At 32.5% G+C, this 144,179-nt stretch overlaps 3 protein-coding genes and 1 long non-coding RNA gene across 4 annotated transcripts; 3 read left to right on the top strand and 1 right to left on the bottom strand.

Annotated features, from left to right (window-relative positions):
- The first annotated feature begins 4,692 nt into the window (after positions 1-4,692).
- LOC135957508 (C-type lectin 37Da-like) lies at positions 4,693-5,309 on the top strand. The gene is made up of 3 exons (XM_065508269.1): positions 4,693-4,741; positions 4,800-4,873; positions 4,926-5,309. Exons 1-3 carry the CDS (start codon positions 4,693-4,695, stop codon positions 5,292-5,294), a joined length of 492 nt encoding a protein of 163 aa, XP_065364341.1. The 3' UTR covers positions 5,295-5,309.
- A 19,594-nt stretch (positions 5,310-24,903) lies between these two features.
- LOC135957619 (27 kDa hemolymph protein) lies at positions 24,904-25,879 on the top strand. The gene has a single exon (XM_065508401.1). It carries the CDS (start codon positions 24,937-24,939, stop codon positions 25,867-25,869), a length of 933 nt encoding a protein of 310 aa, XP_065364473.1. The 5' UTR covers positions 24,904-24,936; the 3' UTR covers positions 25,870-25,879.
- A 6,007-nt stretch (positions 25,880-31,886) lies between these two features.
- LOC135958071 (uncharacterized) lies at positions 31,887-32,379 on the bottom strand. The gene is made up of 2 exons (XR_010576445.1): positions 32,203-32,379; positions 31,887-32,135 (listed from the first exon to the last, which is right to left on the bottom strand). It is a non-coding gene; the product is annotated as an uncharacterized LOC135958071 (long non-coding RNA).
- A 46,108-nt stretch (positions 32,380-78,487) lies between these two features.
- On the top strand, positions 78,488-143,937 carry LOC135957289 (tetratricopeptide repeat protein 28). Its single transcript, XM_065508010.1, has 6 exons — positions 78,488-78,701; positions 136,006-139,123; positions 139,208-139,327; positions 139,414-141,082; positions 141,141-141,874; positions 141,935-143,937. Exons 1-6 carry the CDS (start codon positions 78,570-78,572, stop codon positions 143,935-143,937), a joined length of 7,776 nt encoding a protein of 2,591 aa, XP_065364082.1. The 5' UTR covers positions 78,488-78,569.
- Positions 143,938-144,179: the final 242 nt, after the last annotated feature.

Raw genomic sequence — 144,179 nt, 5'->3', positions numbered from 1 at the left:
CCTTAGTCCCCATACAAGGTCCCCCTCATCAAATGCCTTAAACATTCATAATTTTCTTACAATAATTAATATCGTTATGAAATTTAATTTCTTAAACAACATTTTGTTCATTCTCAAACAATTAGAAGAATTAATATTACCTTCATTGTCTGCTCGCACAAGCAACAGGGGACGAAGCAACAGGGGACGAAGGCACATATTTTTTGCTTAAAATAAGGTGTCAGTTCATGTCCAACATTTAATCTGCAGTGTATTAAAAAAAGAGAGAATTATATTAATAAGTATTCTCCTTGAGCCGACCACTGTTCTATACACTTTATATTCATATTCTCCCCTTTAGTTACCAACTAAGAAATGAGATTTTCTGTTAAAAACATATGTTTGCGAATTTATTTCTGATTTGCTAAATATGTATGAATATTTGAAAAGAATTTCTATTCATAAGATGCGAATTGTTGGTTGTTTCCATTGATTTGTATACATATTTTTGAACTGTGGCATGTATAATATTTTGTATAATTAATTGTTCTAACCTTATGATTTGTCTAACTCTGTACATTGAGAAATATATTCGAAAATACAAATGTTATTATGACCTCTGGTGACACACATAAACAGCTACATCATATCTACAATTGCATTTTGGATTTTGAATTTGTTTGGATATTAAATTGAATTTTATTTATAGATTTTGTGAACATTCATTGAAATTTTAAAGGCCACAAGAGTAAATTGCTGGCAAAGTGTTGATTTGATTTATGGGAAAATGTTAAACAATTGTCACACAATAATATTTTCAGGCAAGTATTAAAATTAAATTTTTATTTATATTTAATTTGGCTTTATAATCCAATAAATACAAAAAGAAAAACATATAAAACAAAACTTAAGAGAACTAGAACTGAACAAGAACTAGACTAGAACCTGAACTAGAAATGAACTAGAAGTGAACTAGAACTGAACTAGAACTGAACTAGAACTGAACTAGAACTGAACTAGAACTGAACTAGAACTGAACTAGAACTGAACTAGAACTGAACTAGAACTGAACTAGAACTGAACTAGAACTGAATTAGAACTGAACTAGAACTGAACTAGAACTGAACTAGAACTGAACTAGAACTGAACTAGAACTGAACTAGAACTGAACTAGAACTGAACTAGAACTGAACTAGAACTGAACTAGAACTGAACTAGAACTGAACTAGAACTGAACTAGAACTGAACTAGAACTGAACTAGAACTGAACTAGAACTGAACTAGAACTGAACTAGAACTGAACTAGAACTGAACTAGAACTGAACTAGAACTGAACTAGAACTGAACTAGAACTGAACTAGAACTGAACTAGAACTGAACTAGAACTGAACTAGAACTGAACTAGAACTGAACTAGAACTGAACTAGAACTGAACTAGAACTGAACTAGAACTGAACTAGAACTGAACTAGAACTGAACTAGAACTGAACTAGAACTGAACTAGAACTGAACTAGAACTGAACTAGAACTGAACTAGAACTGAACTAGAACTGAACTAGAACTGAACTAGAACTGAACTAGAACTGAACTAGAACTGAACTAGAACTGAACTAGAACTGAACTAGAACTGAACTAGAACTGAACTAGAACTGAACTAGAACTGAACTAGAACTGAACTAGAACTGAACTAGAACTGAACTAGAACTGAACTAGAACTGAACTAGAACTGAACTAGAACTGAACTAGAACTGAACTAGAACTGAACTAGAACTGAACTAGAACTGAACTAGAACTGAACTAGAACTGAACTAGAACTGAACTAGAACTGAACTAGAACTGAACTAGAACTGAACTAGGACTGAACTAGAACTGAACTAGAACTGAACTAGAACTGAACTAGAACTGAACAAGAACTAGACTTGAACCTGAACTAGAACTGAACTAGAACTGAACTAGAACTGAACAAGAACTAGACTTGAACCTGAACTAGAACTGAACTAGAACTGAACTAGAACTGAACTAGAACTGAACTAGAACTGAACTAGAACTGAACTAGAACTGAACTAGAACTGAACTAGAACTGAACTAGAACTGAACTAGAACTGAACTAGAACTGAACTAGAACTGAACTAGAACTGAACTTGAACTAGAACTGAACTAGAACTGAACTAGAACTGAACTAGAACTGAACTAGAACTGAACTAGAACTGAACTAGAACTGAACTAGAACTGAACTAGAACTGAACTAGAACTGAACTAGAACTGAACTAGAACTGAACTAGAACTGAACTAGAACTGAACTAGAACTGAACTAGAACTGAACTAGAACTGAACTAGAACTGAACTAGAACTGAACTAGAACTGAACTAGAACTGAACTAGAACTGAACTAGAACTGAACTAGAACTGAACTAGAACTGAACTAGAACTGAACTAGAACTGAACTAGAACTGAACTAGAACTGAACTAGAACTGAACTAGAACTGAACTAGAACTGAACTAGAACTGAACTAGAACTGAACTAGAACTGAACTAGAACTGAACTAGAACTGAACTAGAACTGAACTAGAACTGAACTAGAACTGAACTAGAACTGAACTAGAACTGAACTAGAACTGAACTAGAACTGAACTAGAACTGAACTAGAACTGAACTAGAACTGAACTAGAACTGAACTAGAACTGAACTAGAACTGAACTTGAACTAGAACTGAACTAGAACTGAACTAGAACTGAACTAGAACTGAACTAGAACTGAACTAGAACTGAACTAGAACTGAACTAGAACTGAACTAGAACTGAACTAGAACTGAACTAGAACTGAACTAGAACTGAACTAGAACTGAACTAGAACTGAACTAGAACTGAACTAGAACTGAACTAGAACTGAACTAGAACTGAACTAGAACTGAACTAGAACTGAACTAGAACTGAACTAGAACTGAACTAGAACTGAACTAGAACTGAACTAGAACTGAACTAGAACTGAACTAGAACTGAACTAGAACTGAACTAGAACTGAACTAGAACTGAACTAGAACTGAACTAGAACTGAACTAGAACTGAACTAGAACTGAACTAGAACTGAACTAGAACTGAACTAGAACTGAACTAGAACTGAACTAGAACTGAACTAGAACTGAACTAGAACTGAACTAGAACTGAACTAGAACTGAACTAGAACTGAACTAGAACTGAACTAGAACTGAACTAGAACTGAACTAGAACTGAACTAGGACTGAACTAGAACTGAACTAGAACTGAACTAGAACTGAACTAGAACTGAACAAGAACTAGACTTGAACCTGAACTAGAACTGAACTAGAACTGAACTAGAACTGAACTAGAACTGAACTAGAACTGAACTAGAACTGAACTAGAACTGAACTAGAACTGAACTAGAACTGAACTAGAACTGAACTAGAACTGAACTAGAACTGAACTAGAACTGAACTAGAACTGAACTAGAACTGAACTAGAACTGAACTAGAACTGAACTAGAACTGAACTAGAACTGAACTAGAACTGAACTAGAACTGAACTAGAACTGAACTAGAACTGAACTAGAACTGAACTAGAACTGAACTAGAACTGAACTAGAACTGAACTAGAACTGAACTAGAACTGAACTAGAACTGAACTAGAACTGAACTAGAACTGAACTAGAACTGAACTAGAACTGAACTAGAACTGAACTAGAACTGAACTAGAACTGAACTAGAACTGAACTAGAACTGAACTAGAACTGAACTAGAACTGAACTAGAACTGAACTAGAACTGAACTAGAACTGAACTAGAACTGAACTAGAACTGAACTAGAACTGAACTAGAACTGAACTAGAACTGAACTAGAACTGAACTAGAACTGAACTAGAACTGAACTAGAACTGAACTAGAACTGAACTAGAACTGAACTAGAACTGAACTAGAACTGAACTAGAACTGAACTAGAACTGAACTAGAACTGAACTAGAACTGAACTAGAACTGAACTAGAACTGAACTAGAACTGAACTAGAACTGAACTAGAACTGAACTAGAACTGAACTAGAACTGAACTAGAACTGAACTAGAACTGAACTAGAACTGAACTAGAACTGAACTTGAACTAGAACTGAACTAGAACTGAACTAGAACTGAACTAGAACTGAACTAGAACTGAACTAGAACTGAACTAGAACTGAACTAGAACTGAACTAGAACTGAACTAGAACTGAACTAGAACTGAACTAGAACTGAACTAGAACTGAACTAGAACTGAACTAGAACTGAACTAGAACTGAACTAGAACTGAACTAGAACTGAACTAGAACTGAACTAGAACTGAACTAGAACTGAACTAGAACTGAACTAGAACTGAACTAGAACTGAACTAGAACTGAACTAGAACTGAACTAGAACTAGAACTAGAACTGAACTAGAACTGAACTAGAACTGAACTAGAACTGAACTAGAACTGAACTAGAACTGAACTAGAACTGAACTAGAACTGAACTAGAACTGAACTAGAACTGAACTAGAACTAGAACTAGAACTGAACTAGAACTGAACTAGAACTGAACTAGAACTGAACTAGAACTGAACTAGAACTGAACTAGAACTGAACTAGAACTGAACTAGAACTGAACTAGAACTGAACTAGAACTGAACTAGAACTGAACTAGAACTGAACTAGAACTGAACTAGAACTGAACTAGAACTGAACTAGAACTTCAATGGTATTGACCAGTCGTACTCCCCAGGTAGACACTAGTATTTTGGAAGGTATGTAACTTCTAAATTGTATCTATATAGTTCAATTAATAATATATATTTCTGATAGATTTTCCCGATAATCTAAATATACAGCCATTTGTAAGAGTAGACCATAAATTTTATTATTTTGGACAAAGCAAGGTACTGGATTTTTCTTTTAAGATCTTTTATATTACTTTTCATCTCTTTTTAGGTTAGTTGGTACAATGCCTTCTTGGTTTGCCGTACCCTAGGCGGTTATTTGGCATCTTTGGAAACCGCAGAAGAATTTGCCACTTTATCCAATTATTTGATTGACAAATATCCCTTAGATCGTTGGTGGTGGTTGTCAGGCTCTGATCAAGACTCAGAAGGTATTTTTTCTTGGTATAATACTGGTGAACCTGTAAAATATGCCGATTGGTCTGCTGGCCAACCGGACAATATGGGCGGTAATGAGGATTGTGTACATTTGTGGCATGTGGCGAATAAGTATCAGATGAACGATTGGATATGTAAACAGAAGGCATATTATATTTGTCAAGCTGATAAACCTATAACGGTAGCTGTTAGTTTATTTTAAACACTTACAATTTAACACAAATTTAAAATTTTAAATATGAATGAAATTTAATAATCCCTAATTAATCCTTATGGAACATATATGTATACCTTTAAAAATCTAAGGTTGGGGGACTGTATTACCAGAGATCAAAGATCATTTAATTTTGACTCAGTTGGATTCGCAAGGTTCATACACGTTTTCTCTTAAATACCCTTTAATAAAAAATCCTTAAGATCAAAAGAATTCTAGATGCAATTTTTCTCCATACAATTTAGAGGCACTCTAATCAACATGCTTGTTATATCTTGTATTATTTTGAACATTTTGTTTTAACAAACTGCCAAATAACTGTCAATTACAGACGAAAACTAAACACTTGTCATAAAAATCTCGGTAAAAAGTATCAAAAATGAAGCAAAAATAAATTTAAAGATAACTATAGATTGCGGATTATTTTTAAAATAAAAAAACCCCACAATTTAAAGCGTATTTAAGGGACTAAATATGTAGTTCTCTGGTTCAGTTCTAGTTCAGTTCTAGTTCAGTTCTAGTTCAGTTCTAGTTCAGTTCTAGTTCAGTTCTAGTTCAGTTCTAGTTCAGTTCTAGTTCAGTTCTAGTTCAGTTCTAGTTCAGTTCTAGTTCAGTTCTAGTTCAGTTCTAGTTCAGTTCTAGTTCAGTTCTAGTTCAGTTCTAGTTCAGTTCTAGTTCAGTTCTAGTTCAGTTCTAGTTCAGTTCTAGTTCAGTTCTAGTTCAGTTCTAGTTCAGTTCTAGTTCAGTTCTAGTTCAGTTCTAGTTCAGTTCTAGTTCAGTTCTAGTTCAGTTCTAGTTCAGTTCTAGTTCAGTTCTAGTTCAGTTCTAGTTCAGTTCTAGTTCAGTTCTAGTTCAGTTCTAGTTCAGTTCTAGTTCAGTTCTAGTTCTAGTTCAGTTCTAGTTCAGTTCTAGTTCAGTTCTAGTTCAGTTCTAGTTCAGTTCTAGTTCAGTTCTAGTTCAGTTCTAGTTCAGTTCTAGTTCAGTTCTAGTTCAGTTCTAGTTCAGTTCTAGTTCAGTTCTAGTTCAGTTCTAGTTCAGTTCTAGTTCAGTTCTAGTTCAATAATTCTAGTAATTGTCGCAGTTTTGAGTTTATTTTTCTCTTTCTAATTTGTTCAGAAGTTAGGTAGTTACCTAAACTCATATGCAGCCTAAGTTTAACAGGTATTATGGATATTAAAGTTTCCTAGGTTCTTGGAGTGTCTTAGGATTCTAGATAAGATAGACTTTCATCTCCGGTGTTAGCATGATATATGAAGGAGCCTAGGATTTATTACCTAGATTTTATAATGGACTGAACATTGCGTCTTATTGCTCATAGTACTCTTTGGTGCCACAGACTGTCTAAAAAGTTTAAATTAACACCCTTCTGGACAAAGCCTTTTTAAGTGACAGATCTTTTATACATAAAAACATAAACCTAATACGGGAATTGAACCCTCTGATTGATAGCCCTGAACATTATCGTCTAGTTTATTATCGTAAGTTTCCTTTAACTTAGGCATGTATTAAGCTTTAAATCACTACCTATTCAGTCACGTTTTCAATAAGTTTCCAAAGAGAGAAAAACGTATTTAATTTACCTTGTCATCATTTTGAATTGACATTTTCAAAATTAACTTAAAAGAAATAAAAATTCAATACGTTTCATTCTCCATTACAATTTGTTTATTTATGCTCAACAAAGTTTATTTTAAAGTTTTTTTTTTATTTCATTCGTTCTACTCGTTCTTCTCTTATGGCAAAAACTGGCGAAAGTATTCGAGAAAAGGATAAAGGAAATTCAACAGAAAATAAAAAGGGAAGTTAAATAAAACCTGTGTAAACATTTGCCATTTTATTGAAATGCAATAGAGTTGCAGAGTAAGTTGGTTTGTGTAATTTTAATGTAAAAATGTAGTATATGAATAGAATTGTAAAAACATACATATAAGTAGAGTAAATGGCTTGGAATTTTGCATAGAATTTTGGGTGAACAAATGGTAGAGTGAAAGGGTTGCCCAATAAGGAAACTAAGGAATAAATAATGGGTTAAAATGGCCTTCAAAACTAACTAAATATTTTACAATTTAAATATACTTAAATTTCTGGTCATTTCCCAATTCAATCCATTTAATTTCCTGAAAGATTTGTGATAATATTGTAATACACAGTACAACACGAAATAAAATAGCCACATACGGAAACCACTACGTGATAAAAGACCAAAAAAAAAAAGATCCGTGTCTCCCAGTTTTGCCCAAAGTCATGCACATTGTTTATGGGCCCCCAAAGATTTGGGGCCTCGGTGTCATTTTTGCAAAAAAGTGATCATTTTCTCAGGCTCATATCTTGCAAACTCTTAGGAATTTTGATTTATTCTCTGAGGCAAAGTTGTAGCCCTTGTCATAAAGAACAGAAATTGTGAACATATAAAATCAAAAAAACTTAATTTTCAAGATCAAATTCACAAAAATTCGAAATAATTTTTTTTATGGCTGCCTAAAAGTATGCTTTAGTTTTTTCTTACTAACTTATATTGACCTACCTAAAGGGTGTTAAGAATCATTCCTAGGAAGTTCATATGTTCTAGAAAGTTGTTTATTGAGATCTTAGGTACATTTTTGTGCTTGATTGTTTCCTTGAATTTTGAACGGTTTGCTACCTATGGACCTGAACAAAGGAAAAAAGTTAAAAAAAATCGAATTTTTTTAAGTTTTTTGCGATTTTGATCTTGAAGATAAAGTTGTTTTGGTTTTATATTTAATTTTATATACAATTTTTGTTCTTTATGACAAGCGCTACAACTTTGCCTCAGAGAGTAAATCAAAATTCCAAAGCGTTTGCAAGATATGAGTCTGAGAATATGATCACTTTTTTGCAAAAACGACACCGAGGCCCCAAATCTTTGGGGGCCATACAAAAAGTGCATGACTTTGAGCAAAACTGGAAGACACGGGTCTTTTATCACGTATTGGTGTCCGTATATGGTTATATTTCCATGACTCAAAAAACTACACATAGTGATATTATCTCTTTATTTAGTTTCTAAATTCTTTTGTTCAAGAGCTGGCAATACTTTTTTTTTTGCATGACTCCTATATCTTTTCAAATCAAATTCTACCAATACAACCATTGAAATGTAAATTCAACACTACTACCATTGACTTTAACTTGGAATACCGGAAATAGCTGTCACACATACCTGAAATACATCTCAACTTGTAAGTAAATATGTATAAAACCAACCTACAGTTTTAAAAGTAACAATTGAAAACTTTGCACTTGATATAAAACTCAAGTGGCAGTTTATTAACAATAAGTTAAAGTAAAATTAAATTTTGAGAAAGCTACCACTTCAATGTAATCCTGTCATGCAAGTAGCAGCCGGCCCATTACTTTATTACCCACTGGTAATGCAGAGGATGCACAAACTACCACATAGTTTGGTCAGTTCCTAGTCTCTAATAAATTCACAGCAGCAAATTCCATTCCTTAATCTATCGGGTTTTTTACATATACAATTGTTAGTATTTTGTGTGTTTCTATGCTAGCATAGGAGGCATAGAAAAATCCTATGAATTCAATGATTTTTGTTGGTTTTTGTTGAAGAAAAGATTTTCCCTTAACAAAACCCAGCCAAGATTATCTTGTATAAAAGTTTAATATAAACTTTAGGTTTATTTTTGTGTAAATTTTCTTACTTAGAAAAACTTTGTATTTCTTTTATTTTTTAGCTATTGCTCTTTCTGTAGCAAATAGAAAAATATTTGTAAGTTGTTTAAACTGTTGTACATTTTGTTGTAGGAAATATGTTGTAAATTTCAAATAGAGTATGAATATAATTTGAACAATTGTTTGCAACGAATATTGAATGCTCTACAAGAGATGGCAGCCAAAAAAAAGATAATTAGTTAAATCCTACTTAATTTTTTCTGCAAAATTATTTAATATTATTATTTTATATAGAAGATTGATCCATAGCGAATACTCAGAAATTTATAGTTTCCTTACCTGCAACGGCCTTCATATATAACTGTACCTATAGGTACATTTTAGTCATCCCTCCATCCTTTCAGAAAACTTTAGCTACCTTCCAATGGCCCTCAAGTCCTCTTTGATGTAGGCAGCTTCAGATCAATGTCCAGTGATCTACTGCAGATCTTTGAGCTCCTGTTATACTCAGAGCTACCATTTAGCAGTCTTACTTGTTTAAATTACAGTATATTGTTACGTTTTAACCTTTTCAAAACGTTGGTTTATTTCCTTTAAATAAACCGGATACTTTTGATTGCAAATAAAAGCCGTTTAGTAGTTTAAAAATTGTAACAACTCTTTATTTATTTAAAATGTACAACAACCACAGAATTAAATAGTCAGTCAATGTTTTTTATACACGTTTATAAATTCGCAGAAATACAGACACACTTTATAATGTACACGAATTCACTTTAAAATACAGCACACTTTAAGGCACTCAGTTGATGTTTATTCAAATAGCGTCTCTGATAAACTCACTAACGATTGCAACCACTGCCACTATTTATAACACTGCCATCTGCACTCTAGATTGCTCTTTAACTGTCTAGAGGTTTCTAATACATACGCCATCTGTGGTGTACTTTCTACAATGTTCTTTAACTGAATATTCGAATTCGAATATACGGTCGCAGCAAACAGCGTTGCCAACTTACGATCAATGGTCAACTGAAAGCTTTTATTCAATGTTAATAATGCCCACAGATATGTTACAGTTTGCTATAACAGCACTGTTATTTGAAAGCATTCTGCTACTTTTAAATCAGCCGTTAAAATCGTTACATTTGAATTCAAGTACAATTTCGTAACAATATGTTGTATTAAAACATTTTCTTAATATTCCTTAAAATTTTTATTTACAAAATGTTACCAACATACAGATCCACTTATAATTCCTCTTCCATTATTACAACGATGATTACTTGGTAATAAATGAAAAAATGATTGTATTGAAATGTAAATATGTTCGCTTAATAAAAACATAAGTAAAAAAAAAAATAATTTCTTTCTCCCGTTTTTCTTCCATTTTTTGACAGACATATTGGCTACAATATCAAATAGAAAAAATCTTATATACTAGTACATATTTTCTTTTGTTGAGTGAACAACATAACATAGAACTATTGTACTTACGTTACTTTAAAGCCCATAAACTTTGAATTGAAAACAAGCTGTTCCGTCTACTAGATCCTAATGCCTGCCACCTAAAGTTATTTGAAACACAACAAAAGAATGTATTTCTTTTTTTTTTTTGAAATGAAAATTACTTTATCTTGACAGGTTTGAAATGGGATTTCGTTTGTTACTTACAGATTGTTTGATTTTCTTAACAATAAATACTGTGGGAATATGTTTTTCTTATAATTTTTCTTTCATTTTAATGTTTTTTTTTATAAAGAAATTTAAGTGGGAATGTGTGTTAAGGGAAATACTACATATAGAAAACAAATGAAATAAATCAAACAAATATTAGCTTTTAAGGTTAGAATTTTATTGAAAATTTAATAGAGTCTATTAAAATGATAATAGTTTTGAAATGAATTTTTCAATACATAATAACAATTGAGATTATTAAAGAATTGAACATAAATCAGGGTAAATAGTTTAATAATTCAAAGCTAGAGTATCCAAAACCGAAACCGAAAACCGGTCAACCGGTTTTTTCATCTTTGTAAACTCCACCGGTTTCGGTTTTTTTAACTTTTCGGTTTTTTGACAAACCGGTTATTATTAGACGGTTAACCGGTTTTAATTAAATATATTTTCAAAAGCTCATTCAAACATATTTATGAAAAACTTTGATACCATTTTTCAACATTTATGAATATTTTTAAAAAATTGTTTTTGAGTCTATTTTTGGAATATATTTAGAGATGTTTACAATTTATTTCATTGAAGTATCGCTATGCGTGTTCGATTGATAGCAATTTGAAAATGTATGAAAATAGATTTTTGAATCCAAAAATTTTTTTTTAAAAAAGTGCCTTCGATTTTTTGCATATAAAATTTGTAAAAACTATAATTTTGTAATAAAAATGATTTGGAATGCTTAGAAACATATTAGGGAAATACAAAAATATTTTAAAAAAAATTTTACTTAATGTACAAATTAAATTAATTGTTTACATCAGGTAAATAATGTAAACGAATAAAACTTTATAATTTTTCTAACAAAACTTATAATTTGGAGGTTTATAACATAAAATTTAACAAACTTTATATATTTTACAAAATGTAAACAATGTAAATTACTTGTTTACATTAGGTAAATAATGTAAACAAATAAAAATTTTTAATTTTTCTAGCAGAAATGTTTATTTATATGTTTACAACATAAAATTTGGCAAAATTTTTAAATTTTACTTCATGTAAACAATGTAAATTAATTGTTTACATTAGGTAAATAATGTAAACAAATACAAATTTACAATTTTTCAAAAAGAAATTGTAATTTATATGTTTACAACATAAAATTTGGCAACATTTTGAAATTTTACTTCATGTAAACAATGTAAATTACTTGTTTACATTAGGTAAATAATGTAAACAATAAAATATTATAATTTTTCTAATAGAAATTGTAATTTATATGTTAACCACATAAAATTTGGCAAAATTTTGATATTTTACTTCATGTAAACAATGTAAATTAATTGTTTACATAAGGTAAATAATGTTAACAAATAAAAATTTATAATTTTTCTAAAAGAAATTGTAATTTCTATGTTTACAACATAAAATTTGGCAAAATTTTGAAATTTTACTTCATGTAAACAATGTAAATTAATTGTTTACATTAGGTAAATAATGCAAACAAATACAAATTTACAATTTTTCTAAAAGAAATTGTAATTTGTATGTTTACAACATAAAATTTGGCAAAATTTTTAAATTTTACTTTATGTAAACAATATAAATTAATTGTTTACATTAGGTAAATAATGCAAACAAATACAAATTTATAATTTTTCTAACAAAAGTTATAATTTGGAGGTTTATCACATAAAATTTGGCAAAATTTTTAAATTTTCTTAAGGTAAACAATGTATGTTAATTGTTTACATTAGGTAAATAATGTAAAAAAAACTAAATTTATAATTTATGTTTATGTTAATAACATAAAATTTGGCAAAATTTTGAAATTTTACTTTATGTAAACGATGTAAATTAATTGTTTACATTAGGTAAATAATGTAAACTGACAAAAAATGGAAAATTAAACACCGTCAAATACAAATAGCGTATTAGAAACATAATTTTAAAATAAATTTGGTAATTTTACACAAGGTAAACAATGTAAAGTAATTGTTTACATAAGGTAAACAATAAAATTTTAAAATTTCTCTTACAGAACTGATAATTTTCTTGTTTATAATATAAAATTTGGAAAAAAATTTCAATTTTACAAAATGTAAACAATGTAAAATTATTTTTTACATTAAGTAAATATTGTAAATACCGAAAAATTTATAATTTTTCCAACACAAGTTATCATTTTATATGTTTATAACACAAAATTTGCCAAAGTTTCCAGGACTAAACATTTAATTTGGTATAACGGATGAACCAGGATACGTAGGACCTTAATATTAATATCAGTCCAGTTCAAACTTGTAACCGGTTTTTTTGAAGACAAAAACCGAAACCGCTTAACCGGTTTTTTTAAAAGACAATAATCGGTTTTTTCAAAAACACACTTTTTCAGTTAAACCGGAAACCGGTTTTTTTTTTTAAATTTGCCGGTTTTATGGACTCTCTATTCAAAGGATTACCTTTAAAAATCTTTTATTATTATTAAACTATCATATAAAGGGTGTTTTTGAAGCCCGATAGAACTTAAAATTATAAAAAATTAAAGATATCAAATCGCACGAATTCGGAGATAAATTGACAGGTCCAAGTTATAGCCAAATTTTGATTTCAATAAATCGATGGTTGAGGTCGCTGTATTGCACGTTACGCCATCCTGCTGAAACCACATATCGCCCGGATCAATGCCATCCATATTTTCAAACAAAAAAATTATTGATCATGTTGCGATAATGATCTCCATTGATCGCAATGCGATCTCCGACTTAATTTTTGAAGCAATGAGGTCCGACGCACAGTAGCACAAATCAATATTTGATGCCCCTAAAAAATATTGAATAAACCTCTTTTACAGTAAATTGTCCAACGATTTCAAAAATGCTACCCTTATTACAATCAGATTTGGTTCAGAAGATATAGCCCTTCAAAATTTACTGATTTTCAGTTTTCAAAAAAAAAATGGACAATTTTTAGGTAATTTGGTCCGCTTTCAGATACAATATATCGAAAACTATGTAACTGATTGCCACTAATGAAGACGTAATGCATAATCTTTTATTGTCTTCAGACCCATTTATAAATAGATTTTGCTCAAAGCTGCAAATCAAAAAATTGGAGTACGATAATGATGTTAAAAAATTATTAAAAGACTATGCTTAAATTACTAATTATGGTTTTTCTAGGGGAGATGGGCGTAAAAATGGGCGGATCAGATATAAATTTCCAAGAGCCCATTCTACAGTTATAATATTTATTTTTTGAGAAAATTGAGTTGATGCATTAAAAATCAAGGGAGTTATGAAACTTTTTCAATACAAGTTGTATGGGAAGTGGGCGTAAAAGTGGGCGGATATTCTTCAAGTTTCACACAAATGATTCTGAGTGCTTAAGAATGCTATGTGCCAAAAATCAATGCCGTAGGTCAAAATTTAATTTTCACTTTGTATGGGAGGTGGGCGTAAAAGTGGGCTGATCATTTTGATTTTTAAATTTTTTCTTGATTCGAACAAAAAATGCCTATGTGTTAAGTTTCATTGTCCTTGGACAACTTCTTCTATTTTTAGCCTCTCGTTGTATGAACTTCAACCAATGTGCGACGGTGTCACCAGCGCTGCAGCGTGCAAACCCCACCAAACGATGCATTTTTCTGGATGTAATGGAGTCTGTAGAATCTGTTGTTGATTGTTGCGGCAATTTTGTTTATTAACAAACCCCTCAAGCCAAAAATTAGCCTCATCGCTAAACAAAATTTTGTCTATAAATTGCGAGAATCGAAAACTGATTTTAAAGTAAATTTGGATAATATGGTAGCGTTGATTAAGCGTCAATCTATTCATAATGCTTTGCCAGAGTATACTAATCATAAATGTCAAAAAGTCGGCCCAATATGACAGTTCGTTTGACAGTTAACCCTTTCTTAAGTTCTATCGGTCTTAAAAAAAATACCCTTTACCTAAGTATGAAAACATTTCCCTTTATATCTGTGTTTATATTTGTTCTAATTACATGTCTTGACTATTAAAGCACAAAACACTATAATGAACAAAAAATAATAATAATAATGAAATCTTTGTATTAAAATCTTATCCTAGTTTCTTAAATACAACATCAACATTATTATAAAATTATAATCTCTACGCTATAATAGTTTGTTATTATTGCTTGAAGAGAGAAAGAGAGTTCTATATTTTTTTTTTCTCTCTGCACTAATGTTGTGTCTCCTTTATTGTAAAATGTTTAATGTTTAATGTATCCTTGTTGCACTTAATTATGTAAAATGCTGTGTAAATTCAATTACACTACCACAACAGACAGCAAAAACATACCAAGAAAGACATACAGACGGACAGACAGAGAGACGCTAGGTAAGAAGGACGAGAGAGAGAGCAATAGAAATAACTATACAGTCACCTAAATACTTTCGCAAAGATACATAAAAAGGAGTTCATTTTAACTTAGTGGCACAAGTAATAAGGATAAAACTAAACATCACTTCTACCCCCATTATACTTACAATAGCAAGACCCACTAATAGTAAAGCACAGAGTGTTAGAACTTTTGCAACTTAACTTGTTGCAACTACAACATAATAGAATAAATCGATTTTTTAATAAAATTTTGAGTTTTTGTGAAATTTGTATACAATTAGTTTCTTCGATGCCGAACGTGACAATCAAGACGTTCGATTGTCACGTTCGGCAAAAATATAAAGAAATTTCAAATAAAAATTTTCTCATTTACATTTTTCTTATTACAATTTAAGTAGCACTTTGCTTAATGAAAAAGATAGATTCTGTCTATTAGTTGTCGATCACTGGGATCCCCAATAAGACAAAAAATAGAAATCGTTTTCGACTGGCTCTAGAAATTGGAACATCATTAAAAAGCTTTTATTTTATCCACCACCAAAAAGAAGGATTATGTCAATCCGTTTGTAAAAATTTTGGTCGTAAAACCAAAAAGTATATATATTCCAGTTCCTTATACAATTCTAAGACGATCTAGCAATATCCGTCCGTCTGTTAATGGAACGACAGGGCCATGAGAAAAGGATATATATATTAATTCCTTTAGTTCCTATAAAGAGCATAGGGTCTCAACAAAAGATTTCCAATCGTTTCTGTTTAATGTTAGGTTCCTTATTTCATTTCAGCTTTTTTCCAGCTCGCGAGCAAGCCGTCCTTTCCTTCTGCTATCTTGCGGATTCCAGTCGATGGCAATGCGAGTTACATATCCAGGTGGTCTTCGTAATACGTTTCCAATACATCGCCATTTCCATCTCAAAACTTCGGATCGTATTTGGCTTTGATGTTTGACTGTCCAGAGGTGTAGGTTCGATATCCTGTTGGACCAGTAGATTTTCAGTATTCTTCTTAGGCATTTGTTGGTGAAAACTTGCAAAGTTTTTACGTCTCTAGCAGCCCTAGTCAACGTTGCATTTACTCGCATTCTGTCTCTATCATTTGAAGGCATTGCACCATGTCAGAGTGACTGTGTGGTAGAAGGCATAATTTTGTTGGTGAAAACATATTCCACATTTCACAGAGGAGCACAGACTTAAAACGCGAATTTGAAAATTGTTTTCTTAGTGCAGGTGGAGATTGGGGGTGATTTCCACATTGTGTTTAGCTGTCCGAAAGCTTGCCAAGCTCTCATTATATGATATGAGACATCATCAGAAGAGCCTCCAGTCGATATTATGCTTGGGTAGCCCCAAGTAGCAAAAGTCTTTCTCGTCCTGTAGTTGGATGTTTTGAATTTATGTTTTGCATTTACTTGCATTACCCCCGTCTTATTTATATTTATTCTAAGTCCTGCCTTTACAGGTTCTGTCTCTACCATTTGAAGGCTTTGCACCATGACAGAGTGACTGTGTATTAGAAGGCATATATCGTCGGTATAGTCAAGATCAGCCATGAGGCCGCCTATATATATTTTTCCATATTTCCTAGGAGGAGCATAGGGCCTTAACAAATTCTCTCCATTCTACTTTGTCTAAAGCTAAGTTTTTAATTTCCCCCCATGTGTAGCCTGCTTCTAGTGCTTCTACATCTACCAGATTAGCCGGTTTACCTCTTCTGCGACTACCCTGAGGATTCCAATCCACAGCTGAGCGTGCGATATCATCATGTGGCTTTCTTAAGATATGCCCAATCCACATCTACTTGCGGCGTCTAATTTCGAACGATATTGGCTCCTGGTGCGTTGCCGACCATAAAGCCGGATTGGTGATGGTGTTCGACCCGAAGATGCGCATGATTTTCCGTAAGCAGCTGCAGGTTTTGCAAGCTTTTATCAATCTTTGTTGGCAGCATTCCATGTCTCGCAGCCATAAAGAACCATCGATTTTATGCTGGCATTAAATATTTTAATTTTGGAGCTCCTTGTGATGTATGTGGACTTTCATATCATTTCCAGAGAGCTGAATTCTGCACGCCCCTTATTAATTCGGCATCTGATGTTTTCAGCTGGTCCACCTTTGGCAGTAATGAGGCTGCCTAAATAACAAAATGAGTCCACATTATCAAATGGATTGCAACCTACAGAAATTGTTCGGGTGTTATTTGTGTTTATCCGCATAACTTTGGTCTTAGGTATGTTAATTGAGAACCCTGCTAGAGCAGTTCAGCGGCCGCCTAAACCCCATATTATCTCTATATTGTTGCTCGTTGGATTTCTCATGACATTGTCCAGCACTACGTTAAAGAGTAACGGCGACAAGATGCAACCTTGTCGTACACCAGCTTTAACAGAAACCTTATTGTTAACTGAGTTCCGGTGATGTATAAAACAATTTGCGTTTCTGTATAGCTCTTGGATAAACCCTATAATTTTCCTACACAAAGAAAACAGATTCGTGGTAGAAACCGAATTTGTTGCCAATCGAATGATTCTGCCTTAGTGACCGATAATTTGGTAAGGGATAACCAAAGTTTGGTTGCTACAACAGAAATTCTTCCCTAATAACTGATTTTCTATTGCTAGAACCGAAAAATGCTATGTGTGCAACCGAATCCTTCGATTGGCTACAAATTCGGTTGCCAGTATGAATCTGTTTTGTCTGTGTAGGTATGCCTTTACATGTGAGTGCATTCCAAATGGTAGTGTGGACAAGTGTGTCGAGGTATAGGGGGGGATCTCCTTTCCCCTGATTGTTCAATTATTATGCGCAGGCTATTTATGTGGTCTACACAGGATTTTTGAGCTCTGAACCCAGCGATTACTTTATTTATCATGCTTAGGAGTGTGATCCCCCTCCAGTTTTTGAACTCCGTGGGATCACCTTTCTTAGGAATGTTGAGGATCAAACCCTTTTTCAGTTTGTCGGAAAGTTCATTATCATATCAGTGTCGTTGCACCACATTCTGAATCAGGAAGGCACTTGCAGGATCTGTAGATATCAAATCTTCCTCAAATGTTCTCGGTTTATCACAAATGTTCGGCAGAAATGTTTGGCATTTGGGCAGAATCGATCAAGTAGAACCAGAGATATGAAACCAAATATGATACAACCTCCAAAAATTTTTTATTTTTCAAAAATATTTTGCTATTTTCTTTAATAGAAGTGTTAACCGGGTACTTCTCAACTGGAGCTTCTGTAGTTTGCGCGAGGATATTGAGAAACTAGAAACAGTGTAAAGGACTCTGATAATCCCAGTCTATACTTATTTCCTGTCATTTTATTTTTTCACTTTATTTCTCTTTATGTTTCCTGACTTCTTTCTTTTTCTCTCTCTAAATTCATTTCTTCTCAATGGATGATATGGATCTCCGAGTGCATGTGTTCTTCTTCTAGTACAAACCTCTTTCAAGTTTAAAACGTTTCCCAGTATTCTTGATAACAATGTTAATAAATATTTTTGACCAACTTTTGTTGCAATAATGCCCCATAGTGCTTCACCATAATCACTGCATTTACAACAATAACAAATTATGTTAAAACAACAACTGCAATATTAAGTAAAACTACAACCAACAACTATGAGACAACTATGTAGAGAGAGCAGAATTTGAACGTTTAATGCATTTCGAAAATTGTTTTTAAGTTGACATTTAATAAGTTTTAAACGCTTATTATGTTTACATTTGCTTGCACTTGTTTAAAATAGATTTTATTATTCTTCCTGATGCTCTTCACTGGTTTTTTTTTTATATAATTTTTTCCATATACTTTTATATACAATTCTATCTAGTATTGTAAAGTGAAGCTAAAAGAAAAAGGAGTAAGTAAGTAAGTAAATAGTTGGAATACAGAACAATAGACAAGAAGAACTAGAGTAAAGAGGAGTTTGTTTAAAGGGCACTTCTCTTGTGAGGTACTAGGACTAGAAAAGGGAGTAAGGTGGCCAGTAGAATAAATGTTTAATTTAAAGCAATTTAAAACCATTTAGCTTTAACTCAGACATTCGAGAGGACATTCATGTCAAATATACATGTAACTGAAAGCCAAAACGCTATGTCTGTTGTCATAAACCTAATTCTTGAGAATATATTGCCATGTATTTTGTTATTTTTGTGTTTAAAGAGAGACAGTTTGTTTAATGTTTCACATTGACACTTCCCTCTTTTTCTCCTTTCCTCCCTTCCTCCTTTCCTCCTTTCCACCTTCCTTCCTAAGTATTTAATCTAATCTTGAGGCTTTATAGACTTCTGTCAAATTTTGACTAACGGACTTATAAACATTAAATATCGAGTTATCTTAGGAGAAAAATTAATCTAATTTAATACAAAATAATTAACATACTTGTCCATAAAATTTCCGTAATTCAGTCCTTCTAATACAAATTTCCTACATCTGGCCTCTCTAATGATACAGTTTAATGTCTGCTGCCTTTTAATACTATTCTTCTCGTACTATAAAATTTAAAATAGAAAATTCATACACTTAAATGAAAAATAAAAAAGCACGACAACTAAACTCTAGAAAAACGCAAAATATGGCACAAGAAATGCTAAACAAACATCTTAATGTCAGTTTAGTTTTTCCTAACAATAAGTGGAGAGTCCTGCCACCACTCATCAGGAGTTCCTTACTCTACTAAATGTAGACCCCTTAAAAAAGAGGGGAAAAACAAACATAAAATGGCGACAAATTTATTCAATTAACCTAATTAGATTGTATTTGCAAAGTAGAAGATATTTAAAATTTATAATAAACTCATTGGAGCAGTTAAATAAGGGAACCTAGAGTAGGAAAGGATTAAAAAAGGATTTTTCTTTAAATTTATAATTGGAAAAAGAGCACATAGGGTACATAGACTCCGAATGAAAATAATGGATTTCAGATTAAACCTGGCAACTATTAAGGAGGAGAAAGATTACTAAATGGAGTAAGGAGACTGCAGGAGGTATACGCCGGCATGAACAAAGATCTTATGAAAAATCCCCGAAGTGACGAACGTCCAGTTGGGATATAAGATATTCGCCTTAAGTGGAATACCCAAAGATAAATATGGTGAGCTCATTACATCGAAGAGGTCCAAGCGAAATCGCTCACAGACGGAGGGAGAAAAATCGATAAAAGGAGAAACGTTTCCGACAAGAAAATCAATCCGGGACCTGCAATAATCACGGCCACACTACCAGACGACCCTTGAACGAAGTGGTGAAAGACCACCTTTTAGTAGCTCTGGCAACAGAAAAAGACGGTACAATGTTGAACAAAATACCCCAATATAATTCACATGTTGTTGCCTATCACATGCCACCGAAAAATTGAGTGTTCCTGAAATCGAGAACGAAATCAGATCAAAGGTTAGATAGAATTAATTCTTAATTAAATTTTCAAAATCTAATTAATTTATTTCTATTTACCATTACTAGTAAATTTAGTAATTCAAATGTATAGAATTCATTCCTTTGAGAATTAATTCTTTATTGAATATTTCAAGATTTCTTTAATACAAAATCCACTACAAAATAGCTTAATAAAATTTATTAAAAAGGCTTAAGCCATTTTTATATAAGTTTGTCATTCCGTTTGTAATTTCCACAATATAATTTTCCGATCCTATAAAGTGTATATATTCTGGATCCTTATAGATAGTGGAGTCGATAAAGCCATGTCCGTATGTCTGTCTTTTTGTTGAAATCAATTTTCTGAAGACCCAGAAATATTCGGGATCTAAATCTTCAACAATTCTGTCAGACATGCTTTCCTATATAAAATCAGCAAAATCGGATCACAAATGGCTGAGATATGAGGAAAAAACCAGGACAACCTCGATTTTTTACCTATTTTTGACCTATATCCGGATTACTAAGTCATTAGTATAGACAATATGGATATCTAATGATAGATATTTCAAAGACCTTTGCAACGACAATCGGAAAGTATTTTTTAACCCGAATTTTTTTTTACCAAAAAAAATTTAAGGAACAAAAAATATTTTTTTAAAATTTAAAAAAAAAAATTTAAATTTAAAAAAAAAAATATTTAAAATAACAATTCGAAAAATTTTTTTTCCAAAAAATGAAAAAAAAAATTTTTTGTTTACCTAAAAATATTTAAAATTTGTATTTTGAAGTATAATTTGGTGAAGGGTATATAAGATTCGCACAGTCGAATATAGCTCTCTTACTTGTTTTCAATTCATTTCGTAAGTGACTGAATAAAGAAAAAATATTTTCACTCAATTTGTATTAAATTTGAATTAAATCATTCAAAGTTTAAACAAGTTTAGTTCAGTTTGAAAAGGGTGTGCACTTCCACTTGGAGACCATAAGATCCATTATGATTCCTTTCAAGAGTCCTAGAGATAGAAAAAGTATGCCCTTCCTGAAAGAGAGAGACATGAAGAAAAGAAAAAAGAAGAAATATAGTGTTTTAGAGATAGCAAAAGGAGCACCAAAACGAAAAATCCAAATCTGCATAAAGAGGATAAATTGGTTACAGATTTGGACTCACTGCAGAATGTCCTTTAAATAGCCAATCTATTCCCCTGATAAAACCTATTATGTCACTTAATTTACAGCCAGCAACACTCTCAAGTTCTTCTAGAAATCTGTTACCTAGCCATTTACATCTAAGACTCTGTAGTCCCGGGCATTTTAACATAAAGTGCTCTACTGTCTCCAACTCCTCTACATCCCCACACACCCTACAAAAAAATCCTGTGTGCTATTGTCCCCAATTGAGCATTGACCTGTTATCACTCCTACAACAATTCTGAGGCTACACCTATCCAACCCAATTAGTGTTTTGGTTGCCTTTTCATCCAGTTTTGGCCAAAAGGACTTTTACACTTGACAATCCGTCCTACTATTCCAGGATTGGTTGGTAGAGTCACGGAATCTTTAAAATATTAGCCTGTAGTAGTGACATATCGCAGGTCTTACTCCCGGTTCCCTAGTGCTTTGATCAGAGATCAGAGCTTTGTCGGGCCATTTCATCTGCTACCTCATTTCCCTGTATCTTACAATGCCCTGATAGCCAACACAATCTGAATGAGTAGTGTACCAATAACTCTGCAAGAGCTTTCCTTCAGTCTTCCACTAAACTAGAATGTATTAAGTAACATTTCAAAGCCTTAATTGCTGCCTGACTGTCCTCATAAATAGTCACTACAGACCCTTTAGTGACCAACTCTGTGGCTTTCCAAATCGCGAAGATCTCTGCCTGAAAGACACTGCTCTCGTTAGAGAGTCTATATAATCATTTAATATCCTTGTCGACCATATAAATCCCGGCCCCTATACCAAACAGTTTAATGTACATTTTGAATCCATCAGTAAAAAATGCACCCGCATCGAACAATTGATCGGATCCAACCCAATTATCCCTACTGGGGAACTCTACTGGGGGTGAGATGCCGAAGTTAAAGGTCGTGACCCTATGATCAGAGATTCCCGTTGGAATAATGTCCTGACCGATAAGACCTGCCTCAAACAATATCCTTGTGTGACCTACCCGCAATGGTTTCACTAAAGAGGACTCAAATAGCGTATGTAAGTTCTTTGCCGCCACACTGTCAACATAATTCTCAGTGGGTAGTATGTTTATGATTATATCCAATGCCGCCCAGACATGCACACTTTTGAGCTTTGTTGAGTATAATTCTATAACTTCGTCTCCTCATTGCCTCCTACCACACCGTACAACCATAAGTAATAATAGTCCTAACAACAGCCTATGGAGTTACTGCATGTATAGTAGGCATTAAAGCCCTATTTTAATGTCCGCTGAGTATTTATTTTCCATGAATATTTGCTGTCAAGAAAGGTCCCTAAATACTCAGCTCAACGCCGTGAAATTTCGGCAAATTGAAACTCTCCACTCTTTATTTTCTGGTAAAGAGCACCAATTCTGTCTTCGATGGGTTTACGGTAGTGGAGAGAAACTTTCCTTTAATCAGAATCACCACGTCATCCGCATAGGCAACTATCTTCCTACCTTTAGACTCAAAGATTTTGAGAATAGAATAACCACAAAAGAGGAGAAAGAACTCCACATTGCGGTATGTCCTTGGTAACTCGTCTTCTTATCTTATCGTCCCCTAGGATTGAATTGACAATCCTGCTATTAAAACTATATATCTCTCTGGATCCATTTAATGGACTGGGTTTACATGCACAAACAACTGATGCTCTGAAAGACTAAATTCAATGCTACATTAACAAGATAACCAAAGGTTTTTTTAAAAAAGTTTTTAAAGCACTTTTGAATAGAGCGGAATTCTGTCATTCTATGTTAGAGGTGGACAGTTGCCAGGACAGCATCTTATTCCATTATTAATTATCATATTTCTACTTTAAATTGGTATCAATCAAACTAAATTTGTCACAAAAAAATGAGTTTTGTTGAATAAATATTCTTCATAATCACAAAATTATCCACCCTTTTATCTCCAAATACCCTCATTATACACCCTATCATAGACCAGTTCTAGGGACAAAGCAACTCTATTAAGATCTTAAAGTGGATATAATTATGATGGTAAACAAGGTAATAGTGAAAACAATGTATAAAAGACTATCAGATGCACTATCCTATGATATCCGCGAAAAGCAATCATGCTTCGATCCAAATACATTTGACATCGATAACATCAATAGATTGAGGATAATAGCTGAACAATCAGTAGAGTGGTGCTCGACGTTCGACTTTGTAATGGCTTTTGATATAATCCTGCACTGAACGTTGCCAATTATTCGCTTTTTTATTCGATATGATCAATGACAATATCATGACAAAATTCACACCAATCGTATCATTTGACGATTATTTGGCCACCTCATAGACTTAGACTACGCAAAAGACATATGTCTTCTGTCACTTAGATAACAGATATAGAAGTCGAAGCAGCAGCTCTTAGTCTTAATGTTGTTACGTTTTTACCTTTTAAAAACGGTGGTTTATTTTCCTTTTAAATAAACCGTATTCTTTTGATTTCAAATCAAATTTACACAACAAAAGTTTAAATAGTCACTATGTGTTTTTATACAAATTAACAATATTCAAATTCACAATAATACACACACTTGACTTACAGTAATTTGCTGTACCTATTTATATACACAGTGCCATATTCTAGAAGCTTCATGAATTATCGAACGAACAAAACTAGAGGCTCCATTTGTAGAGCTTTCAGCAGCTTTGACAGTTAATGTTAGCATCACTGTGCTGCCAAGTTTCCACTTATGACAATGTATACAAAAGCTGTTGGATGTGGAAACCCATGTTAAAATCGTTAAATTCAAATTGATAGTGCAATTTCGTAACAATATAAACATTTACAAAATAATGTCTATGAGAATCAATGCAACAAACACGGAAGAGAAGCAGTATTTTTGTAACTTATTAAGGCTTTAAATGCCAACATTTAATTTGTTTTAATTTTTGACAAGTTTTGCCTAATAATTCATTTAAATATTTACATTTAAGGTTCGGCAAAATCGGTTCTTTGTAAATCTGACTAATAGGGAAACATAGCAAATACATATCTCAAAATTCCTGACCTTTCTGTCTACAAATTACTCATTTGTTTATACTTATTTAAAAGATTAAACTATTAAAAGATTTCATGCCCAATGCCCCAATATTCCCATATTTAGAAAAGATAAGCCCCTATATACAAATAATATAGAATAAACCAAATTTAACCAACCTAAAATAAATTAAAGAAAAACTTTTCTATTAAACCCACGATAAGATAATGAAATTGAATTTAATCAAATAAGAGATAAATCCACAACAATTGACCAATATTTAAATTCTATCAAAAGCAGTTAAATTAGTTCAATTTCTAACTCAAAACAGCACTAAAGTATTAAACTCAATCTCTCTTAACGATTTTACAACTTTGCAATGAAACATATATTAACTTGCTTAATAGTAGTCAGTGCAGTCATTTCCTGCACAAAATCATACAATTACCCGAATGCAGTAAACAATGATTTGGAAACATTAACGCGTGACTATTTGCCAGAACAATTTACCAAAACCAATTTCACATTGGAAGATGCCAAAACTCTTTTGTATAAGAAATGCAAAAAGGCAGCTTTAATTTCCAAAAATCCACCCCAAACCTATGAAAACATTGAAATGGCGGCAAATAAATTGCTGGAGTGTGCCAATGGCATTGCCAATATAACGGTGATGATGGCCGAAATAGAAGCTGCACGTCCGGCCGGTGATTTGGATGTTGTCTTTCACAAATACTGCAATAAATTGCCACAAGCCGAACACTGTTTAATGGAGTTCAATGCTCAGATAGTGCCCTGCCTGACACCTGCCGAACGTGCTCAAAATGATATTATGATGCGTATCATCACCTCGTTGTTGGGTTTCATTTGTTATAAAAACGGTGATCAAATCGCTTTGTTTATAGCGGAAGAGGGACCCGAATGCTTGGAAGCCAATAAGGAGAATATATCGAATTGCATAAATGCCACATTTTCTGCGTATCTGCCAGAGGATGGCCAATTGCCGGCCAATGATGCTGATTGGCCAGAGTTGGTGTTGGGGCCAAAGCAATGCATTGATTTGCATGACTTTGAGGAGTGTGTTCTCAGCTATTTGGAGAAATGCAATGAAATTACACCGGCTAATATTATCGAGTCACTGTTCAGACATGTCAAGAATGAAACGAAATGCCAAGAGGAAATCGATAAAGTGATTAGTTTTCAGCCCAGCCAACTGCAGCAGCGTAATAAGGGTGTTAATTGTACACTGTGTGTCACCTTCTATTTGGCCACATTCATGCTGGGCTTAAGTGTGTTTTTAAAGTATTATTTTTAAGTTTTTTTTTTGAAGGAAAGAGAATAACACTATTTTAAGAAATTAAATAATGAATATTGAAGAATATTTAAACTAATTAAAGAAAATTAAAGACTAATTCCTTTATTCCTAACGAAATCTTTATTTTTACAATGGTTTATAAAACAAATTTTGTTTAGAAATTGTGTTTCTTAACCAACCAACTGCCAAACAATCGATGTATATCATTATAATCAAGTAAGAGTGTTATATTCGGCTGTGCTAATATTTATATATTTTTAGGCAAACAAAATTTTTTTTTTTAATTTTTTGTGAAATTTTTTTATATGTTTTTGGTTTTTTAAATTTTTTTTTTTTTGTGAAAAAAAATCTGGTTAAAAATTTTTTCAGATTTTGACCTATTATAGGTCCAACTTACTATGGTCTTATACACGTCGTTGCAAAGGTCTTTGAAATATCTATCATTCGGTATCCATATTGTCTATATTAATGACTTAGTTATTTTAATATTTTTAAATTTTTTTTTTTTAAATTTAAAATTTTTTTTTAATTTAAAAATTTTTTTTTAATTTTTTTTTTGTTTTTAAAACCCGAAAAAATTCGGGTTAAAATTTTTCAGATTTTGACCCATTGTAGGTCCAACTTGGTCTTATACACGTCGTTGCAAAGGTCTTTGAAATATCTATCATTAGATATCCATATTGTCTATATTGATGACTTAGTAATCCAGATATAGGTCAAAAATCGAGGTTGTCCTGGTTTTTTCGTCATATCTCAGCCATTTGTGGACCGATTTTGCTGATTTTAAATACGAAACTTCTCGAAAGCATGTCTGACAGAATTATTGAAGATTTGGATCCTGAAGATATCTGGGGTCTTCAGAAAATTGATTTCAACAGACAGACAGGCGGACATGGCTTTATCGACTCCGCTATCTATAAGGATCCAGAATATATATACTTTAAAGGGTCCGAAAATTATATAGTGGAAATTACAAACGGAATGACAAACTTATATATACCCTTCTCACGAAGGTGAAGGGTATAACAATTATGAATGTTCTAGTCATTTACTGAGGGGGAGCTTGTAAGTGAATTAGGGACAAATGTTGCCCGATTTTCACCATACCTTACAGTATAATTTCAGAGTACTTATTGCAAAATTTTATCAGGATTGTCGAATAATCAACATATTTATGACAGCTCAAACAGTATTTCGGGGTGACTTTTGTATGGGCGCTTAGTGAAAAATGGACCGATACTGCACCATTTTCAATGCCAAACAAACCTTATCAATGGAGAGTATTTGTGGAAAATTTCAGCCAGTTAGCTAATTTTGTTTGAGCCGTATCGTGTTATTAACATACAGACAGACGGTCGGATTTAGCTAGATCGTTTTAGAGCCATTATTACAACTTGCCGTTATAGTTAAAGGTAACTTTAAGCAATAGAAAAAGGTACCCTTAAAGGGAACTTTAACTATAACGGCAAGTTGTAATAATGGCCCTTAGAATGTTATGAGAACGCAGGATATATACACTTTTTGGTTCTACGGAATGTCAAAACTAATATGGGGGTAAACATATTAGTAATGGTGGGTATAAAAACGATACGACAAACGTTAAAAAATATGTCTGTGGAAAATATTCAAGTTTCAAATCTTTTTCCGAATATTCCGGACAACAATATTTTCTATAAAAACTCTTCTTTAAAACATTATTTTTTGTAGAAAATCTTCAATACAGCGATACTATTACAGAAACCCTTCACTAAATCAGTATTTTCTATAAAAAACTTTAATATAACAATATTTTCTATAGATATCTTTAGTTCAACAGAAAATCGTGAATCGAACAGCATTTTCTGTATAAAATCTTGTGTATAAAAGTATTTCCTATAGAAAATCTTGTGTATATCAGTATAACACTATTTTCTATAGATAGTCCTGAGTATAACAGTATTTTCTATAGATAATCCTTCATAAAAGAGTATTTTCTATAGATAATCCAGTGTATAACCGTTATTCCTATAGAAAATATGATGTATTTCTTTAGAAAATCCTGTGTATAATAGTATTTCCTATATAAAATATTGTGTATAACAGTATTTTCTATATAAAATCCTGTGTATAACAGAATTTTCTATAGAAAATGTTTTGTATAACTGTATTTTCAATATAAAATCTTGTGTATAACAGTATTTTCTATAGAAAATCTTCTATAAACATTTTGTGTATAACAGTCTAACAGTATAATCTGTAAAAGAAAACTTCATTAGTACAGAATTTTTATAGATTTGCACCGCAAATTTTTGCTAATATATCAGTAATTTGTGTGCCTATTTTCAATTTTAAATAGCAATCTAAGTTTGACTATAGCGGATATATTGATGTTTTAATTATTAAATTATTTGGTGGCTTCGTTAAGATCCAGAATATATTGTTACGAAATTGTACTTGAATTCAAATATAACGATTTTAAGGGCTGATTTAAAAGTAGCATAATGCTTTCAAATAACAGTGCTGTAATGGCAGACTGTAACATATCTGTGGGCATTGTTAAATAAAAGCTTTCAGTTGATTTGATCGTAAGTTGGCAACGCTGTATTCGAATATTCAGTTAAAGAACATTGTAGAAAGTACACCACAGATGGCGTATGATCTAGAATATTCGAACTTTGACAGTTAAAGAGCAATCTAGAGTGCAGATGGCAGTGTTATAAATAGTGGCAGAGGTTGCAGTTGTTAGTGAGTTTATCAGAGACGCTTTTCGAATAAACATCATCTAAGTGCCTTAAAGTGTGTTGTGTTTTCAAAGTAAATTCGTGTACATTATAAATTGTGTCTGTAATTCTGAGAATTTATAAACGTATATAAAAAAAACATTGAGTGGAAATTTAATTCTGTTGTTGTTGTACATTTTAAAGAAATAAAGAGTTGTTACAATTTTCAAACTACTAAACGGCTTTTATTTGCAATCAAAAGTATCCGGTTTATTTAAAGGAAATAAACCAGCGTTTTGAAAAGGTTAAAACGTAACAATATATTCTTTTTTGTAAATTACAAACGGAATGACAAACTTATATACATATATCCTTGCCACTTATGGTGAAGGGTGTAGTAATAATAAAATTTAAATTTTAGTACTCTGAGGATGAAAAGAATAATGTGTTATGAGAAAAACTGATTTCTTATTTAATTGTAATATCATCTTAAACTATATTTAATTTCTACCAAAATAATAAAAATATTCTGAATTTAATTTTACTTATTATGTAAATATAAATCTGGCAACTTTGTAAGAGTTGATCTACAGACTGACTTTATACTTTTTGGTTTATAACCCCGCTAACAATGTTGCTTTCACTATAAATCCCCTTTCTTTGATAAAACTGTAGTATTCACTAACCTCTCTCAAAATTAAAACAGATAGTTTCACAGTTTCATTTCATTTTATTTTAAATCCTAATCTAATATTTTGCAGGACATTCACTAATCGGTATACATTTACGATTGGCATCGCGTGCATAGCCCTCATTACAATAGCAGCCATCTGGGCATCTAATATGACGTATTAAACAAGGTTGATTCAAAGTAGCGCATTCAGTTTGACAGCTATTACCGCATGGTGTATAGAACTCATTTTCGGGACAAGTGCGGATGGCAGCTGAAAATATAAAAGGGGATTTACAAAAGAATTTCGTAAAACGTGACAAAATTTAAATGGTATTCTAATATGAGCATCCAAACAAACAAATTAATACTAACCTTCTGCCATATGCATGACTGAAATGACTGAAACAATGAGCAGCATTAGACAAAAGCTTATAGAACGTGTTTTAAACATTTTTTTTTTATTTATTAAAATAGTTTTTTAATTTTTATTGAATGATAAGAAGTCAAACTACTACTATGTATTTAATTTGAACTGTTTGTTTTGAATTTGTAACAGCGACTGATTCAGGTTTCAATTTAGTTGTCTTATTTATGGGATTATTTATGTGTTGAAGTTTGATATTAGGTGTGAAAATTATTTTTTTTTTTAGAAAATGTAATCAAAATTCTTACAAATTGTATAGAAACTATAATCTTTTAAATTTAAATATTGTAATTAATTTATTAATAACCTAATATATTTAGGTAATAAAAACTTCATTAGTTACACTGACAAAAAAATATATTCCCTGTTAAAATAAAACCAAGTCTTATTGGCCCTGTGTTTAACACGATCTTTGTAAATATTTCGAATGAAAAATTTCTCACATACAATATAGAAACGAGCTACTGGTACCCATTCCTACTTCCATGTTTCATCAACCCGTTCAGAGATCTCTTTCAGTCATATTCCAGCTTAAATTGGACCTGTGGCCTTTTGGAGTCTAAAACACGCAGTCTGGAGTCGGTGATTTATATGGATCAAAGTTTTTTTTTCCAGAAAAGTCTGCCTCCATAAATCTGCTTTTACACACAGCAAGTTTACTTGAATCAAGTCTCTTCGATTCCCTTTTAACTTGCTCGTCTGTTTACACACAGCAAGTCTGTATTCAATGTTGTATGTTAAAACCTAGTAGACGCCATAGTGAAAATGAGAAAACTAAAGAGAATTGAAGAGGTTTGCCAGTACAAGCAAGTGTACCCCTCTTCTTTCGTCTTGCCTCTCTCTCCTATAAACTCTGACTTGCGGCAAGAAAACTTGCCCTGTGTAAAAGCAGACTAAGTGGAGCCAGAGTCTCTATCCCAGATTTTGTTATAAGTCATCAATACTTTAAATATATGCGGTTGCCAAAAGATCTTTGGATAGTATTCGCCGGAATCTTTATAACTCGGTGAAAGAATTTGTGGACTCACAGTTAAAAAGTAAGTAATTTTTACCATTAACCTTGGCTCTGTTAACCTACGTACCAATTCGGTGGCTTCCTTCATTCCTTCTTCGGGCGAATACCACCCTTTGAAGAAGCACTTAAACAATAGTTTAAAGTTTTTAAATATTGGGTGTATAATTTAAAAGATTTTTAGCTTTTATTTTGAAACATGTACAATATATATTTTTTCATAGTATTGACCATTGTTAAGTATAACCTTTTCCCATCATTCTGACAACATATTGTTACGTATTAACCTTTTCAAAACGCTGGTTTATTTCCTTTAAATAAACCGGATACTTTTGATTGCAAATAAAAGCCGTTTAGTAGTTTGAAAATGGTAACAACTCTTTATTTATTTAAAAATGTACAACAACAACAACAGAATTAAATAATCACTCAATGTTTTGTTATACACGTTTGCAAATTCGCAGAAATACAGACACAATTTATAATGTACACGAATTTACTTGAAAAAAACACAACACACTTTAAGGCACTCAGTTGATGTTTATTCAAAAAGCGTCTCTGATAAACTCACTCACGACTGCAACCTCTGCCACTATTTATAACACTGCCATCTGCACTCTAGATTGTTCTTTAACTGAATATTCGAATTCGAATACAGCGTTGCCAACTTACGATCAAATCAACTGAAAGCTTTTATTTAATAATACCCACAGATATCTTACAGTTTGCTATTACAGCACTGTTATTTGAAAGCATTATGCTACTTTTAAATCAGCCCTTAAAATCGTTATATTTGAATTCAAGTACAATTTCGTAACAATATGGATTCCGTGCCAAAAGAACTACTTATCTTTTGAATATAAAAACATAATATAAAGGTTTCAATATGAGAAAATAAATTTTTTTACCATATTCTTATAAAACATCCCGATTTTTAGAGGTTATGATAGTAACCTTTGTAAAACTGATTATTTTTCCACATCTAATATCCAGTTTTGCACTTTGTTAGAATCTGGCAACTTCATATGTATTAATTTGGAAATAATGTATCACTCTGTTAATCGAGAACATGTTGTTATGTTTATGTCTTTACTATACCACAACACAGGGTGATAACAATATTTTATTTATATAATTCTCAAACACCCTGTTAATATTCTATTTTATGGTTATTGTCTTTACTAAATCCCACTTTGGACAACCGATTGATTCACATTTAAATTATTTCATCCATTTATTTTATATATCGTACATGTTTTTATATCCATTATTTGGAACACTGACTAATTGGTATACATTTACGATTGGCATCACGTGCATAACCCTTATTACAATAACAACCATCTGGACATCTAATATAATTTATATAACAGGGTTCATTCAAAGTAGCGCATTCAGTTTGACAGTTAGCACCGCAATCTGTATAGAATTCATTTTTGGGACATGTGCGGCTAGCAGCTGAAAATATTAAAGGGGATTTTTAGAAATTAAATGGAATTTTAAAACGTGAACAAAAGAAACCCACCTTCTCCCATATGATTGTGGGAAATGACAGCAACAATGGTTAGTATTAAACAGTAGCTTATAGAACTTTTTTTAAACATTATTATTGTTATTTAATTAATTTATATTGTTTTTAAATTATTGTTTTTAGTCTGATAAGAAAACTATCTATGTAGTGTTAATTGTTTGACAGTATTATAACAACTGATTCTGGTTTTGTTTGAGGTTTTGTATTTATGGGATTTTTTTTATTATTGTTTTAATGTGAAGTTTAATTGTGAATAAATATATTAAATGAAATAAAATGTAAACAAAACTTGTACACATTATATACAATATTTTATTTTAAATATTGCAATTAAGTTATTGAAATCAGAATCTATTTGAGTAATAAATAATGACATGTACACTCAGAGAAAAATGTTTATTGTTTCCAAAATTTAATTTGCAATTGTTTACAACATGTAAACCATTAAAAATCAGGACTGAGATCAAAAAAATCTTAACATATACATATATACATATGGGCAATTCCATATCATCGTACGTGACATTTGTACGCCTATAGAGTGGATAGATTTTGCAAAAATAAGAGCTTCTGAAAAATAATTTGGTCTTTATGTTCCATTCAGAGGGTACTATATTTTAAAATAATAAAAAGTTCTTTGGAAATATTGTTGTCTAAAATATTGAGCGAAATAAGGGTATATCGTACGTGACATAAAACGGAACTCATTTGAGGTAAATATGCGAAAATATTCGAATCGTGTGAGGCGTTATGTTTTCTTTTAATTTCTTACAATAAACGAAATATTTTTCCTTTATAATCCGTCATATTTAAATAAAAACAATCTTTGGATGATTTTATAATAAATAAAATTTAATATCGTACGTGACATACCGTACGTGACAGATTTTTCTCTTATAATAAAACAATATTCTGTAAATACAATCACAGTCAAATTCATTTCATAATACAAGATAATTGGGAGCCTAGTTTTTGCAGCAATTTTAGCCTAAAACCTTAAAAAATTAAATATAATCAGTTTAAACTATTATTTTGGTATTTAAAATTTTGCAATATGATCTAAATTCTTTCACATAGTAACATTTTATTATTTTCTTCTATTCAAATCATCTTGAAAACAAGTTTCAATGGTTTTTGTATTTTCAGTCGTGGTAGCAATTCTCATGGAATTGCCCATATGTTAATAAAAATGAAACCACTAAACCTACTGTTTTGATTTATTTTTATTTGATTGAAATTATTATTACAATTTACAATCACTAGTGATGATATTTGGAACCTTTTCCGGACACCCTTCCATTAAGGCTTTTATAGTGCTTTCTGTCACTTTGTTCGAACAGGTAGTCCATTTCTGTTTAAAATCTACCACACTTTTGGATACCTTTTTTGTGATCTTCAATTTTCTTTTAACTAGAGCCCAATATCTCTCCATTGGTCTTAGCTTCAGGTAGTTTGGAGGATTTGCCTCTCTTGGTACAAATACCACATTATTGTTCTTTTACCACTCAAGACTTTGCTTGCTGTCACTATGGTGACAGAATGCCAAATCAATCCAAAAATAAGTGGACACATTAAGAAGTCTTATTAATCGAAGCATCCTTTTTTGTAAACTTTCCTTGATGTAAATTTCGGTATTTATAGAGTTTGACTTCTTTTGCCACAACTGCATATTGATTGCCATACAAAGAACTTTTTGAAAAATATTTTCTACTTTTAGGTCCTAAAATATTGAGCCGGAAGCTTCGAAAAATTTTCCAGAACATACGTTTTTTCATCCATTATGCAGTAGGTACTTCAATTTCCGTGCTCTGTCTTTGGGCTCTAAACTTTTAGTAGAGTTCCTGTCAGAAACTTTTTGAACCTTGTATGTTTTTAATCCTGCATTGGCTTTAACTTTTCGTACCAAATAGTCCGAGAACTAGCCCGACTGCTTTCCTACCGGATGTGTTGGTAGCTCTTTTGAAAATGCTTTCTATTTATTGGCTTTAGAAACATCTTTCTACCTGAACTAGGTTTACTATCAACGGACAAGTTCTCTCAATACTGTTTAATAACATTGGAATCAGTTTGATGGCAGACCTTTGATTGTTTGGCCAACTTTTTGTAGCACCAAGTTGGGTTTTGTTGAAAATATTTAATAATTTTAGTACGCACTTTTTTTCTCGTCATTCATTTTAATCAGATTAACAACAAATGAACATAATTGATATTAAACATAATAACTGACATGCTTCACTTTGGCCCAGGACTTTCCAATTGAGTTTGTTTCGAATTGTGTTCTCCAGGTGTTAGCGGTTCTACCTTCTATTCCTTCGGGGTTCCATTCAATTACCATCTTGGCTACGTTGTTGTTGATGCATCTGAGAACATGGCCAATCCAACTCCATTTACGATTGATGATCTGGATACGTATTGGTGTTTCACCTGCTCTTTCCGACAGGTCTCTGTTTGAGATAACATTCGCCCAAAATATCTTGAGCAGTTTTCGTACCGAGCGATTAATGAATACCTGCAAGGATTGCAAGTCGCTAGCTGTGGTGTTCCAGGATTCACAGCCCTACAACAGGACAGAATGAAAAGAGGTGGAGCTTGGAACATATTCGAATTGGTGATTTCCATACGTTTTGCTCGAGAGACAATATTACAAATCGCATCAAAAATGTAAATCAAACATTTGGGGCATGTTTGGTTTGCCTTTTGATGCGATTTGTAATATCGTCTTGCGAGCCGCCTGATGCTGATATGACACTGCCTAGATATATAAACGATTGTACATCTTCAAGATCTACGTTGTCTTTTTGGAACTTTAGGGAGTTGGTGATATTTAAATGCAATACCTTTGATCTTCGCTTTGTTAACATGTAAATCAGCATCACTTGCCGTGCTCTGTATATTCCCTAGTTTGGCTGCCATATCGGTGAATGTGTGGTCTATGCGACATATTACGTCGGCATAATTGAGATCTTTGAGGAGTTCAGTTAGGCCTCAAATGATGCCTCTTATAATGGTTGTTGCCTTAAGCATTATATCATCTAATACATTTTTGAAAGACAATGGAGATAAAACACAGCCTTGTCGTAACTCTAAAAGGCGTCAAACGCATCCCGAAAAAAGGGCTGTCGGCTTCATCGGTCCATATTTCTTTGATAACGTCATTGGTCAACGGCGAGCGCTATAGGTCGATGATCTATTGAGCTGAATTGGATGATATGGACACCAACGATATGTGGTTTCAACAGCAAAATGATATGTGGTTTCACCAGGACTTTGATGTGGACATATCCAAGGACTATTCAAGTTTAAGTTATTAAAATGGGTCATACAAATGCTCCAGTGGCGGCGCTATGGGACCTCAAAGTAGGGTCGACATGTAAAATTTTTAAACACGTGCCTAGCGCTCGACTAGGTCTTGAAAAACATGCTTGCGTGTGCTATTTATCTCTTATAATTTCCAAGTTATAGGCATTTCAAAATTAAAATTTGAAAATACCTTGGTCCGCTTTTTTAAAAAATATATGGCACAGCTTTGGACCGAATGGACTCGAATTAATTAGACAACTAAATAACCATTCATATACAAAAGCTTTGAGAGCAATATCAATTATGGATCCAAAAATAAACGTTTTTTAAATTAAACATTCAAAAAATAGTAGATTTTTGGTTTTTTTTTGGACTAACACTTTTTTTTTATTAAAAAAAAAACTTTCTTTAAGAACATATAACAATTTTATATTTTTCTGTAAGGTATCTTTACGGAGAATATTTTTATATAAAAAAACATGTCCTATCTTTCGAATATGTTGCCACTACACCTATCGGAATTTGACCTATTTTTATCAAAATTTCAACTTTAGGCCACATTTTCTAAAATTCCAAAGCTGGGATCAGAAAACGAAAAGCAGCTTTAGAAACCTTGATGTGTTTCCTATTTATCCCCGAAATATTTTCCCAGCCCCGAAAGAAATGTTCAAGTCAATACCTCAATTAGATTGAAAAATATGCCACTTTAAAACTCCGTTCTTCAAAAATATTGCATTGAGTTCGTTTGCAATTTGAAACTTAATTATTATACAATATTTGTTTTATTTGCTTTGCAATTAATATTTTGTTTAATTTAAAGCCAGAAAATTATGATTTTTGTTAAAATATGTTCTAAACCCACATTTTTATAATTTCCCACAAAATTCGCCACTGTGCTGTGTTATAGGAGAAATAAAATTAATAACAGCCTAAAAGTATGCTAACATTTTTCGTGAATGAAGAGAACGGCTTTATCAAACAGTGGCCCTAGTTAAATTCTAATTGGATTTAAATAAACTTTATTTAAATGCAAACTAAAGTATTCTGTTGAAGTAAATAAAAGAATTTCAAGTAAAATAACTATTTAGTTAACTGTTAATTTATTAATTGATTCTTAAATAGTTTAAAATGGAATTAAATTGGCGCCTTTTAAATTGGATTGTATACAGTTTCAATATTAAACTGTCTTACCGTCTTTTTAATCGAATTTTGAAGCTCAATTTAGACCCAAAGAGAATTGGTAACAACCATACTAACCATAAACACAGCTTTAACTCTTTTCAGCTGAAACTCCAGCGAACAGTTTACAACGGCAATGCGAGCGAGTAATAACATTTAAGCGGATAAAAGCGGATCTAAACGTGTTATTAAATAAAAATAAAGTGAAGCAAAAAAAAATTGCCCAAAAATAAAAAAGAAAAAAAAAATTATACTAGAAAAAATGTTTTCGTTTCAAGAAAATGATAAAGAAAAATCAAAGAAAATTTTTGGTGAAAAAAATATGAAAGTTTAAAATGGAAAATCTCAACAAAAGAAAATCAAAAAATTTAAATAGAATTTAACAAAAATTAATAAAAAAAATTAAAAGTTATAAAAGAAATAAAAGAAATACTAAGAATAAGAATTAATATCAATAAATTTAAGAAATAATTTTTCAAATAATACCTATTTGAAATAAAAAAAAAGAAAAGTTTTCAGTGTGAAAAATTCAAAAGTTAATTTGACAAATTTACCAAGTGATTAAAAGAAAATTTCACTTTTGTCTGTGTGGAAATAAAATGGTATGAATAATAAAACAACCATTGTATAAGAAAATTTATAACTTAATGTTTTTTTCTGTCTTACTTAAAAAAATGTTTTCAATATTAATTAAAAGAAAATTTTTGCACTGTGTTTGAAGCTAAAACCACCAAATATGTGTGAGTGTGTGTTTGAGTATATGATTGTATGTGTGTAAACCTCATTTCATGTTTGATCTTTTTTTTCTGTCTTCATCTTATTGTTGCTGTATTTTGTTGTTTTGTGTTTTTGTTGTTTTCATTACATTCCTTAACGTTAGCAGCAGCATAAAAGTTGTTTGACTTGTTTGCCTGTTGTTTTTGTTGGTGGCTGCGCTGTTAAAATAAATGTTTTTTTTGAGTGAAGTTAAGGAGAACCCAATACTTCTTTCTGCAAGAGATTGTTTGGCTAACTGGCTAAAAGAGTGTTGTCAATGAAATTATATGGGAAGGAAAAAAAAGCATCTTGGTTTACTTTTGGATCAAATTTATAATATCAAGATAAAACTTTCAGAATTTCTACAAATTTAACACCACTTCCAGAACATTTTTATGAAAAGCCACCCTCGATTAATAGTCATCGTTCTTAAATATTTCCTAGGTTGTAAGTGATTTGTAAAAATATCTAGTGATAACGTCCCCACGGCAATTAAATTGTCGCTGTGAAATGACCAGTTTTACACTCGTCCTAAGATTCTCACTTAAACCTCAGCTTTAGCAACAGGATATTTATTCCAGGCAAAAACATTCACACATCTTTATTAATAAAATATTCTTTAAATGCGGGATTTTTTTTAATGTTTTTAGCTTTTAGTTTGAAACACTTGTACAGTATTAACGTATTCAAAGTATTTGTCATTGTTAGCTATGACAGTTTCCCATATTTCTGGCAACATATAGATTCCGAGCCAAGAACGAATTAAGCCAATTTCGGATACTCCAAAGTGTTCCAAAGTGAAGCGTATTTTTAAAATACTATTTTAACAGGTATTGCAACATTTGGCCGAGTCTTGTCATGATGGAATATTCATGTCTGGCCGCATATTCTGTGCGATTTTCGGCCAATGCTCGTTTCAAATGAATCAGTTGCATTCGGTACAGGTTCCCTGTGTTAGTCTGGCCAGAGTTCAGCAGATTATAATAGAGCATTACCTTAGCGCCATGGATATTTGTCTTTAGGCTTTTCACATGCGATGTCTTACGCATCGGGTTATCGTAATGAAACCATTTTTCATTGCGGTGCAAAAATGATTTTCTTTTATAGCGTTCAAGCATCATTTCGGACATGCAAAATCGTCTTTCGGGGTCACTCGGCTTTTATTCGTATGGTATCCAATTTCCCTGCATTTGTATGAATCCTGCTACTCGCAAACGTTTTGAAATTGCTGTTTGAATAGCTCCCAATGATTTTGCAAGTTCTTGTTGAGTTTGACAATAATATTCATGGAGTAATGCCTCCAATAATGGATTATGTAGGGTCTGTTGTGATTTGGTATCACTCCACTCTGCTGCAATTTCGTTTATTAATGAAACCGTTATGTCAAAATTAAGCCTAATCGATGAAATCAATTTTACGATAAAACATCGGGTCAGTTTGCAACTGCTTTAGAGCCAAATCGGCAATTTCAAGTTCAAAAACCACCCTTTATTATAAAGTTTTCACAACATCTTATAATAAGAAGTCTAAAGGCCTTATTGCTGAAATCAAAGGAGGATTCGTACAATATTTTTCGCCATGTAACGGTCTCCATTGACTGCAACGATATTGCCACCACAATTTTGAATCGGACAAAACATTATTGAATTACACGGTCGTTAATTAGCATTAAAAATTGAATAAATTTGCGAATCATTTTCATTGATTTGTCGTTCATGGAATGAATCTTGATCTAATATATTCGGACCTCTTCAGTAACTGAAGTGGACAGTCTAACTTGTACAGTATTAAATACGATAATAAAATACGATTTAAAAAATAGAACTATAAGATCAGTATTAAATCAGCTACGGGTGAATAATTAACTCGCGGGTAGTTTAACAATTTGTTAAGAATTTGCTTCTTCCTAATGAAATGCTTTACTCTTATGCTAATTTGTACGACTCTGACGGAGTAACTTTTTAAACTCTAGTGAATATTAATGGAGTACCATAAATTACTAATGAATTATTCTTGTGCTATAGATCCTATACGAAAATACAGTTCGGCTAGAATTTTTAAATAAAATTGCGGGAAAACCTAGCTGCGAACTCAAAGATATCATTTCCTTATAATTTGGAAAATTTTCCTGATGAGCTGTCTTAAGCAACCATCGAAATCCCCATCGGAACTAGATTATCATCACCACAATCTACGTCTCCTAAGACATATGTCCAGATTTATATAGAAGCTTGATTGAAAAAGGCAGTCAGTCAGTAATAACCGTCTTTCTTGGGTCCATAATCATTTCTCTTTGTGATACCCTAAATCAAGGCTTCTGAGTGTATGAACGAATCAATCTTCCTAATATTCGTCGTGCAGAAATGGATTGGCGAATGTCACTATCCTTATAGGCATTAAAACAGGGCAAAGATAGAGAAAAAGTTGCACATGCTGTAAGTTGTCTAAACAGCGTTAGAATGCTGTAAAGTATGAAGTAGAGGTGTTTGCACCTCTTGGTAATTCGATCTCTAAACTTCGTAAAGTTTCACGACCAGCTACGAAATGTTCATCTTATATTTACGAAAAAGCTCGTTGGGCAGAGCTTTATGCGCTCCACGATTTCTTTCTGCATTTTAATTGAAATCTCTGTTTATTAGACAATAGTATCAAGGCCGTGGCGAAAATGGTCGAAATCAATATTTCATCAAATTTAATTTCGATTCAAACTATGGAAAAATCCTGGTTTAATGAGAAGTGCAAAATTGCAATCAGATCTAGATAGAAAATATTCGGAATCTGGCGTGATAATAAAAATGCCGAAACTGATTCGCTGCGAAAAAGGGCGAAATTTTCGTGTGCCAAAATACTGAGGCATGAAAAAGAAGTCTACCAGCACTGGTCTTGAAGCAGTGTTCTCCGACGCTAACTCGTCCATTAGCTAACCTTTTCAAAATATTATATCGTGCCGGCAAATTTCCTGTATGTTGGAAGGTTGCTAATGTAACGCCAATTCCCAAAAATGGAAATTATGGCCAATAGGAATTTGTTCTGCACTTTCCAAAGTCATGGAGAGTATTGTTCACTACCATTTAGTTAAATATTACAACAATTTACTCAGCGACCGGCAGTATGGCTTTCGTAGAGGACGCTCTACGGGAGACTTACAAGCCTTCCTATCAGAAAAATGGTGTCGTTCCATTTCTATCGTTAGTCTGCTTTTACACACAGCAAGTTTACTTGAAGCAAGTCTCTTCGATTCCCTTTTAAACTTGCTCGACTGTTTACACACAGCAAGTCTGTGTTCAATTTTGTATGTCAAAACCTAATAGACGCCTTAGTGAAAATGAGAAAACAAAAGAGAATTGAAGAGACTTGCCAGTACAAGCAAGTGTGTACCCCTCTTCTTTCTTCTTGACAAACTCTCCTATAAACTCTAGACTTGCGCAAGAAAACTTGCCCTGTGTAAAAGCAGACTTAGTAGATATTTCTAAGGCGTTTGTGGCATGGTGCCATAAGATTATCAAAACTTATTGCTTTTGGCGTCGGTAATAACTTCTCTCGATTTATATCGAGTTTTCTCAGAGATTTCACTATACGAGTTGTTATAGATGGAATCTCATCAAACGAATTCAAGATCATTTCAGGAGTACCGCAAGGAGGTCCTTTCTCGTATTCTATTCCTTATCTTTCTAAAAGACTTTCTACGACAAACTTTCAACCCTATCTATTCTTTTGCAGATGACATCCATATTTGCCATTCATTCAATTATAGACCAAGCCTTTATGAGATTGCGGCAATGAGGCAAAACATGAATGATATGCTTAACCAAGATCTTGTGACAATCTCTGAATAGGATTGTTCGAATATAGTCGATTTTAATGCACGCAAAACTCAATATGTTAACACACAACAGATAATTTTGCTCTAGGCCTGAGTATTCTGTGCGATGTCCGCTGGACAAAACACATTATTCAAGTGTCAAAAGAAACATTCAAGTGCATTGGATTTCTAAAACGGTATAAGAAATATTTAACACCAACTGATCTCCTTACTATTTACACCACATATATCCGTCACGTAATGGAATACAACTCTCATGTGTGGGCCAGCGCTTCTAAGTCTATTTTGGAGGTACTCGACCGCGTACAGGAGAAAACCAAGGTGCTTATCGGTTACAGTAGAGTATCCATATCTATTGACTCAATAGAACATCGTCGCATTGTGAGTTGTGTTTCACTGTTGTGCTCTGCTAAAATTAGGTAACTTGTTCCCGAAATCCCCAGTTTTTTATGCAACACACGTTCTCGCACAACATATTACAGGGGAAATTCATTCTTTAGCCGTACTGTCCTTATGTGGAATAAGCTTTCTCCTGAAGTCTTTCCTGTAACTTTCAATATAAAAAAATTAAAATAAAATGTTCACAAACACTACTTTCGCTATTCTCCCTACTAAAACCTATTTTCTTTGTACCAATTTTTTGGAATTTGTATCCTTGAAAATTGCAAATCGAAAAGAGATTCACATTTCAGTTCGAAATATGGTAGTAAATCTCCGAAAGGAAAATAAATCTTATGGAGAAATTGCTAAAATAACAAAATAATGTCGGGCTATTGTACAGACGATCATAAAAAATTATAATAACACCGAAAATATGCCATGATCTGGCAGACCTAAGAAGTTTTCGAGACGTGATGTTACCAGTATTTTGAAACTAGTGAAAAAGAATCCAAAAATAAGCTCAACAATCGTAAACTTCGCCTTGAGTTTGCTAAAGCTAAAGGGTATAGATTTTTAGAATAGTTTTTTTTGGAAGTGATGGCCGATCCAAAGTTTGAAGAAACCCAAATACTGCACTTGATCCAAAGAATATTAGACATACAGTCAAACATGGTGGATGCAACGTTATGGTTTGGGTGGCCATGGTGTCATCTGGAGTGGATCGTTTGGTTTTTGTCGAGGGTTACATGAACCGCTATCAATATTAAAACATAATGGAACAAAATCTTAAGGCATCTGTTGATAGCTTGGTCCTGGGAAATCAATGGATTTTCCAGTAAGATAACGACCCAAAGCATACTGCGCACGTTGTTCACCACCCCAGTCATCAGACTTAAACCCAGTAGAGCACATATGGAACATTTTGAAAAAATTTATGCGAAAATATGAAATTAGTAGACGTAAAATATTAACCCTCTAACCGGCCAATTTTATTTTGAGGTAAAAAAATATACCAGGTTATTGTTTGAATAAAAAAAAAATACGTTGGAATAAAAAAAAAAACAAAAGACAAGTGCACGTTCATATTTATCACAATAAGTAAATTGTTTGTCTCTTTACACATATTTACCGTTATAACAGGAGAAATAATCAAATAAAGCAGCATTACATACATTTAACATACCCCTCCTAAAGGCAGCCTTGCCGGTTAGAGGGTTAAAACCCGGTCTTATTCGAACATGAGCCGAAATAACACCCTCAATTACAGAAAATTTGGTGAAATCAGTTTTTCATCGTCTTCAAGCAGTTATTGATGCCCAAGGTGGACCAACCAAATATTAAGAGTTAATTTTTTTTTTAATTTAATATAAAATTTTGAAATGTTTATTTTTTTTGTGGCTGTATATAGACTTTTTTCCTATGAATTTTTAATGTTTTTGTTATGTAAATGAATTACTTTTTTATTTTATAAATAAACTTATTTATTAAGATTCGGTATAGCCAAATATAGCACATTATCTTTCCATTATAGAATTTCCTTAAGTTTTAGCTTAAGCAAAATAATACAGAATTGTCAACACTGTTCTAAAGAAAAACATGCTCAACTCAAGTTTTTTTTTATTATTTGTTCTCCTTTTTGCCTCCTTCTTCTGCTTCTTGTTATTCCTCTGACACACTCGTACTCATACCCAGAGTAAAGTATGTAGAGTCAGTGTGTGTGTGTATGACCGAGCAGGCCATGCTGGTTAAAAAAGAAAGAAAAACAACAAAAAACCCAAATATATATCTTGTTTTTGTTTTTTTCTTCTTTCATTTCTTGTCTTTAATATTTTTTTTTGCGTTTGTTTTTAATTTACCAAACATGTGCATTCACCTGTAATTATAAATGTTAGTTTTTGGTAAAATATATTTTGTGGTACATTTATAGTTGTTGTTGTTCTTGTAAAAATAAAATTATTTTTAATTTGTTTTTACTTTTTCCTACAAAAAAAGCAAAAGCAACAACAACAACACCTCACTTATGTTATACATGTTTTTTCAATTAAATGTTATTTGTTGATGTTTTTTTCTTTGGTTTTGATTTGATTTTGAATTTGTTTGCTTTTTAGAAAAACTAGTTTGTTGCTTAAGTATTTTGTTTTATTTAAACATTTTGTTAATAAAAAGTACTTTTTATGGTTTTTTCTATATAATAGTAACCAAACTTTAATTTATTTTTTTAATGAAATGAAAAATTGCGTATATCAAATTCAAAGTAATTATTGAAAATAAACATTTGCTGTTTCAAAAAAAAAAAACTATTTTGCTAATGTTGTTTTAATAACATTTCAAACAAATTACACTTCAAAATTAGTTAACAAAAATGGTTTAGCTCTTTAATAATGTGTATTTTTTAAAATTTATATGGTTTTGTTTGTGTTTTATAGGGAATTTTAATAAATAAATGAATCTTTCTCAGACTTGAATGTATTTTTTTCTTATTGTAGGCAGTAATTACTGTTATTAACACTTAATTCCAAAAAAATATTAAACAAAAAACTATTTAAAAGCATTGACACACACATAATAGCCAAGGTTTGAGTTTTTTTTAAACAAGTAAGAGAGCTATATTCGGCTGTGCCGAATCTTATATACCCTTCACCAAATTATACTTCAAAATACAAATTTTAAATATTTTTAGGTAAACAACAATTTTTTTCCAAAGTAGTTTTTTAATTTTTTGGAAAAAATTTTGTTCGAATTGTTATTTTAAATTTTTTAAATTAAAAATTTAAAAAAAAAAATATTTTTGTTTTTAAATTTTTTTTTGGTGAAAAAAAATTCGGGTTAAAAAATATTTTTTGATCCATTGTAGGTCCAACTTACTATGGTCTTATTGCACAGGTCTTTGAAATATCTATCATTAGATATCCATATTGTCTATATTAATGTCTTTGTAATCCAGATATAGGTCAAAAATCGAGGTTGTCCTGGTTTTTTCCTCATATCTCAGCCATTTGTGGACCGATTTTGCTGATTTTAAATAGGAAACTTCTCGAAAGCATGTCTGATTGAATTATTGAAGATTTAGATCCCGAAGATATCTGGGATCTTCAGAAAATTGATTTCAACAGACAGACATACAGACGGACATGGCTTAATCGACTCCGCTATCTATAAGGATCCAGTATATTTATACTTCTAGGGTCGGAAAATTATATTGTGGAAATTACAAACGGAATGACCAACGTATATATACCCTTATCACGAAGGTGAAGGGTATAAAAACAAAGTGTCCAAGATCCCAGCAGTTAACCAAGTAGTCAATGTGTCCCTTATAAACAGTAATTGTCACTAATATCTGATCACTTGGCTGACTCCACTTTATATGTTTTGGCTCATTTGACCAGTATGTGCTCTTTGAAGTGCACAAAGAAGTCAATTGGTTACTTTATACATTCCTGGTAATCTAGTAAGAAGACAATCGTCACTTAACTGTATCTAAGTAATCTAGAGTGAAGTCACTTTAAACCAGTTTTTTGTGAGTAATTCATACAAACTGGTTTTATACAAATTGATTGAAATAATTCTCATACAGTTTATTATATTTTTGCTTAAGTTACTGTTAGCGTGAAGCCTATTGTCACTTTAGTGTCTCTAAGTAACCTAAAGTGTAGTCAGTTTAAGCGTTTATTTTGTACTGAACTTTAGAAAGTAGTTATTTTAAGCAAACAAGTAATCTATTGGAAACATGACGGAGGAAGATTTTTAAACTAACAATAGGTTAATAGACTGTCTAAGAGATAACTTTTTAACTGACTATTTAAGGTCAATTAGCACCGTACATGTTAAAATAACTAGTTATGTAGCTAGTAAGGTGACTGACTCTATGTAACCGGTAAGTGAATCATTATTATCATAAAGAGTCAAATAACTAGTTACATAACTAGTTATGTCACTAGCTGTCAGCCTAAATAACACATGTAGTTTGGTACCGACTCCCAGAACTGCTGGAATTTTTATTAAATCAAGTGTGAAATTTAAAGAGTGCTTTAATAATCTGCAAATAAGTGGCCGCTTGTCGCAGATTAAAATTTTATTTTTGTTAAATAAAAAAACTAAAACCAGAAATTATTAAACAATTAACACAATTTAAAGACCAAAAAAGTGTAAAGTGTTTGGATTTAACAAACTTTAAGTGTTCAAAAGTCAGCTAAATTTATCATCAAAGTTTTGGGGAAATTTCTCAATTCTACACAGAGAAAACCAGGGAGTTATTTTATAACAGTTATTTTGTGACTTTAAAAATAAAAATCCATCTAAAACCGTTATTATTCAACGTAAAAATAGTTCGCATGAAACTCTTAAAAAAAAGAGTTTTAAATAGCAGTCATAAAACAAAACTCATTTGAGGAGTTTTATTTTTCCCGTCAAAAAAAAACTCAATTGAGGAGTTTTATTTTTCCCTTCAAAAAATAAAACTCATTTTATGTAAATTGACACCTAAAGCTTGCCGCTGGTCTGATCATTAAAATTTATAAAGTCCTTTGCATTGCAATTGAATAAATTGCCATTCAAATAAAATCAAGTGCGAATTTAATTTGTTATTGTTTGATTCCTATTATTAAATTTTTGTTGTTTTTTTATTTTCTTAAACAAATAAATTACTACAAATATTATATCAGATAGACTCAATAAAGAGAGATACTGAAAAGATGTAGAAAATAAACGAAAATAGTTTAATTTTCTGATGGGAAAAATAAAACTCCTCAGATGATTTTTTTTTCTGACGGGGAAAAATAAAACTCCTCAGATGAGTGTTTTTTCTGACGGGGAAAAGTAAAACTCCTCAAATCAGTTTTTTTCTGACGGAAAAAATAAAACTCCTCAGATGAGTGTTTTTTCTGACGGGGAAAAATAAAACTCCTTAAATCAGTTTTTTTTATGACGACTATTTAAATCTCTTTTTTAAGAGTTTCAGCGAACTTTTATTTTTACGTTGAAAAAGAACTATTAAGTGTGGAGTTGAGATAATTTTTTTAAAATCACCATAGATTCTGAATGATCACGTCAATACAGTATAAGTCTCCGTTGACTCTAACAGCTAGGATTCCTACGCGGGAAAATTTTCCTTAGAATTCCTGGGAATATTTTGTTTTGGAATTTTTCGGGAATTTCTTTATAAGTTTTTTTCTTAAAGTTACAAAATTCAAAAAAATGTTGCCATTAAAAAATTACTTTTGCAATTTAATTGTCTTTATAATGAGACATAAAAACGAGAAATTGGCCAAAAAATTTTAAAGTTATTAAAAATTCGCCAGGCCATTAATGTGTCTCAGGCCACTAGAATAAGAAATGTAGAAACAAAATTAACATATTTTGAGAAATATTAAAATAAAAGCTCATTTTTACTTAAAATATATCCATATTTACTTGTATATGATTTTTTGTCGTCGAAGGATTCACCTATTCGCAGATATGACCAAAAAAATTAACGGTAGTTTCAAAACTCCATTTTCAAATTTTTAAAAATTTTGTTAAACAAATTTCAGAATTTTTTGATCATCACATTGGAATTTATTGAGAATATAATAGGGAATAAAAATATGTAAAAATTATGAAAATACCTGCTATAGTTTTCCGTTCCTGCGATTTAAATTTTGAAATTTTCAAGAAAAACAAATGATTTGATCATATTTTGGCGAATGAGCTCAATTTCTTTATTGTTATGAATGTGTAAAAATGAAAATATAATTTATACCGAATATTATAATCCAGATAATTCAAAATATACCCTGAAAGTTTTACTAAAATTGGAAAACGTTAAACCTTAAATCGTAAAGGTCAAAGGTCAAATTTTTCAATATTTGGAATTTCTAATTTAAAGATAGCGAAATGTTATTTATCTTTGGGTCGATTTTGATGAAACTTAAGAAAAATATTATATAAAGTCTGGTATTTATAATAACAGCACAAAAATGGAAATTAAACCTTAATGGCAGTTGGGGTTAAAATGATACTCAAATTTTAAAATCATGAAATATACAGTCAATATGAATGGTGGTAATTTTAATGTTTTTTGTAATTAAATACACTGAATCATTCAAATTATTTTTTAAATCTAGTAAAAAGCATTAAAATCAATTTTATTCTTCAAAAATTATCAATAAAATGTTAATTACGTTATTAAGACAAAAATTAAGAAATGTATGGTCAAAATTGTGAAAAAAAAATTTAAATATTTTAATACACAATACAATATCTTTAAGTATGCTTCCTTTAAAAAATCAAATTTGGTTCAGCTCTATTGAAATTGACAAGATTTTTATATGATTTTAAAAGTTTGAGGTCATTTTAACCCCAAGTGCCATTAAGGGTTAATTTCCAATTTTGTGCTGTTTTTATAAATACTAGGCTTCATATTATATATTTCTGAATCTGGTTACGGACAAAATCTGTCCGACTTTTAGAATTGTTTTTTTCAAATTTCTTCTAAAAATTTTTATTTTCTTTGGGAAATTGTTGTTTATTGTGAAATTTTCATTGTTTTCATGAAATTTAAGTTTTTTTACAATTATTTTCCTTCTATGAAAATATGAGGTCATAGTTCAAAGTTAATTGTGAAATTGTATCATTATTTCTGTCATTAAATTTATTTAACATTGTCATTTTGTTTATTTATTTTTTTAATTGCATCTCTGAACCTTTAATTAATATTATGTAAATTGTATACATCATTTCTTTATTTATTTCTTTATTGTGTAGTAAAATGTTAAATAACTTTTCTGTTTGTTATGAACACAAAAACAACAATAAACAACCAAACAATAGAAAACAAAAGAGTTGAAGTTCGTTGCCTAAGACTTTTGTTTTGTTTTATAAAGAAAATAAAAACAACGCACGTGTTTTTGTTTTAATCTTGCATTTGAAGACAAAGTGGGATGAAATTGAATTGATTTTAATAAATGTAATTAAATAGGTGTTAATGGTAGAAAAATATTTGTTTCAGAAAAGTATTTAAGAAAATATTATTTGATTTTGAAGTTTTGTCAAAAATAAAATGAAGATAATGAGTTAAAGGTAATCCGTGTCTCCCAGTTTTGCCCAAAGTCATGCACTTGTTTTATGGGTCCCCAAAGATTTGGGGCCTCGGTGTAATTTTTGCAAAAAAGTGATAATTTTCTCAGGCTCATATCTTGCAAACAGTTCAGAATTTTGATTTACTCTCTGAGGCAAAGTTGTAGCCCTTGTCATAGATAACAAAAATTGTGAACATATAAAATCAAAAAAACTTCATCTTCAAGATCAAAATCGCAAAAAACTTTAAAAAATTCGAAATTTAGAAATAAATTTTTTTAAAGCTGCCTAAAACTATGCTTTTGTTTATAATAATTTCATAGTTTATGGCCAAAAACACTTAATTCCTTTAGTTTTTTCTTACTAACTACCTAAACGGTGTTAAAAATCATTCCGAGGAAGTTCATATGTTCTAGAAAGTTGTTTATTGAGTTCTTAGGTACATTTTTGTAGTTGATTGTTTCCTTGAGTTTTGAACGGTTTGCTACCTATGGAGCTGAACAGGGGAAAAAATGTAAAAAAATCGATTTTTTAAAAGTTTTTTGCGATTTTGATATTGAAGATGAAGTTTTTTGATTTTAGATGTTCACAATGTTTCACAACTTTGCCTCAGAGAGTAAATCAACATTCCGAACTGTTTGCAAGATATGAGCCTGAGAAAATTATCACTTTTTTTGCGATAATGACAACGAAGCCCCAAATCGTTGGGGGTCCATAAAAAAGTATATGACTTTGGGCAAAACTGGGAGATATGGGTCTTTTTTTTTGTTCTTTTATCACGTAGTGGTGTCGTGTTGCACTGTGTAAGTGAAATCTTTATTAGTTTCAAAAGTCTGCTTTATTTATCTTTGCTACGTTTCAAATGATTGAAATTTTCCAATGGATTTATCATTTGATATATAACAAATTTACTGATATATATTTCTTCTGTTAATATTATTTTTAAGATAAAAAAAATGATTAGAAAAGTAACTTACTTATGAATTCCATAAGACTATCTGTGCGTCACTTAATAAATTGCTTTTATATGCTTATTTTTTCTTTTCAAATAACACAGGGCAACAAAATCGAAAAAAATTTAGAGGCTTTTTAAACCACTACACAAATATGGTTCAAATTTTAAATTCTATGAAGAGATTTTTTAAAAAAAAACGTTTAAGTAAAATTTTGAATTTTTTTAGACCTTTCTCCACATAACTAATTATAACTCAAAAACAATTAGTCCGATATTATTCAAATAAACTTAGAAAAATTACAATTTACATAAACTTTAAACACTTTATATATTTCGTTTTAATCGGCTCAGTAGTTTCGGAGTTATAATAACAAATTTAAACAAAAAATATATTTTTTATGTGAAAATAGCAAATTTTTTTGTGTTCAAAAAATCATGAAAAATTGAAAACGGCAGAAATTATTCAGATTTATTGCTTTATTGCAAAGCCACATGTAATACCTATAAAACGAAATATTGACCATAAAAATCTATTGATTCTTTTTGAATTTATTCTTAATTAAGCGAATTCGCTCATTTTCACATTTTTTTTTTGCTGTTGACCTGTGTAATCTTAGTTTGGTTTTTTAATATTCCTTAACAAATCTAAATAAATTTGTTTATTACAAACTAATACCTTTTATTCCTGATGAATATTTATATAAATTTCCATTGATAAACTAAAGCAACCATGTAAACTTACTTAAATTTATCTCGCTCTCTGTATAGAAAATTAACATATTTTAAAATCTTTGTTCAAATACAAAATGAAAAATCAAACAACAAATAACTAATTAACATAAATAAAACAAATGTGGTTTTAGATACATGCAGCGCAAACCAAACTCAACTAATAACATCTAAGAGAAACCCTAGTAAATCTACCGTCTTTTTATCTTGTCTTTGGAAACATTCCCCCTTCAAACCTCAAACCCTTGTATAATTCTAAATTAGAACGAATGTCTGTCTGTCTGTCTGTCAATCATTAATTGTCTGTCTATCGATTGCTATGGTTTTGGTTTACCAATCAAGTTCATTTGCATTTTGTATTTGTAGTCAGTCACTTGGTTAGTTCATTGTGACAATGTGAATTGCTGTTATAAGTAGTTGCCGGTGATGATGATGATGATGTCGATATTGATGTTGATGATCGTTGACGATGATTCATTCAATCGGAGACTTAAGACATTAGAATAAATTAATGGGTTATCATAACGTTTTAGCCTACATTGGTAGCACAACAAAGTTAATGGCCGTTACATAAACAGCTAGTACAGTAATGGCGGATATAATAAGAATTTATTTAAATAACTTCACATTAACTTGATAAAAAAAAGCAATATTTGCTATTGTTTTAATAGACTAGTCCCCTTATTTTAAGCAAACATGTTTAAAATTGACAATTTATATAAAATTAGTGATGATTAGGTGATATTTCGCCAACTTCTTAAACAAATTAGCAATATTTTATGAAATTTTTAATTTTTTGTGAAAAAACTAGTCCCCTTATTCGAAAACAAAATATTTTAAAATGAAGATTTTTTATAAAATTTGCCATTTTGTTATAAGATTAGCATTATTTAGGTGATATTTCGAAAACTTTTTAATCAAATTAACGATATTTTGTGAAAAGACTTGTCCCCTTTTTCGAAACAAAATAATTTAAAATGAAGATTTTTTAAAAAATTAACGGTTTTGTTATAAGATTAGCATTATTTAGGTGTTATTTCTAAAACTTTTTAATTAAATTAGCGATATTTTGTGAAATTTTAGATTTTTTTGTGAAAAGACTTGTCCTCTTATTCGAAACAAAATAATTTAAATTAAAGATTTTTAATAAAATTATTGATTTTTTTGGTGATTTCTCGTAAAGTATTAATAAAGTTTGCGATTTTTTGTGAAATTGCCGATAATTTGAATTGATTTTCTGGAAAATGTATGATTTTTAAATCAATGCACAATGGGATTGATGAAAAAAAATGTTATAATAAACCTATATCTTTTAAAATATTTGTTTGATTGCAAAATAATGTACAAACAAATCGTAGAGAAGGACATTAGTTTTCAGGAAATGTAATTTGCGATCATCTAGTTAGAACACAAAGTGAGTTACAGGGTGTCAAAGTTGACCACCCTTGAACTAAACAAAATTGTTTAAACTGAAAATTTTTCTAAATTTGCTATTTTTTGGTGAATTTTCTTATAGTTCTTAATAAAAACAGTGACATGTTGTGAATTTTGGAACTATTTGTGTAATTATAGATTCTTTAATGTGAATTAAAAACCAAAAAAATATTTTTAAATCGAACTACAGAGGGGTCGGTCGTAAAAAATGTTGTTATAAATCTATGTATATCTTATTAACTATTCTTCCGATTACAAAATTATATACGAAAAAATCCTAGAAGAGGATATAAGCTTTCAGAAAAATGTAATTTGTGATCACCTAGTTAGAATACAAGTTGAGTTACAGGCTGTCAAAATAGGCCACCCTTATTCTAATCTAAATAGTTTAAATTGTGAGGTCTATCAAAAAAATTTGGTAATTAACATATATCTTTAAAACTATTACACCGATTGCAAAATGATGTAAAATTAAATCGTAGACAAGGACATAAACTTTCAGAAATTGTAAAATGTAATCACCTAGTTATACCAAACGGTGAGTTACAGGGTGTCAAAGTTTATCACCCTTATTCTGAACAAAATATTTTAAACTGACATTTTTTTTTAAATTTGCTATTTTTTTTGTGAATTTTCGTATAATTCTTAATAAAATTTGAGATATGTTATGAAATTGTCGACTATTTGTGTAATTAAAGATTCTTTAATGTGAATTTAAAAAAAATAAAAATATTTTTTTAAATCGAACTACAGAGGGGTCTATTGTAAAAAATGTGGTTATAAATCTATGTATATCTTTTTAACTGTTATTCCAATTACAAAATTATGTATAAAAAAATCCTAGAAGAGGATATAAGCTTTCAGAAAATGTAATTTGTGTTCACATAGTTTGAATACGAAGTGAGTTGCAGGGTCTCAAAGTTGACCACCCTTATTTTAATTAAAATTGTTTAAATTGTGGGGTATATCGAAAAAAATGTGGCAATTAATATATATCTCTAAAACTATTACTCCGATTGCAAAATAATGTACAAATAAATCGTAGACAATTACATAAACTTTCAGAAAATGTAATTTGTGATAACCTAGTTAGAATACAAGGTGAGTAACAGGGTGTCAAAGTTGATCACCCTTATTCTAAACAAAATTTTTTAAACTGAAATTTTTTTTTCTAAAATTTGCTATTTTTTTTGGTGAATTTTCGTATAATTCTTAATAAAATTAGCTATGTTGTGAAATTGTCAACTATTTGTGTAATTAGATTCTTTGATGAGAATTTAAAAAATACAAAAAAAATTTTAAATCGAAGTAAAAATCGTAAAAACTGTATTTATAAATCAATGTATATCTTTTTAACTGTTATTTCGATTAAAAAATTATGTACGAACAAATCCTAGAAGAGGATATAAGCTTTCATAAAATGTTATTTGTGATCAAATAGTTAGAATAGAAGTTGAGTTACAGGGTGTCAAATTAAACCACCCTTATTCTGATCAAAATTGTTTAAATTTTGAGGTCTATCGAAAAAATGTAGTAATTATTATATATCTTTAAAACTATTACTCCGATTGCAAAATAATATACAAATAAATCGTAGACAAGGACATAAGCTTTCAGAAAATGTAATTTGTAATCACCTGGTTAGAGCACAAGGTGAGTTAAAGGGTGTCAAAGTTGATCACTCTTATTCTAAACAAAATTTTTTAAACTGAAATTTTTTTCTTTATATCTTTAAAATTATTTCACCGATTGCAAAATAATGTACAAACAAATCGTAGACAAGGACATAAGCTTTCCGAAAATGTAATTTGTAATCACCTGGATAGACCACAAGTTGAGTTACAGTGTGCCAAACTTGACCACCCTTATTCTAAACAAAGTTTTTAAACTGAAATTTTTTTCTTAAATTTACTATGCTGCCACAAATTACTTTTATCCCCGAACTATTCCACCTTGTTCTGTTTTAAACAGCTGGCTGCTTTACAAAATAATCTAATTATTATGACAGACTTGTTTTATTTTACAATGTTAGCTCATTTTATCTAAACCATTCTAAATACTTTTGTTCCCATGTCAATTTTTGATTGGATTATTATTGGCTGTTTTTCCACAATTTTTTGCTTAATACTTTAACAAACCAAAACCATTTGCATGATCAATAAAATTTTATTTTATTTAATACTTTAATTAAGCATAAAAGTGTGGAAATAAAAATTAGATTTAATCTAGAAAATAAAAATAAATAAAACAAAATCTCAAACACAGCCACAGAACAAAGATTAAATTAGTAACACTGTGGTTTTTTCCATAAAATCTACTTATTTTAATTAATATTGTAAAACTAAAAAACGATATAAAAATAAAGAGTAAGATAAAGTATTAAAGAGTTAAAGAGAGGCTTTACACAAAAAGCGTAAAAAATTATAATTAATTCCAATTTATAGAAGCTTAAATAAATATTGAAAACAAATTTTAAAGTCAATCTACCACTGTGGTTTTTTTTAAGAGATTTGTTAATATTTGGCATAAATTAAAAAAGTTTTAGAAATATCTTTTAGACTTATAAATGTAAATGAGTTTATAGGTCTTAAATATAGATTTATTTAGTGGGTAGGAGTTTCCTAGGTTTTTTATTGTTTACTAAAATTATTTAATATATGTAAATGTTTATTAATTAGTTATTTGGTTTAAAATCAAAGCTAAACTGATTCACTGGTTATTTAAATCAGGGATTGGCACTTAAGGCACCAGGTTACGAACACGTTTCAAAATAAAGCCTATAACAATTATCAAAGAATAAACACAAATCACAATCAATAACTTTACAGATTACAATTGAGAAAGAAAGTTCATAATACTGTATTATATCTCTTTGTGCCGAATACGGATTTTAATTAAAAATAAATAAATAATTTTTATTTTAATCCAAGTTCTCTTTATGCCGTCTACTGATTTAAATCGTTGGGTTTACTTGAAAAATATGTATAATTCATTTGTAAGTTTTTAATGAAATTTATAAATGATTTTCTGTAGAACACCCAGTTTTTATGAGAACTAATTATGTAAAAATTTAAATGGTTTATGGGTTTACATTTCAAAAAAAATATTTTATTAATTAAAAGTTGTATAATTTTGTAAAAATCACAAAGACCCACCCCCTAGTTTTAAGTTTTAAAATTAAGATTAATATGAGGAGCCGCAGAACAAAAGGTACTTTTATGAAAATTTAAAAATTTTTGAGAAATTGATTTTTTCTAGAAGATTTCAACCCAAATATTGAGGGTATTCATTTCAAAAAAATGGAAAATTACACTCTGAATTACACAAGAAAAACAAGTAAGAGAGCTATATCCGGCAGTGCCGAATCTTATATACCCTTCACCAAATTATACTTTAAAATGAAAATTTTAAATATTTTTAAGTAAACAAAATTTTTTTTTTTTCGAAATTGATTTTTAAATTTTTTTTTTATATTTAAATTTTAAAAAAAAATTTTATTTGTTTTTAAAAAAAAAAATTTTAATGTTTATTGAAAAAAAAATTTTGGTGAAAAAAAAATTCGGGTTCAAAAATATTTTTTCCGATTTTGACCCATTGTAGTTCCAACTTACTATGGTCTTATATACGTCATTTCAAAGGTCTTTGAAATATCTATCATTAGATATCCATATTGTCTATATTAATGACTTAGTAATCCGATTTTCTCGATTTTCTCCTATAGCTATAAAAATGTATAAAATCTATTTAAAAACCTATAACTTGATAACTGTATTTGAAAATAATTGTTTGTTAAATTTTTAAGCAGTATCAAACATTTTTTTTTCCCAATCGTAATAAAACTGTGAAAAAATTAAAAAAAAACGTCGGGTACCCATTGTTTTGATCTTATTTTTGGAGGAACGATAAAGTACCATTCTCCCTATTTGGTACCTAAATACCATAAGGCTCCAAATCTAATATTACTGTGATGCTCATCAGCTAACTTTTTTATCCATAAGTTTAATAATTGAAAATATTATAAAGGTACCATTTGGAGAAAAAGTACCAATTTCCCATTTCACTCTTGAACAATCGTCAAGTTTGAATTTTCAAAATACTTAATTTTGCGGAAATTTGTTTGTGACACAGATATACCTCAAACCATTCAAATCTGTGTTTTTTTTTTTAAAAAAAAGTACCAAACTGTTTTCCCGGATTTGTCTCAATCTACACCTTCACACTCGACTTCCAATTAACACCCTGTTAGTAAACTTTTGTTGACTAGAGAAAACAAAACTAATTTCGAAAAAAAATGTGTTTTCCCGTACTAATCCCGTTTTGTTACTTTTTTTTATCACCCAATAGAAATGATACAAATTCCGTTTCATAGTGGGAGCTCATAATGAAATATTCATATGTCTATGTCAATTTTAAAAAAAAAACATATTTATGAAAAAAGTACCAAAAATAAATACACTTTGACCCATTAATTGCTGAAATTTCCAAAAAGTACCAAACTTATATTTGTTAATTAAAGTAAAGAATACAATTTAAAATGTAGTTCTCTATTTATTGGTTTATAAGATACATAAATGAGGTGGCAAAAAAGTACCAAAATGCAGTTTTTACTCGTTTTCCCTAAAAGGATTGAATTTCGAAAAAGTACCAAACACATATGTTTATTGCATTCTAAACATTTTTGGTATTTGTATTATTTTTGAGGATATAACGTTACCGAATTTACCCGTTTTTACATCCTAAACCTTCGAATTTCCAAAAAAATCACTTCTTAATATTTCTACATAGGGAGACCAGAATCGTCATGGAACTAAGGGTCTTAGATTGGGCACTCTGTATTAGAATTTAAAGATTATTTTTTTTAAAAGATTAAAGATTATTTTTATAAAAATCAATACTAGAATTACTAGCTGTTCTCCATAATTGAATTGCATATGTCCAAATTGGTTTCAAAATACTTTTATATACTTTATAGTCAAGGCTAGTAAGACGTCTGACCAAATGAATTCCAAGGTAGATACCAGTATTAGCTTGTGGATTGTATGAAACGTTCCAAGTTCCATCTGCATCATCAGTAAATGTTTATATTGTTAGCCTATCACACACAGCCAAATCAGAAGTATAGATTAAGTAAAGTGTTGGACCGAGAAACAGCAGCTTGAGTCTCCATATTTTCCATTACATAATAGTTGGTTTTCGAGTTTTTAAAAAATGAATCCCCTTCTAAACAATCCATCCAAGAAGACCCCTGACCTCCCCTCCCCCTGAAAAGACGATAACATCATGGTACAGGTTAGGCAGCCCACCACTACCCCCTGGAACAAAAAGGTAGGAATCAAAGATTAGCAAGGTTCCCCACCAAATACACAGAGGGCGTTGTTTATAGGCAACGAAAGATGGCAGCCCAATTATCCTAGAACAGCTACAGCAATTATCTACTTAGCTGGAACAACAACCGTTTAACGAAACTGATAGAAAAATAATAATAATAACAAGTAAGAGTGCTATATTCGGCTGTGCCGAATCATATATATCCTTCACCAAATTATACTTCAAAATTTTAAATATTTTTAGGTAAACAAAGTTTAATTTTTTTCCATTTTTTTTTTTAAATTTTTTTTTTGTGAAAAAAAAAATTCGGATTAAAAATTGTTTTTCCGATTTTGACTTATTGTAGGTCCAACTTACTATGGTCTTATATACGTCGTTGCAAATGTCTTTGTAATATCTATCATTAGATATCCATATTGTCTATATTAATGTCTTAGTAATCCAGATATAGGTCAAAAATAGGTAAAAAAATCGAAGTTGTCTTGGTTTTTTCCTCATATCTCAGCCATTTGTGGACCGATTTTGCTGATTTTAAATAGCAAAATTCTCGAAAGCATGTCTGACAGAATTATTGAAGATTTGGATCCCGAAGATATCTTTGGTCTTCAGAAAATTGATTTCAACAGACAGACGGACAGACAGACGGACATGGCTTAATCGACTCCGCTATCTATAAGGATCCAGAATATATATACTTTATAGGGTCGGAAATGAAAAATGTAGAAATTACAAACGGAATGACAAACTTATATATACCCTTCTCACGAAGGTGAAGGGTATAAAAACTGGATCTAATGGCAACATCGTACATGGAGACGCTCGATACTCCAATAAAGGAGTGCAATCTTGCATGGGAATTATTCGAAAAAAAATAACTAATCGTATAAGATGGAGATGCTTGTGAAAGGCAAATACTCCCAAGAGGAGTAATGGAGAAAAAAATCAATTTTACTCTAAATATATATGAATAATGGATGCTTTATAGATGCTTGGTGACAATAGACATTTAATCTTGTGTCTAAGTCCATCATGGCATACTTTTTTGAATGCCTGTGCGATATCCAACAAAAATAGCTGAGCAGTACTTCTTATTTTCAAATGACTTTCTTATCTCTCCAGTTATACGATTGACTTGTATGCAGTATACGATATTATCGGTATTATTTTGTCAAAAACCGAGAGACTATTTTTGAATTCGTGTTATCTTAATGCTCATTTGAATGTCTTCTGAATAAATTCTGATGTAGTCAAAATTTGTTGTCCGACACGATGGAGCTTCGTTAAGCACGAAATCATTCATCGTGGGTTTCGGAGTAAATACATCTGGCAAAGATCAATGCCTTCTCTTTGGCACTTCGTTTTCAACTGCCATCAGATTTTCTCAATAGACTTTGTCCCTCTACCGGTGGCTTTATGTTTCCTGGCGCTCGCCAAAGGGAAGAGTTTGTTTAGTTATTATTCGTTAAACTTTCAATTTAACTATTATCCCTGCGGTCCTCTACCAAATAAAAGACTTTCTTCAGCTTCCTGGTAGCAATGGACAGCACCTGCAGCAGGTGATCAATTTTATTGCCACTCTCTTCCAAGTTGTCTTTTTTCGAGAAGAAGTCTGAGTTAGAAATGTGGAACCTGAAACTTCGAATGATCGAGAGCCGAAACCATTATGTCTTCGAGGAATTTATCGATTTCTTCCTCACACTGTATAACAGAATTCCTCACATTGTTAGCTATGACCTTTTTTCCATCTTTCTGGCAACAAATGGATTCCGAGAAGAAACAACTGCTTATCTTTTAAGGACAAGAACGAATCAAGCCAATATCGGATACTCTGTTCCAAAGTGAAGCGTATCCCAGATCGAAGCAAATAGTAGTCGGACGGGGCAAGGTCTGGACTATAAACCGGGTGAGGAAAACTTCCCAACCGATTCATTCTAAATAGTTTTAACAGGTATTGAAATATGTGGCCGAGCGTTGTCATAATAGAATATTACAGTTTCATATCTGGCAGCAAATTCTGGGGGTTTTTTGGCCAATGCTCGCTTCAAATGAATCAGTTGTGTTCGTACAGGATCGCTATGATGGTCTGGCCAGATTTCAGCAGCTCATAATAGATAGAACGCTTTTGGTCCCACCAAATACAGAGAACTACCTTAGCGCCATGTATATATGACTTTGGTGTCGATACGGCTGGTTGGCTGGGCTTCACGTACGATCTATTTTCTTTTATAGCGTTCAAACATCATTTCAGACATGCCAAATCTATCGACTTCTATTCCTATGATACCCAATTTCCCTGCTTTTGGTTGAATCCAGATGCTCATGAAGTCGTCCAAGCATTTACTGCATGAGTTTGACAACAATCTTCATGGACTAATACCTCCAATTCTTGGTCTTCAAACCTTTTTGGCTGACCTGGGCGATCTTTGTCTTCCTTGTTAAAATAACCACTTCTGAATTGAAGAAACCATCTCTCGCAGATTCCATTTAGGAAGTTGGAATCAAAAATAAAATAAGACTTTGGTACGTTTTCTCTTCTGCTGATCATGGAACCCCGCATATAGGTATGAGCAAATTGAACTGGAAACTGATTGTGACTTTTTGATTTTATTAAATTATTGAGTCTTAAGATCAAAGATCAGACTAAATGGTACCTTTTAATTTCCATGTCATGGTACTTTTTTTCTAATAAAACAATTTCTCTATTTCCCTTTTATTTTTATCATTTATCTATAGCTAAATGTTCTATTATCTTTTAAGCTTTTTATTTAACAATAAAAATTCTCATGAGAATTTTTTTATTTATTTATTTCTTTTTTTGTTTTGTAAATTAACTGCTTTATCATGCCGTCTATCTTTGTGGCCTTTTGTTGCAAGTTGTTATGAAAAACTCCACAACAAAGGTACTACGTAGATACAATAAAAATCATCTCATATAGTTTGAGTAATTTGAAGACATCATTTACGGTTTGGCGCCGGAACCATGACACCTTCATGGTTGTATTCTGTACTTAAGTACAAACATACATCGATTAAATCATGTCAATGATGATGAGTAAAATATTTAGAAAATGTTTTAGACACTAAGCCAGCAAAAAACTTGCTACTACTTCTCATAAAGTTTATAGTCAAAAGTAATTATTTAATTTGTTAGTTGTTTTTCTGTGGAAATTGTATAAAATGTAAGACATTTTTTAAATATTTTGGAATAAGAAATTTTTTATAATTTCAAGGGTAGGTTTTTAATATATTTAGAGGAAAGACATTTTAAAATAATTCTAGGCTGCTGATGAAGCTTTAAAAAACCTTTAAGGTTGGTTGGTGTCCATTGATAGCATATTCAAACATTTCTTTTTCTGAGTTTTCTTATATCAAGAGGAATTTGTTTCTCTAGAAATTCAAAGTTTTCTTGGTAATTGGTTAATCAAAGTACAAAGATTTCACTACGTGCTTGTATCTACTATTTTCAATACAAAAAATAAACTAAATTATCAAGACTATTTCCTAATTAAACGAACAAACTGAATATGAGTGTTTTATTTAAACTTAATGTTGCAATATTTGTTCCAGAAATAAACTACTGATTACACTGTGTGTAATTTTTAAAGTCATGGAAATATAACCATATACGGACACCAGTATGTGATAAAAGGACAAAAAAAAGCCACCCAGTTTTTCCCAAAATAAGTGATAATTTTCTCATGCTCATATCTTGCAAATAGTTCGGAATTTTGTTTTACTCTCTAAAGCAAAGTTGTAGCCCTTGTCATAAAGAACAAAAATTGTGAACATTTAAAATCAAAAAAACTTCATCTTCAAGAACAAAATCGCAAAAAACATCGAAATAAATTTATAAATAATTTTTTTAAAGCTGCCTAAAAGTATGCTTTAGTTTATAAAAATTCCTTAAAAACACTTAATTCCATTAGTTATAGTCTTACTAATGGTGTTAAGAATCATTCCTAGGAAGTTCATATGTTCTAGAAAGTTGTTTATTGAGATCTTAGGTACATTTTTGTTGATGATTGTTTCCTTGAATTTTGAACGGTTTGCTACCTATGGACCTGAACAGTGGAAAAAAAGGTAAAAAAATCGAATTTTTTAAAGTTTTTTACGATTTTGATCTTGAAGATGAAGTTTTTTTGATTATAGATGTTCACAATTTTTATTCTTTATGACAAGGGCTACAACTTTGCCTCAGAGAGTAAATCAAAATTCCGAACTGTTTGCAAGATATGAGCCTGAGAAAATTATCACTTTTTTTCAAAAATCACACCGAGGTCCCAAATCTTTGGGGGCCCAAAAAAAGTGCTTGACTTTTGGGCAAAACTGGGAGACACCGGTCTTTTTTATTTGGTCTTTTATAACGTAGTGGTGGTCTTTTGTCACGTGTTTTATTTTCGCAAATTTGAAATTCATTTAATTTTAGCAAAGTTTAGGAGAGAATAAAAAAAATATATATTAAAATTTTTTATTTGTTTTTCTATAATATAATAGTTCCAGACACTGTCTATTGGATTATAGAAACTAAACTAACGAATTACAATTATTATCAATTTTATGAAGTTATCAAAATTTCGATTTTTTGTATAAAAAAATTTCTTTATTTTGTGAAATAATTAAAAATATCTCTTTATTTCCAGTCATATATTAGTTTTATTTAAAAATTATTCCATTCTGTCTAAAAGAAATTATTTTTATTTTATTTTTTTATTTTCCTTATGTATTTATAACTGCATTTTTTGTGCTGTCGCTAACATTGTAATCATAACTTCAAAATGATTTTTTTTATCCTATATCCACTTCATATCAACTAATGTCGTATCATCATGTCTTCATTAGATTTAAATTAACCTCATACATACAATATACCAGTATTTTTTCTAACGTAATTATTTTTTTTTCAGTTTTTTTCCTAACTTTATTTATTTATCAAATTATTCAAATCACCCAAGAACACACAAAACAAACAAATGAGAATTTTTTTTTTAGAAAAAAAAGAAAGAAAAATGTTTAACTGTACAAAAATACCCCAAAGTTAATCAGCTAAAATGTTTTTTTCTCCATCTTCCAACAACATGTTGCTGCATATTTTTCCAACTCAAAAGCTGTAACTCTTAACAGAAATAGATGATGATGACCATGCCATTGAGGGGGGGCCAATTCTAGCAAAGGAAATAGCAACAATGTTGCCGAAAGCCAGATGATTAGAACATAAACCACCTTAAACAATGTTTAATGCATGTTAATGTGTTTTTGTTGCAGCAACAAACAAAAAAAAAATTGTTAGAAAAAAAACTAACAACTAACTCCATTAAAATATTTTCTATGACAAATGTACATGTATGGGGAAATTCTTTTTTTTTTTTGTTGTTGCTGCAAATGTAAACCGAACAACAAAAAAAATTTGAACAAAATATTTCACAAAAACAATCAGGAAAAACATGGAAAACCATTTTAATTCTACTTAAAGGTGAACACGAATTTGTAATCTACTACAATTCGAAAATAAAGATTTATTTAAATGAAATTGTTAAGAAACCGTCTGGCGTGGATTCAGAGGGAGTGAAATAGGAATTTTCCCCTCCCCAAAACCGAGAAGTTTTCATATAAAAAAGAAGAACAAAATGGCCCAAATGGCTGACCTGGATCCGCGCCTGATAGCGACTGATATTAAGTAGTAATAGGGCGGAAGATGGATCATTTCATAGCCTAATTCATGGATTTTTCTTGTGGAAAGCTTTCTCTTACCCAAGTGATCATTCAAAATTGAAACCACTGAGCCATATGAGATGCTTTTGGCTTCCGCAATCTTTTGAACTTTCAATCTCCGATCGGCCAATAACCATATCATAATTTTTTCAATTATTTCGGGTGGAGAGACCTCCAAAACATTCAACAACTTCTGTAAAACACTTTTTACCATTGAAATTGATGGTACAGTGTTCCCATCTAATTTAGGCTTTATTTAAGTGATGGTTTTTTTCCGCAAAAAATAAATTTCCGCAAAACGAAATGCCTATCACTGGCTCTGTCAGATTTTTCAAATTTTGACACGAGTCAACCTGACAGATGTCTGTTGACAGGAGTTGTATTGCCCTTTTATTTAAGAGCCGGGAAATTCAAAAATACGAGGACTTATTGACACAGCCTTGTATTGGTTTATTCAGTTTATACAGTCAGATTTTAGATTCAAACTTAGCTTCAATCAAAAGTCTTAAATCGTAGGGGTTTATAGACTCATATTCTAGATTTAAACTTGGCTTTAATCAATGGCCTCTATATAGTCATATTTCAGGTGTAATCGCAGGTCTCTATAAAGTAATATTTTAGCTTCAAACTTAGCTGTAATACAAAGTCTCTATTCAATCATATTTTAGCCTCAATCGATGGTCTTTAATAGTCATATTTTAGATTTAAATTTAGCTTCAATTGAAAGTCTCTATAAAGTCATATCTTTGATTCAAACTAAGTAGTCAGAGCTTCAGGTATTTATTCAGTTATATTTTAGCGTTAATCCTTGGTCCTTGTTTAGTCATATTTTAGCTTCAATCATAGGTCCTTATACAGTCATATTTTGGCTTAAATTTTATCTTCAGTTTAGTTATTTATTCAGTTATATTTTTGCTTCAATCGTAGGTCCTTATACAGTCATATTTTGGCTTCAATCTTAGCTTCAGTTTAGGTATTTATTCAGTTATATTTTAGCTTCAATCCTAGGTCCCTATTCAGTCATATTTTAGCTTCAATCCTAGGTCCTTATTCAGTCATATTTTTGTTTCAAACGTAGGTGCTTATACAGTGATATTTTAGCTTCAATCGTAGGTCCTTATACAGTCATATTTTGGCTTCAATCTTAGCTTCAGTTTAGGTATTTATTCAGTTATATTTTAGCTTCAATCCTGGGTCCTTATTCAGTCATATTTTAGCTTCAATCCTAGGTCCTTATTCAGTCATATTTTAGCTTCAATCGTAGGTCCTTATACAGTCATATTTTGGCTTCAATCGTAGGTCCTTATACAGTCATATTTTGGCTTTAATCTTAGCTTCAGTCTAGGTATTTATTCAGTTATATTTTAGCTTCAATCCTAGGTCCTTATTCAGTCATATTTTAGCTTCAATCCTAGGTCCTTATACATTCATATTTTGGCTTCAATCATAGCTTCAGTTTAGGTATATATTCAGTCATATTATAGCTTCAATCCTAGGTCCTTATTTAGTCATATTTTAGCTTCAATCTTAGGTCCATATTCATTCATATTTTTGCTTCAATCGTAGGTCCTTATACAGTCATATTTTGGCTTCAATATTAGCTACAGTTTAGGTATTTATTCAGTTATATTTTAGCTTCAATCCTAGGTCCTTATTCAGTCATATTTTAGCTTCAATCCTAGGTCCTTATTTTTGTTTCAAACGTAGGTGCTTATACAGTGATATTTTAGCTTCAATCGTAGGTCCTTATACAGTCATATTTTGGCTTCAATCTTAGCTTCAGTTTAGGTATTTATTCAGTTATATTTTAGCTTCAATCCTGGGTCCTTATTCAGTCATATTTTAGCTTCAATCCTAGGTCCTTATTCAGTCATATTTTAGCTTCAATCGTAGGTCCTTATACAGTCATATTTTGGCTTCAATCGTAGGTCCTTATACAGTCATATTTTGGCTTTAATCTTAGCTTCAGTCTAGGTATTTATTCAGTTATATTTTAGCTTCAATCCTAGGTCCTTATTCAGTCATATTTTAGCTTCAATCCTAGGTCCTTATACATTCATATTTTGGCTTCAATCATAGCTTCAGTTTAGGTATATATTCAGTCATATTATAGCTTCAATCCTAGGTCCTTATTTAGTCATATTTTAGCTTCAATCCTAGTTCCTTATACATTCATATTTTGGCTTCAATCTCATAGTTTAGGTATTTATTCAGTCATATTTTAGCTTCAATCCTAGGTCCTTATTCAGTCATATTTTAGCTTCAATCCTAGGTCCTTATTTAGTCATATTTTAGCTTCAATCCCAGGTCCTTATACATTCATATTTTGGCTTCAATCATAGCTTCAGTTTAGGTATATATTCAGTTATATTTTAGATTGAATCCTAGATCCTTATTCAGTCATATTTTAGCTTCAGTCGTTGGTCCTTATACAGTCATATTTTAGCTTCAATCCTAGGTCCTTATTCAGTCATATTTTAGCTTCAATCGTAGGTCCTTATACAGTCATATTTTGGCTTCAATCGTAGGTCCTTATACAGTCATATTTTGGCTTTAATCTTAGCTTTAGTCTAGGTATTTATTCAGTTATATTTTAGCTTCAATCCTAGGTCCTTATTCAGTCATATTTTAGCTTCAATCCTAGGTCCTTATACATTCATATTTTGGCTTCAATCATAGCTTCAGTTTAGGTATTTATTCAGTTATATTTTAGCTTCAATCCTGGGTCCTTATTCAGTCATATTTTGGCTTCAATCTTAGCTTCAGTTTAGGTATTTATTCAGTCATAATTCAGCTTCAATCATGGGTCCTTATTCAGTCATATTTCAGCTTTAATCTTAGCTTTGGTTTAGGTATTTTTTCAGTTATAATTTAGCTTTAATCCTAGGTCCTTCATACAGTAATTTTTTAGTCAATTGTAAGTCCTTTTGTAGTCATATTTTAGCTTCAATCGCAGTTCTTTATACAGTCATAGTTTAGCTTCAATCGTAGGTATTTATTCAGTCATATTTGAGATTCAAATTTCATATTTTGGCATTAACTCCTGTTCTTTATTTTGTTTAATTTTCCTTTGTTAAATAGTTCATATTATTGGCTTTTTGTTAATTGAAAGTAATAATGATAATTTTAATTTATTATTTATTTTATTAGTATTACAAAACATATTTTTAAAGTCATTTCTTCAAACACAATTAAACAATTACTCATTATTGAATACTTTTACTTTATTTCTTTCATTGTTAACTTCTCTGTAATAAATCTTCGATAGCGTAACCGAACGTGTCAACTAAGTTGTCTCAACTTACCACACCCTCTAACGAAATATGATACTGTAGGGTACAATTACACATTAGAAACATGACACAAATGCAAAAAAGACAGCAACACAACTCGACAGTGACAACTGACAGAACAAAAACAACTAAATATTGTAATCTAAAGAAGAAAACCGATAGAAATACAAATATATATTTTTTTTTGCGCAAATTTATTTTAATAAATGCAAATAATTAAAGAAAATTTTGCAGGTTTTAAAATATTTCTATAAAACCCAAGTGTATGTATAAGAAAATCATTATTATTTCTTTATTTTTAACAAGAAATTTCAAGACTTAGACCCATTTTCTCAATCTCTGGTTATTTTTTATCGCGACGATATACTTCCAATTTATATAATTTTTGTATGAAAACTGTCAGTATATCGTCGCGATAAAAAATAACCAGAAATTGAGAAAATGGTGCTTAATAAATTTAATTACTGCTTAAAGTTTTACAATGGTACAAAGGTGCCTTTAAAATTAATAAAATATTGTTTTACTGGGAATTTAGCTAATAAAACTGCTGCTGCTAAGCATTAATAACAACATCATTAGCCAACCCTTTTAATTAGCATAATACAATGAAGAATAAAATAACTAAACTGTGGTTGCTTTTAGTATATTTTTTTAAACAAAATTGTTAACAAAACTTCAAGTGATTAAGTGAGCGTTACTAGTTTTAATTAAGTTATAGAACATATTTTGTACAAACACTGTGTATTTTGCTAGTAAAATAAGCTGGTTAATGAAAAAGTTAAAGTAAAAATGTTAATAATTGGTGCTAAAAAGGAAACAAAAGCCCTGAGACTTTAATAATTAATTATTTTGAAAAAAACCTATTAAGTTTTATTTTGAATTCAAAATTAGCTTCATTGTTGATCTTATACAGTAATATATTGAATTCTTAGTTTCAATCTTAAGTCCTTATACAGTCATATTTTGACTTTAATCTTAAGGAGTTAATATTTTATTTAGTCATATTTTACCCACAATCATCAGTGTTTAATCAATCATATTTTGGCTTCAATCGTAGGTCTTTATACAGTAATATTTTATCTTCAATCTTAGCTTCAATCATTGGTATTTAATCAGTCATATATAGTCATAGTCCTAGGTCGCTATATAATCATATTTTAGCAATCGGAGGCCTTTATGTAGTCATATTTTAGCTTCAATCATTGGTATTTAATCAATCATTTTTTTAACTTCAATCATAGGTCACTCTAATGTTATATTTTAGCCTCAAACTGAGCTGCAATCATTGCTTTTTATTGAGTCATACTTTACCTTCAATCGCAAGCATTTCTACAGTCTTGTTTTAGCTTCAATAGTAATTTCAATCGTTGATTTTTCAGCAGTCATATTTTGGCTTCAGTCATAGGTCTTTATACAGTTATATTTTGGCTTCAATCGTTGGTCTTTATACAGTTATATTTTACCTTCAGCCTTAGCTTCAGTCGTACGGTCGTATTTATCAATCGTAGGTCTTCATTATATCATATTTTAGCTTCAATCATTGGTTTTTGATCAGTCTTTTTCAATCGTATGCTTTATACAGTCATATTTTAGTTTCAATCGTTAACCTTTAATCAGTCATATTTTAGCTTCAGTAGTAAGTCTTTTTTTAACTTTAATCGAAGGGTTTATACAGTCATATTTTAGTTGATTTTTAATTAGTCATATTTATATCGGCTTCAATCTTAGAATTTTATACTATCATATTCTTCAAACTTTATACAGTCACAGTTATTTAACTCCAATCGCTGGTGGGTAATTCAACCATATTTTAGCTTGAATCATTGGTCTTTAAGCAGTCATATTTAGACTTTAATCATAGATCTTTCTACACTCTTATTTTAGCTTCTAACATAGCTTCATTCTTGGTATTTAATCAATCATATTTTGGCTTTAATCATAGCTCTTTATAAAATCATATTTAAGCTTCAATCATAGTTTTTTATACAGTCATATTTTAGGATCAATCACAGGTTTAATTCAGTCATATTAAAGCATAGTTTAGCATAATTCGTTTGCCTTTTAAGATTCTGAAAATCAGCGGGCCTTCAAAAAAAGGCCCTAATTCAGACTTAGTGATATCGCTTAGCTATATATAGCAATAATATAGCTAAGAGTACACCAAACAAATTTTGTTTACTTTTTTGTTAAAATGTAGCTTTTTTGTAGAATTTTTATCATCCCATCACGCAAGACTAGCTTGCTCCAATATACAAAAAATGTTAAAATTCTTGAAAGGGGGCAAGTTTTGTGAAGCTTCTGAATAGTAAATATAACCTTTTTGCTTAAGCATTTGGTATTAATAAAAAGCTAAGGACTTGAAGATTAATATTACGGTAAAATTAGAAAATTTTATAACTTTTTCGGTCGTCATTTTTCTTTAAAAACTAAAAAAAAATATAATATGGTAATTTTCCATTAAGAAAAATATAAAATTTGAATTGATGTAAAATTTTAACAATTAAAGATATTATAAAAAGATTTGGAACTAATATAGACTGAAATATTTTTAAATAAATGGCATTATAATTTTTGACATTTTTTATTTTTAAATACCGAAATTCCTAAAACGGGGAAAATGTGTTCCAAAAACTGAGTTTTTTTAGAAAAGTGCCTACTGTAACGTTTTTTACCGTGTGATAGTAAAATTACTTTGTATGTATTTAAATAAGATAAAGAGTTATACAAATATTTAGCTTTTTCGAGGATCGGAGCTTTTCCTATTTAGAATTTTTTACTCAAATCTATTTTTCTTTTTTTAAATTGGCAAAGTTTGGATAGGTCTCGGGGTGACTAGGTCCGCTCACTTAAGCCAAGTTTTGCTTTACACAATTTTTCATTAAGTTATCCTTTCGGATCATATTCAAATTTTATATAGTCCCGAAGAAAAATTTTTTCTACAGAAGTAAAAATATAGGGACTTTTTTGGGAAAAAATTAAAAAATACATTTTTTTATTTTTACATTTTTCAACTTTTAATGCATACAACTCTTTCTAGGTACGAGATAACTATTAGCAAATTGTTTTGGTTTCATTCAGAATTTTATAGCAAATATAGCTGATATTTTTACAAAAAATTTGGAACCTCCGTCGACCAGCCATATCTAAAAAACCAAAAAAGATCGATCAGAATTAAAAAACATAAAAAAATTAACCTAAATATCTCTTGAACTAAAACACATAACTTACATATACATGCATAGTTTTTGTAGATCTCCTTAAGTACTATTAATATTTTAAATTTCAGCTCATTTGGATCATTTTTGGATTTTTGCCGATTTTTTTAAAAAATGTGAGACCCGAGGTGGCTTGTAATTTTGCTATTTAATCATAAAGTGTTCTATTTACAACTTTGGTATCTTTGGTGACCCCCACTAAAATTTTCCGTTAAAAATTTTCTTAGAATATTTTAATCCTTAAATGTCCTTTTTGTAAGGACTTTTTTTGATTTTATCGAAAAAAGGGTCAAATTGACCCCTAAAGAGAGGAGACAGAGGGTTAAGATCTTCCACAAAAATGGTCCCCATACAATTCCACAATATAACTCTGACAATAAGAATTATCTCAGACATTAACTTACAACATTTTTTTAGTTAGTATAATGTTCGCTTCGATAAAAAAAAAACTAAAACTTTGACCCACTGCAAAAAAAAAAAATTCAGACCAGCTGGACTATAAGTTTATTCTACAAAAATTGTCCACTCAACATGCCCTTTCAGAATTATAGGGTCGCTATTCTGTTCCAAAAATGCTGTTGGATAATGTTATTATAAGCTAAAGCATACTTTTAGGCAGCCTTTAAAAGTATGCTTTATTTCGATTTTTTTTAAGGTTTTGGCGAATATGATCTTGAAGATGAAGTTTTTTTGATTCACTATGTTCACAATTTTTGTTCTTTATGACAAGGGCTATAACTTTGCCTCAGTGAGTAAATCAAAATTCCTAACTGTTGGCAAGATATGAGTCTGAGAAAATGATCACTTTTTTGCAAAAATGACACCGAGGCCGCAAATTTTTGGGGGCCCATAAAGAAAAAAGTGCATGACTTTTGGCAAAACTTGGAGACACGGGACTTCTTTTTTTGTCTTTCATCAATAAATTACACTCAGTGTAATTCTTTAAACCTAAAATTGTTTAGCAGCTCCTTAAGTTATTATTTATTCACTGTTTTTATATAATATTTCATTGCTTTTTAAATAACATTTAATTAAGTTATATAAAATAAAGTAAAATTTATGTTTATCCGGGTTAAATTTATTATGTAGACTTAGACAAACAAAATTATAAATAAATTAAAGCAGCTAAAGCAACATAATAATGCAGAATTTTTAATTAAGTTATAAAGTTTTCAAATAAAACAAACTGAAATGAAGAAAATTGTTTGTGCAAAGGAAATAATAGTTCAGACAAAAACAAAAGACTGAAAATATAAACCTTAGAAGTTAATAAAAACCAAACAGGGGATTTCCTTTAATAAAAAACTAAAACAACATAAATCAAATGTTGTACAATTTAGAAAATATTTTGTTATTAATAAAACTAACACTAATTGGTTAAAATAAAATTGGCTAACAATTTTAAACCTATTAAGGATTAAAAGATAATTATTTTAAAACAAATCACTCTGTAATTTGAAATGTAAGAAAAAAAAATCTGAAATTTTACAATTCTAAAACTTTTTTATTGATTTCTAATTCTATTCCCATAAAATTGTTTTATCTTACACTTGAAATGTCTTTAAAATACAGAATATTTATGTTGTTAAAGTGTCTGCAACATGTCAATGTTTTGAAAAGTTAATTTAGACACAAACAAAAGACTTAACATAAACTTAATTACCTGAGGTTTTTCTTTTAAATTGTTAGATTGTTTTTATAACTTTAAGTGTTTGCTATTGCAGTAAAACATCGTCACACTTAATTAAGAAGCTAAATTACTGTATAAAACTATTTTTTATATAAAACTTTTGTCTTGCACGCTAAACTAAACGTTTATTTCTATGTTTTATTTAAGAATTGCTTCTAAAATAGGAAACAAATAGTTTTAATTACTTTTAATACAGTCTATGTTGTTGTAAATTTATTGACAGTTAATGAAACTGTTTAATAAAACAAATGTCATTACTATGGCGCCTTTAATAAAGTTTTATTATGAGAATAACAAATAAATAACTATTTATTTATTTTAAAACTTAATTCCCAATGATTAGACAATTTTGTATTGGAAAAATGGCTGAAACTGAAATTCTATATATTTTACTAAATTATATGAAATCTTAATGTTTTTTTGTTTGATTTAACCGCTTTTTATTTCTATATTTTATTTCATTTCTATATTTTTTTTTATTTTCCTTCTTGTTTCATTTTCGCTTTGTAATTTAACATAAAATTAAAATTCTTAGAAATTTTATTGTTATTGTCTTCCACACACACATTCTAAATGTCGGCAATTTTATGTTTATAACTCATATTTCATTTCCGTTTCTTATTTGTATGAAAATCAAAAGAGAATTAACAAAAACTGCCTATAAAACTTTGATTTTTCTTTAATATTAACCAGATACTGGTTTTGCAGATGAAAGGCAATCACATAAATCACAATAAAAACACTGTTTCCCAAGAGTTTTAAAAGCACTACAAGATGAATAGACTATATAGTAAATAAACTACAGTCTGAAAGGCCTACGAAGTGCTTAGGCCACAGTCTGAATAGACTAGAGCCTGAATGGGCTACAGTCTAAATCTGGCTAGATCACACTCAATTTAATAGTCTCACTAGACAACAATCTGACTAAACTATAGCCAGACTAGACTATAGTCTGACTAGACTATAGTCTGTCTAGACTGTAGTCTGTCTAGACCACAATCTGACTAGACTAAAGTCTGACTGGACTTTAGTCTGAATATCTAAAGTCTGAATAGCCTGTAGTCTGAAACAATAGTCAAATTAAACTACAGTCTGACTAGACTACAGTCTGACGGAACTATAGTCTGACTAGACTATAGTCTGACTAGACTATAGTCTGAATAGACTATAGTCTGACTAGGCTACAGTCTAAATCTGGCTAGATCACACTCAATTTAATAGTCTCACTAGACTACAATCTAACTAAACTATAGCCTGACTAGACTACAGTCTGACTAGACTATAGTCTGACTGAGACTATAGTCTAATCCGACTATAGTATAGTCAGACTATAGTATAGTCAGACAATAGTCTAATCCGACTATAGTCAGACTATAGTCTAGTCGGACTATAGTCTAGTCCGACTATAGTATAATCCGACTATAGTCTAGTCAGACTATAGTCTAATCCGACTATAGTCTAGTCCGACTTTAGTCTAATCCGACTATAGTCTAATCCGACTATAGTCTAGTCCGACTATAGTCTAATCCGACTATAGTCTAGTCCGACTTTAGTCTAATCCGACTATAGTCTAATCCGACTATTGTCTAGTCCGACTATAGTATAATACGACTATAGTCAAATCCGACTATAGCCTAATCCGACTATAGTCTAATCCGACTATAATCTAATCCGACTATAGTCTAGTCCGACTTTAGTCTAATCCGACTATAGTCTAATCCGACTATAATCTAATCCGACTATAGTCTAGTCCGACTATAGTCTAATCCGACTATAGTCTGGTCCGACTATAGTCTAATCCGACTATAGTCTAATCCGACTATAGTCTAGTCCGACTATAGTCTAATCCGACTATAGTCTAATCCGACTATAGTCTAATCCGACTATAGTCTAGTCCGACTTTAGTATAATCCGACTATAGTCTAGTCCGACTATAGTCTAGCCCTACTATAGTCTAGTCCGACTATAGTCTAGTCCGACTATAGTCTAGTCCGACTATAGTCTAATCCGCCTATAGTCTAATCCGACTATAGTCTAATCCGACTATAGTCTAGTCCGACTATAGTCTAATCCGACTATAGTCTAGTCCGACTATAGTCTAGTCCGACTATAGTCTAGTCCGACTATAGTCTAATCCGACTATAGTCTAATCCGACTATAGTCTAGTCCGACTATAGTCTAGTCCTACTATAGTCTAGTCCGACTATAGTCTAATCCGACTATAGTCTAGTCCGACTATAGTCTAGTCCGACTATAGTCTAGTCCGACTATAGTCTAGTCCAACTATAGTCTAATCCGACTATAGTCTAGTCGGACTATAGTCTAGTCCGACTATAGTCTAATCCGACTATAGTCTAATCCGACTATAGTCTAATCCGACTATAGTCTAATCCGACTATAGTCTAATCCGACTATAGTCTAATCCGACTATAGTCTAGTCCGACTATAGTCTAATCCGACTATAGTCTAGTCCGACTATAGTCTAGTCCGACTATAGTCTAGCCCTACTATAGTCTAGTCCGACTATAGTCTAGTCCGACTATAGTCTAGTCCGACTATAGTCTAATCCGCATATAGTCTAATCCGCCTATAGTCTAATCCGACTATAGTCTAGTCCGACTATAGTCTAATCCGACTATAGTCTAGTCCGACTATAGTCTAGTCCTACTATAGTCTAGTCCGACTATAGTCTAATCCGACTATAGTCTAATCCGACTATAGTCTAGTCCGACTATAGTCTAATCCGACTATAGTCTAGTCCGACTATAGTCTAGTCCGACTATAGTCTAGTCCGACTATAGTCTAGTCCAACTATAGTCTAATCCGACTATAGTCTAATCCGACTATAGTCTAATACGACTATAGTCTAATCCGACTATAGTCTAATCCGACTATAGTCTAGTCCGACTATAGTCTAATCCGACTATAGTCTAGTCCGACTATAGTCTAGTCCGACTATAGTCTAGTCCTACTATAGTCTAGTCCGACAATAGTCTAGTCCGACTATAGTCTAGTCCGACTATAGTCTAGTCCGACTATAGTCTAATCCGACTATAGTCTAATCCGACTATAGTCTAATCCGACTATAGTCTAGTCCGACTATAGTCTAATCCGACTATAGTCTAATCCGACTATAGTCTAATCCGACTATAGTCTAATCCGACTATAGTCTAATCCGACTATAGTCTAATACGACTATAGTCTAATCCGACTATAGTCTAATCCGACTATAGTGTAGTCCGACTATAGTCTAATCCGACTATAGTCTAATCCGACTATAGTCTAGTCCTACTATAGTCTAGTCCGACTATAGTCTAATCCGACTATAGTCTAATCCGACTATAGTCTAATCCGACTATAGTCTAATGCGACTATAGTCTAATGCGACTATAGTCTAATGCGACTATAGTCTTGTCGGACTATGGTCTAATCCGACTATAGTCTAATCCGACTATAGTCTAATCCGACTATAGTCTAATCCGACTATAGTCTAGTACGACTATAGTCTAGTCCTACTATAGTCTAGTCCGACTATAGTCTAGTCCGACTATAGTCTAGTCCGACTATAGTCTAGACCAACTATAGTCTAGACCAACTATAGTCGAATCCGACTATAGTCTTGTCAGACTATAGTCTAGTCAGTCTGTAGTCTAACCATACTGTAGTCTAGTTAGACTATAGTCTAGTCGAACTATAGCCTAGTCAGACTGTAGTCTAGTGAATAGACTATGGCCTGATTATACTACAATCTGACAAGTCTGCAGTCGAATAGACTACAGTTATACTAGACTTCGAACTGAATCGACAACAGTCCATCTGTTTTAGATCGTTGTTTGCAAAGAGTCACCTTGGGAAACAGTGTATTTCTACCTTTTTTTGCTTCTCAAAATATTTAGTCAGAAACCAACAAGTGGCGCCTGCATACAAAAGATTTTTTTTTTTTGCCCAAACATTCCAGCTACAAAAAAAAAACTATTATTACTCACTGTACTTCATCTTTCAATTGCGCATATTTTCATGTTTCTCAGCGAGTTCAAAAGAAGCATGTAAAGAATGCATGTTAACAATATTTTTTTTATTTCTGTACTTCATTTATATTGTTACTTAAATCGTATATTTCTTAAATTAAAAAAAAAGTACGAGAAAATAAAAATAATAATTTTTATGTTTACACCTGCATTGTTTTTTTTTCTCAATTTTTTGTCCGGTTATTTTAATAGTTTTTAACGATAAGAAATAATTGAATTTTTTCAGCTTAATTTTATAAATATAATTTATTTGCTGGTGGCTGCTAAAGCAGCAGCTTCTTTGACTTGAAATTATGGCACATACACCCATAAATTGCCATTTTTTAGATTTTCATATGAACAAAACAGGGTTTCTATCAGATTTATGAACAAAAATAAATTAAAAATTAATATAAGGCAATTACTAGGAGAGTGTTTAAGATGACGGCCACAAAAAGTGAGAGGTTGTGTTATTTATTAAATATTTTCTTGTAAGTTAAATAAAATGTGGCTGCAGCTTAAATATTTAAAAAAAATAATAAAGAAAAGGAGATGTTAGCAATTACGCACGTGTCTTGAAGTCTTTTGTTTTTTGGCAATTAAATTTAAATTTGTTTTGGTTTTATCTAACTAAATCTGTATTTTATTTAATAAAAGAGAAATTTGTTAAAATTACATTTTAAAACTAAACAAAATGGGTCACTAAACTTTAGGCTTTGTTTTTCAAAACCTAACAAAACCCCATATGTAAATATCATGAATAAAACATATTTTAGAACTGTCATAAATATTTGCCAAAGTCATAAATCATTTACTACTAACCATAAAAATAATACATTTTTAGAGGCAATAATTAAACTGTTACGAAAATTTCAAATAAAAATTGCTTCAACACCAAGAAGTTTTGCACAAAAAACCCAAAATCTTATGGTTAATTAGTTTCAATAACATTTTACACATGTTGGTCACTCATGTTATTTGGTTTAACGTCGAAATGTATAATTTTTTATAACATAATTCGTTTTACATAATAAATTTTTATGACTCAATTTTATTTAACTTAAGCTATACAACAAACAAAAATCATATTTTTTTTTAGTACAAAGAAGAATTTTTATCAGTTTCGGTTTCAATTTTTTTTTTTTTTTTTTCTTAGTTTCAACAACTTTTCAAACCTAAAGATAAACATGTAACGGTTACGCCTTAAACAATAAAAACTGCCAAAATTTGTGTTTGCTTTATAAAGGTTTGAAAATAAGCTTAATTTTGTGGCACCAGGGAAAAAAATTTAAACTGACAACTGTAAAGAATTTTGATAAATAACTTTATCAAGAATAAACTAAAGTATAAAACAGCAATAAATAAATGTAAATAACCAAATAATTTTGAATATTTTTAAGCAAATGTGAACAAAAATCACACTATAATTTCAATATTTAAATAACTGTGTCATGATTAGTTCAGGGGAAAGGGAAATAGACTATTTTTATAATAGACACAGACTATAGTCAGACTGTAGTCTAATCAGACTACAGTCCGCCTAGCCTATACTGTGACTAGACTACAGTCTGACTTGACTATAGTCTGACTAGACTATAGTCTGACTAGACTATAGTCTGACTAGACTATAGTATGACTAGACTATAGTCTGACTAGACTATAGTCTGACTAGACTATAGTCTGACTAGACTATAGTCAGACTTGACTATAGTCTGACTAGACTATAGTCTGACTAGACTATAGTCTGACTAGACTATAGTCTGACTAGACTATAGTCTGACTAGACTATAGTCTGACTAGACTACAGCTTGACTAGACTGCAGTCTTAATAGACCAGAGTCTGACTGGACTACAGTCTGACTAGACCAGAGTCTGACTGGACTACAGTCTGACTAGACCAGCGTCTGGCTAGACTATAGTCTGACTAGACAACAATCTGACTAGTCTGACTAGACTATAGTCTGACTAGACTATAGTCTGACTAGACTATAGTCTGACTAGACTATAGTCTGACTAGACTATAGTCTGACTAGACTATAGTCTGACTAGACTATAGTCTGACTAGACTATAGTCTGACTAGACTATAGTCTGACTAGAATATAGTTTGACTAGACTATTATAGTCTGAATAGATTACAGTCTGACTAGACTACAGTCTGACTAGACTACAGTCTGACTAGACTATAATCTGACTAGACTATAGTCGGTCTAGAATATAGACTGACTAGACTATAGGCTGACTAGACTATACTAGAATCTATTCAGACTGGAGTCTGTTCAGACTAGAGTCTGTTCAGATTAGAGTCTGTTCAGATTAGAGTCTGTTCAGACTAGAGTCTGTTCAGTCTGACTAGACTATAGTTTGACTAGAATATAGTCTGAATAGACTATAGTTTGACTACACTATAGTCTGACTACACTATAGTTTGACTATAGTCTAGTCAAACTATAGTCTACTCAAACTATAGTCTAGTCAGACTATAGTCAAAATATAGTCTAGTCCGACTAGTCCAGACTATAGTCTGGCAGGTGTACAGTTTGACTAGACTTCAGCCTGAATAGACTACAGTTTGAATAGTCTACAGTCTGGACAGCATGAATGTAGCTCATAAACCTAATCTGAAAATATGTCCACTCCAAAGAATGCCTCATCTTACTAACCACCACCTCACTCCCCCCCCCAAAATTGTAGTAACCTGTACATCTTTTAGGGTTTTCTTAAAACCAAAATACAAAGAAACTTGTAAAACGTTTTTTCTTTCAACCGATGAAAAAACAAAAATATTATAATTTATTACCCATAGGCTGAAGGAGTGTTGGCCAAAACCAAAAAAAAAAACGAAGTAAAATATTAATGTCAGAGTCATTTATTTAATAGCGGAAGTTATTTACAATAAGAAAACTGTTTCAGAACTTTGTAAAAAGTTCAACACAATTTCGGCAACATTGTTGCTAAATCAAACACAGCGAACAGAAAACGATTTTGAAATGAAATCAAAAACATGGTGACTAAGAGATATTGTCAAGAGTAAACATAATTAAAGTCATTTATCAAAACTGTTAATAAGTATTATAAAAGATTTGTAAAATTTTACAGAAATTTTCTTTTGAATTAAGTGCTTTGACTTGAAAAAAAATACTAATCAACTTTAAATTATCTTAAAGATATTGTCAAAAACTTAACATAGTAATTATTAAACAAAGTTTAGTTTTTAAAATAAAGTTCAATTAAGCAAAACTATGCCTGTTTTAATATTTAGTCTTGTAATCTAACCAAACTTTAAGTTAAATTTATTTAATTCTGTGACATTTTCTAATAATATTTTATTTTCTTTGTTTTGTCTCTTTTCAGTTATTTAATTGATTATGAAAAAATGTCGTCTTTATCACCTACACTTAAAAAAATTACCCAAAACTTTGCAGAAGTAAAACAACTACTAAATAATTAAAAATAAAAGTTTGTTTTCCTTTTGGTTACTCAACTAATTTAAATGTTTTATTAAACGATGACAAATTATGAAAATTTATTAAATTTGCCAATGAATTTTAATGGCAATGAATTGAATGGTGATTTAAATAATTCCAATATACCAACACAACATGAAGCTGTAAAAATGTCCCAAAGAGATTTCTCGGAGGTAAGTTTGATATGAAAGCAAAAAAAAAACTAGAAAATATTCAAACGCAAAATGCTTAAGGAAATACTTAACCTGTTTGGTTGAACAGAAATAAACAGATGAGATGTATCTAAAAAAATGAATATAAGATAATCTGAATAGACAATAGTGAGAACAGACTCCAGTCTGAACAGACTGAATAGACTCTAGTCTGAATAGACTCTAGTCTGAATAGACTCTAGTCAGAATAGACTCTAGTCTGAATAGACTCTAGTCTGAATAGACTCTAGTCTGAACAGACTATAGTCTGAATAGACTCTAGTCTGAATAGACTCTAGTCTGAAGAGACTCTAGTCTGAAGAGACTCTAGTCTGAAGAGACTCTAGTCTGAAGAGACTCTAGTCTGAAGAGACTCTAGTCTGAAGAGACTCTAGTCTGAAGAGACTCTAGTCTGAAGAGACTCTAGTCTGAACAGACTCTAGTCTGAATAGACTCTAGTCTGAATAGACTCTAGTCTGGACTAGTCTGCATAGACTCTAGTCTGAACAGTCTATAGTCTGAATAGACTCTAGTCTAAACAGTCTATAGTCTGAATAGACTCTAGTCTGAACAGTCCATAGTCTGAACAGTCCATAGTCTGAACAGTCCATAGCCTGAACAGTCCATAGTCTGAACAGTCTATAGTCTGAACAGTCTATAGTCTGAACAGTCTATAGTCTGAACAGACTCTAGTCTGATCAGTCTATAGTCTGAACAGACTCTAGTCTGAACAGATTCTAGTCTGAACAGATTCTTGTCTGAATATACTCTAGTAATGGAACGTTTAGTCTTTAATCTGCCTAGTTTTGTTTTAATCTTTCTCATATTGGTTGTTAATCCCTTATTCCCAGATATGTTTCAAAATTCTTTTTATTTCACCAAAATTTTGTTTAGCTGCTTCCCTTGTTTGAAAAAAATCCTTGTTATATGGTGCAGTCTTATCAAAGATTTTTGTTTCAGTTTTATCTTTATGTAATTTATAAAACAAATTAAAATTCGTAACAAAGACCACAACCAACGACGACGACACAATATCAAGATTAAACAGCCAGTCAGACAGACAGACAGATAAACCCCTTTTTTTGCTGCTGCTAAGGCTTTCAAAACTAAAATACATCTACATAAATTGAACAATGTCTAATTTGTTACGAAAGCTAAGGTAAAGATCAGCTCTCCAAAGGGTTTTATTTGAAATCCTGGCAAATGTATATTTATATTTGTAAGATTGTGGATTTCTTCTATGGGTGACCTTCATAATGTTTAAAGACTTTTATTTTATTTTTAAATTTTTTTTTCGATTTTCTGTAGTTCTTTTTTTAACAAGAAATTTATTTTTATCTTTTCGCATTTTGCTTTTAATTTCTTTTGATTTTAATCGATTTTTTTTCCTTTGCTTCGTTATATGTCTTTTGTATTTTGGTTATTGGTTGTAGATAGTTTCTTTTTTATTTATATATTTTGCACATTTTTAGAGTTTGATGTTTATATGGCTTGACTGGAACTTGTTTCTTTTATTTATTTTTTTTTTGTTCAGTTTTGTTTAAATTTAGTTTTATTTACGAGTATTTGTTATTTTGAATTTTTTTTGTTTTTGTTTGTTCAGTTTCTTTTGTAAGAATTAGAGCAGAAATACGTATTTTCAACTTCACTGAACTTAAAACGAGCTTTAATACAAAAAGGTAGGTAATTTTAAAGTTTCATTTTGAAGGCCATCATCGCCATAAATTTTATGAGTAGGCGTTAATCAATACCAATTATTTTCTTGGGCTCATAGATTGATGGAAATTGAAAAGTATGAAGCTGTATGGAAAGGGGCGACACCTAAGTTTTGAAGTGAGTAATGAAGAAAATTATGAGTCTAAACATCAAGTCCGAGAAGATCTTGTGCAGCTTAACAATACCATAGTCTGACAAAAATATAGTCAGTATCGACATTAATCTGACTAAAATATATTCGAACATGACCAAACACTGATTAGAGCAGAAATAGGCTATAGTCTGAATAGGCAATAGTCTGAATAGGCTATAGTCTGAATATGCTATAGTCTGAATAGGCTATAGTCTGGATAGGCTATAGTCTGAATAGGCTATAGTCTGAATAGGCTATAGTCTGAATAGGCTATAGTCTGAATAGGCTATAGTCTGAATAGGCTATAGTCTGAATAGGCTATAGTCTGAATAGGCTATAGTCTGAATAGGCTATAGTCTGAATAGGCTATAGTCTGAATAGGCTATAATCTGAATATGCTATAATCTGAATATGCTATAGTCTGAATATGCTATAGTCTGAATAGGCTATAGTCTGTATAGGCTATAGTCTGAATAGGCTATAGTCTGAATAGGCTATAGTCTGAATAGACTATAGTCTGAATAGGCTATAGTCTGAATAGGCTATAGTCTGAATAGGCTATAGTCTGAATAGGCTATAGTCTGAATAGGCTATAGTCTGAATAGGCTATAGTCTGAATAGGCTATAGTCTGAATAGGCTATAGTCTGAATAGGCTATAGTCTGAATAGGCTATAGTCTGAATAGGCTATAGTCTGAATAGGCTATAGTCTGAATAGGCTATAGTCTGAATAGGCTATAGTCTGAATAGGCTATAGTCTGAATAGGCTATAGTCTGAATAGGCTATAGTCTGAATAGGCTATAGTCTGAATAGGCTATAGTCTTAATAGGCTATAGTCTTAATAGGCTATAGTCTGAATAGGCTATAGTGTGAATAGGCTATAGTCTGAATAGGCTATAGTCTGAATAGGCTATAGTCTGAATAGGCTATAGTCTGAATAGGCTATAGTCTGAATAGGCTATAGTCTGAATAGGCTATAGTCTGAATAGGCTATAGTCTGAATAGGCTATAGTCTGAATAGGCTATAGTCTGAATAGGCTATAGTCTGAATAGGCTATAGTCTGAATAGGCTATAGTCTGAATAGGCTATAGTCTGAGTAGACTCTAGACAGTCTTAGTAGACACTAGATAGTCTGAATAGAATACAGTCAGTATGATTAGACTCTCGTCAATCATAATATATCCTAATAGGTCTAAATAGGGTCCAGTCAGTCTGAATATACAGTCTATAGTCAGTCTGACTAGAATAAAAACAGTCAGACTAGACTCTAGTCTGTCTAAGTAGACTCTAATCAGTCTGAATAAACTTCAGTCAGTCTGAATAAACTCGAGTCAGTCTGAGTGGGCTCTAGTCTGTCTAGAATATATTCAGTCTGATGAGACTCCAAGTCTGAATAGACTCTAGTCAGACTGAGTAGGTTCTAGTGAGTCTAGTTAGAATCTTGGCAGTCTGAGTAGGCTGTAGTAAGACTGATTAGACTGACTATAGTCTGAGGAGATTCCAGTCAGTCTGAATAGACTCTAGTCAGACTGAGTAGGCTCTAATCAGTCTGAATAAACTCTAATCAGTCTCAGTAGACTCTAGGCAGCCTGAGTAGACTCTAGACAGTCTGAGCAGGTCCTAGCCAGTGTGAAAAGAATCTATTCCGTCTAAACACACTCCAGTCTGAATAAACTACAGTCACTCTAAACAGATCCTAGTCTGTCTGAATATACTCTAGGCAGATTGAATACAATATAGTCAGTCTGAAGAGACTCTAGTCAGTGTGAGAAGCCACTTGTCAGTCTGATTAAACTCTAGTCAGTCTGAATAGACTCTAGTCATTGTGAGAAGCCTCTAGATAGTCTGATTAATATCCAGTCAGTCTGAATAGACACTAGTCAGTCTAAGCAGACTTTAGTCTGTTTGAGTAGACTGTAACCAGTTTTAAAAGAATATAGTCAGACCAAGTAGACTTCTAGTCTTTAGGAAATGGTGTAAATAAACCAAAAATTTATGATTTCTTCGTTTTCTTTTACATACTTGTGATGAAAAACTACTTTCAACTGCTGATTTTGAAAGCAGCAATTCAGTTTTTTCTGCATTTTAAGCCTCTACGTCAGCGATAAATGTCTGTTTTCTTATTTAATTAAGGCACATTTTCATGTTGAGAAGTTTTTCTTCAGTCCAAAATGCAAGAAAAAAATAACCAGCAACTGATTGCAACATACAATTTAACCCTTTGCATACGACAACCCAGAAGGAAAACAAAAAGTTGCAATGACAAAATTTTTTTTGTTTTGTAGCAACTGAATGTTTGTTAATTCGGTAAAACTGATTTGACAAACGTGACATACGGATTTTTTTGCTGGTTTTTTTTCAAAGAGGCTGTTTATCAAAATAAAACGACGAAGGAAAAAAATTTCGTGGGTATTTTGGTTGAGTTTTTTTTTATTTCAGTTTTTTGCTTCTGGTGGCAAACATTTTTTGTTTTCGCCAAATTTTATTTACTTTGATCCCCATACAAAGATTTGTTTAGTGATCGTAAGTGTGTTTAAGAAAAAGTTTTATATAAAAGTTGGGCTTGAAAATGTACAATGTTTCCCTGTGAAGCGTTTTAAAAGCAGTTAAATATAAATTGAGCAAAATATACCTTTACACGATCGCATTTTAGGTCCCGTGATCATGTCATCATCTAAAGAGCTTTAAGCAGTCAGTTTCGTATTAACATTGTTTCGTAATCAAGAGTTCAATTTGGACAGGTTGATGATGTTTGGATTAATCGTATCAGCTGATCGATGGCGATGTTCTGATTAGTTGCCTAAGAGAATGTACGATCAGCACGGCTATCTCGGCATTTACACATTTCTGAAACATATAACTGTGAATGGCAACATTTTGGGGAACATAAATATTTAGCCCTAATTTCTAAAGGCAACAGTGTATTATAACTTTTTCTTTTTGAAACAATTTGCTTGACCGACTCTATTTGTTTCATTTCTTGTAACTCTTATTGTGTTTGGTATATATTTTGTGCTTTAGTATGCTACCCTTTTCCTTAAAGTTAGGCAACTGTTTCTTTTTTTTGGCGATTTTATTCCAAAACCTTTTTTTTTCTTAATGTTTCATTCAGTTGATTTCTTCAAGTTTTATATTTTCTTGCTGTTCCTTTTGTTTGTCACTACTGAAAGACGTGCCAGACGTGAGTTGATCGTAAAGATTTCGTTTGGTTTTTATTTCTTTGTTTTTCTTTTGGTTTAAAAACCTAACTTCAAGACGGCCCAAATGTTTGTTAAAATTGCCACATTTTTCTCTTTTTTTCTCTTTCGCCAAATGTGCAGAATGCATTTCGAAATTTTAATTCTTAAGAATTTGGCACATTCTTATATACAATTTGAAATGTTTTTTTGTTTGTGTATTTTGGTTCCATTATTTTAGCAACAATTTAAATGTCTTCAATTGTTTAAAGACCCTCATCCATCCATTAGATAGATGGGAACCTTAAATGTATGAGTTACATTGATGTTATGTGTTTTATTTTTTTGGGGGAAATTTTGTAAGGATTTTAATGTTAGTGCAATTTTTTTTATTTGATTTTAAATGACAGTTTAAAAAGCATTTTAACTTGTCAATTGGTTAGTTTTGGTTTTTGGGAAATTTTTGCTAATACTGTTTGTATTGTTAGACTGGATAATGGGGTGATGAAAGGTTTGAAGTTCCTTGAAAGTACAGTAGTGAAGGAAGACAGTGGTTTTTAAGGAGAAAACTTGCAAAGTTTCATGGAAGTCTAAATTTAGTCTTTTAAAAGACTATAGTCTAAAAAGACTAATCTCTGAATAAACTATAGTCTGAATAGAGTACAGTCTGAATAGGCTACTTCTAACTCGCCAGCACAGCTGGCTGAGATATAAGTTATAGGTACAGCCAACAAAATCAACAAGGAGCAGTGGAATCCTTTTCAAAGAAAGTCCGGAGTTGCAAGGTCACCACTTGAACCCCTAACGTTTCATCCATTCACTGTACTATATCCCGCTCAACAGAAGATCACTTCTGGGAATGTTCCTTTCATAGAACTGGGGAAGCTGATAACGGCGCAAATAGAATTCATGAAGGGTAAATCTAATATACATCATGCCATAAAGGAGCAAGTACAACAAGGCTAGAGATGAAGTATCGCGAAGTGAATCACGCCATGTTCCTGAAACAAAAGATTTACCCACGCAGACGACTCCAAAAACGTGTCCACCAGTACAGGAATTTAAGAGAAACAGAGAACCTGGAGAATAAACAACAAAAACCCAAACTGCAAGGAGGACCAATAGAAAACACAAATCCAACAGAAACCCTCCAGTTTAAATGATGAAACCAATACATGAAAATCAGTGAAACGCAAGAAAAAAAGAGAAAGTAGGTGACAGATGCTTCCGCTAAAGGAGAAGCTTCCTATGCCAATATATTGAAGACAATTTAATCGAATCCAAATCTAAAAGACCTAGGAGAATACTAAGAACACGAAAAGGAAATCTCCTTTTGGAAATTTACAACGACAATAAGGAAAATGTTGGAAAATTCCAAAAAAAAAGGTGGAAAAATCGGTGGTTCAACAGGCAAACATGAACCGACAGACAGGAGATAGTAATTGAATGCGAAGCCTTTAATAACCACCAAGGGTTCACAAAATAAAGGAATCGGTTATAAAGAGTTTCAGAAGTGGCACTCAGACTGCAAATATTAGATTACCAGCACAGTTCGGTCGAAAATCTCTCGAAACCGGGAAAGTCAGAAACCCAAACTACTAAAAGGAGCAAAAAGGCCGTCCAAATCCAAAAGAAAACACAAGTGAGAGTTGATTATGTACCAGATAACCCCAGTTTAAATGAGGAAACCAATACATGGAAATTAATGAAACGCAAGAAAGAAAACTCGAAAGAGAAAGGTGGAGAAAGATGCTGTGATCATTTCCGAAAAAGGAGAAGCATCCTAAGCCGATATATTGAAGACCATTAAAATGGACCCAAATCTGAAAGACCAAGAGAATGCGTATGTCGTATAATAAGAAAACTAAAAGGAAATCTCCTTTTGGAAATTTACAACGACAATAAGGAAAATGTTGGAAAATTCCAAGAACCGGTGGGAATTGGTGGGGCAATAAGCAAACATTAGAACCTACAGACAGGAGACAGTAATTGAATGCGAAACTATTAATAACCACCTAGGGGTTTACGAAATAAAGGAATCGGATATAAAGAGTTTCAGAAGGGGTTATGGTGACACTCAGACTGCAAATATTAGATTACAAGCAGAGCTTGGACGAAAAGCTCTTGAAACAGGGAAAATCAGAAACTCAAACTGCAAAAATACCGACCAAATCAATAAGAAAATACAAGTAAGAGTTGATAATGTACCAGATAACCCCAGTTTAAATGATGAAACCAATAGATGGAAATCAGTGAAACTCAAGAAAAAACTCGAAAGGGAAAGGAGGAGAAAGATGCTGTGATCATTTCCGCAAAAGAAGAAGCATCCTATGCCGATATATTGAAGACAATTTAATCGAATCCAAATCTAAAAGACCTAGGAGAATGCGTGTCTCGTATAAAAAGAACTCTAAAAGGTGATCTCCTGGTGGAAATTCACAGCGACAATAAGGAAAATGTTGGAAAATTCCATGAACAGATGGAAAAATCGGTGGGGCACAGGCAAACCGGGAAAGTCAGAATCGAATGAGTGATATGCCGACTAAGGGAAGAGCTAATGTTAAAGAAATCCTTCAGATGCTTGGAATATGGTCAAATTTCTAAAACATGTACAAGTCCCCATGACAGATCGAAGTTATGCATAAAGTGAGGAGTTAGTGGACATCTACCAGGGGAATGTGCTAGAAAACGCGGATAGAGAGTGTGAAAGATTCCCTGTTTTTAAACAGGCACTTAACTGAAAGGTGGGGAAAGATTTTGTGATCATTTCCGAAAAAGGAGAATCCAATATATTGAAGACAATTTCATCGGATCCAAATCTGAAAGACCTAGTGGAATGCGTGTCTCGCATAAGAAAAACACTAAAAGGTGAAAGTCAGAATCGAATGGGCATCACCCATTCAGATGCTTGGAATTTGGCCACATTTCCAAAACATGTACAAGGCCCCACGACTGATCGAAGTTATGCATAAAGTGAGGAGTTAGTGGTCATCTACCAGGGGACTGTGCTAGGAAACGTGGATAGAGAGAGTGAAAGATGCCCTGTTTTTAAACAGGCACTTAACTGAAAGGTGGGGAAAGATTTTGTGATCATTTCCGAAAAAGGAGAAGCCAATATATTGAAGACAATTTAATCGAATCTAAATCTGAAAGACCTAAAAGGTTATCTCCTGTTAGAAATTCACAATGAGAATAAGGAAAATGTTGGAAAATACGAAGAAATGATGGAAAAATCGGAAAAACAGGCAAACATGAGAAACCACCGACAGGAGAGAGTAATTGAATGTAGAGATATCGATGAGATTAGCACAAATTCGATATCTGTGAAGCTCTTGATAACCACCTATGGGTTTACGAAATAAAGGAATCGGATATAAAGAGTTTCAAAAAGGGTTATGGAGGCACTCAGACTTCAAATATTAGATTACAAGCAGAGCTCGGTCGAAAAGCTCTCTAAACCAGGAAAGTCAGAATCGAATGGGTGGTATGCCGACTAAGGGAAGTGCTACTGTTAAAGAAATGCTTCAGATGCTTGGAATTTGGCCATATTTCCAAACATGTACAAGTCCCTATGACAGATCGAAGTTAAGCATAAAGTGCGGAGTTAGTGGACATATAGCAAGGGAATGCGCTAGACTACAAATATTAGATTACAAGCAGAGCTCGATCGAAAGAAACCGGGAAAGTCAGAATCGAATGTGAAATGCTTCAGATGCTTGGAATTTGGCCATATTTTCAAAACATGTACAAGTCCCTATGACAGAAGCTATCCATAAAGTGCGGAGTTAGTGGTCATATAGGAAGGGAATGCGATAGGAAACTAGAATGTACATATGTTCGTAAGCATGTGGAAAACACGGATACAGACCACGTAGCAGAGAATGGAAGATGTCCTGGCCGATGCCGCCATTATTATGGGTAAAGCGGCTATTTTGGCATTCGGAAACAGACCAATAGAGGAGATATCTGAAAGCGACGAAGACGGAATCATAAGAGCTAAAATTGGAGGCATAAATATCTGTAGATGCTAAGCTCCTCCAAGCGCAACAATTTTGCAGTTCGAGGCTTTTTCCGGGATAAACCTAGTGCTGGCAAATAATGGTAATATACCAATATTCAGTGTAAGAGGAGGGAGTTCAGCTTGTCAGCGAACAATACACCCACAGTGACCACCAGGCTATTATATTATCAATTAATAACTTTGGTAGAACCAATTTCCACAGAGAGGGAAAAGGCGCGAATTATATTGGCTCGGTTTCTAAGAGACTAAAGAGACTTCGTTACCAATTCGGATATGAAAGGTAAAGCATTGGAGATAGCAATTCCTTTAAAGTACTTATTTATTTTATTTGTCAAATATGATTTACCCTGTTCACCACTGTCCTTTTTATACTAATTATCTTTATAAATATTTCTTTACTTTTGTAGTCCCTAGTCTTTGTAGTCAAAAAGCGTGGGTTGTCCTTCTCTTAAACTTTAGTGTTTACAAAAGTAAAAAAACAAAAACATCAGTTTCAGTATTTTTTTTTTTCTTATTTTCATTTTAAATGGTGTTTAGTTAAACCGTTTAAATACTCCACCAAATAAACACACTTGGAACTGATTAAGTATTTAAGATTATTTCCTTTAAAGAGTTGCAAGGCAAAAAATCCACAAATGCATTTGCAACATTTGCATTTTGTCTGAGAGATTTTGATCATTTAGTTTTGTTTAATTATCGAAAAAAATATACAACGTTGTTATGGTAATAAAAATGTAACCGAAACCGGCAAAAAAAAAAAACAACGACAAAAATGGCTGGCAAATGTCATGGCATCTTAATGGAGAAATTGGTATGTCATTGTTTTGTTTGAGGCGCAAAATATAATGGAACTGGTGTGAATAATCAGAGGCTTGACAAAAGGTATACACATTTGAAGCAACATTTTTCTTTAAGTAAATATAAGGATTTTGGCAGAAATTTTGTTGTTTTAAACATTAGATATTCTGAGGATGAAGTATTGTCCATTTCTAGAGTCCTAAAAATCCTTATAGAACTAAACATTCATCATACAACTCCCATTTATAGAGTTACCTTTACAAGGTTGCTTTTTTTGTACTCCTACAGGGATGCATTTACTTCATATTAAGTCTACTACTCAAATTTACAAGGCTGCATATTTTATGCTCTCTACTACAGGGTTGCATTTTGTGTACTGTTATAATATTATGCAGAAAGGAGTAATAGTGAATTATTTTATTATGTTTATAAAACTTTTAGTTGTAAGCTTATAAAGGGGTTATAGATTAGGGTAGGGTTATTTTCAAATGTTTCTTATAAAAACACATGGAATTTCCTCCTAAAATCTCTTTAGTTTTTAAATGATACATCAGCATTATGCAATTTCTTTTCATAGTTTGCCTAACACTCCAGACCACCAGTTAGTTAAACGTTTAAGTAAATAATTAATGGGACACTAATTATACTGCTAAAAAGCTATCATCATCTAAACTTTAAAATCCAACCACCATCCAACCAACCAATTACTTCAAAAGACTTAACTACAAGTAATTTAATATTTATATTTGACACTACAAGCGACGATCATAAATACCACATGTCGCCGTTTTTGAAATTTAACCAAATGCTTAAGATATAAATTACCAAAAAGCTTTTAAAACTATGACGCTTAAAACATAGTTTAAAAGCTACGCAGCAGTTAAACCAACATCAAATAAACATATTTCCAAATCAAATGAAATTTAATTTATCGCCAAATTTAATAAACATAAAACGTTAAACACCACTTCAACATAACTTTTAAAACTATAGATGATATAAAAAAAAAATAGAAAAATATTAATATTTTATATAAAAAGAAATAGGGAGAATATTTTATAAAAAACTCATGCAAACAGCAAGAAGGAAAATGTGACAAAAATAACTGGCTTAAAATAATATGAAAAAATCTATTAAATGCTCAATGGACATTTTTATTTGTTGAAATACTTTTAAAACTAAGCTAGACAAAACTAAAAGTCTAGAAAAAGTAGTTAAATTACCAATTTACTATTGAGAAAACTATTTAAGTTCAAAAAAACAACTACATACTTACTTATGCTGAAATATGCTTAAGTAAAATTATTAGGGGTATAAAAAAAATAAAGAGCTTGCACAAAACTAAAATCATTATTTCTGAAATGAACTGAACAAGAACTGAACAAGGACTGAACAAGAACTGAACAAGCACTGAACATGAACTGAAGAAGAACTGAACAAGAACTGAACTAGAACCAGAACTAGAAATAGAACCTGCACTACAACCTGAACTAGAACCTGAACAAGAACCTGAACTAGAACCTGAACTAGAACTAGAACCTGAACTAGAATCTGAACTAGAATCTGAACTAGAACCTGAACTAGAACCTGAACAATTCAAGTTCAGGTTCTAGCTCAGTTTGTAGTTCAGGTTGTAGTTTTGGTTCTAGTTCAGGTTCTATATCAGTTTCTAGTTCAGATTCTATTTCAGGTTCAAGTTCAGGATCTAGTTAGATTCTAGTTCAGGTTCTAGTTCAAGATCAGGTTCTAATTGAGGTTCTAGTTCAGGTTATAGTTCAGATTCTAGTTCAGGTTCTAATTCAAGTTCAGGTTGTAGTTTGGGTTCTAGTTCAGGTTCTAGCTCAGGTTCTAGTTCAGGTTCGAGTTCAGGTTGTAGTTCAGGTTCAGGTTCTAGTTCAGGTTCTAGTTCAGCTTCTAGTTCAGGTTGTAGTTCAGGTTCTAGTTCAGGTTCTAGTTCAGGTTCTAGTACAGGTTCTAGTTCAGGTTCTAGTTCAGGTTCTAGTTCAGGTTGTAGTTCAGGTTCTAGTTCAGATTCTATTTCAGGTTTTAGGTAAGGTTCTAGCTCAAGTTCTACTTAAGTTTCTAGTTCAGCTTCTAGATCAGGTTCTAGTTCAGGTTGTAGTTCAGGTTACAGTTCCGGTTCTAGTTCAGGTTGCAGTTCAGGTTCTAGTTCTAGTTCCGGTTCTAGTTCAGGTTCTAGTTCAGGTTCTAGTTCCGGTTCTGGTTCAGGTTCTAGTTCAGGTTCTAGTTCAGGTTCTAGTTCAGATTCTAGTTCTAGTTCCGGTTCTAGTTCAGGTTCTAGTTCAGGTTCTAGTTCAGGTTCTAATTCAGGTTCTAGATCAAGTTCTAGTTCCGGTTCTAGTTCAGGTTCTAGTTCAGGTTCTAGTTCACATTCTAGTTCAGGTTTTAGTTAAGGTTCTAGTTCAAGTTCTAGTTAAGTTTCTAGTTAAGCTTCTAGTTCAGGTTGTAGTTCAGGTTCTAGGTCTAGTTCAGGTTCTAGTTCTAGTTCAGGTTCTAGTTCAGGTTCTATTTCAGGTTCTATTTCAGGTTCTAGTTAATTTTCTAGTTCAGTTCTAGTTCAGTTCTAGTTCAGTTCTAGTTCAGTTCTAGTTCAGTTCTAGTTCAGTTCTAGTTCAGTTCTAGTTCAGTTCTAGTTCAGTTCTAGTTCAGTTCTAGTTCAGTTCTAGTTCAGTTCTAGTTCAGTTCTAGTTCAGTTCTAGTTCAGTTCTAGTTCAGCTTGTAGTTCAGGTTGTAGTTCAGGTTCTCGTTCAGGTTGTAGTTCAGGTTCTAGTTCAGTGCTAGTTCAGGTTGTAGTTCAGGTTCTAGTTCAGTGCTAGTTCAGGTTCTAGTTCAGTTCTAGTTCAGTTCTAGTTCAGGTTCTTGTTCAGGTTCTAGTTCAGGTTCTAGTTCAGATTCTAGTTCAGGTTCTAGTTCAGGTCCTAGTTCAGGTTCTTGTTCATGTTCTAGTTCAGGTTCCTGTTCAGGTTCTAGTTCAGATTCTAGTTCAGGTTCTAATTCAGGTTCTAGTTCAGGTTCTAGTTCAGATTCTAGTTCAGGTTCTAGTTCAGGTCCTAGTTCAGGTTCTTGTTCATGTTCTAGAACTGAACTACAACCTGATCTAGAACCTGAACTAGAACCTGAATTAGAACCTGATAGAACCTTAATTAGGACCCTAACTAACATTAACTAGAACCTGAACTGCTACCTGAACAAGAACCTGAATTAGAACTGAACTAGAACTGAGCTAAATCTGAACTAGAACTGAATTGAACTAAACTTGATATGTAACTCAATTTTGAAAATGTCTTAACTTTTGTATACCCCCAATATTTTGTAAAACATTTCTGCACAAAAGTGATCATTTCTTTTTTTTTATTTAAGACAAGACAAGACAAACATCATGAAAATGTAATAAAAACTAAAATAATATTTTATGGATAAAATTCCTTTCTTTCTCCACAATACTCGCACTCTTAACAACAACAAAAAAAAACACAATAATACCAATGAGTATTCAACGATCTAGGAAAAACATAGAGAGAGTGACAGAGAGAGAAAAGAAGCTCATGAATATGTTTGTAAAGTGGTGGCAATGACTACAATGATCATCGTGCTGATGATGGGGTTTCTATTCCAACTGTGTAGTACGTATTGTATCCATGATATTTGCAGTATCTTAGGTTTTTCATTTTCTATTTTATGTTTTAGTTTAAGTTTTTTTTTTTTTTTTGCTGTATTTTTTTTATGGCAGCCAATAATGGCAGATGTTATCTGGCCTAGCGGTGGTCAACTACTATCACTAGTTTTTATGTCTTATGCCTTCTGTGAATTGAAAACACACAACGCAACAGCAAAAAACGTAAACCAAAAACTACATGATGGAATCGCTATGAAAAATTTTAGCCAACATACCGCAAAACAATTCACAGCCATCATTTGTAACCAACCGAGAGTAACAGCGAAAAAAAGTGTGGGGCGTTAACAAGCCTTGAACAGAAAAAAATTATTGCCCATTTTTTTTTGTAAACAACCACAAAATATATAAATTTTTAAAATTATTAAATATAAGGAAAAAATAAATAAATGGTGGATGGACTTTCATACGCAGTGTTACTGCAACTTTTTCCTTTTTTACTTTTCTTTGGTTTGCAAAGAAAATGAGCTAGTTTTTAATTGCAGTATTGAAATGAGAAAATTAAAATTTATTTATGATTAATTTAAGCTTAATCAAATGATTAGAAAGAAATATAATATGTATTGCAGATCATAAATATTTATATTTTTATTTAATACCAGAATACATTTAAAATATTGTTTCATTTTGATCCTTTTTTGCTCGGAAATGTTTAAATTTTTTGTAATCCCTTTTTAGTGGATTATATTATAGAAATCGAAATTTTTGATCACTTTTAAAATGTATTTTTCTTAAATTATTTTTGTACCTTCCCTGTTTTTTAAACACATTGCAAACCGCATTATTAACCACCATAATGGTAAATTTAAATTTACCAAAAAAAATATTAATATTTTCTCAGCTTTAATGAGATTTTACCAAAATTGTTGGTTTCCAATTTTTTCTTGGCAGCTTTAAATTCAAATACAAATTCACTTACACTCAAAATAATTAGCTGATCAAAAGCAGTTAGTATCTTTACTTTTGATCACCATCAAAAGGAAAATATATATGTAGTAAGTGAAAGTTGTGGTTGAAGGATTGATCAGTCAACAAAATTTCATGGTATCATAACCAGATGATTGCATCTGCTTTATGGAGATGTGTTGAGTTCATCAGTCAATTAGTATAAAGACAGTGTCTGTAGTATAAAGACAGCGACTTTAGTATAAACTTTATACTAAAGTCGCTGTCTTTATACTATAAAGACAGCGACTTTAGTATAAAGACAGCGACTTTAGTATAAAGACAGAGACTTTAGTATAAAGACAGAGACTTTAGTATAAAGACAGCGACTTTAGTATAAAGACAGCGACTTTAGTATAAAGACAGCGACTTTAGTCTTTATACTAAAGACACTGTCTTTGGTATAAAAACAGCGTCTTTAGTATAAAGACAGTATCTTTAGTATAAAGACAGTATCTTTAGTATAAAGACAGTGTCTTTAGTATAAAGACAGTGTCTTTAGTATAAAGCACAGTGTCTTTAGTATAAAGACAGTGTCTTTAGTATAAAGACAGTGTCTTTAGTATAAAGACAGTGTCTTTAGTATAAAGACAGTGTCTTTAGTATAAAGACAGTGTCTTTAGTATAAAGACAGTGTCTTTAGTATAAAGACAGTGTCTTTAGTATAAAGACAGTGTCTTTAGTATAAAGACAGTGTCTTTAGTATAAAGACAGTGTCTTTAGTATAAAGACAGTGTCTTTAGTATAAAGACAGTGTCTTTAGTATAAAGACAGTGTCTTTAGTATAAAGACAGTGTCTTTAGTATAAAGACAGTGTCTTTAGTATAAAGACAGTGTCTTTAGTATAAAGACAGTGTCTTTAGTATAAAGACAGTGTCTTTAGTATAAAGACAGTGTCTTTAGTATAAAGACAGTGTCTTTAGTATAAAGACAGTGTCTTTAGTATAAAGACAGTGTCTTTAGTATAAAGACAGTGTCTTTAGTATAAAGACAGTGTCTTTAGTATAAAGACAGTGTCTTTAGTATAAAGACAGTGTCTTTAGTATAAAGACAGTGTCTTTAGTATAAAGACAGTGTCTTCAGTATAAAGACAGTGTCTTTAGTATAAAGACAGTGTCTTTAGTATAAAGCACCGTGTCTTTAGTATAAAGCACCGTGTCTTTAGTATAAAGCACCGTGTCTTTAGTATAAAGCACCGTGTCTTTAGTATAAAGCACCGTGTCTTTAGTATAAAGCACCGTGTCTTTAGTATAAAGCACAGTGTCTTTAGTATAAAGCACAGTGTCTTTAGTATAAAGCACAGTGTCTTTAGTATAAAGCACAGTGTCTTTAGTATAAAGCACAGTGTCTTTAGTATAAAGCACAGTGTCTTTAGTATAAAGCACAGTGTCTTTAGTATAAAGCACAGTGTCTTTAGTATAAAGCACAGTGTCTTTAGTATAAAGCACAGTGTCTTTAGTATAAAGCACAGTGTCTTTAGTATAAAGCACAGTGTCTTTAGTATAAAGCACAGTGTCTTTAGTATAAAGCACAGTGTCTTTAGTATAAAGCACAGTGTCTTTAGTATAAAGCACAGTGTCTTTAGTATAAAGCACAGTGTCTTTAGTATAAAGCACAGTGTCTTTAGTATAAAGCACAGTGTCTTTAGTATAAAGCACAGTGTCTTTAGTATAAAGCACAGTGTCTTTAGTATAAAGCACAGTGTCTTTAGTATAAAGCACAGTGTCTTTAGTATAAAGCACAGTGTCTTTAGTATAAAGCACAGTGTCTTTAGTATAAAGCACAGTGTCTTTAGTATAAAGCACAGTGTCTTTAGTATAAAGCACAGTGTCTTTAGTATAAAGCACAGTGTCTTTAGTATAAAGCACAGTGTCTTTAGTATAAAGCACAGTGTCTTTAGTATAAAGCACAGTGTCTTTAGTATAAAGCACAGTTTTAAATGTATATTTGTCTGATTGTCTGATATACAAACTATCTATAAACATACATAACCAGCGGTGAAAAGATGCAGTAAAAAGGCCTTCCTAAAGGCCTTATTTTGCAGACACAAAAACATCCAGCCGCATGGCAAAATCATTTCAAATTTACACGTTTTGCATACTGGATTATGTTAGAAGGCATTTTTGAAGGTCTTCCGTTGAAGGCCTGTAAGGAGATCTGCTGCTTAATTCCTCATTGAATGTTTACATGGAAGTTTCTATTAAGAAACATGAAAATGAAAGGTCTGCTGGAGCAAGACTTTAAATATTGTTATTAGAGAAAATATTCTTAAAGAATTCAGCATAAAACCAAAAGAATGGACTTTAACGAATCCCGTTTGTAGTTTTATATATAAAAAACTACTTCACGCGAATTTCACAACATCGAATGTAATAAAAGACTAAAATGTTCACAAGATTTTGTACCTTCTTCTGGTTTTATGTAACGGTTTATAATAAAGAGTGCAAAATAAATTTTGTTATAGAGAGACAACATATTGGAATATTTAATTGCAAGACCAATCGTGTTTGAATTTTTAATAATGGTCTAGACCTTATTTTGTAATGAAATTTTGAATGTGTATGCATTTTTTTAGAAGGATAAGTAAAGCCCTTCTAGATCATCTGCTTCGAGAAGGAGTTGCGCATCTTTTATAATGTGTCAAGAGAGTGTTTTGGAAGGCCTTTAACGCTAAGACCTAGCATTTTTTTCCCCGCTGGGTATAAATATATTTATAACATCATACACACAATTATTTCAATGTGTTGTGTACCTTTACCACCTGTGCTTTTTGTTTCAAACTTGAGTTGAATTTACTTCTTCTTTTTTTTTTGTGTTTCTGCGTTCATATCGATTGCAGTTGTACGCGCTGAAACTGGCTTAAACAAAAGTAAAATACACTCTATCTAGTGAGTATTTTTGTAAGTTTTGTGGTTCTTGTGCTCGTATTTTATGATGGTTTAGATTTGTCTGAATGCGGTTGAAATTGTATTCGTGGTAGTGGAGTTTATATGTTACAGCTTCCACAAGATACGCATCAGAGTATTTTTCTTATAGTTATATAAATTTTGTTGCTGGTTTTTTTTTTATTTTGGATGGGGCTAAAAAATAATATGAAAACCACTGTAAGGCCTACCAAAGGCTAAATACGTTTGTTTGTTGGGTGCACGTACATATGTGTTGGCAGGGACCTGCAAATAGCGGCACATTTCTTCCCTTTTTTTAGTTTAAAATCTTACATTACAAAGCGTCCTGAAATAGAAAATATATCCTTGAAAATCATACTACAATATATGGAATTTTCTTATTGTTAGTTTGACTTCCTAATATTGTGAAAGAATATAGAAAAAAAGTACCAAATATATCCCCTTTTTCTGGAGATTTTCAAGAAGTATTTTTTAAATTTCATGAAATTCTTAAAGCTGTTAACATTAACCTTAAAGCTGTAGGTGATCTTTGTCGAAATATAACATTCTAGTTTTGTGTGTTAGATAATTCATGAAACTACTAGAAGATGAGACTGTTTATATAAATAATAACAAAAGTTAGAACATTTTTGGCAAAAAAATAACTTGCTTCTTCTCTACTGATTTATTATAAAATTGAAGGATATAAACTTGCTACTTTTCAGCATATTCTTCACTTTAAATAATGAAATCTTGTTTTTTCTGTCTCCCTTTTTTCGCCTTAAAATCCTACCTGGCAAATCGCCTTTGGGTTTGCCCTTCCCTGTTTATAAATGATTCCTTAGAAGTCATACAACAACATAAAATGGCAATAAATTAAAGCAACAACAGCAAAAAAACTCAATTCAATGTAGCCATCCACACTCATACACACTCGCAAAAAACAACAACAAAATAATCATATTAAACTATACAACAGTGGGGTCGATTAGTGAAAAATTAAGATTTTTTATTTATTATACTCTATACATTTATTGAAATCTAGCATGAAGTCAATTGTCATTTTAGTGACTCTATGTAATCTAGAATGTAGTCACTATAATTTTTTTATTTGTACTGCAATTGTCAATTTCAATAATAAGCAAGTGAGAGCTATATTCGGCTGTGCCGAATCTTACCCTTCATCAAATTATACTTCAAAATACAAATTTTAAATATTTTTTTTTTTTCATTTTTTGGAAAATTTTTTTTTTCGAATTGTTATTTCAAAATGTTTTTTTTAAATTTTAAGAATTTTTTTTTTAATATTTAAAAAAAAATTTGGTAGGTCCAACAAAATTTATTTTTTTCCAAATTTTTTTTTAATTTTTTAGACATTTTTTTGCGAATTGTTATTTCAAATTTTTTTTTTCATTTTAAGATTTTTCTTTTTAATTAAAAAAAAAAATTTTGGTTTTTCTTTTTTTTTTGGTGAAAAAAAAATTCGGTTTAAAAAAAAATTTTTCCGATTTTGACCCATTGTAGGTCCAACTTACTATGGTCTTATATACGTCGTTGAAATATCTATCATTAGATATCCATATTGTCTATACTAATAACTTAGTAATCCGGATATAGGTCAAAAAATGAGGTTATCCTGGTTTCTTCCTCATATCTCAACCATTTGTGGACCGATTTTGCTGATTTTAAATAGGAAACTTCTCGAAAGCATGTCTGACAGAATTATTGAAGATTTGAAGACGGACAGACAGACGGACATGGCTTAATCGACTCCGCTATATATAAGGATCTAGAATATATATACTTTATAGGGTCAGAAAATTATATTGTGGAAATTACAAACGGAATGACAAACTGAAGGGTATAAAAGGATTGAATGCAATGCTATTGTACCTTAGAGGCAAGTTATTTTACGTCATGTCGTATTCTATTAACCTTTTATGTGTTTATGTATTTGATATTAGAAGCTTGATATTGCTATTTGGTTCACTTTCCCATTTTAGAGGTATTTCGGGAGCTTAATAACCCTAGCAAGTTTCTTGTGAGATATCTTGTTACAGCCCAAAAGTATACATTAGAATAATGCGTTTTTATGCTAAACTTTTCAACTTTTCCTTGATTAATCATTTATGACGTCCTATCTTTTACAATACATTGCTACGTTTTTACCTTTTAAAAACGGTGGTTTATTTTCTTTAAATAAACCGGATTCTTATAATTGCAACTGAAGGGAAACACAACCACATCATGAATGAACAGGGAAAGAAGAGCAGCTGAAACAGCTGAGGAACGCGAATCACGTCTGAAGGAAAATCGCGAAAGGGCATCTAAGTCTAGAGCCGCAGAAACAGAAAGAAAACGGGAATCACGGCTTCAGCAAATGCATCGCTGTTCATCTTCATCGAGAGCTTCTGAGACACTCGAACACCACATCGAAAGCCATTCGCTCCCGAATGGCTCGATCAAGAGAAAGAATCGATTTTGGCTGCATTTTATTACAATAAGGATGATGGCTATAGGAATCAGAAAGTTCCCTAATGTGCTGTTCGAACGCTAAAGTTATTCTGCCACCAATTATTGAGCCGCTTCTAAGTAACATTTTCGGCACCTCTCCGATTTCCAAGCACTTACTTCAAAATATCCGAAAGCACATGCTTTCAAATGGCATCCTTCGGTACTTCGGGGCAACAGATATCGTAAACAACGTCCGCTTCATGCCCACTTTTAAAGTTCAAGGCCAAATGTATCACATACTTGGATCATTGTTCCCGCTTCCTAATGATGATGCGAAGATCTTTCAAAATTATTTCACTGGAAATGAAGCTACAGAAGCCGAACTCTCAAAACAATTGTTGGATATCGGAAATGGAAAAATTCCAAATGCAAAGGAATATTCAAGCCATTGTCAACAAGATATTCCAAAGTCTTACAACGAATTACAAAAATTCTGATTGATTGTACACAGAGAAAACAGATTCGTAGTAGCAACCGAATTTGTTGCTAATCGAATGATTCGGTTGCACACATAGAATTTTTCGGTTCTATCAACAGAAAGTTGATTGAATTTCGCTTGAAGTAACCAAACTTTTGTTACCTCTTCTAAAATTTGGTAGCCACAACTGTAAAATTCGGTCAATAAGGTAGAATCATTCGATTGGCAACAAATTCGGTTGCTATCACGAATCAGTTTTCTCTGTGTGGGAACGTGCAATGAGCAAATTCAATTGAAACTGCCTGGCGAAACAATGAAATACAAATCGACTGACACAGTGAACGAAAAACAAGCCGTCAATTCTCTTACTTAATTTTTGAATTCATTGATACCAGCCGGAATGCCACCTCATGTATTAACATTGAAGGTTGGATCATCGATAATGCTTCTCAGCAACTTAGAAGAAACTTCTACTTATCAACAATGTTGATAACACGCTGTTATTATTGGGTATATGGCTTAAAAATGCGGGATTTTTTTAATTTTTTAGCTTTTAGCTTCTTTTTAGGCCTAGAACGAATTAAGCTAATTTCGGCTACTCTATTTCAAAGTGAAACGTATCCCAGAGAGAGAGCGTTCTGCTTCGATCGATATAAATAGTAGTCGGATGGGCCAAGGTCTGGACTATAAAGCGGATGAGGTAAAATTTCCCAACCACTTCATCCTAAATTGTTTTTAACATGTGGAAGAGTGTTGTCATGATGGAATATTACTGTTTCATGTCTGGCCGCATATTCTGGGGGTTTTTCGGCCAATTCTCACTTCAAACGAATCAGTTGTGTTCGGTACAGGTTCACTGTGATGGTCTGGCCCTTTTGGTCCCACCAAACACAGAGCATTACCTTAGCGCCATGGATAATTGGATTTGTTGTCGATTCGGCTGGTTGTCCGGTCTCTTTCGCTTCAGGTTCAATGTCATCCATATTTTCAAACAAAAACTTATTGATCATGGAGCGGTAACGATCTCCACTGATCGTAACTTGAGCTCCAGCTTCTTTTTTGAAGAAATAAGATCCGATGATGCCACCAGCGTCTAAACCACACGAAACGGTGCATTTTTCTGGATGTAATGGTGTCTGTAGGGTCTGTTGTGGATTGATCTCACTCCATATTTGACAATTTTGTTTATCAACAAGCCCCTTAAGCCAAAAATGAGACTTATTGCTGACACAATTTTGCGATAAAACATCGGGTTAGTTTCCAACAGCTGTAGAGTCCAATCGGCAAAAGAAGGACGCATATGATGGTTTCGTGGCTTTAATAGCTGCACCAGCTGGATCTTATATGGGTGTAGACCAAGATCTGTGCGTATAATGTTCCAAGTACTGGACGGATTGAGTCCCAATTCCCAGGAATTGTTTTATTTAGAGAGTGTGTGGTATGAAATCAATCCACAGTTCGATGGATGGCTTGCTCATATGGACGATTATGTGCGCCTTAAAAATCAAGTCTATAAGTTTCTTTTATAAAGTTCAAACATCATTTCCGACACGCAAAATCGTCTTTCAAGGTCTCGGCTTCAATTCGTATGGTACCCAATTTTGGATTAATCCTGCTGCTCGCAAACATTTTGAAATTGCTAATTAAGTAGCTCCCATTGATTTTGTAAGCTATTGTTGAGTTTGACAACAATCTTCATGGAGTTTTGCTATAAAATAAGTCTAACTTTTCTTTTAAAATTTACTTTCTGCTTGAGTTGTATTAAGATGGTTATTTATTCAAGCCAGTATTTTAGAATATTGTTAATTATTAGCATATTTTTGCCATCTTTTCCCACTGTTAGCTCTTAGAGTCTAAAACAACAACATGGCAAAATTATGTGTGCCTGTAACAGTCCGTGTGTGTGCGCCAAAAGCTGTGCATCTGGAATGCGATCAGTGACGATCGGTATGTGTTGATTGGAATTTTTCTGAACTCTTTTTGTTTGTTGTTGTTGTTATTATTGTTGCTGTATTTATTAGTTTTGTTGTTGTTCTTGTTGTTGTTCAGTTTTTTGCAATTTTTTCTCTTGATTGAATTATTTTTATTACCTACCCGAAGTAAATACACAAGTAGTATAGAACTTCAGAACGATTGTTTGTGTCTGTTGAGTATTTTTTTTTTTTTGGGTTTTCTTTAAGTTTATAAGTCTTATTAATATTATTTTTATGACTGAACAACAACAATATCAACAACAAGAAGAAAAAAAGTTAATGATACTTACAGTTTATTTGTTGGTCTTGTAGATGTCTGCAATATAAATGTAGCCGAAAATTACTACACTTAGAAAAATGTACTTTAAAACTTAACACAAATTACGATCAAATCAAGTCATAGATTAAGTATCAAAAATTGATCTTACAATTTAAAAAAAAAACTCTAATATCTCTGTCATTTTCAATGCCAACTTATTTCAGTGTTCAAAATCGATTACAATAATCGAATCGGCCAACCCAGCCCTAGATTTTACACATTCAAATTGTTTATCACTTTATTTATTAACTATTTCTCTCTCTCGGTGTATAAATTGTTACCTGCTTAAATGATCAAGTACATACTTACCAACATACATGCTCACTCACATTCCCATTCGTATGATCGTACAACATTGTATTTTTCTGTTCAATTCAGTATGATGCTGTTTTATTGCAACATTGTATTGCCCACTAGATTTTGGATAATGACTTGTAATTTATTCAGTTTCTTAAGAAAAAAAAAACCAACAATTCAAAACAAAAACTACAGTTCTTGTTCGGTTTTTTTTTGTTTAGAATTTATTTATTTATCATGGTGAATTTTGAAAAATAGTCAAATTAAAATTATTTGTATGTTTGATTATCGCCACAGTGGGAAATATGTGTAAGATCATATTCTGTGTTTATAAATATTGCGTGTATTTTATGTAAAACGGATCAAAAATGTTTGAAAAATTAACAATTTATATCTAAATAAGGAAGGTATATTAGATGAAAGATGCAGATAGTAAAATAGAAAGCAATAAATTGAGTAGAAAGTATTTAAATAAAGTAACATAGCAAGGATTCCTTACATAGATTAGCTAGTTAAGAGTGGTTGTTAGTCTTACGTCCAAAACTTGGGAACAATTGGTTAATTCATAATTTAGATGTTGATTCAACCTTAAACTAACTAACAATCCAACTCAATGGCCATATCTTACTGAAGTTCATCTAAAACTTAGTAGAATTCACTCAAAATCAGGTACTTTCCTCTCTGCTCTTCATACTCCTCTCCTTGGTTTCTACAAAAGTCTCTCAAAAACTGCATAAGCCACCAATTGAGACATTGTAAGTTAGTCAGACAACAACACCTTTATATACTTCCTCAACATCCAAAAATAATTATGTATAGATGACCCTTTCTCTGTTTAATCCGCATTTTGTTCCCCACTTCAACTCTTCACTCCTTGACGAAGACTATATCTGCAAGAGTAGGAGAAAACTAAGACATTCTGCCAGTAACATCCTGTAGCGTAAATTATTATTAAATTAGATTACTCAAGTCATCAATAAAAAACTATCATCCGCACTCGATCCGCTTCTCCGCAATGAGCAGGATGGCTTCCGTCCCCCCAAATTATGCATTGACCATGTCAACAGTTTGCGGATCATAATCGAGCAATCTGTTGAGTGGAGGACGCCGCTCTACTTCATATTCATCCATTTTGAGAAAGCATTCGATACGCTTTCCCATTCAGCCATATGGAGTACGTTAGCAAGCAAAGGCACCCCAACAAAAATAATTGATATTGTTAAGGCTCTATATCACAATGCAGACTGTCGAATTCTTCATGATGGCTGCATTAGTGACCCATTTAGAATTCATACTGGAGTCAGACAAGACTGTATTCTGTCGCCCCTACTTTTTAATATCATTCTGGACAACATATTGAGAAGAGCCACGTGTGAACAGAGGGGAATAACTTGGGGATTCGACAGAAGGCTAGAAGATCTCGAATATGCCGACGACATTTGTCTACTATCCCACAACTTCAATGATATGCAGGATATGATCAATGCAGTAAAAAGTGAAGCAGCTAAGGCTGGCCTAAGAATAAATATTGCCAAGACTAAGGCAATGAGAATTAATGCTTCTAACAATAGAGCATTTTTTTTTTTTTTTTAAAACAAACACAAACTGCGAGGCGATTTGCTTGTCTGCAGGTACAGCCAGAGTCTCTGACGGGAATCGAACCCGCAACCCTCAGATTAATAGACCAGCACACTATCGACTGATCTATAGGGGCACCCAATAGACGAGAAGAATCATGAAGACGTATCCACGTTCTGCTATCTCGGAAGTCTTCTGCAGACGACCTAAGAAACCGAATAAAAGCTGGTAAATATTCGTTTGGTATCTTAAACCCCGATCAGTGCATATTTCGAAGAGAACCAAGCTAAACATATTTAATTCCTGCATAAAATCATCTCTTTTTTATGGATGTGAATAGTGGAATGCAGCGCAGAAGTATGTTAACTTGCTACAGGTCTTCATAAATCGCTGCCTGCGGAGAATTTTAAAAATATTCTTGCCAGTTATGATATCAAACGAAAGGCTATGGGTCCAAACCTCGCAAAACCCCGTACATGTCGAGATTCGAAAAAGAAAATGGCGCATACTCTACGAAGGCATGTCACAAGACAAGCTATTGAGTGGAACCCGCAGAAAAGGAAGACATCACATACCATATATATATTCAACTCTTTATTCCTTTGACGAAGTCTATATCTGCAAGAGTAGGGGAATACTAAGATATTCTGCCAGTAATTTCATGTAGCATAAATTCTAGGAACCAGTCATGCCTCTTAACTTTCCTCATAATCCGCACGTTTCCATAACTTGGAGTAATATGTTCACAAATGTAAAACGTTGTAGGATTTAGAGCTCTTCCGAGAATGCCGGATTAATATAAACGTTGTATATAGAACTTTGAACAAGACAACAGGGGAAGTGGGATCCACTCTTTGAAGGAACAAAACCAGGCCAATAAAATATAGACGCCAAACGGAAGAAGTGTATGAACTATCAAATTATATATCAACCATGAACTTTATCTTATCTCTTTCTTACAAAACCGTCAGCAATGTTAGTACAAAAAATGTCTGTACAAAATCCAACTCCAAGTAATAGCGGATATCCCTGCGGTGGTAACTTCCTCAATCTTTCCATTTGATTCTGTCCTCACACCCTGAAAACTATGCAGTGGACGTTCATGCACCTCTCCGTAATTCGGATTATTGCACTATTTCCACCTCCTTTTCGCTCTCGGAACTTCGCAATGTTTCACAAATAGCTACGAAACGTCCAATTTTTATATACGAAAAGGTTCCTTGGGCTGAGCTCAACGATTTCTTTACGCATTTTAATTGGAAACTTTGTTTCCTAGACAATAACGTGAATGCCATGGCTAAAATGGCTGAGAAAGTAATCATGTTGGGAATGAAGACTTTCATTCCATCAAAAATCTTGCTTTAATCAGACGTGCAAAATAGCAATCAGATCCAAAGAGGAAGCATTCAGAACTTGGAGCAATAACCAAAACGCAGAAACTGATTCGCTACACAAAAAGGCAAGATCTTTGTGTGCCAAAGTACTAAGGCGCGAAAAAGCTATATACGAGCAACGCTTTCGTACTAAAGTTCTTACTGCTCCTCGGGGTAGTAAAAGCTTTTGGTCATACGATAATGCTAGTTCCTTAATTCCGACTCCTTTAAAGGATGACCAAACATTCATTGACCCGGTCTATAAAACTAACCTTTTAGCTGAATTATTCGCAAGAAATTGTCACTTGCCCGAACTCGAAATTGTATTAATAATTATATATTCTTTCGAGCTCGTGCTGTAAAAAGGGTTTTATCGGATATCAATGTAAATAAGTCTCTTGGGCCAGATAGTATACCAGCGCTGGTCTTGAAGCAGTGCTCTTCGACGTTAGCTCGTCCATTAGCGAACCTTTTGCAGCGCTTCATACCGTATTGAGAGGCTAACAACCCTGAAAATTATCACCCAATAGCAATTTGTTCTGCACTTTCCAAAGTAATTATGGAGAGTGTGGTTAACTACCGTCTTGTGAAATATTTAGAGTCCAACAATTTACTCAGCGACCGGCGTTTGGCTTTCGTAGAAGTCGCTCTACGGGAGACTTGCTAGCCTTCCTATTGGAAAAATAGTGTCGTTCCATACACCTTTTTGGCAGAAATAAAGTGGTGGCTCTAGATATTTCTAAGGCGTTTGATAGAGTTTGGCATTGTGCGTTGCTTCTCACGATTTATATCGAGCTTTCTCTGATGGAATCTCATCAAATGAGTTCAAGATAAATTCAGGGGTACCGCAAGGCTCCAACCCTATCTATTCTTTTGCAGATGTCAGCAACATTTGCCATTCATATTCATTCAGTTACAGACCAAGCCTGTCGGAGATTGGGGCAATGAGGCTAAACATGAATGATTCCCATAATCGGGACCTTCTGACAATCTCTGAATAGGGGCGTGCAAATAGGATTGCTTTCAACGCTCGCAAGACTCAGTGTTGCATGTTGACATATAAACGAATGACAGACCATGTTGATACATCTGTATTTATGGGTGGTGTAAATATTGTGGTATCAAACACTCTTAATGTTCTGGGCATGGAACTACAATGTGATGTCCGCTGGTGTAAACACATTTTTCAAGTGTCGAAAGAATCATTTAAGTGTCTCGGATTTGGAGTTACTTCACTCCATCTGATCTCCTCACTATTTACACCACCTGTATCCGACCGAAAATGGAATACAACTCCTATGTATTCTCGACTCGACCACGTACAGGAGAGGGGCAAGGTGACAGTAGGTTATTCAACTGTATCTATTCGCTGGAGCACCATTGCAATGTGGGCTGCGATTCACTGTTCTATCGGTACTACAATGGAATATGTTCTGATGAAATTAGGGAACTTGTTCCAGATACCCTCAGATTTATATGTAATACACGTTTTTCCTCTACAGAGATAATTCGATCTTTAGCCGTACTGTGCCTATGTGGAACAAACTTCCTGCTGAAAAGTTTCCTGTCATTTTCAATATAGAAAAGTTCAAATCCCTCTTTCCTCCCTCCCATAACCTATTTTCATAGTTCCAACACAATGCTTTGGATGACTAGGGGTCATCCTATGAATAGACCTGTCAATTGGCTTCCAAGGTCGTGCGATTTAATAACTCTCAATTATTTCTTGTGGGCCCAGGTTCTGTTGAGCCACTGTATATGCTGGTAAACCAGCTACATTTGACATCTTTATCGTGTTATCACGCTGCCAGGAAAAAGTATTCGAAAATTGGAAGTCCAGAAAGCGCTTCGAGAAGAACAGCCGCGGATATCATTTTCAAATGTTAATGTCATGTATTGATCTTTCGAACTAAACAAACTGTCAGCTACTTTAAATTACAATAATTACCGGCTCTTACGAATAATAAAACAATAAAACTTCTTTCATAACAGTATTGCAAATATGTTCTTCAAAAATTCCTTGATTCAAACTCTCTAAAATACCAAAAACCATCATACTTCCTTGTAATAAACTAAGAATACCAACTAGAAAAACTTATGAGCTTTAATTTGATGATGATAATAATGATGCACATCATCATATGTGATGGCACGTAAAGGTCATATGCTTAAGAATAGAAAAGAAAAGAAAAAATACCCCAAGAAAAGTCATTAAAATGTCTTTAATATGTAATAGAAACATTAGATACAAGCTTCCTAACCTTTTATCTTTTTCTAAATGAAAGCTTAATTCTAAGAAATTCAAGACATGGCTTGAATGTCTCCAAAAATACAAGACAACAAAGCAGAAGAGATGCCTCCCTGACTGGTTAGAAAAAGAGTTTAAGACAAAACAAAAGACTTACACAGCAAATACGTTGTGAATGTTGGTTGTGATTGTTTTTTTTTCGAAATTCCTTGGGGAAAATATGTTGAAAATCTTTGCTAATCAAATAAAGTCTGTTTGCCAACATTTTACCAACAGTGGCTAATTATTTTATGGGACATAAAACGTACAAAACAACTAACAATTACCTGTGAAAGCTAAAATTAAAAAAAAAAATAATAAAAAAATGGTTGATTTGGTTGGAGCTGCAGCAGTTTTAATGTAAACACTTTAACTAAAATTCTTAGAATATTTAATGAAGAATTTTATAAGCCGTTTTCTGTAATTCTGACTACAAACAATTTGTGGCTAAAATACTATATTGTATGGATGAAATATTCAAGCAAATACACACAAAAATGACAGCAACAATAAAATCAGTAGCAGCATACTACAAAATAAATTTCTAGGCACAGTGGGCACATGCACTTTCTTTAAAGATAAATTCTTCATTAAAATTATGGTAAAATGTTTTGATGAACAAGAAATTGTATAAATATTTAAATCAGGCGCGGACCCAGAGGGGGTGCAATAGGAATTCCCCCCAAAACCGAAAAGTTTTTATATAAAAAATTAAATAAAATAAGAAAAGTGTCAACCCAAATGGTTGACCTGGATCCGCGCCTAATTTAACTATATACCCTACTCCCAGCATTGGTAGAAAACCATAAATTTTTAAAGAAAAATTAAATTTTTCCAATCTTATTAAAAATCTCTGGAATTATTTTAAACTTAAAATCATAAATTGAAATAGTTTGAGTTATTTGCAAACAAAGGCATTAATAATCCAAGTAAATATGAAAAAAAAAAATTTTTTTTAAAAAATCTCAGATTTTTGCAAGACTATTTTTTGAGCTTAAACAATATATAACAAAATTATGATTTTTAAACTAAAATTAACATTTCTGAATTTCACATATTCTGCTTTATAAATTATATGAAACTCCTTTCAAAATTCATAACTTTTACCAAGATATTCTTAATAAAGTTTAAGTAATTTTTTTTAAAAACTTACTTTTCCGTTTTTTGTTTACTTTGCACAAAAGTATTCTATAAATTTTTAAGTACTTAAATGATTTATATATTTTTGGAAAGAAGAAGCAATTTCCTTTTTAATGATATGCAATACATCAGCTTTATCTAAACCACATGCTTAATAAATAGAAGCAAATGTTACCATTCACCGTAAAATGTTGAATTTTTCATGTAAGAATAATCTTTCAAAAATGTTTTAGTAATAAAATGAGTTATATATTTCATGAATCTAGACCTAATTACCTTTTCAGTGAAATACAATAAGTCTATTATATCTCTATAAAACTTGACAAATTAATGGGCGCAAACTCCCAACAATTTGTTGAAAATACCTACTTTTTTTGTTTCCTTTGGACAAAAGTCTTCTATAAAATTTTAAGTACTTAAATGATTTATATATTTTTGAAAACAAGAAGTAATTTCCTTTTTAATGATATACAATACATAAACTTTATCTAAACCACATGCTTAATAAATAGGCACCAATATAACAACTCCCTGTAAAATGTTGAATTTTTCATGTAAGAAAAGTCTTTCATAAATGTTATAGTAATAAAATGATTTATATATTTCTTGAATCTAGACATAATTCGCTTTTCAATGATATACAATAAGTATATTTTATCTTTATCACATAACAACTAAATGGACGCAAATATAAAACATCCAACAATTTGTTGAAAATACCTACTTTTTGGTTTCCTTTGGACAAAAGTCTTTTACAAATGTTTAAGTAATTAAATAATTTATATATTTTTGAAAACAAGATGTAATTTCCTTTTTAATGATATACAATATGTATATTTTATCTATTTCATATGACAAACTTGTGGACGCAAATGAAACAACTCCCTGTAAAATTTTTGGAATTCAATTGTTATTTGTTAAACAACTTTTTTATTTTCTTTGAAGAAAAGTCTTCTATAAATTATGATTTCATTAAATGGTTTATATATTTTTGGAAAAGCAAAGTAATATCCTTTTTAATCATATACAATATGTATATTTTATCTTTACCTCGTGATAAATTAATGGAAGTACATATAACAACTTGCTGTAAAATTTTTCTTTTAAAAAAAACTTAGTTTCACTTTTTTGACTTTCATTCTACAAAAGTCTTCTATAAATTTTTAAGTAATTAAAGGATTTATATATTTTTGAAAAGAAGAAATGATTTCCTTTTCAATGATATACAATATATCAACTTTATCGAAATCACATGCTTAATAAATAGAATCCAATGGAACAACTTCCTATAAGGTGTGGAATTTTTTATGTAAGAAAAGTCTTTCATAAATGTTTATGTAATACAATGATTTATATATTTCTTGAAAGTAGGCACAATTTCCTTTTCACTGATATATAATTCGATATGGAATACAAAATACCACAAGTCAAATTGTTTTTCTCAAACATAACAACTCGCTGTAAAATATTTGTTTTCATTTATTAGGAAAAATTATTCTATATATTTTGACCTATTTAAATATTTAATACATTATTTAAAAGCAGACATAATTTTGACCTATTTAAATATTTAATACATTATTTAAAAGCAGACATAATTGCCTTTTCAGTGATATATAATATGCTATTTTATATATACCACACGCCTAAGCCCTTGGACGTAAATGAAGCAACATCCAGTAAAAAAACTTCAAAATAAAAAAACTTCACATGAATTTGCTTCAGAAAAGTATTCTGTAAATGTTTAAATACTTAAATTATTTATATTGCTACTAAATTGCATTATCATTTTGAATTTAATGATCTGTAACGGCTGCTTGCAACATTCATCATGTTTATAAACATTTCTATCTGAAGAAACAGCTGCTTATCAACAATGTTGATAACACGCTGTTATTAACATTGTTTATACTTATGTATGACAACATTAACTGTTAAAATTAACAAGAAAGCTTCTAAAAGTTCTATGTGATCATTATAGAAATAGAACATTCTAGTTTTTATTCATGAGACTTCTAGAAGATGGCGCTATGTATTTTAATAGTAACAGCATATTGTGAGTGAGTCAGTATATCGTAACTGTACCGTGAAATAGCTCCCAAATGAAATAACTCCCAATTAAATAACTCCCTATGAAATAATTCCCATCAAAAATGAAATAATTCCCAAAATTAAAAAAATGAAATAACTACCAAAGGGTAAAATGAAATTACTCCCAATAATCGGCGGTTTCATAATTTTAAAAATATTACTCCCAAAAAAGCGAAATAACTTCTAATGAAATAAATCCCAATAGAAATGAAATAATTCCCATTCCGAAGCAATTTATTTTTGCATTGCGGGCGTATGGCGTAGCGCAAAGTTTTACTCGTCTGGGTTGTGTCAAAAACTGTTTTGCATTGCCGGCCTTCGGCCGTGCGCCAAAGTTTTTTCCTCTGGGGTGTATTTTTTGCATTGCCGACCTTCGGTCGTGCGCTAAGGTTTTCTCCTCCGGAGTATATCAAAATCTGGCTTCGCTAAGAAAAGATTTCCTTCATTGCAGAAAGGTTTTATAATATTTCAGAAATCCGATTTTCATTTCGCATCAGATTAAGAAATCGTTGCAACCTAATAAATGCCGACGATGTAAAAAGAATCTTATCTGAGCGAAGCCGGTTTTTGATACACCCCAGAGGAGAAAACCTTTTCGCTGAAGCACAACGATTGCTCACAAAAGCTTATGGTGACTGTATTCCATCGGTTTGTGCGGTTCAGAAGTGGTGATTTTGACACGGAAGAAAGAGATCGTCTAGGCCAGCCAAAAAGGTTTGAAGACCGAGAATTGGAGGTATTATTCTATGAAGATTGTTATCAAACCTAACAAGTGATGGAAAAATCATTGGGAGCTATTCAATCAGCAATTTCAAAAAAATTGCGAGCAGCAGGATTCATCCAAAAGCATTGAAATTGGGTACAATACGAATTGAAACCTAGAGACCTTGAACCTGAATTTTGCATGACCGAAATGGTACTTGAACGCTATAAAAGAAAATCAGATTTGCACCCAATCATTACTTGTGATGAAAACTGAATCCATTACGGTAACCCGAAGTGTAAGAGATCGTACGTGAAGCCCGGCCAACCAGCCGAATCGAAACCAAATCCAAATATCCATGGCGCTAAGGTAATTCTCTGTATTTGTTGGGTGCAAAACGGGTCCTATCTATTATAAGCTGCTGAAATCTGACCAGATCATCTCAGGGAACCTGCACCGAAAGTAATAGATTCGTTTGAAGTGAGCATTGGCCGAAAAACACTCAGAATATGCAGCGAGACATTAAACTGTAATATTCCACCATGACAACACTCGGCCACATGTTGCAATGCCTCACCCTCTTTATAGTCCAGACACTGCACAGTCCGACTAATATTTGTTTCGATCGATGCAGAATGGTGTCTCTGGGATACGCTTCACTTTGGAACAGAGTATCCGATATTGGCATAATTCGTTCTTGGACTCAAAATATGAGCAGTTCTTTTGGATCGGAATTCATATGTTGCCAGAAAAATTGGAAAAAAAATGTCCACTACAGCTAAAAATTTGACAAAAATCCGCATTTTTAAGTCTGGGTATATTTAAGTTAGGTTATAAAGTCAGAAAGTATTACCAGCTCACTTGGGTCCATGAATTAGTCCCTTTGTTATACACTAAAGAATCAAGAGGTCCTTCACATGTGGGAAAGAGGTGCTATGCCGAACCTACCAGACGCACAAATAAACGAATCCACCTTCCTAACATCTACTCTCGATAGATCCGCTAGGCCGTGCATAAAAGGACAATCCATTGTTGTCCGTGTCAACGATGGAGCACGGCAAAGTCAAAGAAGATGTTCAACCATTTCCTTCTCGTCTTCATCATGATAACTTCTACAGAAGTCATTATAAGGAGTGTTCAGTTTCCTGACATGCGCACCAATTAAACAGTGCCCTGTAAAAACGGCTTTAAAAATTCGTAGTCAAGCCTGAAATAGCCCCATAAGGGACATTGACCTACGAGAAAGATTTACAGCAGGAGAGAGGTAAACTTGCAGACGTGAGCCTTTAGCCCCACCCAACCCATTCGCAGACTTGGAGCCATCTGCATAGATGACAAACATGTCCTTAAAAGGAGGTATCGATAAGAGAAGCCTCTGTCTATTAGGATTTTTGCTCATACATATCTCAGCCATTTTAAAACCGATTCAACTAATTTTTAATGGCGATAATCTCGATATTTCATATTTATTAAATGCAATTAGCTGCAATTATTATTACATCCCAACATTTTAAATTTTGAAACTCTGTAGCTTCCTATTGTTATTTCTTAAAACAATATTCCAAAACCCCACATCCGTCTAGGTCTTTACACCCAGCTTTGTTTAACATTTCAAAAGTTAGCTTTATAAAACCACTTATTTTCCCTCTTGCCCCACTATGCACAATAAAGCTAATCTGGGATTTCTAAAAAGAATTTCTTATATTATATGATTTTCTTTTGTTGTTGCTGTTATTGTTACTGATATATGTTTGTAGTTTTGTTGTTGTTGTTGTCGTTGTTGTTGTGGCTTTAAGTTGAGTAAAACATAACTACCAATTTGGATAATGTCTTTTTGAATCTTTTGATAGCCTGAGAGTAAAGCTGGGTAGCTGGGGTTACAACTTTAGCTAGTAAAACTCTGTGGCATAAAGCAAGTAGTAACATGATTGTGTTGTCTTTGAAAATATATATGTATTTTTTCAGAAATATTATTTTTAAGTACCCTACAATGATAGATTTGAGACTAATTGAAAGTTTAATGTGAAATTGAAAGATTCACTTGCTTTGAAATAGGATTAAATAGTTTGGAAATAATAATTTAGAAATTTACTTTGTTTGAAAACCGATTAAACAGTTTAGAAATCAAAATTCATAACCTTAATATTACAGTTTTATTAAGCCTTCATTTGTTATAGATAAGTATGTAAAACAATCTCATTTTCCTAACAATTAGTCTGTTCCAATGTTTCTCCAATTCACTGTTTACCATTTTCTCCTCAACTCACGCTGTAGTCTGCTATCAATGGCTGTCAACCACAAACTAAATGAAGCAGCTTGTTCAAATTTTGACAGGAGTCAACTGACAGATGCCTGTTTACAGGAGCAGTGTTGCCCTTTCAGTTGAGAGGAGGAAAATTTCGTATTTACTTACTGACACTCTCGAAGCTCTTTTTCAAAACAATTTTCAAAACTCTTTCAGATATCTGACTTTTACAATTCTGTAGAACGTGCAAATCGGACTGATATTGGAACGAAGCTAATATTTACTTACGTACTCTATATAAATAATTGTTTAAGAAGGGAAATTTCAAAACAAATTTATGGAAATTTCAAAATTCCTTCTCAATATCTAACTATTACAGTTACAGTAAGAATTCATCCTGTTCAAGTGTCTCTAAAACAGATTGAGTCCTTTAATCTATAAAACTTAATCAAGCAGCCTTGAATATCCTGAATCTCTTATTAAGTAGCCTCCTCTAAGATCGGCTTTATCCTCTCCATTTCATTCTCACTTATTTATTATTTGCTGCCGGATTTTGTTCTCTCATTCTTTGTGTTTGTTGCTGCTCATTTTGTATGCCGTTGGGCGCCAATTTTTAAAATGACATAAAAATGCTCAGACATTTTTTGTGTTTTTCTACTTTTCGGTTGGTATGTAGCAGTCAGGCAGGCAACAACAACAACAACAAAACTTAAAGCTAGAGAAACACAAAAAACGAAAACTTCAAATCATAAGCTTAAAACTTAGATTTTGTTTTTGCAGCCGAGGAAAAACAACAAAACTACAAGAGCCCTTTTATGCCGCTTCAATCACACAGAGAAGATCATGCAATAAGGGAGTAAAAGTATTAAAATAAAAGTACTTTTTTTTGGGGACCATAAAATCTAGTATTGTCGTTTTCTTTTTAGATAAAAAATCTAATTAAAATAAAACAATTATTAAATAAAGAAACTTCCAAAAAATGTAGGCCTTTTGTAAAGTACTGGATATAAAGTACTGGGATCTATGTCAGTAAATAAGGCCCGCATTTTTCCCTTAAATCCCAAAATAATAGCCTCGGTACTTATTACCATTTCCAAACTAGATGCAAATTATATTTAACATTGACTAGGATACGTAAACTTCAAAGAATGCCATTTTTAAGCTTGTTTTTGAATTTAGTACTTTTGGATTAAAGAAAATAGTACTTTTTATATCCAAACTCCATCTCCGTTATAAATATATGCTCGTATGTATTAAAATATATATGGAGTATCATCAAAAGATCTTAAACAATAACAACAGACAACAACAACAACAACAGCAATAGCAACAACTACAAATGGAACCAACTAAAAAGGTACCAACGAGTACTTGTACAAACGTCTACAACAACAACAACAACACTAATAAGAGAAAAAGAACAAGCAACAATCCTGTCTGAAAAGACATTTACAGACAGCGATTTATGTGACATGACAGCGGTACATAATGAAAGGATTCCTTATATGTTTCTGTTTGTCTTGTTCTGTTCTGTTCTCTACTATGTATACGGAACTGTGCTCTGCTCCACAGTTTTGTTGTTTTGTCATTATTGTTGTTGTTGTTTTACTCTATGTTGTGTTTTTTTTGGTTTTTGTGTTTTTGAAACTTAACAATCGGTCTTTATGATTTATATAAAGGCTGAGTTTTTCTGCTTAATTTCATTTAAATCTAAATCCTGGCTTAAAGTTTAGTGAGTTGGATGGCAGAGCAATTAAGTGGCTATCACAAAGGATTTTGAAGGGATTTAAAAGCGGGAAAGAAAAGCAAGAAGACAAATTTGAAAAATTATGTATGAACTAAATCAAAACTAAATTTTATATGCAATTTTATTGATTTAATTAAAATTTTCTTTTAAAATCTTCATATTTTCTTCGGTTTTAAATGGTGTATCAAATTAGTTTATTTTAACACTTATTGCCTTTTTCATTAAGGCTAATCCCCCTCTACCATGTGAGTGGGATTTTCTTGTTTAACCTAATATAAACGCGCCTGCTTTAAGGCTTAAGGAATTGATATGTTAGACATATTATATATCAGTGAAAAGGAATATATGTCTTATTTCTAAAAATATACAAAATGCGGGATCTCAATAAGCGTTTTTACTGGAATTCAAGTTAAAAGAAAGTGTAATTCAAGCCTTGAATTATAGTCAAGCAGTTTAATTACAGTTGTATTAAACATTATTTCAATAGCATTATCCAGTAAAAAGGAAACATAAATTCAAGCCATAATTTTTTTGTTTGAAAAATATTTAATTTTTTCAAATATTTTTCAAGTCTAAAACATAATTACTTTTGCATTCAAGTCAAATTCCAACAAAATGTTCAAGTACTTGAATTTTTGGTGCTTATTTATTCAAAGTATTGGCAATTATAAGCTATGACATTTTCCCATCTTTCTGGCGACATATGGATTCCGAACCAAAAGAACTGCACATCTTTTGAGGCCCAGGACGAATCAAGCCAATATCGGATACTCTGTTCCAAAGTGAGGCGTATCCCGGACAAAGCGTTCAGCATCGATCGAAACAAAAAGTAGTTGGATAGGGCACAGTCTGACCTATAAAGCGGATGAGGCAAAACTTCCCAACCACTGCATTCTAAAAACTTTTTAACATATATTGAAACATGTGACCGATCGTTGTCATGATGGAATATTACGATTTCATGTCGCCCAATGCTCGCTTCAAACGAATCAGTTGTATTCGCTACAGGTTCCCTGTTATGGTCTGGCCAGATTTCAGCAGCTCTTAATAGATAGGTCCCTTTTGCTCCCACCAAATACAGATAATTACCTTAGCGCCATGGATATTTGGCTTGGTATCGCTTTGGCTCATTGGCCGGACTTCACATACGATCTCCTATGCTTCTGGTTATTGTAATGGATGCATTTTTCATTGCAAGTAATGGTGCAAAAATGATTTTCTTTTATAGCGTTTATAGTCAAGCAGTTGAATTACAGTTGTATTAAACTTTATTTCAATAGCATTATCCAGTAAAAGGAAACATAAATTCAAGCCATATGGTTTTTGTTTAAAAAATATTTAATTTTTTCAAATATTTTTCAAGTTTAAAACATAATTACATTTGCATTCAAGTCAAGTCAAATTCCAACAAAATGTTCAAGTGTTTGAATTTTTGGTGCTTATTTATTTAAAGTATTGACCATTATTAGCTATGACCTTTTCCCATCTTCCTGGCAACATATGGATTCCGAGGCAAAGGAACTGCACATCTTTTGAGGCCAAGAACGAAACAAGCCAATTTCGGATACTCTGTTCCATAGTGAGGCGTATCCCGAACAAAGCGTTCAGCATCGATCGAAACAAAAAGTAGTTGGATAGGGTACGGTCTGACCTATAAAGCGGATGAGGCAAAACTTCCCAACCACTGCATTCTAAAAACTTTTTAACATATATTGAAACATGTGACCGATCGTTGTCATGATGGAATATTACGATTTCATGTCGCCCAATGCTCGCTTCAAACGAATCAGTTGTATTCGCTACAGGTTCCCTGTTATGGTCTGGCCAGATTTCAGCAGCTCTTAATAGATAGGTCCCTTTTGCTCCCACCAAATACAGATAATTACCTTAGCGCCATGGATATTTGGCTTGGTATCGCTTTGGCTCATTGGCCGGACTTCACATACGATCTCCTATGCTTCTGGTTATTGTAATGGATGCATTTTTCATTGCAAGTAATGGTGCAAAAATGATTTTCTTTTATAGCGTTCAAGCATCATTTCGGACATGCAAAATCTCGGCTTCAATTTGTGTGGTACCCAATTTCCAGGCTTTTGGATGAATCCTGCAGCTCGCAAACATTTGGAAATTCCTGCATGAGTTACTTCCAATGATTTTGCAAGCTTTTGTTGAGTTTTACAACCATTTTCATGTAGTAATGTCTCCAATTCATGGTCTCCAAACTGTTTTGGCTGGCCTGGGCGACCTTTGTCTTCCGTGGCAAAATCACAATCTCCGAACAGCACAAACCATCTCTAGCACGTTGAAACCGATAAAACTTTTTTCAAAACCTTTTTTTTAGATTAGATTTTTCGAATAACCCAAAAGCGGATTACAATAAAAACTCGGATTTTTGAATACTTTAATTATAATTCATTTCGCTTAATATGATTTAAACAAATTTAAAAACACAGTGTTTCATTTGTGTGCCAACATGTTATGATATCCTGTGAGTTTAAATTAGACATCTAAGGCAATTATATTTTGTAAGCTTTACATCTTCTCAGTTATCACTGTGATATCTGCTAACAGTCAGAAGGCAGAGGGATCAACTTTTTTGGAAAAAAAACTCAAACTGCGAAGCGTTTTGCTTGTTTGCAGATACACCCAGAGTCTCTGGAGGGAATCGAACCCGCAATCCTCATATTAATAGTTCAGCACACTACCGACTGGTCTATCGGGGCACCCCCACCGATGAGAACAAGAGAATCAAAAGATGGTTAGAAGATCCCACATAGCATTAAGGTCACCAAGCTTGTTCGGCAGGTCGCCGTGGAGGAGATTCCAAGTGCACCTCCACGTGATATTTTGAATACCAGCCGAACGAAGGAAGAGGAAGCTAGGAGAGGAACCCAGATATCTCTAGCTTATCTGGCTAAGATAGAGAAGAGAGTTTCAGCTTCATTTACCTCTAAGGAGCAGTATCTTCTCAAAAAGCATCGGCAGGACGTCGCTAAATTCGAAAGAATTTAAGATTCTGTAACTGCAAGATGCTGACGTCTACCAGGCAAGCATTCGAAAGGGTGTATAATCTGCGATCTCATCAGCATGTCGCTTAGGTGAAAATAAGGACGGTGGGAATCCAACTTCTTAAGCGTTCAGGGCTTTGGGTACTACGACCAGCCATGTTAAACTGGATTTACACATCGATTGTAAGGCCCATTCTTATTTATGGTTGCACGGTTTGGTGGAAGGCAATGAAAAAAAGTTGTTATAGGATGATACAGAGTAAAGTTCGGAGATCTGCTTCCATTGGCATAACTGGTACCATCTGTAGCAAACCTTAGGCAGCATTGGATATAATCCTAAACTTACTGGCATGTTACTATGTGGCAAGTGTGGTGGCGAGGAACTTGCTTAGACTCTTTGAGTCTTCTCTGATAAGACCAAAGCGGGTAGATTACACGCAAATTTTGTACGACTTCGGTTGTTAGACTTCGGTATTTCACCACCAATTGTGTATCCAAGTAGGGACGAGTGGGTTGGATCTGAACAGCTGTCTGAAGTGGGTGCAGTTTGAACAGTAAGAGGCCTCAAGAAGCGTTATTAGAACTATGCACAATCAGATTGTGTTGGGTACTAGGACACTGTAACATACCGGGAAATGAAATAGCAGATGAACTAGCCAGACAAGGTTCAGATCTGGACTATATTAATAGGGACGGCGAAGTTAAATCTCCTATATACCACTATTATAGGTTGATCTTCGAAAGATTCCGGGACTCTACAAACCAATCCTGGTGTAGTAGGAAAGATTGCAGGGTGTCCAAGGCTATTTGGCCAAAGTTGGATGCAAAGGCAACCTGAATACTAATTGGATTTGTTAGGAAAAGTCTCAGGTCTTTAGTAGGAGTGATAACCGGGCACTGCTCAATTGGAGCATGCATTGGTAAATGGGATATGGGCGCACAGGAATTTTGTAGCTTGTGCGAGGAAATTGAGGAACTAGAGACAATGGAACATATTCTGTGTAACAGTCCTAGACTACAGGGTCTCATGCAAAACTGGCTAGGGGATAGATTCCATGATAAACTGGAGAATATAGCTAGATATCTACTAGGAAATCTACTAGGCTTTATCAGCGTAATAGGCTGGCTAGTTTTAGGTAACGGGACTATGTGAATCCCAGTCTATATTTATATCCTGTTCTTATTTTTTCTTTGGACTGGGTTTTTCACTTTAATTTTCTTTATGGCACCTTACTTCTTTCTCTCCAATTTCTTCTCTTCACTTTAAGTTCGCACCGAGTTACATTTCTTAAGGGTATCACAATGGATCCTATGGGTCTCCAAGGGAGACATTTTCTCTATTAATATTTCAAATTTTGTTTCAATCAAATTTATATTTTATTGGTTCTAAACTTAATTATTATTACCCTTTGTCTACATTATTATTTCCACACTGTTAATTATGTAACAGAATTCTGTTAAAATTAACTTAATTATCTTTTAAAACACTTTAAGCTTTTAAATAATCTTTAAATTCTATTAAATTATTGTTAAATATTTCTTCAATTTTCTTTAACATGTTTCAGTTTGTTTGTTAACGTTATTTTTTCTTAACCAAATTGTATATTTTATGATTTGCTGTTGGTTGTAAATATTTGTATAAATTGAATTGCAAATAATAACAATGACACAAACATTAACAACAACAAACAAAAATCCCAAGAAAACATAAACAACAACTAACCAGAAGTAAACAACAACAACAACCACAAAAAACAGCAGAAAAAGAAACAGCTAATGGCAGAAATATGTTTTTGTTTAAATTTGCATGTTGTATGGAAAATAGTGGTTGTTGTTTTTGGAGTTTTGTTTATGTGTTTTGGCTTAAATGGTGTAAGCGAGAGAGATAGAGAAAGAAAACCAACAACAAATTGGTGATGAAGAAGAAAAGAATCCAACGGTAAATATTGTTGTTATTCAAACGAAGCGCTTTAACAGCAATAACAACAAACAAACATTTAAAGAACTTAAAAGCTAAAAAAACAACAACAACAAACAAATCTACACACTTTTACATACAAGTTTGTTGTCTAAGACTTTCCAGGTTTGTTTACAAATGGCTGAAGGTGAACAGTGGGTTTTAGGGGTGTTTGTCGATGAGTTTTATTAATTCTAAATAACTTTTAAAGTATAAATGTTGGAAAAAATATTTGTTTGTAACAAATAAAGGGAAGATATTAAGCTTTGTAAATATTTATATAACAATTTTGTTGGTCTGTAAATAAATGCAATATTTCAAAGTAAAGTTGGTTAATTTTGTTTTTTTAAATAATTTTGCTAAAAATTATGTTGCAAGTTATAAACAAATTTTGGATACATATTTCATGCAAATTAAACTAATTTCACAGGTGATAATGGTGCCAAACAAGACCTCCCTCCATTATATTTGTTTCAATTTTTATTATTTCAAATAAAAATTTGGGAGTTACAAATATCAAGTAGTGATCATTTATATAAATTTCAATGTGAAAAAGTTAAATTTTATTTACCAATTTTTTCAGAAAACAAAGTAAATTGCGTAAATAAGAATACATAAATTTAATAAAGTTTTACTTAATAAGTAACACATGTAATTTTGCAAAGTGGTTACTTTTGTTTATTTCATATTTAAAGCCCCTAATTAAGAAACTAATAGTTGTCATAAAAATTTAAAACAATTTTCTTCAATACTTTTTGTACAAATACCGATTATTAAGTAAACAGTGAAACGGTTACTTGCCTTAAATTTCAGAATTTGTAGAAAATAAAGTAATGTAAAAGACACTCAATTTAAAATTGTAAATAGGTTACTTTTCATCAATTTCGATTTTTAGCAACAAATTTTATTAGTATTGGTTTTCTTAAATATTTAAATTAATTTTCGTCAATAGTGTTTGTTCAAATACCAATTACTTAGTACAAATTTTAGCGGTTACTCGCCTAAAGTTTCATAATTTCTAGAAAATTTTATTTTTTATCAACAAATTTTATTGGCATTGGTTTTCTTAAATATTTAAAATAATTTTCGTCAATAATGTTTGTTCAAATACCGATTACTTAGTACAGATTTTTGCGGTTACTCGCCTAAAATTTCATAATTTCTAGAAAATTATGTAAGTAACGTAATTAAGAACAAAATTAAAGAAGTGCACATAAGTAACGCATAATTTTGTAAAGTGGTTACTTTTGGTTAATTTGCATTTAAAGGCCAAAATTATAATGACAGTAGTTTTCTTGAATGTTTAAAATAATTTTAGATATAAAAATTGCACAAATACCGATTACTTAATACAATATTTTAATGGTTACTTGCCTTAAATTACATATTTTCTAGACAATGTTGTAAGTAACGTAAATAAGAATAAATTTAAAAAGTTTTACATAAGTAACGCATAATTTTGCAAAGTGGTTACTTTTGGCCAATTATGATTATCAGCCAAAAATTGTATAGGTAATAGTTTTCTTGAATGTTTTAAATAATTCTAGACGATATTTTTTGTTCAAATACCGATTACTAAATAAAAATATAAACGGTTATTCGCTTAAGTAACGCCTAATTTTGTGAAGTGGTTACTTTTGGCCAATATTGATTTTAAGCCTACAATTATAGAACTGATAATTTTCTTAAATATTTTATAAAATTTTCGTCAATAATGTTTGTTCAAATAAGGATTGCTATGGGAAAAATTAAACGATTACTTGCCTTAAATTTAATAATTATTAAGAAATTGTGTATGTAACATAAATAAGAATAAATTTTAAGATGTATTTCTTAAATAAACCGATTACTTAATAAAAACTTTAATGGTTACTTATCTTAAATTTAAAAATTTTCTGGAACTTATGTTAGTAAAGTAAATAAGACTTAATTTAAAGAAGTTTTATATAAGTAACGAATAATTTTGCAAAGTGGTTACTTTTGGCCAAATGTTATTTTTAGCAAAAAAATTTAAAAGTAATAGATTTGTTCAATGTTTAAAATAATTTTTGTCAATACTTTTTATACAAATATCGATTACTTAGTAAAAATTTAAACGGTAAATGTAAGTATCATAAATAAAAACTCATTAAAATAAATTTTACATAAGTAACGATTAATTATGCAATGTGATTACTTTTGGCTAATTATGATTTTAGACAAAAAATTTTAAAAGTAATAGATTTGTTTAATATTTTAAATAATTTTTGTCAATATGTTTTCTTCAAATACCGATTCTTAAGTGATAATTTAAATGGTTACTCTCCTGAAATTTCATAATTTCTAGAAAATTAAGTAAGTAGCTTAAATAAAAACTCATTTAAATAAGTTTTTCTTAAGTAACGAATAATTTTGCAAAGTAGTTACTTTTAGCCAATCTTAATTTTAAGCAAAATATTTTATTGGTAATATATTTCTTAAAAGTTTTAAATAATGTTTGTCTATACTTTTTATTCAAATACCGATTACTTAGTAAAAATTTAAACGGTTACTCGCCTGAAATTTCATAATTTCTAGAAAATTAAGTAAGTAGCTTGAATAAAAACTCGTTTAAATAAGTTTTTCTTAAGTAGCGAATAATTTTGTAAAGTGGTTACTTTTGGCCAATTTTGATTTTAAGCAAAATATTTTATGGGTAATAGATTTCTTAAAAGTTTTAAATAATATTCGTCAATATGTTTTCTTCAAATACCGATTATTAAGTGAAAATTTAAATGGTTACTCGCCTGAAATTTCATAATTTCTAGATATATAAATATTTATTTTTATTTTATCTTTCTTTTATCCCACTGTTGCCATTTAAAACCGCTGGTTTGTTGTTTTTTTTTTAATTTTTGCTAAATTTAAATATTTTTTTCTACAATTCTTTATTTACCTCTGAACAAAAAAAAAACAAACAAAAACTAATAAACATGACATGACATTGACAAGAATGTTTTTTTAGTAAATTCTTGTAAAAATTCAAAATTTTTTTCATTGTAGAAATTCAACTAAACAGTTGTAATAAATAAAATCACAAAGAAAATACCAGCATAATATGCCTTAAATAATTGTTGTAGAAATACAAAAAAAAAATAAATATTGAAGAAAAATAAACACTTCACTAAGTAGTCATTATCAAGTTTATAAATTATTGAAAAGTAGGGAGAACAAATAATAAAAAAAAACAAATACAACATGTAATATACACCTCTTTATTATTACAACAAGTTGTAATATGTTTTTGTTGTTGTTGCTATTGTGGTCTTTATTCCCTTTACGCTTTAATGTTGTAGTAAATGCTGTAAAAACTTTACCTTAACGTGGTGCTTTACGCAACACAATGGGCTAAAGGAGGCGGAAATGTGAGGAAAATTAAATATAAACAAAACTATATATTAGTAGCAAGTTTCTAGGAAGTTTTGTTAAAAGTGAACTAGTTCAAAAGCACTAATCCTCTCTTTGCTGAACTAATATCTGTTTAACCAATCAATGATCTTTATTGAAGTGAAATGTTAAACTAATATTATTGACTTTTAATTTCTTAAAAAGCCAAACTTCAAAACCCAACTTATTCCTCTCTTCTCTCATTTCCCTTAAGACCCATAGTTTTCCGACTAAATAGAATTTTTTTTTAACCTCCACAGAAAACAGATTCTTCTACATTATTACATTCTAAACATTAATTTAAGTTTTAGTAATTTTATTTTTTTATTGTTTTTATTCATTTCAATTTTTAACATCATCAACATGACGTTGTTGCATTTAGACTTGCATGCATATCTGTCCTTCCGTTTGTCCGTCCATTCGTCTGTCTTTCATACGTTCTGTCCATCTTACTGCTTTGTATATTACTGTCTGTCTGTCCGTCCGTCTGTCTATCCATCTTATTATTTCTTTCTCATATTTATTTTTCTAGTGAACTTGAGTGCAGCTTGTAACCATACGCTTGTTTAAACGCATTTATACTATTTACACATGACTGCATTTTCATAGAAACTGACATCACGAGGACGTTTTTCTTAACAAGTGTTTTTTTTTTCCTCCGATCTTTTCATTTTTATATTTTTTTTTGTTCTATGTTCGTACATAAACATATTTACTCTCTTGGCTTCATTCACAATATTATTTTCATTTATTTATTTATTATTTTGTTGTATTTCATTTCATTTGCGGTATTATGGCCTGTAATTCTTTATTTTTTTAACTTTTTTGTTGTAGTTTAATTTTAAAAGTTGTTTATTTTTACTACAACATGTTATTGTGATTATTAATTTCATGTTGTTTTGAGGTGTTTTTTTCTGTTTTTGTTGCTTTAAAAAACTGGAAAAATTTTGGTTCATGGTTTCATGTTTAGATATTTTCAAAGCGTTTTCCATTCAAGCTTGTCGGTTTCAATCAATGTCTATATAGTGTTAAACTATAGATCTCAGACAAGATCATGTAAATAATATAAATTGAAATATAAACATTTGAGTGAAGGAAGGTTAATTAAGCAAAGTTTAACAACTTGTAGAAACAAGAAATTAAAAAAATCTTGGCTAATTTTAAATGCTAAAAAGAAATTAGTTAATCTATAAATATTAACCCCATTTTTTTATTATATTTAATAGTTTAAAACATAAACCTTCATAGAGAATTCAAAAATCTTCCCAAGTCGCTCCTCTACACGCATCATTACCGAACGTCAAACGATTCGTTAATTTCTCCTTATATTCTAGGCATGAATTTCTCGCGATATTACATATATTTCTCTTTAAGAATGTGTTAAAAAGAACTCCACTTTTAATTACTTCAAATATGTATCGCATTGGAAATATTCAAAGCAGAAATCTGACTAGCGTAGGCACCTAAATCATGGTTAGTGTTAGATAATCGGCACTTACAAGTGCCAAGTTCTGCGACTTTTCTCGAGACATAAACCTCGTCTCCTGCCTCAGCCCAGAAATATCTCCCAATTGGCGAGAGAATTATGTCATGTGTCAAAATACTCCACTTTTATTTACACCGAACAGATATCAAATTGGAAATATTCAAAGCAGAGCTCTTTCTAGCTCATGAACCCAAATCACTACCATTTTTTTTTGTAAATAAAGGGCACTTATACGGCATTTGTCTTGGGATAAAACTCTTCATCATTTGAAGAACTGCAATGTAAGTTCTGGAGTTGGCAAGTTGTGGTCTACAGAGAGAGACAAGCCGAAAATAAGTGTTATCCACAAACTACATGATCTTCCAGTCTCGAACACACTACAACTTTACACGCCAACTGAATTTGCAGAAGCCATCAACGCAGCTAAGCAATCAAAGCATGGAATATCCATGCTGATGCTAAAACACCTAGGCCAGCGGGGAGTAGAGTACCTGACAACGGTTTTTAACCTGTCAGTAAGGATGACTGGAAAATGGGCCGAGTGATCCCATTGTTAAAACCTGGGAATATCGCGAGCGAGGCACAATCGTACAGGCCGATTTTGCTCCTGTCACCTGTAGCGATGACACTCGCAGCTCTTCTCCTCAACCAATCTCCTCAAACATCATTATCCGCCATAGTCACTCAGATTTCACAGAACTTTAATCAGCAGAGGCCTTATGAACCGACTATCCTAGTGGTACTTGACATGTCGAAGGCCTTCGACACACTCTACCAGGACATTCTGCAGTTCACAATGCCCAACAAACTGAAGAGATGCATAGTGAACTATCTGAGTGGCAGGCAGTCGAGGAGTTTAGAGACAAATGCTCAAAACCCCGTAGAGTTCAACAAGGAGTCCCTCAGGACGGGGTCCGGTCGCCGCTGCTTTTTAACTTCTACCTCTCTAAACTTTCAGGGTGTGGAGGTAATCACCTATGCGGACGTCTGCACCATTTTGGCGATACGTCACAACGTTGATGAGCTTTGCGGTTTTAAATGGTTTTCTCAACGAAATCCACAATTTCATCACTGCACGTAATCTGCAGCTATCACCAACGAAGTCATCGGCAACACCCTTCACCACCTGGACGAAGGAGGTAAAACTGAACTTAGGCATCATGGTCGACGGCGTACAAATTCCGACAGTGATCCACCCGAAAATCTAGGGTGTCAATTTTGATAGCCTTTTTACCTCCTCAGCACACGCCACTGCAATCACGCATAAACTGCGAAATAGGAACAAGGTCTTCAAAGCAATAGCTGGCAGTACTTGGGTTATGGACAAAGAAACCTTGCTAGTTACCTACAAGACGATTGGTTGGTCAGTGGTCAACTATGCTGCTCCAGTGTGGTCGCCTTCTTTGAGTGATCAAAACGCAGCCTTAAGGACCGTCACAGGCTGCCTTCAAATTACCTCCGAACACCACATTCATGAGGAAACCAAGGTTCTGCCGGTCAAGGAACACAACGTCATGTTGACGCAACAGTTCCTACTGGGATGTCATCGGAGGAGTCATCTTCAACACCACACAGTTGGAGTTTCCCCCGAGGCACATCAGACAGGACCTAAGGAAATACGTAGAGAGCATACAGAGGTATGTGCAGGATCCATTTGACAGACGCTGAGAAGATTCTGCCGCTTAAAACAAGAGTCGTTTTGGCACAACTTAGATCAGGATGGTGCAACAGACTTAATGCCTTGTGGTCCCGCATAGACCGTGCCGTCCTTAACATATGCCCAGCTTGTGGTCAGGGTCCTCATGATACCCTCCACATATTTAACTGTTCAGTCATTGTTCTACTTCCAAAGCTTTATAATAAAGAACAGGGAAACTTTCAGTTTTTCAATAAGTTTAGGTCACCAGATTAAAATTAATTTATTTTTATTTAACAAATTACTCAAATTCATTGAAAAATTCTCAACATTTTAACAACTTTAGACCAGTTAAGTAATATATTCATATTTCATGTTACTATTAAGAAGTGAATAGTGATGTGTGATATACCAATCTGACATTATTGGTGACTTTGTCACAAGGCTATGCCACCAATGCACTGGTGTAATACTGAACGTGATATCGAGATCTCGGACACTGGACATGATATAGAATGGGCATAGTTAAAGTTACAATTCTTTCTTGGGAGTAAAAAAAATGTAGAAGTTACTCATCATACTCATCGTATGTTTTCGCCATAAATTTGATCATCGTCAATACGTGTTGTTCAGTCTGAACTAAAGTGGGTCTGTGGGGGGATTAGAACTGAATTCGAACTGAACTAGAACTGAACTAGAACTGAACTGGAACTGAACTGGAACTGAACTAGAACTGAACTAGAACTGAACTAGAACTGAACTGGAACTGAACTGAACTGGAACTGAACTAGAACTAGAACTGAACTAGAACTGAACTAGAACTGAACTAGAACTGAACTAGAACTGAACTAGAACTGAACTAGAACTGAACTAGAACTGAACTAGAACTGAACTAGAACTGAACTAGAACTGAACTAGAACTGAACTAGAACTGAACTAGAACTGAACTAGAACTGAACTAGAACCTTAAGTAGTTCAGTATGAGTCTCAGAAACAGGAAATTATAGTTACATACCCTGCATCGGTCTCAAATAGTTCGAGAATCCGCATGTAAACAGCCCTTATGTCAGATATAACCAATGGTAGAGTAGTAAAGGCACTGATGAAATATATAAATGAAACAAATTATCACGAGTTAGTGACCTCAGAGTTTTTGCACTCTCGTTCATCATACGAAGGCGTTATACTTTTTACTCTTATAGAGTTATTTTCAGTAGTGGTAAGGCTATGACAACTGCCAGCGAATGTCCTGTCAAGTATTTAAGCTCATCCCAGATCTCAATAGTTGCCACATTTAAAACCGACTTAGTGAATCTCACACAACTTTATTTTGATACTTTCCAAAATGTTTCTCTAAATAATAAAACATTTGTATTATTAAACTATATGCCTGCCAAGTCAGCACAACAAAATCTGGTAACCTTTACAAAAAAATTAGTGTTGTTATTTTATTTTTTTTCGTTTATTACAACAACGAAAAAATCACATTCCTCTGCATAAAGAAATTATGGCAATTTTGAACAAAGTAATTTGCAATCTGTCGACTTTACTATATAGCAAAACTAAAAAAAAAAATTAAGCGGATGAATACAACATTTTTCTTTTGAAATCCACCCAGCCAGTCAGCCATAATGCCAGTCGGGGTTATGCTTACACAACAACAATAATAAGATCAGCAACAAACACAACAGCAACATTATAAACAAAATGGAGTTACTACAACAAAAAAATTGCAAAAATCATTTAGAATGTGTAAAGGAAAATAGGGAGATCTGTAAGTATGTAAGAATGTCTGATCACAAAGTAGAAGAAAAGGAAAAACTACTCAATATTCAAGAGATCATACACCATTTTCTAAAGGAATTGAAAATTTTAACAATAACTTTATTTTAACTGGATTCAAACTTGAGATATTTTGATTCTCTTTAGTTTATTAACATCTGTTTAAGATTATCAATATTATTTAGATTAATTTATACATATTTCTCAATTCATTTTGTAAATGGTGTGTGGCACTTCAAATGCGATGGTTTTTAATTTTGTTTTGTTTGCAACAATTTCTTAAACATAAACGTGACTCAACCTTCAACGACTGCGTTACCAAGTCCATGCGTTCCTCTGCCAACAAACTGACTTCTTTAAGCTGTGCCAAAGTCCCTACGTCTGCTTTGGCAGGCAGCAAATAATGACTCGATTGTGGCAGCAAACTTAAATTATAATATTGCCACAGCAGAGCAGCTAAGTGAAGGTAACGTACGAGTATAGTTTACAAAGAAATTCCAGGCAATACAAAAACAAAAAAAAAAGGTTTTTACAACAATAACAACACAAAATCGAAATAAAATAGCAATTTTTACAACATGACTGCATTTAACATAATTACCAGCTTCAACATACAAATCAGCCAAGTTAGCCAGTCAGCCAGCCAGCACTATAGCTAACTATAAAGTTAAAGGTCCATAAATTTATAAAGAATAATACAAGAAAAACAATTCCAAAGCTTTCTTTCTTTGGTAGAAGAAAATAAAATGTTAAAAGAGGAGTTGTAAATGCAAACAAATCTTTTGTCCATTCGTATTCAATGCCCTTAAGGAATGCGTAAAACAGATGTGCCGATTTTTTTTGTTGTTTCTGTGTTGCTCCTTCTGTTAGATTTGCTCTAGATTTAGCGATTGTATAGATCGTGCAGTTCTTGGTTTCTTTTTTTCAGCTGTGTACAGTTTTGCTTAGAGTTGCCAATTTATTGCAATATTTTCTATAAAATACTAAAGAAAATGAATTAAATTAGGCTGACATAAGAAGTGGATTTCTAAATGATCTGCCCGATCTGTAAGCCTCCGGTATTAGCCTAATAGATATGATAGGATTACAATGTCAAACTGGAATCATGTTAAGTTCAGTGCACTTTTCTCGATCTAAAAGCAACGCTTGAAACTTGCTGTTATCGAAATTCCTTCACTTTTAGTTGATCTGCTCGATCTTCAAGGAAATGGGGTACAACTCTGCCTAATCTATTAGCGACTGACGCTTTCCTAGTTGTTTTCAATGTTCAACTGTCAATGAGTAGATCATCATTAATCGAGAAAGATCTGGAAGTTTCCAGGTCGAAAACGGAATTGTCGTAGGAATGGGACTTGAATGTTACACTACCGATCGTAAGCGGCTGACGTTCACCTAATAGATTCCTTCTTTGAAATGTTAAACTGTCAGTGAGTAGGCAATCATTAATTGCCAAAGATCTGGGAGTTTTAGGCATAGAGAACATAGAGCGGAAACTCGAAAAAAACTCAAACAAAAAAATTACTCAAAAAAGTTACACATACGAGTGTTGTTTTTGTTTTCACATAGTTTTTTTTACTAATACATTCCCACCACTTAGGTTTTTGACAACTGAGTTAGGTCTTTGACAGGAGAGTTTCCGCTCTATGTGTTTTCTCTATGGTTTTATGGGCCAATCTTAAGTCTGTAGCTTCAATCGTAGGTCTGTATTTAGTCGAAAATTTGGTTCAATCTTAGGTCTGTATTTAGTCCAATATTAGCTTCAATCGTAGGTCTGTATTTTGTCGAAAATTAGCTTCAAGCTTAGGTCTGAATTTAGTACAATATTAGCTCAATCGAAGGTCTGTCTTTAGTCGAAAATTTGGTTTAATCGTGGTCTGTATTTAGTCCAATATTAGCTTCAATCGTAGGTCTGTATTTAGTTCAATATTAGCTTCAATCGTAGGTCTGTATTTAGTCCAATATTAGCTTCAATCGTAGGTCTGTATTTAGTGCAATATTAGCTACAATCATTGGTCTTTATGTAGTTCAATATTAGCTTCAATCATTGGCTTAATGTAGTTCAATATTAGCTTCAATCGTAGGTCTGTATTTAGTCGAAAATTAGCTTCAACCATTGGTCTTAATGTAGTTCAATATTAGCTTCAATCATTGGTGTTAATGTAGTTTAATATTAGCTTCAATCGTAGGTCTGTATTTAGTCGAAAATTAGCTTCAATCTTAGGTCTGTATTTAGTCGAAAATTAGCTTCAATCTTAGGTCTGTATTTAGTCCAATATTAGTTTTAATCATTGATATTTATGTAGTCCAATATTAGCTTCAATCGTAGGTCTGTATTTAGTCAAAAATTTGGTTCAATCTTAGGTCTGCATTTAGTCCAATATTAACATCAATCGAAGGTCTGTCTTTAGTCGAAAATTTGGTTCAATCGTAGGTCTGTATTAAATCCAATATTAGCTTCAATCGTAGGTCTATCTTTAGTCGAAAATTTGGTTCAATCTTAGGTCTGTATTTAGTCCAATATTAGCATCAATCGTAGGTCTGTCATTAGTCGAAAATTAGCTTCAATCGTAGGTCTGTATTTAGTCCAATATTAGCTACAATCATTGGTCTTTATGTAGTTCAATATTAGCTTCACTTATGTGGTCCAATATTAGCTTCAATAATTGGTCTTTATGTAGTTCAATATTAGCTCCAATCATTGGTCTTTATGTAGTTCAATATTAGCTTCAATCATTGGTCTTATGTGGTCCAATATTAGCTTCAATCATTGGTATTTATGTAGTTCAATATTAGCTTCATCCATTGGTCTTAATGTAGTTCAATATTAGCTTCAATCATTGGTCTTAATGTAGTTCAATATTAGCTTCAATCGTAGGTCTGTATTTAGTCGAAAATTAGCTTCAATCATTGGTCTTTATGTAGTTCAATATTTGCTACAATCATTGGTCTTTATGTAGTTCAATATTAGCTTCAATCATTGGTCTCAATGTAGTTCAATATTAGCTTCAATCGTAAGTCTGTATTTAGTCGAAAATTAGCTTCAATCATGGGTCTTTATGTAGTTCAATATTAGCTTCAATCGTAGGTCTGTATTTAGTCGAAAATTAGCTTCAATCGTAGGTCTGTATTTAGTCCAATATTAGTTTTAATCATTGACATTTATGTAGTCCAATATTAGCTTCAATCGTAGGTCTGTCATTAGTCGAAATTTTGTTCAATCGTAGGTCTTTCATTAGTCGAAAATTTGGTTCAATCGTAGGTCTGTATTTAGTCCAATATTAGTTTTAATCATTGACATTTATGTAGTCCAATATTAGCTTCAATCGTAGGTCTGTCATTAGTCGAAATTTTGTTCAATCGTAGGTCTTTCATTAGTCGAAAATTTGGTTCAATCGTAGGTCTGTATTTAGTTCAAAATTCAAAATGTAAAATTAAATATTGAATAAAGATATTAAAAAAAAAAAATAAATAAAAAAAAGTAAAAAAAAAACACTTGTATGTCCCAATGCTAATAAATATAAAGTAACGAAGCATTAGTATGAACTAACTTAATATCTTGAGAGAAATTCAGTACTTGCCTCATAGCTCAACACCAGGAGATCTGATAGAGATATCGTCGGAACTAAACCATTTCCTAAATTAACAGTTTTATCAAACTTCGTCTTTACTTTATTAAATTCAATAGCAAGTTTCCTCTAGATTATAGAAATCAAATCCCATTTTTTCCACCCTTTTATGTAACCGGCAACCATTTTCCTTCCCCATTTCCAACTTATTCTCATTTAACCAATTGTGTCGTTATTTTGTTAATACCCTCTCATTCTTGCCTCCCATCAGTCTTTCAGCAACAATCCAGCAACTACAAGTTTTATTAAGAAAAAAACTGAAAAACTTAAGAGAATAAAGCAGGCAACAAACACACAAACAAATAATAAGAAACATTTAACTTTGGAATGTTGTTTATATCACGAGTATTGTTTATTAAAGAAAAATTACATTTTCCCATTATAATAATTTAAACTTAACATACATTTTAGTAGTTTAAATGTTGTATATGCACTCGTAACGTATGTATCGTACGTAAGTATTTTTGCTGTGGCAATGCAACAAATATTGAGAGGCACAACACAACATGTTTAGTTTTTAGTGGCATCTAAATGTTCTAATACTTACTTTGTTGGAGTTGCTGTTATTGTTCGGTTCTGTTCTGGGTTCTAAAACGAGACAGACTGAAAGCCAGAGTTAAACACAGAGTTGTCCAAAAAAGGTATCGTAGAAACTGTTTGTTGTAGTTGGGGAATACAAAGTTGAGAAAAGGAATGAGGCAATATAATGTTAGGATTTAACGAAATCCCTTTAGATTTTGAATAAGAAAATAATCATCTGTAAAACATTTGTTTATTATTAGTAAAATGTTATTGCAAATGGACAATATTTTCTTTAATTTTTCTCAGAATCCCTCTGAATGTTTTCCTATTCCTTCTTTTGTTCTTTTCCGAAAAATCACTAACAGTCAGTCCTTCAATCAAATACTCAATTTCGAATCATAAAAAGAAATTGAAATAAACTCTAATCCTTCATATTTTTCTCTATAAGGAAAGGAGAATCTTTGGCACTGATTTTCCTTTTTATTTTCTTCTATTAGAAAAGAATTACTTAAACTGCTAGTACTTCAAAAGTCTTCTTTGTTTTGCATAAGTAACCAGTAATTTTACAAAGTGATTACTTTTGCTAAATTTAGACTTTAAGTAACCAATTTTATAGCTAATGATTTTCTTAAGTATTTTAAATAACTTTGGTCATAAATTTTTGCTCAAATACCGATTACTAAGTAAGAATATAAACGGTTACTCGCCTTAAATTTGATAATTTTTAAAATTTAATATCTGTTTCACAATTAGGGACAAATTTAAAGCAGTTTTACATAAGTAACGATTAATTTTGGAAGCGGTTATTTAAAATTTAAACGGTTACTCACCTAAAATTTCATAATTTCCTGAAAATTAGGTAAATAATGTAAATAAGAGTAAATTTTAAACTGTTTTACATAAGTGAAGAGTAATTTTACAAAGTGGTTACTTTTGCTTAATTTTGGTTTTAAATAACAAATTTGATCGGTAATGATTTTCTTAACTATTTTAAATAATTTTGATTACACATTTTTGATCAAATACCGATTACTAAGTAAATATATAAACGATTACTCGCCTTAAATTTCGTAATTTTTAAAATGTAATGTCTGTTTCATAATTAGGGACAAATTTAAAAAAGTTTTACACAAGTAACGATTAATTTGTGAAGTGGTTACTTTTGTACAATTTTGATTTTTGGCTAAAAATTTTATAGGCAAATGTTTTATTAATGGTTTACGAACAATTTTGGCAATAATTTTTGTTCAAATAACGATTACTACATACAAATATAAACGGTTACTTATCCAAAATTTAAAATTTTATAGAAAATATTGATTACTTAATGAAAATAAAAACTTTTAGATAAGTAATGTAAGTAAGAGATAATTTCTAACAGTTTTGCAAAGTAACCACTAATTTTACAAAGTGGTTACTTTTGCTCAATTTTGTATTTAAGTAACAAATTTTATAAATAATGCCTTTCTTAAGTATTTTAAATAATTTTGATTATACATTTTTGATCAAATACCGATTGCTAAGTAAAAATATAAACGGTTACTCGCCTTAAATTACGTAATTTTTAAAATTTAATGTCTTTTTCACAATTAGAGACATATTTAAAGCAGTTTTACATAAGTAACGATTAATTTTGGAAGCGGTTATTTAAAATTTATATGGTTACTCACCTAGAATTTCATAATTTCCTGAAAATTAGGTAAATAATGTAAATAAGAGTAAATTTTAAACTGTTTTACATAAGTCACGAGTAATTTTACAAAGTGGTTACTTTTGCTTAATTTTGGTTTTAAGTAACAAATTTTATGGGTAATGGTTTTCTTAACTATTTTAAATAATTTTGATTATACATTTTTGATCAAATACCGATTACTAAGTAGAAATATAAACGGTTACTCGCCTTAAATTCGGTAATTTTTAAAATTTAATGTCTGTTTCATAATTAGGGATAAATTTAAAGCAGTTTTACACAAGTAACGATTAATTTTTGAAGTGGTTACTTTTGTACAATTTTGATTTTTGGCTAAAAATTGTATAGGCAAATATTTTATTAATGGTTTACGAACAATTTTGGCAATAATTTTTGTTCAAATAACGATTACTACATACAAATATAAACGGTTACTTATCAAAAATTTAAAATTTTATAGAAATTATTGATTACTTAATGAAAATTAAAACTGTTAGATAAGTAATGTAAGTAAGAGATAATTTCTAACAGTTTTGCATTAGTAACCATTAATTTTATAAAGTGGTTACTTTTGCTCAATTTTGTATTTAAGTAACAAATTTTATGGGTAATGGTTTTCTTAACTATTTTAAATAATTTTGATTATACATTTTTGATCAAATACCGATTACTAAGTAAAAATATAAACGGTTACTCGCCTTAAATTTCGTAACTTTTAAAATTTAATGCCTGTTTCACAATTAGGGACAAATTTAAAGCAGTTTTACATAAGTAACGATTAATTTTGGAAGCGGTTATTTAAAATTTTAGCGGTTACTCGCCTTAAATTTCAAAATTTCTAGAAATATAATGTAAATAAGAGTAAATTTTAAACTGTTTTACATAAGTCACGAGTAATTTTACAAAGTGGTTACTTTTGCTTAATTTTGGTTTTAAGTAACAAATTTTATAGGTAATGGGTTTCTTAACTATTTTAAATAATTTTGATTATACATTTTTGATCCAATACCGATTACTAAGTAAATATATAACCGGTTACCCGTCTCAAAATTCATAATTTTTAATATTTAATGTCTGTTTCACAATTAGAGACATATTTAAAGAAGTATTACATAGGTAACGATTACTTTACGAAGTGGTTACTTTTGTGAAATTTTTTTGGCTAAAAATTTTATAGGCAAATGTTTTAGTGATGGTTTACAAACAATTTTGGCAATAATTTTTGATCAAATAACGATTCCTTAATAGAAATATAAACGGTTACTCATCAAAAATTTAAAGTTTTATAGAAAACTAATTTGCAAATTGCTTATTTTTTACCTATTACACGCATTTTGTATAATTTTGTTTTTTTTCAGGCTTTTAAACTATTTTCACTTGTAAACCTTTACTTATACCATAGTTGCCCCCAAATTGCCCACACCTGTTGTGTGCATACTTTGTTAATGTTTTTCGTTTTTCTTTATGACGAAAATAAATAACTTCAAAACGTAAAGAGGGAGGCGGCAAGAGCAAAACAGAATGAAGAGAAAAAATTATAAGAAAAAATATTTTTGATTAAGATTGAATGTCTTTAAAGATAAGCTTTTTGAATAATTGTAGTGTTGTGGTGCACTTAAAACACTAGATTGATTACTTAGATACTTTATGTTGCAAGTAACTTTATATAAATACTTACTTGTATATAGAAGACTACATTCACACATCTACAATTTTATAAAATATATAGTTAAGAAAAAAATTCCTTCAATTATTTTGATATTTTATCTAATAAATGGATTTTAAACAACCAGCCAGGTTTAATCATTTGAAAAGATTTTCAAATAACAATGAAATTAGTTAGTGAAATTATGGTGATTTAAAGATATAACAATTACTTAAGAATAATTTATCGTAACTCTTTAAGGGATCTTGCCTTTGGAAGTATAGAAAATTTAACAAAAAAAATACTATTTTTATTGCTCTTCTGCATGAGAAAAAGTATTTAAGACATATTTGTATTTATAGATCTTGATAAAAAAAATACATTAATTATGTTTATATCTCATGTCTACTTATCACTCTCACTCACTTCAAAAATATTTAAAATACTAAGGATCTCTCTCTCTTTGTCCTTCCAGAATGAACCCGAGTGCAATCCTGAACTCACTGCTGCCAATCGCGCTTTGTTCTTGGAAAAAGTACGTCAATCAAATGCCGCCTGCCAGAGTGGAGACTTTGGTACTGCGGTACTACTCTACACAGATGCTTTGCAACTGGATCCCGGCAATTATATACTTTACAGTAATCGTTCGGCGGCACGTTTAAAACATGGCCAATTTGCTTTGGCCTTGCAAGATGCCACCAAAGCCCGTGAACTTTGTCCCCAATGGCCTAAAGCCTACTTCAGACAAGGAGTGGCTCTACAATGTCTGGGCCGCTATGGCGAAGCTTTAGCTTCCTTTGCTGCTGGCCTGGGGCAAGACCCCCAAAACAAACAACTGCTGGCAGGTCTTTTGGAGGCCTCTATTAAAAGTCCTTTAAGACATGCTTTAGAGCCCACTTTACAGCAATTACGTGCCATGAATTTAGATCAATCACCCTTTGTGGTCATATCTGTGGTGGGTCAAGAACTATTACAGGCCGGGCAATATCACTCAGCCGTTACAGTATTAGAGGCAGCTTTGCGCATTGGCTCCTGTTCTTTGAAGCTAAGAGGTTCGGTATTTAGTGCCTTGAGTTCAGCTCACTGGGCTTTAAATCAACTGGATAAGGCCATAGGTTACATGCAACAGGATTTGGCGGTGGCCAAGAGTCTGGGAGATACTGCGGGAGAATGTCGAGCCCATGGCAATTTGGGTTCAGCCTATTTTAGCCAGGGCTCGTTTAAGGAGGCCTTAACCGCCCACCGTTATCAATTGGTATTGGCTATGAAGTGTAAAGATACCCAGGCCGCTGCTGCTGCTCTTACTTCTTTGGGCCATGTCTACACCGCCATAGGCGATTATCCCAATGCCTTGGCCAGCCATAAGCAGTGTGTTCAACTGGTTAAACAAATAGGTGATCGTTTGCAGGAGGCCCGAGAAATAGGCAATGTGGGTGCGGTTTACTTGGCCATGGGAGAATTTGATTCGGCTGTTGACTGTCATACCCAGCATTTGAGATTGGCGCGCAAACTAGGCAACCAGGTGGAGGAAGCCAGAGCTTATTCCAATCTAGGCTCTAGTCATCATTACCGGCGTAATTTTGCCCAAGCCATGACGTTTCACGAGCAAGTCTTGAGAATTTCCCAACAACTAGGAGATCGTAATATAGAGGCCCGAGCTTATGCTGGTTTGGGTCATGCAGCTCGTTGTGCCGCCGACTTTGTACAGGCCAAGAAATGGCATGAAAAACAATTGGAAATGGCTTTGGCGGCACGTGACAAAATCGGTGAAGGAAGAGCCTGTTCCAATCTGGGTATAGTTTACCAATTGCTGGGAGAACATGATGCCGCCTTGAAATTGCATCAGGCTCATCTTACCATAGCCAGGCAGCTGCATGATCGTGCTGGCATGGGTAGAGCTTATGGTAATATAGGAAATGCCTACTCTTCAGCTGGCTTATACGAGGCCGCCATCAAATACCACAAACAGGAATTGACCATTAGTAAGGAAGTTAATGATCGCAGTGCCGAGGCTTCTACCCATGGTAATTTGGCAGTGGCTTATCAAGCTTTAGGTGCCCATGACATGGCTTTAATACACTATAGAGCTCATTTGAACATAGCCAGGGAGCTGAAGGATACACAAGGCGAAGCTTGTGCTTTATTGAATTTGGGCAACTGTTTAAGTTCCAGACAAGAATTTGCCCAGGCTGTGCCCTATTATGAACAGTATTTAATGTTATCCCAAGAACTGGGAGATGTGGCGGCCGAAGGTAAGGCCTGTCACTTTTTGGGCTATGCCCACTATTGCATTGGCAATTACAGAGAAGCCGTCAGATACTACGATCAAGATTTAGCTTTGGCCAAAGATTTGCAAGATAAAATGAATATGGGTAGAGCTTATTGTAATCTGGGACTGGCCCATTTAGCCCTGGGTAACAACCAGGCAGCCTTAGAGTGTCAAAAATACTTTTTAGCCGTGGCCCATATGACCAACCATTTGTCGGGCAAGTTCCGTGCTTTAGGCAACATAGGCGATATACTTATCAGAACCGCCGAGATAGAGGAGGCGGCCAAAATGTATCAACGTCAACTAACTTTGGCCCGGCAGGCCCGTGAAAGATCTATGGAAGCAGCAGCCTGTGGTGCTTTGGGTTTGGCTCATCGTTTGATTAAGAAATATGACAAAGCTTTGGGTTATCATACACAAGAATTGACCTTAAGACAGGAAATGTCTGATTTGAAAGGAGAATGCAAAGCTCATGGCCATTTGGGAGCAGTGCATATGGCTTTATGCAACTATACCCATGCGGTTAAGTGCTATCAAGAGCAATTGGAAAGGGCCCAAGAGTTACAAGATTCGGCCATAGAGGCTCAGGCTTATGGTAATTTGGGTATAGCCAAACTAAATATGGGTCATTATGAAGATGCCATAGGCTATTTGGAACAACAGTTGGGTACTTTGGAGCGTGTGAATCTACCCACAACACAACATGATCGTGCCCGAGCTTTGGGACATTTGGGTGATTGTTATGATGCCTTGGGTGATTATGAGGAGGGCATTAAGTGTCATGAACGTCATTTACAATTGGCCACTTCGTTGCAAAGTTTTCGTGACCAAGAACGGGCTTATCGTGGCTTGGGCCACAGTCATCGAGCTTTGGGTAATTTACAAGAAGCTTTAGTGTGTCTAGAGAAACGATTGGTGGTGGCCCATGAATTGGGTAGTCCAGAAGTGAAAGCGGTTTCCTATGGTGACCTGGGTAATATACATTGTGCCTTGGGCAATCACGAACAGGCGGTAAATTGTCTGGAACATCAGCAGGAAATAGCCAGAGAATTGGGAGATAGAATGCTGGTATCCGATGCCACCAGTGCTTTGGGTAATGTCTATCAACGCATGGGCGATAATGATGGGGCCTTGAAATTGCATAAAATGGATTTGGAAATGGGTGAACATTTGGGAAATGCCTTTATGCAGGCCAGAGCCTGTGGTAATTTGGGTGCAGTATATGAAGCCATACGTTCCTATGTGGATGCGGTGAAGTTTTATGAGAAACAATTGGCGTTAACCTCGGATAGATTGAGTAAAACTTATGCTTGCGGTTCATTGGGTATGTTAATGTTTAACTCTCATTATTCAGGAGTAAGTGTTCTTTTAAACTGAAAGATTTCTAAATGAATTTGTTTTTTTACAGGACGAGTATTTCATCAAATGGGTCAACATGCCCAGGCCATTAACTATTTGAAACAGGGCTTGAGTATAGCACAATCAATTAATAAATCGGAAGAGGAGGCCAAAATAAGACATCAATTGGGTAAGTGTTTGCACATAAAGGAAACAGATCAATAATTCAGTTCAGATTTAATAACATAATAATATTTGTATTAATTTTCCTTTCAGGTCTTGCCTTAAGAGCTTCCGGTGATAATGAAGGTGCTAAACTACAAATGGAAACTGCCGCCCAGCTGTTGGAATCGGTACGCTACGATCAACGCAGTCCCGAGGCCCGCAGCAGTCTGTTCGATTTGCAAACCTCTTGCTATCACATTTTACAGCAAATCTTTGTGGCCATGCAACGCAACGAAGATGCTTTAGTTGCGGCAGAACGTTGTAAGGCCCGCTCCATGCCCGATACTAATAGTATTTCCCGCAAAACCATGATGACTTGCAGTGAAAGTATCTACGACATTGTGAATCGTACCAAAACCAATGTTTTATACTATAGCTTGGCGGGTGATGAGTTGTATGCCTGGTTTTTACAGCCCCAAAAGGGCATTGTACGTTTTCATTCCATCAAAATTAGTGAGGAGTCTTTGAAAATGTCCACCGAAAAGTTGGCCGAACATGCCAAGGATACGGAGGATAAAGAAAGTCTTTTGGAGCGTTACATTAATATGGTGCGTGATAATTTGGGTGTTAATTCGGATTCGGTGTTGCACGAAGGTGATGGCAGTGGCTGGCGTTCTAGTTCGGAGAATCTATTGGATGATTTCTCCAATGAAAGATCGGGTTTTCTGCGCATGGTTAATCGTAATCATTTAATGAACTCCTCCAACTATTCCCTAAGTTCCTTATTCAGTTTGGGTTCTGTGGGTGGTTCGGTGGCCAGTTTGCAAGGTTCTACTAGATCCATAGGCAGTTTACAAGGCTCCTCACGTTCTCGTCGTGCTCCCATGCTGCCCGCTTGGCAGGGTCCTTCTTGTCTCCACACTTTATTCAACATTTTATTGTCTCCTTTTGATGATCTGCTGCCCACAGGGGGAGCTGTGTCCAGACAGGGCCGCAAAGAGTTGATTTTGGTTTTAGATAATGAATTGTATTTGGTGCCTTTCGCCATTTTACGTAGTGCCAAAGAGGATGGTGAATATTTGTCCGAAAGATGTTCCCTAATCACAGTGCCCTCCCTGCAGTCCTTAAGAATGAAGAGTAAAATGTTGCGTTCCCGCGAATTGGCGGAAAATCTTAATACAGCCTTAGTGGTGGGGGGACCACGTATACCCTCCACCTTGTCCGAGACTTGGGGATGGTCAGAGTCCCCAGCTTCTTTGCAAGAAGCAGCCATGGTGGCTGACATGTTGCAAGCCAAAACCCTGGCGGGCTGTAATGCCACAAAGGAAGCGGTGGTCTCCGAGCTACCATCGGCTGAATGTGTACACTTTGCTGCCAATCTAAGCTGGAAAATGGGTGCAGTGGTATTAAGTCCGGGCGATGTTGTGGACTCTCAATCGCAAAAACGTTTCTATCAGTCTTCAAATGCTGAAAACTCCGCAGAACAAGATGAGACACCCGAGTTGTCGGGAGGCAATATGGAATTGCCACAATTATCCGATTTCATTTTATCTTCAACAGACGTTTTAAATATGAAACTTAATGCAAAATTGGTGGTTTTAAGTTCCTATCATTCCATAGAGCCTATAACAGGTACGGGAGTAGCTAATTTGGCGGGTAGTTGGTTATGTGCAGGAGCTGGTGCTGTATTAATATCTTTATGGCCAGTACCAGAGACAGCAGCCAAGATTTTGTTAAGGGCCTTCTATTCGGCCTTATTGCAAGGTGTAAGAGCAGCCAGGTTTGTTTTTAGGTCTAAAGAAAGGTTTCTATAATTTTAATCTTCTTTTAATTTGCAGAGCTTTGGCAGAGGCCATGCAAACGGTGCAGCATACCAAACATTTTGCCCACCCCGCCAACTGGGCTGGTTTCCTGCTTATAGGCGGCAATGTGCGGCTTTCCAACAAGGTGGCTCTAATGGGCCATGCTTTATGTGAACTCATGCGTACTCCCGATAAATGTCGTGATGCTTTGCGTGTTTGTTTGCATTTGGTGGAGAAAAGTTTACAACGGATACATCGTGGTCAAAAGAATGCCATGTATACTACACAAAAGAGTATAGAGAATAAAGCGGGTCCTGTGGGAGGCTGGAAAGATTTACTGATGGCAGTTGGTTTCCGTTTTGAACCAGCCGCCAATGGCATACCCTCCAGTGTTTTCTTCCCGCAAGCCGATCCAGAAGATCGTCTTTCCCAATGTTCGGCCAGTTTGCAGGCATTGTTGGCTCTAACACCCTTGACCTTGCAGGCTTTAGCCAAACTTGTTAATAGCTCGGATGTGGCTGATGATATTATAGCTGTCGTACGCAATGTATTGACTCAGTATCCTCCCAAAGGTAGTCCCGAAATAGAAGCCTCCATAGAGATACCATTATCGGTTAGATTGTGGCGCGTGGCTGGATGCCATGAACTATTGGCTTCTGTGGGTTTTGATCTCACCGAAGTGGGTCAAGATCAGGTGACTTTGAGGACCGGCAAACAGGCCAATCGCAGAACCTGTCAGTTTGTGTTGCAGGCTCTCTTAGCTTTATTTGGTAAGTTTTGGAAGAGTTGTGTTTAAATCAAAAATATATTAATCTTATTTTCTTTCACAGACACCCAAGAGGCCCCCAAAACTTTAGGCTTAGACCCTTCCAGCAGCTGTGAATCCTTGATAGAGGAAACTACAGCCGATATTACTTTAACAAATGCCACCTCTACTTTGCCGGCTTTGACTTCCACGCCCCATCAGAATTTGGCCTTAGACACTACGAAATCCTTAAATATGGGCTTGACTTTGCCACCGCTGCCCATAAATCGTTCTCGCTTGATTAGCAACGGCAGTGGAGCCTTTATATCCTATGTACGTCGCCGCGGAGAACCAGATGGTGGCAGAACAGATAACGAGTCCACTCCAGCCAGTGCTTCTAGTAGTACTGGCGTATTATATCCCACTTTGGATTCCAGTTTAAATAATACCACTGACAGTGAACTTTCAGATGGTTATATATCTCAATCACATATAACCAAAACGAATGCTTGTCGTTTGGGACCCTCTACCCTAAGAGGTCCTATAAGAGTTTCCAGACCAGGCGGTGGAGGAGAAAGTGATGCTGCTTTTACGCCCAGTCCGCCAGTGACAAATCAAAATCCTGTAGATCCTAATGTTTCGCTGGCTTTGGCTCATCAGACTAGAATAAGGAATTTGTATTCCAGCAGTGGCATGGGTTACTTGGGAGACAATGTTATACCCGAAATGTCAGCTGTGCCAGCCAATACCAACAACAGAAGGCCGGATAGTTCTAGTTCGGCTAGTTCCACCACAGATTGGGAGGGTTCTGGTCATGCCACAGTATTACGCAGAGGAGGTCTTATGCCTCCCTTGCCGCCACCACGACAAAATCTGCCTTTGGTGGATAGCTTAAGACCTTTAGCACCCATGGCTCCGGTATACAATAATTTGGGACAATCGGTGGGTCCTAATTTACCCACAGCAACCACTGGAACTCTAGACTCCAATAGCAGTGAATCGGACTTTGAAAGAGGCTTAAAGGTGGGACAAATGTCTCATTTCCGTTTGAAACCCAAAATCAAACTGGGAAGCGCCCAAACTTCGGTGGCAGCCAGAGTAAACAAAGAACATGCTCTGTTCATGGATCGTTTAAGTGTAAGAACTGAGGTCAATACTTTGGCCACAGCAAATGCTGTTGCTACAGCCTCTACAGTGGCCACAAATAATACGGCGGGCAGTAGAAAACCCATTAATATACCCGAAGATGAAGACAATGCTTTAGTGTTTAATGCTTCTAACTTATACTTTTCACAAGCTGACAATGATCTTTTGCAAGAAGCTAAAAAGGATTTAAGTACAGCCAATGCAAATAGCATTGCCAACCCTAGTAGTATTAACACACAAGGAGCTGTGGCCAAGGAAGCGGTCAAGACCAACCAAAAAACCATACAAGATTCCATAATGCGTCACATGAATAGAGAAATGACCCCCACCATTTCAGAGGTATATCACGAACGCAATTTGGGCCTGGGTCTAGCACCGCCTCTATCAAAACTATTGCTTAGCAAAAACTATGATGAAACGGAAACTTGTAAGGCCACACCAGCCGCCAGCAATGCTTTAAAGTCATTAGTGGATGCTGTCAGTGAAATGGAGTTAAGCGGAGCTTCCTCTACCTCCTCGGTTAGTACGGCCAATACCAAGACTCTCAACACTCAATGTTCTGCAAATAACACAGCACCCAAAGAAGTCTGTTCGATTTGTGGCGAACCGGCTGATATTATATGTCGCTGCAAGGCGGCCACCGTACAAAAGAAATCCAATTTGAAACCCTGGCTCAGCAATGTACCCTCGAGTATTGTCAAGGCCAGTGATCTAACAACGGCCGATAATTTGGAGAGACAGCACAAAATACGCACCAGTGTTACCAGTAATATAACCAATTTGAAACGGGCTCCCAGTCCTTTTAACGAATTCTGTCGCCGTGATGAGGGTGATGGCCGATCGGTGGCAGATTCCCAGTGCAGTAGTAATTATAAGAATATAACGGCTTTAAAGAATGATGCAAGCCAGCAGGCTAATAATATTGTGAATAGGAAGGCATAAATAAGGGGAAAGCTGGGATAGAAATTTAAACATCAAAGGAGAAAGGTGACACTTCTGTGTGATCTTTGAAGTTAGGAGGAGATATTGAAAAGAGAATGTATTTAGCAAATAAATATTGTGTAAATATAGGAAAAGAGATTTATTGAAGGAGGATCAATAATTAAAATATTTTAAATTAAATAAGAATTTAAACCATTAATAAATATATAGAACTGAAAAAAATTCTAATCTAATCCTTCCCA

Source organism: Calliphora vicina, chromosome 4 (genome assembly GCF_958450345.1).
Source record: "Calliphora vicina chromosome 4, idCalVici1.1, whole genome shotgun sequence".
In the NCBI taxonomy this organism is placed as follows: Eukaryota; Metazoa; Arthropoda; class Insecta; order Diptera; family Calliphoridae; genus Calliphora; species Calliphora vicina.
This window is presented reverse-complemented; position numbering and strand designations above follow the sequence as displayed.

Coding starts and splice junctions, on each gene's coding strand:
- LOC135957619 (XM_065508401.1), top strand. CDS start 24,937: ATGAAACATATATTAACTTGCTTAATAGTAGTCAGTGCAGTCATTTCC.
- LOC135957508 (XM_065508269.1), top strand. CDS start 4,693: ATGGTATTGACCAGTCGTACTCCCCAGGTAGACACTAGTATTTTGGAA. Junction 4,742..4,799: donor AGACACTAGTATTTTGGAAG/GTATGTAACTTC, acceptor TATTTCTGATAG/ATTTTCCCGATAATCTAAAT. Junction 4,874..4,925: donor ATTATTTTGGACAAAGCAAG/GTACTGGATTTT, acceptor ATCTCTTTTTAG/GTTAGTTGGTACAATGCCTT.
- LOC135957289 (XM_065508010.1), top strand. CDS start 78,570: ATGACAAATTATGAAAATTTATTAAATTTGCCAATGAATTTTAATGGC. Junction 139,124..139,207: donor TTATGCTTGCGGTTCATTGG/GTATGTTAATGT, acceptor GTTTTTTTACAG/GACGAGTATTTCATCAAATG. Junction 139,328..139,413: donor CAAAATAAGACATCAATTGG/GTAAGTGTTTGC, acceptor TTTTCCTTTCAG/GTCTTGCCTTAAGAGCTTCC.